Raw genomic sequence first — 130,210 nt, forward strand, 5'->3', positions numbered from 1 at the left:
AATCCTCTTTTGCCGAAAATAGCCGATCTACAAGCTCACAGAGGCGTTGTGAGCTTGTAGATCTGCTATTTTTGGCTTAAGTTATCAGAATATGAACGCTAAGGAAATCGAAAAAAGTTTTTATCACACAAAGATAGATTTAGAGGACCCCCTTTAGTAACTCTGAGGACCCCCTAGGTGTCCCGGACCCCCTGTTGAAGACCCTTGCTGTAGGCAAACACATCCAGTACAGCAGGCAATAGTCCAGAGAAAGGTAGAAGGTCAAAAGTGTGTGCGTGTGTGCGACTGTGCGTGCGTGCGTGCGCGCGCATGTGTCTGTCTGTCTGTGAATCTGGAGCTAATCTCGTAATCTCACAAACCGCTTGACCGATCAGCCTCAAATGTTTTGTGCATGTTGCCAGAAGGCCAAGGAAGAGACTGGCCCGGATGTCATGTTTTGCGTCCTTATAACCGACTCTGCCCAGAAGATGGTGGCGAATCTATGATCTCCAACATAGTACAATGCATTTTTGTTGTACTGCAAAAAGTTGTGTCATAGCACACCCAACAGCCCTAACAGTTTAAAATTATCCTGTGGTTCAAGATTATTCCATGATTGCAGATACAGGGCAAAAGTCAGCCCCTACTGGAGCACAGATTCTGCAAATAAAATACATACTGGATGGGTCGTGGATAAAATATTAATCTTTGTTATCCTTGAGTGTCTATCTTTTGATTCTGACCACACAAGAGGCAGCCACGCCATTCCAAGAAATCAGCGGAATCAACAGTACACTACTTAACAAAAAGACAGCATGGTCAAAATGTTGTTCTGTTGCTGCTGTGAATAACATTTGAGCATTTTAAAAGTGAGTGGCTAGCCCCCTTCTTGTTTTGCAGTGAATACACAAATCGATCAAAGTAGTTTGAAAATGAGTACAGCCAGAGCAGACTGAGTGAGAGCTGAACTGAGCTGAGCTGTCGTTTGGAAATCAGGCTGGCAAGATGCTGGGCTAGGCAGGCACGCGATTCAGACTGTCAGAACATGGAGTGAGGCCAGCAGGCAGAGACATTAAATGGAAGTGAACCTGAGCCATGAGGGAGATCTGGAGTCAATCAAAGTTCAGGCAACAAACGGTTACTGGCTGATAACTTGAACTTGGCTTTATCATTAGTACCACTTTGGCCAACCGAATGCTATATGGTGAAGACTGGAGTGCAGGAATATTATTAGAGGAGCTTGATGAGTGGATTGATTGGCAGCACAAGGGGAACGGAATGCCATGCCCAGACAGACAGCACCAACAGGGAAAGTTTTGGACTTAAACAGCGGAAACACTGGGTGTGAGAAGTAGAAAAGAGAGCACTTAAATTCTATAACCACCTAAAAGAAAGCAACCCAGACACGCTCCATAACATAGCCCTCAACCATAGTGAAAACCTACAGCCCTCTCAGTCAGCTGGCCCAGGGACTCAGTGCACAAACACAAGCAGACAGAAAACACATTGGACCTAAACAGATTATAAGAAAACAAAAAGAAAGTTACCTGACATACTGGAAAGAGACAACCCTACCTACCTTTAAACACATTTTAAATCAATTTTCACTATTTAAATTGTATTGAGAACAAACAATGCTGCTACTTTGTTCCAAAAGCTTAGTTTATACCCTGTCTATATGTTACAGTTAGATTGGGTAACTCAGTTAGATAGTGGTAAGAGCACTCGTTTTGTCGTTCACCACACACCCCTAACACACCTGGATCAATTCACTTTGATAGTCTCTTATCAGCGCACCTGTGTAATTCTGCATAATCACCATGAGATAGCGACAACAGCCATTCACTTGTGTAGTCGCTGACGTCACTCGTTTGCATCCTCTCTCTCTTTGTTTATCAGCTACTAGCTAGCTCAGCTGTGTTTAGCCATTAGCTTACTATGCCTAACTCTAACCCTAACCCTAACCTTACCCTCAGTAAAACTATGCCTAACCCTAACCCTAACCTCCGTGGGGTGAGGCGCTATCATTCCTGCCGACGCTACGTTGTCGTTGTTGTGGATCAAAGTGACCGCTTGTTCCGCCCCGCGCCGCACGACGAGCGCTCTAGCGGTGACATAATACAACCAGTAAGACTCCCTAATCGGGAGATAAGCGACCGTCAGGTCGCAGCGTGATTTTAGGCCAAAATGTGTAGGAGAAGTGTCCAAAAATGTGTTTGTAAAAATCGGCCTGATGGTGGCGCTATATGGGACAGATCCATTTTGATGACATGAGTGTAGACATACTGTGTAGCGATTTGCGTGATTTTAGGGCAAAATCTGTAGAAGTAGTGTCCAAAAATGTGTTTTAAAAATCGTCCTGAAGGTGGCGCTAAATGGGAGACATCCATGTTGATGAGATGAGTGTAGACATACTGTGTACCGTTTTGCGTGATTTTAGTGCAAAAATTGTAGGAGCAGTGTCCAAAAATGTGTTTTGCAAGAATCGGCCTCATGGTGGCGCTAGAAGAGGGCCATGTGAGAATTGATGGTTTGGCAGGCAAGGAGTGTGTGTGCAAAATTTGGCATGGATCGGGGCAACGGTTGCGGAGATATGAGCAGACATGACAGACAGCCGGTGGAGGTTTTGATAGTAAGTGCGACCTGACGGTCGCAATTACACAATGTGATATACCGGTAACTCTGTTTACACAATGCTGTACCCCCTCCCACTCTATATATAAGTTCCCAATTTTCAACTGTTTTTATTTTATTTTGACACTTGCTTTGGCAATGTAAAAGCATGTTTTCTCATGCCAATAAAGCTCCTTTGAATTGAAATTGAATTGAGAGGATGACACAGCCAGACCATAACAGTGAATTTCCAATGTGCATCTACAGTATGGCTATAGAACAATGGGGATGAGAGAGGCATATCTCAGTAAAGAGGGTTTAACCACAATCAACTATCATCAATTACATCCTTTCTTATGTGGTCATATAATGTTTCAGAAATTACTGTTTGTAAATATTTATTACATGCAGCAATCAGCCGAGTGGTGAGTCTGACTTCAGGAGTAAGTTTAGGATTGGTAAATAGGGTGGGGTTGCTGCCTCGCTGAAAAAGTAAAGCCTGTTCTCTATTCAAGTCCAGTGCGTGGCTCAGTCACAGTCATGTGAAGCTGTCTAGAAGTTGTCTGTCTACAAACGCACCGTGAACTCTGAAGAGTTGTATTAAAAAGCACTCAGAAAGCCTGAAGTTACCGAAGACGCTGTGAATGGAAATTCGGAAGCCCACGGGACTCTGAATTAAATATAATTGTATTTCACTATAGGCCACATATTATCTGACGTGCTCCCGGTCATAACAAAGCTGAATTTGTTTTTTCAAAGAGAGGATATGAAATTTGGCCAACATCAGATTTACCCCAACTCTGTGCCCAGAAGGAGCCATATGTGTTGTGGAGCAGTGCTCAAAATGCTCCCAACATGAAAGGCAAGTGCAGGGGAAGGGAGACGTGAAAGAAAGTGTAAAATGGAAAATGTATACATGTTTTTACTGTTGAATTTAATTATGAAACATTAACAAACTTTAAAGTTAATTTGATTTTTGATGTCAATATTTTCTATGTATGCAGTAGTCTGATAAATGGCTAAATGGATTCAGAAAGCAGGGAAAGGAGGTGCAAAAAAAAAGATGAGAGATACACAGACAGTGCAGGACAGCACACCATGCACCTCAATTGTTGTCACATCATAGCTGTACCATGTTTGATCAGCCTCTATTGAATGTTGCCACCCAGAGAGAATAATATAATAGATGCCATAAATGGCCTCAATTTGGGGTTGGATAAGATTGTTGACTTGTCAGGTTGATATCAATCTGAGTTCCCAAGAGGTCTATTTCTCCGCCACTAGGTTGATGTAAGTCTCGCCTGCATATGCAACTTGCATTTCTCAGTGATCTTATTAACTAAAGATGAAGGACTTGGAAAAGCGAATGACATTGCAGATTTTGAGGGGTGGGAGATTTGCATCCATAAACTCAGGAGCTGCTGAGAGAGGGGGAAAAGTTGTGGAACATTGACTCCACCTGCCTGTGTCTGTTGCTTGCCTCCCTCTGAGAGATCATTCTCCACACCGTGGTGGCTAAAGCAATGCTTAAGGAGTAATGAAAAATAAAGATATGCAAATGCAATTTCATGCACATGCACATCCACACACACACACACACACACACACACACACACACACACACACACACACACACCCCACTGGTACCTAGAAATGAAGAGTGCAAGCAAAATGTACAAACATACAAATAAAAAACTATTAGCCCTAATCTGATCATCTAAAGCAATCAGAAGCAATCAGAAACTATTTATCGTTGTTGTCAGGTGGTCTCCGCCATGGTAACAGCCAGATGTTAGACAACACACTCCATGTTTGGGTGTAACGGCATTAGGAACTCTTTATATGGCTTTGGCTGAGTCATATTAGTGACATGATCGAGCGTGACGACGACGTGGTCCGCCGACTGGCCCGGATCTATGGCTCAAGACACCCAAATCTCCATGTATGCCTATATACTGTATATGGGCATATCAGGTTTGTTTATTTGTACAGTATGTCGGAGATACAAGGTTTCAGCCTGCCTGACAGTAATGTTATGTTGTCTCCATTGTAGAACAGAAATGGATGGACAAATAACGGTCCTTGCAGGCTATCATTTTCATCAGCCAAACTACTGTTTACAAAAAGGGAAGTTGTATGCTGGGGAGGTGGCATTAAGGCCTGGGAGCTGAACAAGCTAAACAAAAGCACGAAGAAGGCCATCTCAGTAGTTGGCCTCCGAATCGAAGGGCTGCAGTCAGTAGCTGAGAGGAGGATTAGGGACAAACTCAACTCCATCTTGGTTAACCCCTCCCATCCTCTCTATGGCGATATGCAGGACAGGGCGAGCACATTCAGTCAGAGGCTCACCCTCCCTCCGAAAATGCATACGGAGAGATACAGACTCTCGTCCTTGCCAACTGCCATCAGGCTGTATAATGAGCACGTATAAGTGTGTTGGAACTCTCTCCCTCATGTATTTGTCGATCCTGGTCTTTTGTGGTTGTGTCCATTGTGTTCCTGTTGTCTTGTAGTTTAGTTTATTTATGTATTCACACTATGCGCTGCTGTAACGCCTTAATTTCCCCTCTGGGATTAATGAAGTATCTCTCATCTCATCTCATCTACTGTACTTGGAGGCTTGGTTATGTGCATTGGGACAAAGACAAATATAACCCGACTAGAGTGCAGTTCCTATCTAACCCTATTATCTATTAAACCTGAAGTCTGAAGTTAAAGTCACAAGTAAACTTTTCTCAGCTCTTATGACTGAAAACCTACAATAAAACAAAATACATTGGACTCAAATTACTGTTTCATGGTCAGTTAGTATTCATGCATTTATAGATGTACAGATGCCTACTGTAATATTTCGTCATCCAACACAATATTTGCCCAGAATACATTGAAGATTTGAAAATGAAAATGAAATGAAAAGCACAAACTAAAGATGAAACACATTTGTGTTCAGACGGTTCACCTTAATTTAAAGAATTTTGGAGAACAGATGGCCGGTGTGGATGATCAATCTAAATGTTCTGATTCCTGACAGCGGAACACACAAGTGTTTTGGAAAAGTAGGTAGGGACGAGGAAACTATTTGCATGTGATTTTTTGAAAGGAAAGCTGCAAGCATTGAAGAGTAAAAGGCTGTCTTGAATTAATTGCTGTGACTGCATGCACACGACTGATAGACATACACATTCAGTAGCCCAATCATTTACCGAAATGAATGCCAAAGGTTGAATCAAAATGAATTGGGTCTTAATTAGGTAATATAACCTGACAGTTATATTACTTATTATTTAATTATGACACCACATCACATTAATAACATTAAAATAAGCTTTCACGTCAGGATATTGTAATAATCATTACACTTGACTAATAATAACACCAAATCTCCATTCATCAGTCAGAGTTCAGAGTTTGTATAACTGCACATTATGTCCGATTGACTCTGCCTTGTCTGCTTGATCCTTTCAAGATATAAACCTTACTTGTCGGTCCATGAGGGCTGGAATGCCCAAACATGTATTTTTGGTTACTTTTCCATTTTTGCTATTGTTCTCTGAGCCAGAACTAGCGCATTGAAATAGGGAGAGATTCTTTCTTTCCCGTCTGATTCCGACAATAAGCCTCTCCTGTCTTTCTTCATATTATAAATAGGTAATGTTCATTATAATATGGTACCACTTTTATCTACTTGATCTGTGTCTCAGAAGAGGGCTGTGGATAGTTCAGAAATCCGCCTACCAGTGACATCATCGCTGGGGATTCCAAGCGAATAGAAAAGCCTGTAGAACTTCTATTCCTGGAAAGTTAGCATGCTATAATAGAAGCCATTGTTCTACAATTAATAACAAATAATACATATATATGTTTTAATCTGCCTACAAATGATGTTTCTGAACTGACCACTGTCCTACAGTACATAGACATGGAGGACAAAAATGGTACCATATGGTACCATATGGAACATTAGTGAGGACCAATTATGTGGACATAGGTTGTAAATGGGTGAAGTGGTCCTTTAATGATCAATGAATTGATTATGCTCCGGCTCGGATCAATGGCACTAACGTAGTACAGGCTACTTGAAGTTCCTCTTCATCTGTCACAAAGAAAACTCATTTCAATGTTTTAAAGAAAGAAAGAAACACCATATTACATATTACATTTGTTTCTTCTTTAATATCGTTGTTGTCGAGTGGAAACCTTGTACGTCCAAGTTTTGTCGTTTTGTGTTTATGTTTTTTTTAAAGGTTTAACAGCGAGGCCTTGTGTGCTTGTAGATCTGCTATTTTCACTAGTTTTGTGTGACAGTCTTTCTTGTATGGTGAATACAAGAATGTACAAATTTGAAACTTGGAGATACGCAGTTTCTGCCCGACAGTGAAGATATGAATGCTATTATCATCATTCAAATCGTAGTGTTTTTGGCAATTATTCGGAGGCCCACTTGCAAAATCCTCGCGGCCCACTAATGGGCCCCGGCCCACAGGCTGGGGGGATGGCTGCTTCGGGGGGACAGCCTGTGTGAGGAGGTGTCTTCAAACAACCCACTGCATTGGGTAAGATGATTTATGGCTCTGCAGACCGCTATTCAGCTATACCCCCCCACCACCACCACCACCACGACATGACAAGGGCAGAGAGAGAGAGAGGGAGGGAGTGTGAGAGAGGAGATAGTTTAGCTTCCCTATGTCCCTGGACGGCAGGGGAGCCGATGACGGTGGATTACCCGGAACATCACAAAACGAGGGTGCAGTAATAGGAAGCCAGGGAGTCGGATATAGGAGGGGGGAAAGTGAGGATTTCTGCAGTCCGGTTCCAGGGGGCTCCCTGGGAGAGGGGGAGGAGGGGGGGGGGGGCTAATAATGTTATCCCCTCTGAGGTTACAGTCTTATTGATCAGTTCAAAGGAAGAACCAAAAGTGCCCGGCCCTCGTCTCCCGCTTAAGCTCCATTTATAATTCATCGTGCGGCGGTGTCGCCCGTCGAAAATAAATAGCTGACCTACAAGCTCGCTGGCGTGTGGCTTGCTTTTGAGGGTCAGCTGCTCATCGGCTTGCGACACAATCTATTAGGCTTATAGCCTACGTTACACTGCCTCTGCTCTTTGTCCTGCTGAGAAAATCCTACTCACCAAGACCGTCTTGCATTAATAAAGCTTCTTCCTGACATGTTCATTATTAGAGGTGCTCGAAGGAAATCCAGAGTACAGTGTGCAGTTCATTTGCATAATATCATGAGACCTGACGAACAGAATGTAATAGCCTCTTCATTACCCATTCTAGATACAGCTGGACCGTGGCACCAGGCAGGCAGCAGGGTGTCGCACCAAATTCTGGGCCCTGGGCACAAGGATTCACTGTGGTCCCCCCAAGAATGTTCTTCAAAGGGGGAGGGGGTTTAAACCATTTAGACTGGGAACGCATTATTACGCATTATTTTGTGCTTTGACTATTGAAAAATAGCAGATCTACAAGCTCACAGCGCGGCACCGAGTGCCGCGCTGCAAGCTTGTAGAGCTGCTAATTTTGAAAAATCGTGAAAAGGTTTTAAATATTTCAAATGTTTCTATGTCAGTGGTGCTCAAACTTTTTCATGTGAAGGACCCCCAAAATGATATGTATTTGTCCACGGACCCCCATCTCAGAATATAGTTCCGGGGTCCCCCCCTCCAGAAGCCAAATTTATATTCGATTTGCACACATTTTCACGACTTTTCTAAAAGAGCAGGTCTACAAGCTTGTATACCTGCTATTTTTCAATAGTTAAAGCATAAAATAATTAAGGCCCCACCACCTTGGGCCCTGGTAACTCAGTCCCACTTTTCCCCCCTTGTGACTCCCCTGCCAGGCAGCTAGCAGAAACGGTAAAGGGGCTTTGTGTGACTCTAGCCTAATGAAGCCTCCTGTGGAATGAAGCTGCTTTCTGTATAGTCCGACTTTTTATTCCCTCAGTGCAGTTTTCCATCGCAGTACCATACTGTTGTATTGTATTCTCTAGACAGCTGGGCTAGAGAATGAGAATGATTGAAGGAATTTTACGTGTTTTTCCTACAGTACCATGGCTCAAATGTATATTCTAACGGGGGGGATACTGTGGATAGAAAAAAGAAATATGTGATGTGGTATAAATAATTGATTCGGCCATTCTGCAGGAGTGGTGAGAGGAGAAGTTGGTGTAGGTAATGATTCGAGACTGCGACATTCTGACATTGACCACATTCGAACGGCAGCTTTCATACACCCAAAGTAATAGCAAAAAGAATTACCACTGTGTGAATATGGTCAGTTGTCTGCTGAGGGTATATGCTAGTGTCATATGATCTGTACGGTGAAACGTAGATGATGCTCTGTTTGAAGAGAGGTTGTGTGATGTTTTCCTTCCATCACTATACTGTATACCCACATCTTTATAAAGAAAACCCAATGTGCCTATAGATTCTTGGAAAGAAATTGCTGTTAGTGTCAGAAAAGTGTGTGCAGGCTGAGGTGGAAGTATCTGCGAGACGGGTTTGTCTCGCACACTAAACTGCCAGTGAAGTAATAGTGTGCATTTTGGAACGGGTGCACGTCTACCTGCAGACACCAAGTTAAAACTGAACTATGTGAGCTGTAGAAAAAAAGAAGCTGACATCCGAGCACTCGAGGAGATTAAAATACAATCCTAGCAGCACCACATACTTTTAATACGATTTTACCTCCCTTGAGCACCCGGTTGTTCTCTGTTTTTCTGTCTATGAACTATGTGAGCGTCCGCGGTCCGTGGACTCTGGGCAGCTATGCGGACACACCAAGTATAATCAGGTCTTAAGAGGTGTCATTTGTCTGTCCCCACCTCCCTTCGCTAGATTCTCTCTCCTCCCGTGGGTCTTCCCCTCCCCTCTTCCTTGCCCTGATCTCTCTTCTTACTTCCCTTCTTTCCTCCACGTAACCCCCACCCCTGTCCCCCCCTTGAAACCCCTCTGCACTTTCTGTCCAGCGGTGTCGCACCGAATTCTGGGCCCTGGGTACAAGGATTCACTGTGGGGCCCGGGCCCCCTATGAATGTTCTTCATAGGGGGAGGGGGGTTAACCCATTTAGACTGGGAACACATTATTACACACTATGTTGTGCTTTAACTATTGAAAAATAGCAGATATACAAGCTCCCGCACTGCGAGCTGGTAGATCTGCGATTTTAGATAATTCATGAAAATGTGTGCAAGTCTTTGAATATTTCAAATCCTTCTAAGGTTTAAAAAAAAAAAAAAAAAAAAAAAAAAAAACTATGTTTCTATGTCAGTGGTTGCTCAAACTTTTTCATGTGAACGACCCCTAAAATGATATGTATTTGGCCACGGACCCCCCATCTCTAAATATTTAGTTCCAGGGACCCCCAGAAGCAACATTTGAGTTACAAATGTTCGATTAAAGAAATACATACATTCAAAGATTTGCACACATTTTCACTATTTTTCAAAAATAGCAGATCTACAAGCTCGCAGCGCGGCACTCGGTGCCGCGCTGTGAGCTTGTATATCTGCTATTTTTCAATAGCTAAAGTATAAAATACTTAAGGGCCCTCCGCCTTGGGCCCTAGTAACTCAGTCCCACTTTTTCCCCCCCTTGTGACGCCCCTGCTTCTTTCCTCCACGTATAACCCCCCACCCCTGTCCCCCCTTGACACCCCCTCTGCACCTTCTGTCCCCACTGTCCTACCCATCTCTCTGCTTCCTTCTCTTCTCCTCTTACCTCCATCTATTTTCTTTCCCCCTGTGTCTCTCATCCCAGGCTTCATTAGTCGTGATTGATCCCCTTGTCAGAACACATGACAACTCAATGAGCTCAAAATGTTGGCTATAGCACAGCCCAGGAATGTGGGGAGCAGTCTCATAGAAAAGGACTTCATTGAAAATAAATGCATTGCATTAGATGCTATACAAGGACATTAATGAGAGAGGAGTGAAAGTTGTGTGTTCCTGACAATTGTGACAAATGACACATTTTGGAACAACAGTAATATTATCAAACCAGGCAGCATATTCAATTGCAATCAAAATCGGCGTCCCCAATTTTTAAGCGGTGCTCGCTGCTCCAATATGTGACTGTGTGTATGAAAATAAGTCATTTATACGGAGAGAATTGCAGAATTGAGAGGTCTGCAATTTTCCCTTTTCTGATTGGACAATATAATAGATTTGAGGATTGGTCAAGCTTCACGTGACATCACAATATCGTCGTTGTCGGGTGGAAACCTTGTATGTCCAAAACCGTTCGTTTTGTATTTTTCATTTTGAAAATGATCTAAACTAGTGAAAACAGCCGATCTACAAGCACACAACGCGTCGCACCGCGAGGCGTTGTGTGCTTGTAGATCGGCTGTTTTCACTACTTTTGTGCGACGGCCTTGTACGATGAATCAGGGCTTTACTTTGCGAAAGAACATACAAATTAGAAACTTGGAGATACAAGGTTTCCATCTGACAAAGACGATATATAATATAAATAGAGTAACGAAGTCATGACGTCACTCGCTCATCCCCCGGTTCGCATAAGTAATTTCTCTATGGAGAATAACATTGGGTCATCTTAAAAATCGTCTCATTGTGGTCCAAGAATAAACAAACGGTCTCCGCGATATTGTCGGGGAGGTGGCTCTGTATGGTTTATGCTAGTCAGTCACTCATATTTTATACAGTCTGTTTCTGGTGAAAATGTAACTAATTCAGCGACAGTAACATTAGCGTTTTCTCACACTCAGCTGATTCTTCATATCCATATGAGTCAAACCGCTGAGATCATTTGTTTATGTTTGGAACACTGTCTTTTATGACGCAATATGAAAAAGGTCTATGGGAATTCAGAATGGGGGGGGGGGGAGCGGGAACCAGGTAGGATGTGTAAATTACGTCAAACTTCGTAGCTCTAATAGGTAAGGCGGAAACAGTCTTTTCTAGTACCGCTCACTTCACACAGGTGTGATTTATATTACTTGGCATAGGTTAAGGCATCTGTACAGTATTTGTTAGGGTTAGATCGGTCAATGGGGTATTTCACTTTCAATGTTTGTGGTGACAGGTCATTTTAACGTGTTTAATTTATTTCTTTTATTTATTTATTTTCAGCAAAAAAAAAATATATATATATATATGACCCGCACACCATCTTACACTTGGCCAAAGAACTATTTTTTATTTAATAATGCAACGTTTCGGTCAACGACCTTCTTCAGGCAACAGATGCCTGAAGAAGGTCGTTGACCAAAAAGTTGCATTATTAAATAAAAAATAGTTCTTTGGCCAAGTGTAAGATGGTGTGCGGGTCATATGTACTATTTGTGCATGACTGAAAGTATACATTGATCCCTGCCTACGTCTCTAAGCCTATCAGGTGTGCATAAGACCTCGTTGCCTAACAAATATATATATACTAGAAAAAAGCCCCCGCGGGGGCCTGGCCCCTTATGTAAAAGTCCCCTGTACTCAAGAGATGGATACAGTCCAGAGGGCAGCTAAGCAATACAAATGTAGGATAGCTCAACATTAAATATGCAGTTTGTTCCAAAATGCAAAATGGTGTAAAATGTTGAGTCTGTAAGATACATACAATAGTTTCAGAAATACAAACCCCTCAGGTACAGGGTGGCCTGCTCTGTTGTGGCTGGGTGGGTTATAATAAGATAGAAAAAAAAAGCAACCCCTGGGCGTTTGTTTAGGTGGCATGGGATGTGTAGTGTAGTAGGAAAGGCAAAGTTAAATATTATGTTGAAACAAAGTGTACAATGGTAGGCCTGCTGTTGAATATTTTTTTTTTTTTATTATGAAGTTGTTGTAGAACATGGAATGATTTTGGCATCGGTAGCCTAATACTTTTGTGCTTTTACTCAAGTAACACATTCGAACACGTTACTTGTAACAGAGTACTTTTACCTAAGTAGAAACATTTCAGTAGCCTACTTTTCCACTCGCAGCGTCAACGGACGTTGCCGTTGGTGTTATACACCGAATCGTGAACTATAGAAAACGGTGCCTGCGATGTTTTGATGTTTTAAATCATGTTTATGTCATTTCTACACAGATGTTGTTTGTTTTAGGTAATTTCTACACACGTTGTTGTTCATAGCTTAAGAGGATAGGATCGAGTAGGGCATGGGAGGGAGAGTACTTTTACCTAAGTAAAAACATTTGAGTAGTTTTGCAACTCAGCATCCACTGATGTTGCTGTTAGGCTATACTCCGAATCAGCCGCCCCTCTACCCCTCTACCCCTCTCCCTCTCAAAGGCGTTCTGAGTAGAGGTCTTCACGGGTCCAAAAAAGCGAACCGAAATCGAAAAGTACCGTCAAATTTCGTCCGATTCCGTCCCGTTCCGACTTTCTTTCTTTTTTTATAGACCGAAACCCGTGACATGTTGTCCCGAAATCCTTTTATTTCCGAGGTTCCGAGAGATCCGACCAGTAAATCATTATTAAAATCCCCTTTCATGTACCGAGATCCCTCACTCACGGCAGCTGTGCGGCGTGCGCTTAACTGATTGACAGGCAGAATTCTTCATGTCGCTGCCTCGCGGCTAATAGTAATAACGGACCTGAATCTGATCCCAGGTCAGCCTAAACACAGCACAGCACGCACGTTAAACACAAATCCACTTCGTTCCGTATTCCTGACCATATAGTGCAGCAGAAGCGCACGCCAGCGCACACACACACACACACACACACACACACACACACACACATTGATTGATTCCTTGCTTGCTTTATAGTTTGCATAAAAAGCAGAAAGTACACACACGTCACACACACAGTACGGGTCCTAACAGGTCCTCTTGGGTTATATAGTCTACATGATGATTACAGTCCCGTGTCCGGAGTGTTCCGAGGGAAATGCGACCATGCGCACAGAAAGACAGAGTGGAACAGTTATTGTGGGATTAATTATGACACATGTGGGCACATGACGAAATTAGATAGGTCCTTTGTTGCTAGCTGCATTAAGGTTGTCATTGCAGGAAAGTCAGAAAGGGTAAAGTATATACCTACGCTCTCTGTCTCTCTCTCTCTCGTGTCTCTCTCTCTCTCTCTCTCTCTCTCTCGTATCTCGTGTCTCTCTCTCTCATATTGCGCCCCCCCCCCCCCCCCCGGACAAAATTAAATAGGTATTAAGGTTGCTTCCGCTCTCTCTCGTGTCTGTCTCTCTCTCTCTCTCTCTCGCATCTCGTGTCTCTCTCTCTCGTATTGCGCCCCCCCCCCCCCCCCCCCCCCCCGGACAAAATTAAATAGGTATTAAGGTTGCTCGTTTGTGTGGTGTGACTCCACTCCAGAGACCATGATGCTCCCCCCGGCAGTTGGAGACTTGGAGTGCGTTGTGTTTACGCCCATTTGTGACGTGATTCGCGTCGCCAGACAACTAAGGATTGCGCAATATATGGCGCCTACAGGGCAAAAGGTGGCGAAAAAATTGTAAACATTTTGGGATTATGAGAAGTAGAGACACATCTGAAGGTGATGAAGTTGATGTTGGGCAAGGTACATGCGTTATTGATTTTTGTATTATGTTTTTTAGACAATTGAGCAACTGCTGAACGTGGAGTTACAGATGGACCAATGGACAAAGGGACAAACACACTATTTTTTATGTTTTCCTCACATGCATACACACACGCACACACGCGCGCGCGCGCTCCACACACACACACACACACACACACACACACACACACACACACACACACACACACACACACACACACACACACACACACACACACACACACACACACACACACACACTAGAAGGACAATGTCAGTCACCAAGGATGGGTGTTTTCAATTAATCTAGCATGGTTAAAATGTTTGAAGTTACAATGTTTTTTTTGTTTTGTTTTTTTAGGTAGGGGCATGTCTGATAAAATAAATAATATCTACTGTAAATACTGAATCAAGCAACTTCTGTGGTGCTCACAAAAGCCTGAGTAGACGTTAAAATGACCCCAAATATGTTTAAAAGTGAAATACCCCTTTTAAAGCCCATTCCCACTGGGCCAGATAACAGATAAAAAAATCTCTTTCTCCAGATATTTTTCCATTCAAAGTGGATGGTAGATACAGATAAAAAAAATATTTGCCACAGATAAAAGTATCTGTGGCAAATATCTGTGGTAGATATTTTTTTATCTGTTAACTGGCCCAGTGGGAATGAGCCTTAAGTTTGAGGTCAGGGTGAGGGTTATAAAATGTATTACTCTCGCGTTCCAGGCGATCAGAGATACGTCCGGGGAATTCTAAATGCAAAGGAAACCACCGCATTGGGAAAACCGATCATGGGTCATGGATTGGTTCTGCAATGCAGTTTTCTTTTTCACTCCGTGACGTGTGCTTCGGCTCCACTCAGTTTGCTACAGAGCCTGTATGGGAGAGTGTCCTGGAAGCGTCTAGAGCAGGGGTCTTCAACAGGGGGTCCGGGACCCCCTAGGCTATGTTTTTTACAGGGGGTCTTCCAAATCTTTGTGTGATATAAACGTTTTTTTTTTCTCCTTTTTTTATATTAACCACTTGAACCCTATAGTGTCCATATTCTGAGAACTTTAGCCAAAAATAGCAGATCTACAAGCTCACAACGCCTTGCGCTGCATGCGCGTCGTTGTGGGCTTGTAGATCAGCTATTTTTAGCAAAGAGCTTTGGTGTAGAGGGGAAAAAGTGCACACTGAGTACAGAGTGAAAGGTCAAGTTTATTACGTTTTGACGGTTCAAGTGCATGTTAAATATCTGAAAACACAAATTGACATGAATCCAAAATACACTGATGACTGTGCTGTCAAACGATGAAACTATGGAATCTATTATAAGGATGTGGGGGTCCCTGCTTCATCTCTCTCTCAACTAAGGGTTCTTGGCCTGAAAACGTTGAAGACCCTGAGAGCCTGAGGGCTGGGGTTAGTGTTAGATTGGTTCAAGTTAAGGCGAAGGTTAATAATAATAATAATTAGACCTTCAGTTTTAAGCTTCACCCAGCTGAGCGATGGTCACAGAGGGAATCGACCCTGTGACCTTCTGCTTCCCAGGCGGGGTCTCTAATCATTCAGCTATGGCCGCCCCATAACAGTTGGAGAGTTGGGGTTAGGCTTAGGGTTAGATTGGTAATGGTTTAGTGTAAGGGGATGAGGAATTCATGCAAGTCAATTCAGTGTCCCTCAAGTATTATGAACATTTATGTGCGCGCGCATGTGCATGGGTGTTCACGGACATTTGCGGGCGTGTATGTATGTGCCTACGGTATGCCTACGGTACTGCTCTCAGCTGATCCAAGGCATTCAAGACGCGGAAGTATTTTGAAGCAGAATTGCACGCTCGCACGGCACACACACACACACAGGTGAGGGCAGTGGTCTCTGTTGCAAGCTCACATGCACGCTGTCACGCATGCGCACAGCTGCTCCAAGCCGTCTCGCGCACATACACTCACGCGCGCATTTCCTAACACTCACAGAGCATGCGAGTGGGCAGTGGTCTCCGGCCATATGGTCCCATAGCCACGACGGCTCCACAAGCTATAACGTGGGCGTGGTCCACGGCCATATGGTCCCATAGCCGTGACATAACATATCACCATGGCGATGGGTAGCGGATGAACACCGGAGCGACGACCGAGCACCGTCTACATGTGACTACCTATGACTTGCAGTGGGTCTGAGTGGCCATGGAAGTGGGCGTGGCAGTGGGTGTGGCCCTAAGCCAAATGTATAATAAGAGATACTGTTTGGGTGGAGAGGTCTTTGGAGATATCTGCTTTTTCAGCAGTTCTGGCTGCAAGTTGAGTCGGCGAGGTTGAGGTTTTAGTTGTAGCTGACTGCGTTTATGTCTGATACTGTATACTCATCCACGTTGATCACGTTGTATTTTTTAGCTGTTTATTTACACTTTTTACTTTTTTCAATGAATGCTCTACTTCATCGTATAATTATGTCACGCAAAAGTAGCGAGAATAACACATCTACAAGCTTATTGAGCTGCATCTCATGCTAAACGTTGTGAGCTTGTATCTGCTATGTTCGCACTTTAAAAAAATGTATTAACAAGAGCTTGTCACTAAATGATAACTACATTGAATCCATTGGAAAATAGTTGTTTTTTTCCATTTCCTGAAAAGTAATGGTTTTGTACATACAAGATTTTCACCCGACAACCTCGATTTGTTATTAAGCAAAGAGCTATGGAACTGTGAGCAGCAAATAATAGAATGCATGGTTCATGCATGGAGAGGTGTTTGCATTGTGCAATAAAAAAAAAGGTATAAATAATTTACTCGTTTTGCTGAGCTGTTATAGATTTGGATTAAACATCAGTCCACTTCATCATGGGTGATATGGATTGTTTTCTAGAAGTGAGTCGATTATATTTAATTGGAAAATATGAAAGTTAAGAGAATGAGAATGTCTATTAATGTTTAAATAATGAATTTTGTGAGAACCTACAGTACGATACAGTACACGTCTTTACATAATTCATCTAGGCGTGCTACAGCTATACTGTAATGTTTTCTGTTCTTTCCCCTTTTCCCCCCCATCTATGTTCAGAACACTTTACCTTTCTCAGTGGTAGGGTTCAAATAAATCATTCTCTACAGTCTACAGGCCACAAAATTGGTTAAAAATGCATGACTATTGAACGTTTTCTTCAGGCAGTTCTCAAACTTCTAACTCAACCTGAAATTAATTTCACTATAGCAACAGCACAAAGAAACAAACTAAAATATAAGCCATCAGCATCTTTGAAGTAGCTCTTCTCATCTTGGTGGACGGATGCTTGAGTCAAGGCAGTGAAGGCACGGTCACGCCGAACTTTCAATGGGAATGCAACGCTCCACTGTAGGGATGGGACGATGTGAAAATTTCATATCTCGATCATCGTGACAAAAGAAATCGCGATTTACGATATCATCGCGATAATCAAAATCCATTATCCCGGGGCGGAACATTTCCCAAAAAATTGCAGATCTACAAGCTCACAGCGCGTCGCAACGCGACGCTTTGTGAGCTTGTAGATCGGCTATTTCTTGGCAAAGACATTTGATAGAGAGTGAAAAAAGATTGTATCAAGTACGTATATTATAAGTACCTTATACCAATTATAGAGGGTTTAAGTGGTACCGGATATGTAGCTCGGCGAATAAAAGGTGAATTGATCCCTGTGCATGACTGAGGACCGATATCACGATAAATTAAATCTCCACGATACGATTATCGTGAGTGTTTTTAATCACGACAAACGATAATATCGCTTATCGTCCCATCCCTACTCCTCTGGCAGAATCCCCCCCTCAGTCACAGGTAGAATAAAAGGGCAGTGTGACCGTGCCCTCAAGGCAGAAACAACAATCACTGGATTTGTTTTCTTTTCATTTCTAAAATCATGCCTAGCTTATATGACAAAACAGCTTCATGTATAAAATCATTTGAAGTAAAGGTATTGGGAATTATGTCGTTGAAAATAAAGGATTTATTCATTACCGTTTAGAAGAGTGAATTAAGAATATTAACAACAGTCACTGCTGAGAAAGACAACAATAATGGGCCACATACAGTGACACTATGTGGAAGAAACAAGCATTGCAATAAATAATTGAACAATTGACTGCTTCTTCTACCATACCATGCTCACATAATTGCCACAGATGTGGAGTGAAGACAGGCATCTAGGCTACCCCCACATCTCATGAAGTAGATTATGTTAATCCAAAATTCCACAAATACAAATCCTTATCTCGAAAAAACTGTAAATCATAGACATGCCAGGAGAGACATGATTAAATATTGCTTGATGGTATCTTATAATCCTTTAGGGGGGTATTTTGGACAATATGATTCATTCACTTATTGATTGATTGATTGATTGATTGATTTGTTGGTTAATTAATTAATTAATTCATTCATTTAATTCATTCGTGCGTGCATTCATGCATTCCTGAAGGAGTTACACAGCGTTGAGTAGGGATGAGACGATATGCGATATTATCGTGTATCGTGATTAAAAACACTCACGATAATCGTATCATGGAGATTTAATTTATCGTGATATCGTCCTCCGTCATGCACTGGGATCTTTTATTTGCCCCAGCTGCATATCCGGTACCACTTAAACCCTCCATAACTGGTAAAACGTACATAATATACGTACTTGATACAGTCTCTTTATCAAATGTCTTTGCCAAAAAATAGCCGATCTACAAGCTCACAACGCGTCGCACCGCGACGCGTTGTGAGCTTGTAGATCGGCTATTTTTTGGAAAATGTTCCGCCCAGGATAATGGACTTTGATTATCACGAAAATATCGTAAATCGCGATTTTTTTTGTCACAATAATCGTGATATGAAATTTTCATATCGTCCCATCCCTAGTATTGAGACATTAATCAAATACAAATAATGATAGTTTAAGCGCATCAGTGGTCAGGGGCCAGGCAATTTGAGGAGGAATTGGAAAAAAATAAGGAAATAGAGAAAGAGGGGAAAATAGCAAGAGGAGGAACACAAATGAAAAATTCAAGAAGGTCGATGAGCAGAACGGATCAAAAATGTTCTTTAATGCTTGAAGTTCTCTAATTACACCGCATGTCCTAGTTAGTTACCCAGAGGAGGTCTGGCATAGGAGCATTTTTGATGCTGCTCATATTGTTGCTGTCGGTGGAAACCTCATATGTCCAAAACTGAATCCCATCCTAATTTACAGTACACTTTAAGACAAAATAAGACATAATAAAGCCATAATAAGAAATAATGTGTTGGTAATTAGAACTAATATGTTTTATTAGACAGAAACAAAGACAGAATAGCAGAAAGAGCGAATACATTCTCTGGCACTGGCACCTGCTGACCGGCAGTTCGCAGTCGTGCTGCATCGCCCAGCGATAGGACCGGCGGCCGCCGCACGGAACTGCATGTAGGTCCGGCATCGCTGGTAACTGCCGCGGCAGCGACCACCGCACAGACCGGCAGTTTACCGCAACGGGACCTGCCGGTCCGTGCGTCCTACTGCCGGTCGAACTGCCAGGCCTATCGCCGGCGATGCAGTGCGACTGCCGTTCGAACTGCCGGTCGTGCGGCGGTACCTGCCGCGGTAGTTCCGCGGCAGGTGCCGGTGCCAGAGAATGTATCCGCTCTTTCTGCTATTCTGTCTTTGTTTCTGTCTAATAAAACATATTAGTTCTAATTACCAACACATTATTTTTTATTATGGCTTTATTATGTCTTATTCGGTCTTAAAGTGTACTGTAAATTAGGATGGGACCAGTTACTTTTCAGAATTCAAATGTTGACTTGTAAGCAGTGATGTAAAGTAACTAAGTAGATTGAATTGAGTATTGTACTATTGTAAGTAAAATTTTGAGGTATTTGTACTTTACTTGAGTTTTTCCAATTTCCAATACTTTTACTTCTACTCCACTACATCTCGGACCCAAATATTGTACTTTTACTCCACTACAATTATTTGAAAACTTTAGTTACTAGTTACTTTACAGATATAAATAACTATATTATAAAATGTACATTAATCCACTTTAGCCCTATTTTATACCTTGATCTGCTATTTCTTTGTTGTACTTTTACTTTTGGTACTTTAAGTACATTTTGATGCCAACACTTTCATACTTTTACTCAAGTACATTTTGAATTCTGGACTTTTCCTTGTAACGGAGTATATCTACTTTGCAGTATTGATACTTTTACTTAAGTAAAATATGTGAGTACTTTTTCCACCACTGCTTGTAAGACCTGCTATTTTTGCTACTTTTGTTTGACACTGTGACTGTTAGTATGACAGTAAATTACGCAGAAATATTTTAAAGCTAAAATATCGAGATATGGTTTCTGCCCGACAGCAATGATATGGGTGGAAGAAACCTCCAAAACTGTTACTTTTCAGTATTCAAATAAAAAAAAACAGCAAGATCCTCAAACTCAGTGTGCACGCTTTGCACCGCGTTTCCAGCTTCTAGATCTGCTACTTTCGATACTGTTGTGTGACGCTGTAGTTTGATCGAGTAGGGCATTCGTTTATGAAAAAAAGTAAAATATGGAGATAAGGTTTCTGCCTGACAGCAATGATATATGCTGAGTTGGTATAATAAAACCCAGAAACTTGCGACTGAAGGGCCGCAAACATCTAGTTAGAATACAAGAAGATAAACTATATTTATAGTCTGTCAAATGTGTATTTATCCACTTTATGGAACCTGTGGTGGCAAACTTCATATAACAATCATTGTGGTATCTATTTATTAATTGTCCTGTTCCTCCCTGACAAACCCCTTAAAAACAGCAGACTCACACACACATCCTATTTCAAATATGCAGACTGTGTGTGTGTGTGTGTGTGTGTGTGTGTGTGTGTGTGTGTGTGTGTGTGTGTGTGTGTGTGTGTGTGTGTGTGTGTGTGTGTGTGTGTGTGTGTGTGTGTGTGTGTGTGTGTGTGTGTGTGTGTGTGTAACTATAGAATAGAGACCATGTGAGGAGTGACCATCTGTTGTTACCTTTCTGTACATCTCCCTGCCTATGTATAATTGTGTGTGGGACATGGGTGTTGGGGGCGGATGGGGGAAGCTCTGGAGGGAAACGCAAGTCTCTCTCTCGGCTGTGATGAGATCTACAATAAAGTATGAAGTCTGATTCCTGACAATGCAGTCCTGCATCTTCCTGATTTGTTTAAGTTACTTATAGTAACATCAAAAACCTCCATTACACCACAGGGTAGTGGTAAAGGCACCTAGGCTGGTAATCCAGACCAGCCTTGCAGCATCGCTGGTTCGAGTCCCGATCATGACGACCTTTGCTGCGTGTCACCTCCCCCATCTTTCTCCCCGTTTCCTGTCAACCTACTGTTACACCTATCAATAAAGACAGAAAAAGCCCTCAAAAAGAAAAAGAACACAAGAGGATTTCTTTTTTATTATTATTAATTTTCACACCTGGTCTGTTCAGCTCAGAGGCTGTTTACTCTGCCAGCATATAGCCATACAATAACAATATTAGTGTATTGGTATTGTATTGGTGATAGTGATTTCCTCACTATCAATTGGGTGCGTGACGTGGAAACAAAACTACAAGGAAGATTTTATAGATGTTGGCTTCATCAAGGCCATTCAAAATGCAGATGAGAGACAACAATGTGTTTTATGTGGGAAGATGCTCAATAAATAACACCTCCAGACGAAGCTTTCACTTAGCTCTTTGGCACACACACACGCACGCACGCACGCACGCACGCACGCACGCACGCACGCACGCACGCACGCAGGCACACATGCACAAAAATTACTTTGTCTTTACGCCTTGAATTCCTGGATTTGTTTTTCTTCTATGTTCCAATTAGAACAGCGGTCTTCAACAGGGGGTCCGGGACCCCTAGGGGGTCCTCAGAGTTACTACAGGGGGTACCTCCAAATCTTTGAGTGATAGAAACTTTGCTCCTTGAACCCTGTCAATCGTGAACAGTTCTCTGTCTTCAGGCTCTGTTCCTACAGATTTTAAAACTGCTCTCATCTCCCCACTGCTTAAAAAGACCAACCTTGACCCCTCCTCTTTGAGTAGTTACAGACCCATCTCCAAATTACCATTTCTTTCTAAAGTCCTAGAAAAAGGTTGTTTTCAACCAGTTGGTTAGCTACCTGAGTGGTAACAACTTATTCGAAAAGTTTCAGTCAGGCTTCCGTGCCCTCCACAGCACGGAGACTGCCCTCGTAAAGGTTGTCAATGACCTTCTGATGGCTGCTGATGTGGGCAAATCCTCCGTTCTCGTCCTCTTGGACCTGACCGCAGCCTTTGATACCATAGACCATGCTGTCCTCCTCAACCGGCTGGAGAAATGTGTCGGCATCTCTGGCTCTGCCCTTAAATGGTTTAAGTCGTACCTGTGCGACAGATACGTCTCTGTTCGCATTGGCGAGTCATCCTCATCCCAAGCCCTCCTGCACTGTGGTGTCCCCCAGGGCTCTATCCTAGGCCCCATCCTTTTTTCCCTATACTTACTCCCCCTGGGAAACATTATACGAGGTCACAATATTAATTTTCATTGCTACGCTGATGACACTCAGATATACTTACCAATCAGCCCAGATGACAACGTTAGCACTGCCAAACTCCATTCCTGCCTAGCTGACATCAAAAGTTGGATGTCTCCAATTAAATGATGCTAAATGTGAAGTCCTATTGTTTAACCCCCCCGGAGACACAACCCTCATTGAAAATAACCTCGGGCCACTACTCGCCAACTTAAAACCCACGGTCAGAAACCTGGGAGTCTTCCTGGACTCTGACCTCTCTCTGGAAACCCACATAAAAAAGGTTGTTCAAACCTCTTTCTACCACCTGAGAAATATAGTCAAAGTCAAACCCTTTCTTTCCACCCCTGATCTGACCAAAGTAATTTATGCTTTTATTTATTCACGCCTTGATTATTGTAATTCCCTTTATTCCTGCCTCTCCAAAAAATCTATTCACCGTCTCCAACTTGTCCAAAACGCAGCCGCACGGCTTTTAACTGGTACCAGGAAATTTGATCATATTACACCCATTTTAGCTTCCCTGCACTGGTTACCCATTTCCTTCAGAATCGATTTTAAAATTTCACTTATCACCTACAAGGCCATATCTGGCCTTGCTCCATCCTACATTTCAGACTTACTTGACCCTTATGTCCCATCCCGTGAACTCAGATCCTCAGGCAAAGGTTTACTGATCGTCCCAGTTTGCAATTACAAAACTAGAGGTGAACAGGCCTTTGCTTTTAGAGCCCCAAAGCTCTGGAACGATCTGCCCGAAGAGATAAGGCTTGCTGACTCTTTGCCACGTTTTAAATCTCTCCTGAAAACTCACCTCTATAGAACTGCCTTCAACCCTTAGCTCCCCTGATTGTCCTGATTTTAATGTATGCTATTATTGTTTATTATTTCATCTATTAATTTTGAATCTATAATTGTGTTGTATTGCTTGTTTTCTGTCAAGATTCCAGAAAATCTCCCACTTGGGTAATGTCGCCCCCTGGCGATCATTCAGAGAAATTACATCAGCTCCCGTACTAGCGATAGGTAGGAAGGGCTGTCAATCAAGTCCCGGAGGGACCCGCCCCATGGCTATAAAACCCCCGTGGGCGGAAACCATGTCCTCTTTTCACCTCTCTGCGTATCGCATTCAGTGAAACTCAGCCAATTTATATTTAATCTTTACTCTTTAGCCTAAGGCGGCGGCTTCGGAAGTCGCCCACCGGTGAGTTTAGATTATTATCCGTACTTAAGCGTTTCAGTTTGTTGTTTTTCATCTCAGTTTGACGGTTTACCCGTTTTAGAACTTTGAAAACTTTTCGTCTCACTCGGTTAGGCCTTCTCCCCGGCTCGAGTGTTTGGTAGCGTTAGCCGTTAGCTCGCTAGCTCGTTTGCTTCGCTTTGCTAACGTTAGATGCCTTCATCGCTATGGATCTACGTGCTCTTCTGCCGAGGCAGTGTGAGTATCCCGGGTGCCTGGGACTGGTGGACGGCCAGGACCGCCACCGCTTCTGTGTTGGCTGCATGGGAGTCGGCCACGCGGTTGGAGCCATCAGTTCCCCGGGAAGGGCCGGGGTATTCTGCGAGGACTGCGCCGGCTACAGCCCCAGCGAGTTGGAGCACCGTTTCCACCTGGCCAGGGCTGCACTTGGAGCATGTGCACCACCTGTTAAGACGGTTCCCTCCCAAGCGCGCGACACCGAACGTCACGGTGCCGCGTCGCACAGCGAGGCGCCGCACACTCAGGCGCGCGCCACCGAACGTCACGGTGGCGCCAAGCGCCCAGAGGCAACCCCTGCTGCCCAGCCGACCGCAGCTAGCTCCACTGTCACTGGAGCGAGCGGGTCTGGCACTACTACTGGAAGGAAGCAGACAAAGAAGTCTTCAACTGTCCCTCCGGTAACTATTTCACCTACGGGCTCGGTGCCTTCTAAGAAACGTTGTGATGCTACGGTTGGGGACGTCCCCCTCGACGTAAACATCAACAAGACGGTCCGGTCCTTCCGGTACGAATCGGACCCCAACTACAGTCCCAGCGAGAGCTCGTATGAGGACTCCGAGAGGGAGGACGGTGACGAGGATATGGAGGAAGAATCCTACGATGAGGATCCTTCCCAAGATCCAGCTGTTATAAGAGGTAAAGCCCCCGCGAGTCCAGAACGTCAACTGGGCTCTGCGGGGACCACCGTTACTTCCCCCCGAACCCCCCCCCCCCTCCTCCCGCCAAGCAGGCGGCTGGAGCGGCGGCGGCGGATGGTGATCTTGCTGCTGTTGAAATGCTGGATTACCTCACGGTTTACCAACGTGCCATTGCCAGAGTGGGCGAGGAGCTGCCACCTCCTCTCCCCTCTGAGGAAGCTGAGGAGGACGATGAGATGCCCGGGCAGGAGCCCTCTAGTCCTGCCCCGTATGTCCTTACCAGGCTGCCGCTGGTGAAAAGATTTACTAAGGCACTTCATTCCTCCTGGAAACATCACAAAGACCCCAAGAAGCTGAGCTACTCGCTGCTTGACGTTGTCGGTGGAGCGGAAGCGGGTATGTCCACGTGTCCTAACATGGACAATCTTCTGGCTCAATCTTTCATGGGCTCTGTCAGACCCCAGTACAGAGATGTGGGCACGGGCAAGAATGGCCCTTTCGTCGGTGCCGTGGGCAGGAATCCTCCGGGGTTCAGCGTCACCGAGGACAGGCTGCAGTCAGACAGGACCCGGAACGCCTACCGGTCTGCTGCTCTGGCTGCAAAGGACATTAATTTGAACCAACTCCTAATCGCCTCCACTAAGGACCTGGTTAAGGGTCTGCCCACTGGAGAGCACACCGCAGAGCTAAACTCTCTTTTCGACATCATGCTGAAAGTCAACTGTCATGCTGTGAAATGGATGGGCAGAGCCATGGATTACTGCCTGCAGGCGGAGCGGGCTCGCTGGCTGGACTATGTCGCTCTGGATGGCGAGGATCCGAGCTCCAAGTCCCAGGGTCCTAAGGCGGAGACTTACAAGACCCTTATAGATCTGGAGAGCAGCCCCACCACCCTCATGGGCGGGGGCTTGGAGCTGCTGCAGGGCAGGGTGGCGTTCATTAAAACGGCCAAGGAGATAGTGGAGTCCACTACAGTTCCCCAAGAGGAACAGCAGTCTGCCAGGAAGGAACCTCGCTCCTCCCGTGTCAGGGAGAGGGGCCGTTCTGCTTCCTACAAAAAGCATCCTTCTGCATCTCGGGGTGCCTCCTCTGCTAGGGCGCCTGACAAGCCCCGCAGCAAGATAGTTGTTCCCGAGCGCCCCCAAGCGCGCCGCCAGTCCAAGAAAGCTAGACAGCCGTCCTCCTACCACAGGGGCCGTGGCAGGGGACAGCGTAAATGACACTTTGAAGAGGGGGTTTCCTCAGGGGCGGGGGTCCGAGGCGTCACCCGGTCCCCCTCCCCCCAAATGCGGACGTTTGATATCTGTACCCCACGTTGGGGAAAAGAGAATGATAATGTCTGTGTTACCACCCCCAGTGTCTCATATAAAGAGTGTGTTGAACAAACAAAGTCTGTTTCTGTCCGACTCTCTTGCATTAACCCAGACGACTCCATATTGCATGCATCCTATAAATCTAACGAGGTCCCGTCAGGATTCTCTAGTCAATCACAGGGTTACTCAGCAACCAGTAATTTTAGCGTGCAACGATATTTTGGTTTCTCCTCCTCCCACAATGAACGGCAGTGTCATGCCGGGTTTGAGTCAGGGTTTAGTGTTGGAGCCAACAACGGTGAGTCGCAGGGGTTATCGGCCTATTGTCCCTTGTCAAGAGACAGTTATAAAGGCCTTAAGAAAGGTGTTAAACGTAAATATTCCTCCTCTGTCCAGGGAGAATGCGTTAGGTGCGGTCGTTTCTGCTTATCAGACGGCCCGCTGTGTTCCTCCTGTTCTTTCTTTAAATGGTGCCATGACGCTACGCTCGCCGCATCCGGCGGCACCGGATACGGAAACGATAGCTCCCCACTTCCGGTCCCACCACCTTTCCGCTCCGCCGGCCAAGCGGTACAAGCGAAGGGTGTTTCCCTCTCCCTCGCCGAGCGGCACTATGAGACCTCGCTCCCCGCATCCGGCCGAGCCGGATACGGAAACGTTGGTCCCCCGCATCCGGTCCCATCGCCTAAAGGCTCCGCCGGCACGGCGGCACAGCCGTGTGGTTTCTCTCTCTCAAAATACACTAGCCCGCTGCGCGGACCAGTGGAAAACGTGCAATCCGAGCCATTGGGTGTTTCGTACGATAACACGCGGCTACAGATTGCAGTTTGCAAACAAACCCCCGTTGTCAAGCAGGGTTATTTACACCCACGCTCGCGGGATGAAAGCAGACTTATTGAGAGAGGAGATCAGCTCCTTATTAGCCAAAGGGGCTATAGTGGAGTTGGACGAGAGCCAGTCTCGCATGGGGTTTTGGAGCCGTTATTTTCTGGTACAGAAAAAAGGGGGGGGGCTACGGCCCATATTGGATTTAAAGGGTTTGAACAAACACCTAAAAAAGTTCAATTTCAGAATGCTGACAGTACCAACGCTGTTGCGATCTGTCAGACAGGGGGATTTCCACTGCTCAGTGGATCTGAAGGACGCTTATCAGCACGTTCAGTTCAATGCTGGATTACCTCACGGTTTACCAACGTGCCATTGCCAGAGTGGGCGAGGAGCTGCCACCTCCTCTCCCCTCTGAGGAAGCTGAGGAGGACGATGAGATGCCCGGGCAGGAGCCCTCTAGTCCTGCCCCGTATGTCCTTACCAGGCTGCCGCTGGTGAAAAGATTTACTAAGGCACTTCATTCCTCCTGGAAACATCACAAAGACCCCAAGAAGCTGAGCTACTCGCTGCTTGACGTTGTCGGTGGAGCGGAAGCGGGTATGTCCACGTGTCCTAACATGGACAATCTTCTGGCTCAATCTTTCATGGGCTCTGTCAGACCCCAGTACAGAGATGTGGGCACGGGCAAGAATGGCCCTTTCGTCGGTGCCGTGGGCAGGAATCCTCCGGGGTTCAGCGTCACCGAGGACAGGCTGCAGTCAGACAGGACCCGGAACGCCTACCGGTCTGCTGCTCTGGCTGCAAAGGACATTAATTTGAACCAACTCCTAATCGCCTCCACTAAGGACCTGGTTAAGGGTCTGCCCACTGGAGAGCACACCGCAGAGCTAAACTCTCTTTTCGACATCATGCTGAAAGTCAACTGTCATGCTGTGAAATGGATGGGCAGAGCCATGGATTACTGCCTGCAGGCGGAGCGGGCTCGCTGGCTGGACTATGTCGCTCTGGATGGCGAGGATCCGAGCTCCAAGTCCCAGGGTCCTAAGGCGGAGACTTACAAGACCCTTATAGATCTGGAGAGCAGCCCCACCACCCTCATGGGCGGGGGCTTGGAGCTGCTGCAGGGCAGGGTGGCGTTCATTAAAACGGCCAAGGAGATAGTGGAGTCCACTACAGTTCCCCAAGAGGAACAGCAGTCTGCCAGGAAGGAACCTCGCTCCTCCCGTGTCAGGGAGAGGGGCCGTTCTGCTTCCTACAAAAAGCATCCTTCTGCATCTCGGGGTGCCTCCTCTGCTAGGGCGCCTGACAAGCCCCGCAGCAAGATAGTTGTTCCCGAGCGCCCCCAAGCGCGCCGCCAGTCCAAGGAAGCTAGACAGCCGTCCTCCTACCACAGGGGCCGTGGCAGGGGACAGCGTAAATGACACTTTGAAGAGGGGGTTTCCTCAGGGGCGGGGGTCCGAGGCGTCACCCGGTCCCCCTCCCCCCAAATGCGGACGTTTGATATCTGTACCCCACGTTGGGGAAAAGAGAATGATAATGTCTGTGTTACCACCCCCAGTGTCTCATATAAAGAGTGTGTTGAACAAACAAAGTCTGTTTCTGTCCGACTCTCTTGCATTAATCCAGACGACTCCATATTGCATGCATCCTGTAAATCTAACGAGGTCCCGTCAGGATTCTCTAGTCAATCACAGGGTTACTCAGCAACCAGTAATTTTAGCGTGCAACGATATTTTGGTTTCTCCTCCTCCCACAATGAACGGCAGTGTCATGCCGGGTTTGAGTCAGGGTTTAGTGTTGGAGCCAACAACGGTGAGTCGCAGGGGTTATCGGCCTATTGTCCCTTGTCAAGAGACAGTTATAAAGGCCTTAAGAAAGGTGTTAAACGTAAATATTCCTCCTCTGTCCAGGGAGAATGCGTTAGGTGCGGTCGTTTCTGCTTATCAGACGGCCCGCTGTGTTCCTCCTGTTCTTTCTTTAAATGGTGCCATGACGCTACGCTCGCCGCATCCGGCGGCACCGGATACGGAAACGATAGCTCCCCACTTCCGGTCCCACCACCTTTCCGCTCCGCCGGCCAAGCGGTACAAGCGAAGGGTGTTTCCCTCTCCCTCGCCGAGCGGCACTATGAGACCTCGCTCCCCGCATCCGGCCGAGCCGGATACGGAAACGTTGGTCCCCCGCATCCGGTCCCATCGCCTAAAGGCTCCGCCGGCACGGCGGCACAGCCGTGTGGTTTCTCTCTCTCAAAATACACTAGCCCGCTGCGCGGACCAGTGGAAAACGTGCAATCCGAGCCATTGGGTGTTTCGTACGATAACACGCGGCTACAGATTGCAGTTTGCAAACAAACCCCCGTTGTCAAGCAGGGTTATTTACACCCACGCTCGCGGGATGAAAGCAGACTTATTGAGAGAGGAGATCAGCTCCTTATTAGCCAAAGGGGCTATAGTGGAGTTGGACGAGAGCCAGTCTCGCATGGGGTTTTGGAGCCGTTATTTTCTGGTACAGAAAAAAGGGGGGGGGGGCTACGGCCCATATTGGATTTAAAGGGTTTGAACAAACACCTAAAAAAGTTCAATTTCAGAATGCTGACAGTACCAACGCTGTTGCGATCTGTCAGACAGGGGGATTTCCACAGCTCAGTGGATCTGAAGGACGCTTATCAGCACGTTCAGATTTATCCCCCACACAGGAAGTTCCTGCGGTTCGCCTTCGAGGGTCGCCTGTACGAATATACAGTGCTCCCCTTCGGTCTGTCACTGAGCCCCAGGGTTTTTGTGAAAGTGACCGAAGCCGCCATCGCGCCGCTGAGGCAACAGGGCGTGAGGTTGGCGAACTACATCGACGATTGGTTGATTTCAGCAGGCTCCGCCCACCAAGTGGCGCGGCACACACAAGTGGTTTTGGACCACCTGAAAGCCTTGGGTTTCAATGTCAACCATGGCAAGAGCATGCTGACACCGATGCGTCGTCTTCCCTTTATAGGGGTCTTGTTGGACTCCTCCGACATGTCGGCCCGCCTCTCGCAGGAGAGGGTGGACAAGTTTCGGGAATGCCTGGACTCTTTTCAAGTGGGCCAAGTGGTCACTTACAAGAGTTGCATGGTGTTGACGGGAATGATGGCATCCGCTGTGTATCTTTTGCGTTTGGGCAGGTTTCATATGAGCCCTTTTCAACGTTGGATGCTGTCCCTCAGGATTCCTCCCTCCTTGAAGTACAATAAGGTTACGGTTTCTCCTCATTGTGTGGACACCCTGTCCCCCTGGCGGGTGAGGGGGTTCCTCACCAGCGGGGTCACGATGGGCGAGATAATATCTCACAAGGTGATCACCACCGACGCCAGTCTCGGCGGTTGGGGAGCCACACACGAAGGGCGTACGGCGCAGGGCCTGTGGCCCCCGGAGATGGCGGTATTAACTATTTGGAGTTGATGGCGATCCTCCTGGCGCTCAAGTACTTCGAGCCCCTGATTCTACGGTGTCATGTCCTGGTCAGGACAGACAACACGGCAGCCATGTTTTATGTCAACAAACAAGGGGGCCTGTCTTCTCGCCCTCTGGACCGGTTGGACCGGGAACTGACTCTTTGGTGCGTGTCGCGCCTCAAGTCTATCAGAGTCACTCACGTCCCGGGTCTCCTCAACAGCGGAGCAGATCTCCTGTCCAGGGGGGGTCCTCGCTACGAGGATTGGTCTCTCCACCCGACGGTGGCGAGTCAGATCTTTCGCAAGTTCGGTCAGCCGGTGGCGGACCTATTCGCGTCAGAGGAGAACACCAAGTGTTCTCGTTTCTTCTCTGTGAAGGGCAGTCCTCCCTTGGGGCTGGACGCGTTCGCGCACAGATGGCCTCGGGGCCTTCTGTACGCGTTTCCCCCTTACGACCTGATCCGTCCTACTCTGGAGAGAGTCAGGAGGTTTGGTCTGGAGATGCTCCTGGTGGCTCCTTACAAAGGGGTCTGGAGATCGGCGATCGCCCCTCTCCTTTGCGAGCCAGGCTGGCAGCTCCCTCAGTGCAGGGGTCTGCTGAGCCAAGCCAGGGGCGAGATCTTCCACCAAGACCTGCAGGTCCTAGACCTGTGGGTTTGGCACGTGAGAGGGAAAACCTGCTAGCGGCTGGTTTTTCTTCGGCAGTGGTGTCTACCATTCAAAGTGCTAAGGCGCCCTCGACTAGGGCGTCTTATGATGGGAGATGGAATGCCTTTGTGGAATGGTGTGATGCACGGGATCCACCGGTGGTGGCCCATGTGGCATCGGCCCAAAGGATTTTGGATTTCTTGCAGGACCGCCTGGACAGTGGTTTGGCGTTCTCTACCCTGAGGGGTTATTTGGCGGCTATTAATGCCTGTCACCTTGGGGTGGCTGGCAAGGCTCCTTCTAAAGTCCAGGAGGTTATCAGTTTCATGCACGGGGTGGACCGGCTGAGACCTGTAACTAGGGCTTTGTTCCCGGTTTGGGATCTGCAGGTGGTTCTGGGGGGTCTTTGTCAGGCTCCTTTTGAGCCGCTGGAGGGTTTGTCGTTGAAACTTTTGAGTTTCAAGACTGCTCTGTTGCTAGCTCTGGCTACTGCTAAGAGAGTCAGTGATCTGCATGCGCTTTCAGTGTCATCGGAGTGCATGCAGTTCTTGAACAACGACCTCAAGGTGTTGCTTAAGCCTCACTTGAAGTTTGTTCCTAAGAACATGGTGGTTCCTAAGGAGCCAGTGGTTCTGTTGGCTTTCCGTCCTCCCCCGTTTGCTTCGGAGGAGGATAGGAGGTTGAATTGCCTGTGCCCTGTCAGGGCCTTGAAGGCTTATTGTGACAGGACTGCTAGTTCTAGAGCTTCTTCTCAGCTCTTTGTGGAGATGGGCAATGTTCTTGTCCGGAAGCCGGTGTCCAGGCCCACTCTGTCGAGGTGAATTGTGGACGCTATTAGGCTGGCCTACTCTAGTTCGGGCATTGAAGTGCCGGTGGCACTAAAAGCCCATAGTACTAGGGGTGTGGCTACTTCTTGGGCACTTGCAAAGGGTGTCTCCATTCAGGAGATTTGTGTGGCGGCGAATTGGTCTTCGCCTTCTACCTTTGCTGCCTATTATCACCTTGATATCGAATCCTCCTCGCTGGCGCATTCGGTTCTGGGTGCGGCTGCTTCTTCTAGGTCTTAGAAGGGTGGCTCTCCCCTTCCCATGGGTGGGCATGTAGCCACCTGGGGTGCTTTGGGGGGGACCCTGGTTTTTTCCTTATAATGAGTGTCTTACTTATAAGGCGGACTTGTCCGTTCATTTAGCTGAATGAGGCGGACTTCGGTCTGTCAGGGTCTCTCTCTATTTCTCAATCCTTTACACCCAGGTCCGGTGGGCCTGGGACTCTCTGTGGGAGATGGGTCACGCCCGTTCGGGCCGTGATCCTCTCTTTGGAGGGTGTGTGAAGGTTTGTGGTATGGTTTGTGGCTTATCGGGGAGTTTAAGAGTCCCAAGTGGGAGATTTTCTGGAATCTTGACAGAAAACGGTCAGGTTCCGTACGGAACCCTTGTTTTCTTAGAGATGGAAGAAAATCTCCCACTTCTATGCCCCTCTGTTTCACTGAATGTGGCAGAGAGGTGTAGAGGACATGGTTTCCGCCCACGGGGGTTTTATAGCCGTGGGGCGGGTCCCTCCGGGACTTGATTGACAGCCCTTCCTACCTATCGCTAGTACGGGAGCTGATGTAATTTCTCTGAATGATCGCCAGGGGGCGACATTACCCAAGTGGGAGATTTTCTTCCATCTCTAAGAAAACAAGGGTTCCGTACGGAACCTGACCGTTTTTGCTGATTGTTTGTTTTGCTGATTCTCCTGTCAAGCACTTTGTGACTCCGTTCTTAAAAAGTGCTATACAAATAAAGTTTTTTTATTATTATTATTATTATTATTATTATAGCGTCCATATTCTGAGAACTTTAGCCAAAAATAGCAGATCTACAAGCTCACAACGCACTGATGATTGTTCTGCCAAACAATGAAACTATATGGAATCTATGAACAGGTTGTGGGGGTCCCTGCTTCATCTCTCTCTCAACTAAGGGGTCCTTGGCCTGAAAACGTTGAAGACCCCTGCTTTACGCCTTGAATTCCTGGATTTGTTTTTCTTCTAAGAACCAATTAGAATATTTAAAATAAATAATTGAAGTACAAAGGATGCCAAGGCAAAACTCCAATAGGCCTATATAGAAATAATGTATGAACTTACACTGTGAGCAACTCTCACAGTGTAGCCTAATCCAGGGAGGACAATACTGTCCTGCTTATAAATGATTATTTTAAAATATTACTCAATGAATGAATTAAATATTGTGATATTGAATCAGATGGAGAGATTATATATCTGGCTTGGGAACGCCTCAGTATACTCCCTGAGGGAGTGGAGGAAGTTGCTCAGGATAAGGAAATCTGGAGGTCTCAGTTGGAACTGTTACCCCCGCGACCCGATTACGGATAAGCGGTTGAAGATGGATGGATGGATGAATGGATGGATGGATGGATGGATGGATGGATGGATGGATGGATATTGAATCAGCAAAGTGACAAAAACTTTTTTTTTTAAATCGCCATGAATTCAAGGGTTCATAGGGTGAGTAATTGATTATTTTGATCATTTTGGGGGTGAACTTCCCCTTTAAATATTTTTTAACAATCAGCTATCTACAAGCTCATAATACGGACATATGCTTTTTATGCTGATGTCTTTTTAAATTGTTTTCAAGATTGTATTTCTCTCATGCACTTACAATACAGCAGGCAGTGAAGTTCTTGTAGAGCCTCATCAACAGTGTTGACTACATTAAAAACTCAATCAGAAGTCAATCTGCAGCCAACCAACAGCCCAGGACGCTACAGTATATCAACCTGCAGTGTTAAAATGATGTTGTCACGATCTGGTGGTGTGGTGAGGACCCAAAGGCAGGACAGCAAGGCAGGCAGAGTTCAAAACCCAATAGATTAGGGAACACTGTACACGATGTGACACCAAACAATGACTCGACAAGGATCGACTGGGGAACAAGACTAATATACACATGAGGACTGATTACACATGAGATACAGCTGGGTAGTCAACATAGAACCATGACAACTAGAACAGAAATACAAGACGTAGACAAGACAGGCAAAGTCTGACTGTGACAGTACCACCCCTCTAAGGACGGCTCCTAACATCCCACAATGTCCACGATGAGTGGGACACAAGTGGAACATGGAGAGGGGGGGAGAACGGGATTGAGAGTTCTCAAAATGACAGATCAGGTTGACATAGGCTGTTAGGCAGGGGAATGGGTCTGAAACCCCCAGAGTGTTCTTCCACTGCAAAACAGGAACAGTATATTGAGACAGCCGGTGGAGGTTTTCATATTAACTGCGACCTGACGGTCTCAATAATACATATATGTTGTATTGCTACTGTAGACATGTTATGTTGCTACTCTACATACATGTATGTTACGTTGTGCTTTGTTTATGCTACTGCATCGATCTTTGATTTCCATCCCAAATAGCATGGCTTATAAAACCAAAATAATGTTGTATTTTAATAATCAGAACTCTGCTTACTTGCGCTTATTGCCTTTATTGGCTGAAGGACATTCTTGTGCTGAAATATCTCTACCAAACACTGTTGTCTAGGTTCAGCATCAGTTCATTCAAGCCTATAGCTGCCAAGATCTCTGTATGGATCACTGTTTATATGCATATTCATAAGGCATCAACACTGGATGCACCATTCTCAATGATAATTACAAAGGTTTGCTATTTTCTGCAAGTCTCAAATCATAGAATTTCTCATTTATAGTTTATACAGTATGGCTTGCATCGGTGCTTTTTGTAAAAGAAAACTAAAAAACAAATCTGCAACATGCAAATAAGTATTTTGAAGAACCATGCAAGCTTATCTCTAATATGATCACAAGCGGAACATGCCTTAGTGAGCTCTGCTCTGCATGGTGGAGAACGTCAGGCAATGTGTGTCGTTTCACTATACATAGATGTGTAGGCATGGGCTTTTGGACCTTTTTTGGTAAACATTTACTGCGGGCGCAGTTAGCAGTCTAAGAAGTCATATCAATAAATAAAGTTGCAGTCCAATGTGCAGTTCAAAAAGGGCCTGAAACATGTACTCAACTACTCATCGTCTCATTCTGTAAACTTTTCTTCTCTTCGAATGTTTGTAAAAGGTATTTTAAAATATTCTATGAGGAACAATTATAGATCACATTTAAGTGATATTTTCTCAATAATATTATGTTAATATTCTATTTATCTATTTCTTAATTTTGATTCATTTCAGTTATTAAAGGGGGTGTTCAGTCAAATAAAGATGATAACAAGGGTATTCCCAGTTTGTCACACAACAGAGTAATGTATTATTAACCAACAGACAAAATTTGAATGATGAAAAAATCTAAATTTTTGAAAAATTATGTTTCAAAAATGTGTGAAATCCAATACATATTTTTCTGGCCTTTCTGCCAAGGGCTGTAGGGGCGTGGCCTATGTACAGCATGAAGCCACACCCACTCATGGAAGTATCTGCTTCCGTTTTCAGGGGTGTTAAAAAAGTACTTTTACTCAAAAAAGTAACTACTCAAGTACTCTAATTAAGTATCATATTGAGGTACTTTGACTTGAGTAGGCTATATATTTTTTTCCAAATACAAAATTAATAAAAGAAAAAAGCTCACAATGTGTCAAGCTTGTAGATCTGCTATTTTCAAAATATTTGATGCATTTGAAAACTTTTGCAGTAGTAGTGATACTTTTACTCAAGTAAAATATCACTCTCCAGTGTTTCGTGTCGTCGTCACAGGACGTGCAGACACACACGCGCACGCGCGCGCGCGCACACACACACACACACACACACACACACACACACACGGACCTAATGGAGCTACTGAGAGGGACGTGGCTAATGCTAGCAGGCTAGCAGCAGCTAGCCTGCTACCGTGGAGGCATGGATTAATGCACTTATTGCACTCGCGTGCGTGCGTGCGTGTGTGTGTGGTGGTGGGGGCGGTGGGGGGGGGGGGGGGGGGTGGCGGCCGGGGGGGGGGGGGGGGGGGGAGAGAGCACTGCAGGAGCAGCAGCAACAGCAACAGTGTGGACGTTAGCGACCAGGCTAGCTGGAAGAAGGGATGAATTTGCCTAGTAACTGATCTCATAGGCTATTCAGTAACCTATCAAAAGTAATTAATTAATAGCTATCACCGTGATGCGCAGATTACGCACCACGGTGACAAGCATTAAAATATGACACCCCAGTTATGATTAAAAAACGTAAAGCAGTCTTATATCACAATGCTGCAATATAAAGTTCCAATTTTTTTAACAGTGGTTCAGAAATAGTCATTCTACTTGAAAAATGTTTCTATAAAGAAATAGCTTAATTCCCTGAACAGGGCCTTTAAGTCCTTAATTAGTAGGTGACACACATTCCAGTTAAACAGAACTGTCTGGTCAGGACTCATTCAATGGCAGGATTTGGCAGGTCTCCGCCAGGTCAGGAATGTGTTTTACATAAATCAGCCTCCTTGTGGCGCTATGAAAGGCAGATGTGAAAAATGTAGGGCAAAGGTTTTTCCTTGGACTCTAGAGAGTGTGCATACAAAGTTTTACACTGATCGGTGGAGTTATAGGTAAAAACACAAATCAGCCTGTTATAGCGCCACCATGAGGCTGATTTGAAAAATGTGAAGTTGCATTTCTTCCTCTGCCTATTGGGAATTTTGCGTTCATAATTTCAGCAACATTGTACGCTGTGTTCCTGATTTGAGGCATTTTGTTCAAAACTGACCAATCCCGCAAACTTTGGAAGGCAATCTTAGCCAGTGTTGGGTAGCGTTACTTTTTTTAGTAATATATACTGATTACATATTACCTTGATTTTAAAGTAATACATTTCGTTACATATTACCCCCCGAGTAGGAGTAATATATTAATATTACTTTACTTATTACTTTTTGGTTAAAAAAAAAGAAAGAAAAAACGCTCAAATTGAACAAATAATTATCTATATATTTTATTATTTTATTTTATTGTCTGTTTTTTCATATGAAACACAATAGACCTATACCTTCTTAAATGTGGCCTATAATGACATGACAAGTTTGACAACAAGACACAAACCTGAGTAACTCAGTTAACATTTTGGACAAAAGAGCACATTTTACATCAAGCTGCCCATATGTCCAGTATCCCTGTACATTGACACCCAGTTGCTATACGACGAAAATGATCGGATTTATCAGATTAGAACAATAATTCCATACATCCGGACATGCTTTGTGTGACACTGCTGCGTGCTGCTGGGGTGTTCAGTGTTTCTGACGTTACGTTATGTGAGTGATAGCTCTTGTTTTGGGCATGTTTTATCTGACAGCCCGTGCGTCGGAGAAACCATCCACCAAAGCAGCCTACAGTCAACCTGCTGAATGCTGTCAAACCAGGCATTTGATAGTTCTCAGTAATGCATTCATTTTAGCTTTTCTATTCAGTTGTTGATTGATGTTGTGGAATTTAGTAGCTTACTAGGCTAATAATCACTCTAAACACCTGGGCGCGCTGACTCGCTGTGCGCAATGGTTTCCAGGCACTCCACCACACAGTGTGGCTCAGGCATGTGCACGCATAGACATCAAAGGGGGCTTGAGCCCCTGCCCCTTTATCCATCTCTAAAAAGTGCCCTCTTCAGACCATTTTTTTACTATGGTAAAAGATATGCAAATGCCCTCTTTCCATACCATAACTGAAAGCCTCTATCAGAGTCCAGGGTGAAGAGCTATTCACTTCACAGCTTTATAGTTTCCTAGCTATCACCTAGGCTTTGTTATGTATATTTAGGTGATAGCTAGAAAACTACACCGAGGTGAAGTGAATAGCTCTTCAACCTGGACTCGGTTAGAGCCTTTAGAGGCTGAAGGCTGCATTCATTGTCCACCAAAAGGCCCTTTTAGAAATGTCAGCCCCTGCCTCTCTAACATTCTCTGCACGTCCCTGCGTATCAGTGCTGTTCTGTGCAGGGCAGCAGCAGCGCAGCAGAAACAAAACTTGAGAGGAAGGCTGAAAGCTTAGGCACAGGAGGTATGGATCCCACGACAAAAATCCGTACCATATTGGCTCAAAATGGGACGACGGGACGGTTGGTAACGTGGAAAGTAATGCGGAAAGTAATGCAGTAAATAAGTTATCATTACTGCATTATATTACCGATGTTTTTTTTAGTAGGGCGTTATATTAGTCATTACCGCATTTCGGTAATATATTAGTAATATGCGTTATATTAGTAATGCGCATTACCCAACACTGATCTTAGCCAATCAGGATGGAATATGGAAAATTGGACAGATCCATGTTGTTCACTGTAGATACTGTCTACCGATTTGCGGGTTTTTTGGACAAAATACTGTCCAAAAATCTGTTTTGCTAAAATGGATCTCATATTTGGGGCTATAGAACAGGCCCATGTGAAAAATGCGGGCAGAGGTTCTGAATTGGCATCCAGGGTGTTTGCACAGTTTTGTTTCAGATCTTATTTCACCCACACAATAACCAGGACAATGCCGAACCGTGTTGCATGGTGATTCAATGTTTGGGGGGATGCAGTTTGAATTAACACCTGGAGTTAACAAGTTCAGACAATGGTATATTGATATGCATATTATAGGCTCATCTCTTTGCCTGTTGTTACACTAAATGTTGTCAAGGTGTGAATTTGGGGGTTATTTGAATCGATGCATGTCCGTGCACGTCCTTAAATTGGCACTTTAGAAATGTGAAGATACCCTCTATAGGCTACACTTAAACTTTATATTGGTTTGTTTACAGTTGCGTGAGAAAACAATGTTTCACATTAAGTTGATCATCTGGGGACCCCCCCAAATAATTGGGGGGCGTATGTGATTGATAAGATAAGAATTATGATACATAATTCATGATTTGTGTATGAGGCTCATATGACCATATAATATATATTATGAACTGAGCTTACAGTATAGAGACCACATCTTGGTCGGATACTATAAGCTCAGGCTAAATAGATTACAGGTCATAGTAACTTTGGTTGCCCTGGCTACGAAATCATGATATACTGTATGTCACTAGTGGTGGAAAATTACCAACACTACGTGTCACTGTCTTCCTTGACTTCCTTGTTATGATCTGGGAACCAATCCATGAGTCCCACGACTTATACTGTTATAACTGTACTCTTTATATACTGTTCTCCTCCATCTTGGAGGAGAGAGAGAATTATCAAGCTGCCGCGATGGTATGCTCACTGTCTGTCTTCCTTGTCTGACTCTCTTAAAATACAGCAATCTAACATATACGTCCTTTGGTCTCTTTGTCTTATTTTAATTATGGATTTATAGATCCATACTTGTTTAACATTAATATTAATTTACATTTCAGTGATATGATGATGTCATCAAACGATAAAGTCGACTTCAACTCAACTTTTTAAATCACAAGTCGTTAATGCCCTTGTACCAGTAAGGGCGAGTGCCAAAGTCCGTCCGGCCGTCGGCCGCGGCCAGCCGGTATATTCGTTCGGCCGGCCGGTAGTACCTCGGGCGGCTGGTAGTAAATTCAGACGGCCGGTGCTATATTCAGCCGACTCTCGGCCGGCCAGTATATTCGGCCGGCCGGATATACCGGCCGTATATGACGTCGGAGTAGGACCCCACCCCGAAAAGACCTCCAAAAGACCTCCGCCGAATATACCGGCCGGCCGAATTTACTAGCGGACTTTGGCACTCGCGTACGCGCGTGACTGGACCAATGCAACACTGGTACCGAACATTCATTCTTATGTTACATATCAATCCAAGGACCTTCATATCCCTTATTGATGTAATACTACTACTACTAATAACGAATTGAGGTCCTGCACTTTGGAATGCTGTTAATCCTGTGTTGCAGGATTCTCCATCCCTCTTAGTGTTTAACCCATTTAGGCCTAAGTCCGATTTCAAAAAAGCCTCAAAGACCTAAGTCCGATTTGAAAATGACCAACTGTTTTACTGGAAAATGTATTACTCAGCCTCTGTAGCAGCTAGAAACAAAATTCCAAAACTATTTGATAGCTTACACCTTACAGGAAAAAAAAGAAACTGTGCATGTACTGTAATACATGTATACCCGTCCGAAAGCAAACTACAAAATGCCCATATCCAACAAGAAGTACAGTAATCTCCTACCTACACAATATATTGTATGTATTTGTAAATGTTTTGTTTTATTTATTAGATTTTAATAATTTTTTTGCAAGGTGTCTGTGATCATGTGATTTTATGGTTCTCCATAAAGCCCCTTTGGGCTTCAATATCTCCTGCATAGCACATGTGCTTGCATTTTTCTTTTTTCACAGTTGTAAATATAACATTTATCATTATGACAACATGGGGAGTTTAGTACTTCATAACTGCCAATACAACCTTTTAAATTTATGTTTTCTTAAGCTGTGTTGACAAAATGTGCCATATATTTTGACTTTTATATTTTTTCGGCAATTAATGCTCTACTTCGTCATACACACTTTATCCATTATACATTAGTCAGACAGAAGTAGAAAAATAGCCGTTCTACAAGCTCAAAGCGTGACGCGATGCGCCACAGTTTTGAGCTTGCAGATCGCCTATTTCGGAATTTGAAAAGTAACAGTTTTGCACGTATGAAGTTTCCACCCGAACAGCAACATATCATAATTTAAATATTGAGCCAAAATCTTACATTTCCCTGAATTTCCTCATGTCAACGTTGTCTCTGCCAACCAGGGGCGTCACAAGGGGTAGGAAAGTGGGACTGAGTTACTAGGGCCCAAGGTGGAGGGGCCCTAGTAACTTTAGCTATTGAAAAATAGCAGATATACAAGCTCACAGCGCGGCACCGAGTGCCGCGCTGCGAGCTTGTAGATCTGCTATTTTTGAATAGTCGTGAAAATGTGCGCAAATCTTTGAATATATGTATTTTTTTAAGTGAACATTTGTAACTCAAATTTTGCTTCTGGGGGGGGTCCCTGGAACTAAATATTTTGAGATGGGCGGGGGTCCTTTACATGAAAAAGTTTGAGCATCACTGACATGGAAACATAGGTTTCTGAGCTTGTATATCTGCTATTTTTCAATAGTTAACATTCATGGGGGGCCCGCAGTGAATCCTTGTACCCAGGGCCCAGAATTTGGTGTGACGCCCCTGCTGCCAACCATATGGTGGTAAAGCAGGGAGGCTACTGCCGACCCCGCTGACCCCCCGTTATGCTAATCGACAGAAACTGAGGAGAGACTCCCACTGTTCCTCTGAGTGCTACAGTATAATTGATTTGGAGAGAAGCTGCCATTATTTGCTCCAATCATTCCCAATCAAAGAGGTGTTTGCTAATCAAATCAATCTGCATAGCTGTAAACAGAAGGCCGCTTGCATAACATCTGTGATAAATGAAAGTGTGGGTAAATTGTTAACTCCAATCCACAATAGGATAGGATAGGTTAGGATAGGACCTTAAAGGATAGCCTTAATTGGCCCTAGGGGAAATTTGTCATAGACTCATACAGTAGCTGCTATTAAAAAAATATACAATGACTACACCATGCAGTAAAACACAGACTGTCAACAAATTGCACCCTGCCTACTAAATAACACTGTAGTGTGGTAAGATCTACATTGCATGTGTACACTTACAATGATATTGTCTCTGTCGGTTGGAAACCTCATTTGCCCTAAACTGTTACTTTCCAGGATTCAAATAACAAAATAGCAAAAATAGCAGATCGACAAGGTCGCTTCGTGCCGCATTTTGAGATTTTATTGTAGATCTGCTATTTTGGATACTTTCATGTGATGTAGTATTATCAAGTAGGGCATTCATTTACAGGGGGGAATGGAGATAAGAGGTTTCTGCCCTACAGCAACTAAATATATTACTGTATATTAATTCATATTCATTTTATATAATATTAATTTACGGTGGGGGGGCCGTGCATATCGTCAAGGATCAAGGGAAATTGGTCAGACCAGCGGACCTCCAAAAATATTGATAAATCCGCAAATCCTCACATATGGAGAACCCCGATATCATCAACATGTTGTAAAATGGTGCATTTATATAGGCTCACGCTTTTATCCAAAGCGCTTAACATAGATTGTGCCTTACATTCACCCATTCACACACACATTCATACACAGATGGCGGAGGAAACCATGCAAGGCACCAACCTGCACATCGGGAGCAATTAGGGTTCAGCGTCTTGCTCAAGGACACTTCGACACTATAACTCTGGGGATCGAACTGGGACCCCCATCCGGCCGCTCTACAGGCCGCTCTACCCCTGAGCCTCTGCTGCCCCAATGTTGTTGTCATAGTAGTTACTGACACCATATATGGCCTGGACTCCATATTTGGGCATGCCTGACATTGAACCCCATATGATGTTTTCCTATAGGGAACGGTAATGGTAATGCACGTGCATGTATGAGGACGCTCACCGCTAAATCTGTTATACAAAGTAGAAAATTGTTTATTGTAAAAAAAAATCACACCTGTGCAAAGTGAGCAGTGCAAACACGACACATGTGCACAGGGAGTCATAAATCCCAGGGGGGCTGTGTGTGGAAGACACGCACGCGAGTGGAATCAACGCGGGTTTTATTTGGTTTTGGGTGAATTTTTAAAAACTGCACAGCGGCAGTGTTGTAAAGAAAAACTACAGCCTTGTCAGCCTATTAGGCATTGTTGGTGTTGGGTGTAACAGAGTTAAAACTAATGGTGACATGCATGTGCAGGTCCCACTGACTGCAGGTTCTACATGGAAATCAGTGACCGACCACCGATGCCTTGTAGTCTGTGGTGATTCTACGGTATTCAATAGGTCCCTACTTTTGTTGTGAGCGGGTTACGGTCCCCCTAGTGGCGAAGACAAATTACTTCTAGGAACATGTAAGTCTTACATTTAACTGGACAGCCCCCATGTTACAACTTACATGCCCCCCCCCCCACACACACACACACACACACACACACACACATACACATACACACACCGTGACCAGGGGGGGCTGCAGACCCAAAAGCCCCCCCCCCCCCCCCTCCCCCTTCCTGATGCATATCTCCTTGTATGGGCTGTTCTGTCTGTGAAGCCAGTTACTTTGTGTATCATACTGTGGGAACAGTGTGGTTGGTGTCCCTTTTAGTGACCAAAACACCCCTGGATGTGCGTATCAACTTAAAACTCAGTGCATCACTGAGGTCTGACATCATACCCTTTTATGCCCATACATGGAGATCCCTGTCTGTAGAACCAGTCACACAGACATGGGCTGTCTTGGCCATCTGTCTTGGCCATATATGGATTCTGTTAGTGTGGTATGTGGCCGATGTGGCCTCCATATATGGGCCCATATGAAGTCCTGTTAGATATGGGCTTAATATCGATGACATCAGGGAACTCCATATATGGGCATAAAAGTGATTCTGTTGTGTGACATCACAGTGAAGCCAGAGCATGATGTCAGAGCGGTAAACCCATTCTGTTAAGAGTGGTTCCCCTGACATCACAGTGACACCAGAGCATGAGGTCAGAGCGACAAACCCATAGAACCACAGTGTCAGGTGTTATAGACAGACAGAGATACATACGGTCGGACAAGCTGTGATCGTTCACATACTAATCTACGACCTACGGTCGCAATAATGGAGCTCCGGTGTCCAGAACCGCTATGTAGACTGATAAGCCCACAGGTTCACACTCATACATTCCCAAGTTTCGTCATTTCGTGACTTTCCATTTCTAGGCCGGCGGCCAACAGGCCCAATGGGTCTACTACATTAATATACAAAGAGCGTTTCAGTGGGTTGGCTCTCAATAAAGAAAACAGAAAAGCAAACTGCTGAAATAATTTGTATTATGAAAGTATTTGGTTTTCTTTTTTCCATCTCTGGTTGAAAAACACTGAAGGAGTTTTGTCGGTGGAAAACTTGCCAATTGCTTTTTGTTCCATAAAACAGGGTTATAATTTCATCATAACTCAGAAAATTATTTTGGTACGTGTTTATCTGAAAAATAATGGAATTTCTCTTACTACCTCCAAACCATCAAAACTTTCAATTTCACCTATCGATTGATCTGGTGTGATGGGAGTTGAGCCCACATGCAGGCACCAGCAGGCCGAGCTAGTTCTATGATGATTTATTAAGCAGTCAAGGGTCAAAACGTACAACGTAGTCAGAAGACGCAGGCAAAGAGCAGATCTGGGACACAACCCAGAAACACTGAACACTATGTAACAGAAGGCTTGGGAGGGAACAACTAGAAAGGAGTGGGAACGGTAGACGGGGAGATACGACCTTACCATCTGGGTTCTTAATATATTTAGAACGGGTACACAATTTGTGTTTCATTATTTTATGCTTTAACTGTTGAAAAATAGCAGATATACAAGCTCACAGCGCGGCACCGAGTGCCGCGCTGCGAGCTTGTAGATCTGCTATTTTTGAAAAATCGTGAAAATTTGAATTTTGACCCGATTCTATAAGTGTCTTTTGAATCCTTCTAAGGTTTTTTTTAAAAAACAATGTTTCTATGTCAGCAATCTGGCCGGCCATCGTCAAAGAAAAGGTCCTTTTCACTTAAATGGAGCTCAGTTAGTCAGTGGTTCTCAAACCTTTTCATGTGAAGGACCCCCAAAATTATATGTATTTGGCCACGGACCCCCCATCTCAAAATATTTAGTTCCAGGGACCACCCAGAAGCAAAATTTGAGTTACAAACGTTCGCTTTGAAAATACTTAATTCAAAGATTTGCACACATTTTCACGACTTTTTCAAAAATAGCAGATCTACAAGCTCGCAGCGCGGCACTCGGTGCCGCGCTGTGAGCTTGTATATCTGCTATTTTTCACTGGTTAAAGCATTCAATAATTCTAGGCCTGAATGGGTTAATATATTTGCATAATGGCTACTTAACAATGTTTGTGTCAGTTCCAGAGATTAGCTGTCATTGCTTTGCCACAAATCAATTTTGTATTATTTTCAGAGTTGATATTTTTACATTAATTTTTTATCTAATTTTAAATGTAACTGCAATGTCACCCATTCCGTGTACACATGTAAACTGGTCACATGACAATAAAGTAAAGTTTAACTTTGTTTTTTGCTTTCAACAGATGTATTTAATCTCTTCTTTCATCAGGGTAATAATGAGTTCCATTGTGCTTGTACTTCAAATAAGCTGCTGATTGACCAATTGCTATTGTCTTGCAAAATAGCCCTCAAGCTATTGTTTGAAAAAGGCTAATCACTCTGCACGTAATTAATAAGCTTAAGTACTCATCCCATTGGCAATCACAGGGATTTAAGGCCCAGGCAATCTTTTCATCTGAAAACATAGTGTATTTCTATAGAGTACATGGTGGAGGGTTGTTCATGGAATCGCACATGTAAAGGCACCAAAGTCTGTAAGGCAATACTGGTAAACGGTTCCATCACTTTTACTGGCTTCAACAATAGTGGTGAAAAATGACTCGCCACGGAGTTCAACCCCATCAAACAAGCATTCAAAAAAATCTCCTTAACACGCCCCATGAATAGAGCAGAGTCACTGGTCTGCCCATGGGAACTCCACATGTTCCACTTCTTTCACTCGCAGACTGTTTATGTTTCATGGTCCCCATATTTCAGCACATGGCCACTGTAGTTGCGTGAAAAGGCGAGAGATTGACGCTGTTTTGCATGGGCCTTGTGTCCCTATTTTGGGCATGTTGTTATTCTCAAAATGTTTAAAAGATTTAAAAAAAATTATGACAATGACAATGACAATAAAAAATGAAAGTGTTTTGAAATGCTGCATGGTGGAAAATCTAGTTAGACGACATCTGTGGGAATTTGTGTCATGATCCAAGGTATCCAGGGAAATATTAAATTTCATATGACCCATGGTTCAATATTTATTGTGCACACACACACTAGCTTGTGGATCAGCTATTTTGCTATTTTTGACCAACAGTGTTGTAAAAAAATATGTTTCATGTTTCTAAACCCTAATTTTAAGAATCAATATTTATATTTGTTACAGCTACAGAGATGCATAACTGCTGATGTTTTTGTACATGGACAGCACCACTACTCAGTCAGGACTCACAGAATGTTTCATGAATGTGAAGAGATACTACGGTTTATTGGGCTGAATGAAGTGTACAAGTAGCTACAAAATAGTCCAAGTGATGGACAGTCTATAACTTGTCAGGATGGGCTCATGATGACTACTGTTCTATAGCAGTATTGACACATGGCCTACTTTTCCTTGATATACTCTATATTTTCACCATAATGTAGCTTGTATCTCTACCTGTGTGCACTTCCACTTCTGATTTCTTCATTCAGAAATGTCTAGTATAGCCTACTATAAAACAACAACAAAACTGGCAGAGATCTCCAAACAACAATACACGCAAAACTCTCTCTCTGTGTATGTGTGTGTGTGTGTGTGTGTGTGTGCGTGCGTGCGTGCCTGCCTGCCTGCCTGCCTGCCTGCCTGCCTGCGTGCACATGTGTACACTGCAAACTGTGCTTAGATCGTCTGCCAATATTTCAAGAGCACAGCTGACACCATCCTTACAATTATTCATTCATAAGACTATGCTCTTTAATATTGGAGACAGTGATGTTGATTGAAGCCTCGTAAGGCTGGGAAATTGTGGATGTCATATTTATACATCACATCGGACACATATTTATAATGTATCTGATGCTCTTCTCCTGTGGAATTCACTAAAGACAGTGCTTTTAAGAACAGGGCAGTGCGAGCATGGCTGACTGGAAGAGGTCAACCTGTCTGCAGGACCCCCAGGGAACCACAGCAAAAGTAGCTAACATAGAATCCCAATCATTTTAACCACTTTATTCATTTATATGTTGGCTATTCAAAAACAGCAGATCTATAATCTTTATTAATAAATCTTCTCTTCTGGGAGTCCTTAGAACATAACATTTTCCGATGGGATTACCCTTGACTTGAAAAAGTTTTTTGCATAAGAGGGAGGGTGGGGTGGAGTGTGGTGGAGTTTGGGGTGGGTGGGGGAGGGCGTACTTCCAGTCTCTATGGGCGTAAACCTTACCTGCGTGGTTCCAGTTTGCCAAGGGGACCGGTATAAAGGCACAAAGGAGTTTACCTGGAGGCATCAGAGAACTTGCCAAGAGCAGAGTGACAACATCCAGCCAAAGGACATACGACACAAGACAGGATTTCCTTTGCCTTCAGTTTTTTTTTGGGGTGGAATTTGTACTGTAGTGCTTCAAGAGGTGAGTTTGGATTTATTGATTGAATAAATAACTCGATAATAATTGTCACTCACATACACCTTTTCTTTGGTGTATGTGAATATCTGATTGCAAAGGGGTTTAGTCACTTAGCCTGTATCGCTAGTTTAATTGTCATGCCTAAAAAGTTCTTCATTACCGTAAAAATGTGGTGCTACTCATATATGACATAAGACAAATTACAATTCCATATTATAGTGAGCTAATATTGTGATGACCGCTCTCCAAATATTATGAATGGAAGATTATACTATACATAATGTTATCAGACTTACTGTAATCTAAAGCTGGTGTTCTTATTACCAGTTAATCAACAAAGAGTAATTGAGCAAAATGAGAATTTATTAACCTTTTGAAACAAATTACTTTTATTGTGCAGGTTGAAATTATGCAAGGACTGTATAATTAGTTTAACTTAACAGCGGTCGAGAATATGAATAATAATGAGCAATAATTTGGGCAGTAGCAGTATTTGAACGTGGAATAGGGGTCAGTCAATACTATGCCAGTTTAATCACCTCTACAAAGAGTCAGTGATCATATTCTTCTTAAAGGTATGAAGTGATTTGGTTTACACCTGGAGCTATTTGTTGTGAGCATATAAGTGTGCCTAACGTGGCAATGATTTCAGTACATCATATCCTATTACAGCGAGGAACAACAATGTTAGGCCTAATCATAAGGTGTGAAAGAACTGGGACCAGATCAAAAAAGGAGCTTGTTAACAAGCCACACAGTGTGATTATTGGATTACTTAGCAGAAAATACAGGATTGAAGTAAGTGGTGAGTTTTAGAAACAAAGCTCACTGCAGCAGTAGGTGTTTGGTACTACTTATGTAACACTCACCAACAAGCACACCATCATCCAAATGAGTAGTTTGGAAGACTTGGCAAGAACAAATAATTACATTTATTCTTAAATCATTATACTGAGTCTCACCTGTTGCCGTGTGGAAACCTTGTATGTCCAAAATGTGCCCAAACGGTGCCTGTTGCTTCCAAAACACAAAGTATGACAATGTTTCTGAAAAAAATAAGGGGGGAAAAAAAGTAGAAATTTGAAATATGGAGACAAGAGGTTTCTCCCCGACAGCGATGCTCCATACTTTTCAGATCTATTAATTAGACCAAGCTCAGAGGCTTTTAGGAAACTGGGCCTTTGTAAATCGCAAAGGCTTATTCGAGACATTCCAAACTTGCTTTAGTGGGAAGTTATGCTGTACAATAATAAGGTCTATACGACAGTATGGCATGCACCCAGGATTATGGACATTCAGCAGGGATAAAAAATGTGCACAGGCACATAGCAGCTTGGAGTTAGCTAAACAGGCCATAACTACGGTTAGTCCACGCCGAGTCAGATGATTGTGCCAGGTATGTAGCTGTGAGAGGACAGTGTTTGAAGTTTGATTATTATATTGCGTTATTATGATAACATTTTTCATTTTATTTCAGTTTCTTACATTGCAAGTTTCATAACTAATAACAAGGAAGGATATTTCCTCACCATTGATTAATTATGATCTTTTTAATATTTTAACAACCTTTTGTGCTAAATATAGGTGTGTGGGAAACTGCTTTAGAACTAAAAGAAAGCAGTCATTTGTTTTGAATTGGCAGCCAGGGCAGATAGCTCTACATGCAGAGTACTGACAGAGATGGTAGACACAATGGTTATCTTATACTGACAAGAAAATAATGGTTGGAACTGTATTTCAAGACTTTAGCGAAGCATCTTATAATGCAGATCATAGGTTATTATTAATGAATAAACTGAATCTGAAACTATGCACAATAGGTTAGGTCCAACAGCAATCAATTGGATGAATATATAATTATCCAGTAGGATGCAGTCTGTTGGTAATTGTTGTTCTATAAATGTTTACAGTGAGCCGTAATACAGGGAAATCGCTGTAGGCCAGAACTCTGCAATATTTACCAATGACATACGTTTATTTGCAGGTGATACAAACATTTATTTTGCCTCAAATACTAACTGCAGTCTATTACTTGACTTGATATGTAAGAATAGACTTAGAATTTGAAAGTAGCAAAAGATTTAAGTATTATTGTTCAATGTAAACATGGCATTAGAATGATAATCAGCTGTGCCTTTAACTCAATGAACCAAGACCATCAAGTGGTATCACACTTGATGGTCAGTTATCAGGGAGAAATATTGTGAAGAAAATGGTTAGAGAAATATCATGTATCAGAAGATGTTCCTCATTTCGTATGCTTGCCTCGAGAATGCTACTGACACAGGCACTCATTTTATCTCACCTTCATTACTGCTCTGCGGTCTAGTCGGGTGCAGCCAAAAAACATCTGTCTAAGCACCAAATAGCTCAGGATAAAGCTGCAAGCCTTGCACTGCAATGCACTGTCACTGAGAGATAGCAGGCCTCATGGCGTAGAGGAGAGGTTGGCAAGCACTTTTAACGGGTTTCTTTAGGAATAAATGTAATTAGCAAACAAACTAATTGTTTGTGTAAATTACTATTATGTTTAGTTTTTAGCTTGACTTAATTATTTCTCTTCAGAAACATTCCATGCTAACTTTGTTTTTTTTTCTCTCTGCTAGGTCGTGTCAATTAGAAAATGTTTGGATACATCCACAAACGCATGGAGGAATGGCTTGCGGAGCGGAGGATCCGTAGGGCGAGGCTTGTGACAAAAGATGGCCGCTGCAACATTGAATTTGGAAACGTTAATTACAGCAACCACTTTGCCTTCCTGGCTGACTTCTGGACCACCCTTGTGGAGTTCCGCTGGAGATTTGTCCTGCTCTTCTTCATTGCTTCCTTTACCCTCAGCTGGTTCATATTTGGCCTGCTGTGGTACTGGATCGCCCGCAGCAATGGGGACCTCACGTGGCAGACACGTCCCGAGAACCACACCCCGTGTGTGGACAATGTTTTCGGACTCACTACCTCCTTCCTCTACTCCCTGGAGACCCAGACCACTATAGGATATGGTGGCCGGGCCATCACCCCTCGGTGTGCCGGTGCTGTAGCCCTCATCATCATCCAGTCCCTTATTGGAGCCATCATCAACTGCTTCATGTGTGGAATTATCCTGGCCAAAATCTCCTTGCCTAAAAAGAGAGCCAAGACCATCTTGTTCAGTGACATGGCCGTCATCTCCCCAAAAGAGGGCACCCTGTGCTTGTCAATCCGGGTGGCCAATATGCGTAAAACTATGATTATTGGGAGCCAGATCTACGGCAAGATGCTGAGGACCACTATCACGCCGGACGGGGAGACCATCATCATGGACCAAGTGAACATTGACTTCATGGTCGATGCCGGAAAGGACAACCTCTTCTTCGTCTGTCCCCTCACACTGTACCACGTCATCAACAAGGGCAGCCCGTTCTTCGAGATGGCCGTGGATACGCTCCACAAGCAGGAGTTTGAGTTGGTGGTGTTCCTGGATGGCACTGCTGAGTCCACCAGCTCCAGCTGTCAGGTCCGGACCTCCTTTATACCCCAGGAGATCATGTGGGGTTACAAGTTCATGCCCATCATTTCCAGAAGCAAGGAGGGCAAGTACAGAGTGGACTTCTCCAACTTCTCTAAAGTGGTGCCTGTGGCCACTGCACACTGCGCCTACTGCTTCCACAACATAAAGGGCCACCATCTCCACTCCAAAGATGGACAGGACAACCAGGGCTTTGAGGTGATTGATATATGCTGCGATCACACCAACATCACCAAGATGTGACTTACTGAGTATTTGTTGTGAAGGGACCATTTCTACCTTATTGCCAGGAGCTTCCTCTTGACCACATGAAACCTACTGTAGCATCTCTATTCTGGGGCAAACATTTGCCGATCTACAAGCTCACAATGTGGCGCATTTTGTGCTTGTTTATCGGCTATTGTCGGCTAAAGGATTTGGGGTAAGGAGTGGATCAAGTACAGACAACTTGGCTACATGATAAAAAGGAAGTATAAAGAGCTGAACTCCTCCTTGTGCCTAAAGGACTCAAGGTCTGTGGGGTGATATGGTGGGCAGACAGAATGTGCAATGAAGCAATACGAATGGAATAGAGACAAAGACATTCTTACTTGAGTTAACACAGATAAGAAGAACAGAGAAATACATTCTGTGCTGGCTATTGTGATGCATTTGTATGTAACACCAAGCCTGTCAATGTCTGCTAATTCCAAACCTGTCTGCAGAGAGCGAGCTGAGATCCAGCAGGATAAGAATGCTTCGTTTGCAATTCAAGAATATTAACGGAAAGTTGAGGTGCTCAGTGTCTAAGCTGCATGGGATATGCAAATATATTCAGCCTCTGGTGGCGAATGAAGTGGAGTTGTTTAACCTGACCTCCAGGGTCGAACATCAAAGAGTGTTTCAGAAACAGGAGGACAATGGAAAGAAAGAGGTAGCTTAACCATGCACCCACTGACTAGACAGAAACATGGAGTGTTGTGGTACTGTATTGTATGTCAGTGAAAGTCTGGACTTAAATTATTTTAAATCATGTTGTTTTTTGAGTTATCTGATACTGGTTTTCTCTCATAAGAGTATCATTGAGCACAGTTCTCTGTACACTCAGACCATTTTAAATTATGGCTGCATGCAGCACTGTAAATAGCATGAAAATCAACACTGTTTATAAGGCTTTTTTGTATTTGATCTCAGGGAAAAAAAGGATTTCAATGAATCAATAAAGGATATTTTTGCATTCAAAAGAATTTCTCTTTGTGAAATCATTAATGCAAGCCCGTGCAGAGCTTCATATGGGCCATGATCAAAACGGTCAGGTCGGGGCAACACAAAGTGACAGGTGCCAACCCCTATGACATCTCTTCATCCACAAACAAAGTGAAGTTGTGACAGCAAACGAACAGTGATCCAAAACAACAGAGCTTGATCATTTGAAAGGTGAGAGCTGTTGCTGCCCACCACGTTGCCAGAGGCTTCTAAACATGACACCAAAACTCTTCATTTTGAGAGACGGCCAAGGCGTGTGTCATAACTGTCTTTTGTCTCTTATGCATAAGGACTCACGTAACAAGTCACCTATTTGACCTGAATGAGAAACTGAATATAAAATAGATTTGATTGAATAATACAGATTGTTTTCTGGCATTTATGTAAGAATATTTGTGTTTGTATCTAGGGTTGCTGGCTGATGGCAGTTAAAAATAAAATATTAGAATTGGAGAAAAAAGAAAAAGAAAAGAAAAAAAACACCTGTCATGAATTTCAATGATAAATGAGCACTTTTAATGCAATCTTTAACTGATTAGACCTGGCAGAAAGTGGGTACAAGATTCTCTAGCATACAGAACACCAACAAGCCCACAATTGTCCCCAAGGCTTAACAGATGTCCAATCACTTGAAGCATATGTCTTTGGCCACAGCATACAAATTAGCAAGGAGTTTAATATGGCAGTTTATTGCACAATGCACATGCTATGCATACACCTGCTGCACGCTAACCGGTGTTCATTTTTTGAATCTGTGGTTATAAATATTAAAGGAGACAAATAAATCAAGGCAATGAAGGAATATGTGAACGCTTTAGCAAGTTGCGGATACAATCTGGGGAAGCAAATTGGATGAATAAATCTACAATCAAGCTATATGGGAATGGGCACTTCATCAACCTTTGATGCAGTTTTACACTAGTTGGCAACTGTTCTGGTCAGCTCTCAAGTGTGACTAATGCAATCAGTGGATTATTTAAATGTATCAACAAAATGTAAGGTTACATTAATTTTTATGCTAGACAATGGTGAAAAACATTATCTCGATTTCTTACACCACTAGAAAATGTACAATAATATTTCCATGGATAATCAAGACAAATTAAGATCCCCAAGCGTATTTACCAAGTGATTAGAGATGATGTATGAGTCTCTCACTGAAGTCGACCACTTTGTATATGAAGCAGAGATTGCATAAAAGGGAGTATTCAATAGCTGGAGACAAGTTATGTGTCAAATATCAACATTAGGAATGTAAGGCTTTGCATTCTGTTAAGGCAATTGGCAGACAATGGAGGGCAACCTGAGAGGTAAAAACATTTATTTTGTCACATTTGTTTCCTATACAAAAGCCCTTTTTCAAAAGGTATTACTTCATACATTGCAGGAATGACAATAATAATAATAATACACTGGTTAATTGCAAAATTACACATATATATATATTTATATATATATATTTGATATCCAAAATACATTGCGTATAAGTAGCACTGTTCCCTTTTCGATGAATATTAACGCTCTTGAAACATGGTAGTTAAGGGTACATATTTAAAACGTTTTCTTCATGCTACAAATGACATGTTCCTTTTTATTTGTTCATTTAAAGCTAGGTGACCTTAAGAGAAACTGGCTGTAGATAGTATATGTCTGTAATTTTAATTTATTAATGTTTTTTGCATAATATACCTGGCAAATGTTAAGGCACAGGATAAGCTGCCAATTCCAGGGGTTATTAGGCAGGAAACGTAATTTAACAATGAAAAACATCCATATTCATTGTATGTTGTATATAATGTACAAAAAAATCCCCTTAAGTTGGCTATTTGATTAAGACTCAAGCAGGCATTTGTGGTAGAATTAACGAGACAATATCTTGTGCACTTCAAGGCACTGAGGACGTTACAAACCAAATTTCAGAAATAATAATAACGATAACAAAAAAAAAAACAACAACATACAATGTAAAAATGTATTGCCCAAATGTACAGATAAAAAACCCTTCAAATGTTGAACATACTATGTAGCAGAAACGGACTTCAAAAGGTTTGCATTTTTGACCGAGGTCAACTCGTATTAATTCTCTTGATTTTCTTTTAATACTGTGTCACATATGAAAATAACTCTGCTTAATTTATACAGTAAGTTGCTTTAATGCCTAGTTGACTGTTGCTTACAAAATAATAGAAAATAGGTCTGACGAACGCACAGCATTCGCGAATCTGAGGATTTCTTTGTTTCATCTTGTCATACTATTATCGGTTTTGATAAACTACTTATTCCCAAGTAATTTATTTTCAAGTGTCCACTTTCAGTTATTTTTAAAGTAATACTTGTTTTTTTTTCCATGAAGAAGAACATTAACACCTGAATGTGGACATGCTTTGACATAATACTGTTAACATTAAGCTTGAATCCTGATTTGAGATGCATATGTGTTTGGCTGTTTGGTCTTTATATCAACAATGACAAACTAACATTCAAAATCACATGCTCTCCGATTAAGATCCAGACCTGATACACTGAAAACGGTATGCTGATTGTTAAAATGACATGACTTACTGTAAAGTCACTTCTTTGAGTTGACCTAAAGGGCAGGTCCTGACTGGCCTTGATGGAGGAAGAGCGACCATGACAACCGCCGTTGTCAAGAGTCCACTTCAAAATCAAAAATTGTCAGAGCTCTTGTCGGATTTAGAGGTGTTTTATGTATTTTTTTTTACAATGATTGGTAAAATCCAATGCTATTCCAACAGGCAGTAATACTCTGTAGCCTCGTGGGTATACTGTGGATTAGCACTAAAACTGCCAAGGTTAAAGGCTCCATTCCCACACTTGTTAACCACGCTAAAAATAAAAGGCACTTTGAATAAAAGCATCCACCAAGTGGTTTTTTGGAAGAAAAGGAAACAAATTGTAGATGTGCACTAACTGAATTCAAGCAAGTAGATGCTGCATAAAGTATCTTTAGGGTTTATCTTATTCTCATTGACCACAGAGTGTAAGCTATAGTGATTCACTTTTCATGAAATATTTCTGCTGTATGGTGTAATGTCTGACAAAGTTTGATTTTGTTGTAGGGTATCCCTTTACGCATGTTTCACAAACCAGAAGACATTCACATTAATACTGTACTTGGTCCAGCAATGAAACATCTGGGAATGGCACAGCTGAAAGGCAAACAGCCTGGCAAACATTTAACAGCCTGGTGTGTGGGCCCCTGAAAACATGAGACCTGGGTTGAATTACTATCACAAATTGTTTCAATTACCTTTTTCCCCTCTCTCCAGCACAATGGAGCCAATGGTCATGACTCAAAAGTGCATACACTGCCCATCTTTCGCTCCAGGCAGACTTACACAAAACACTTGCTCTGTAATTGAAAAGATTTCAATTAATTGTTGACCCAAGGTCTGGAAAACATACAGCGCTTCCAACTCTGGCCTTTCCAACTCTTCTCTAGCCTTCCAGTTTGGAGGATAAATTAAATTGTGAATGGCATATTCCAGTTGCCAAATTTCATTCAGTGCTGAGAAAAGTCCATTTCTCTGGGAGATGCCTCCCCTCCCCTACAAAGGTTGTCCAACGGTTTCCAGAAGACCCTCCACACACACATAAAGGGATTGCAGACAAACGGATGAGCAGACGAGACGTGACGCGGGGAACATAACGTTAGACAGATGTGGACGGGAATCAGAGATGCCCAGCAGAGCCGGAGACGGTGAAAAAAGGCAGATGCTTTAAAGCTTTAATGTACATAAATGTACTGAGGAGCATGTTAGATTGAGACCCATAAAGAATAGGCCCATGTCTGGTAGAGGGGATGGAGGGAGGAGGCTTCTGTCCATTGTCCCGTCCTGTTGCTGTGACTGTGTGGGTGTCATCGTGTCAGAGTTTGGGGAAGGCACTTTAACTGGCCCGTAGGTGCAGCTTTCCAGAGGCATGGGGTAGGAGAAAGGCACAGGAAATACAGACGCACGTCCAAATACATAAACAAAACATGGAAACAGTCACTAGTCTTGTAAAGTTAAGTAGTATTCCATCTTTTGGACCATAGCATCCAGTTGTTTATAAATTCTTGCATATAAATTCTTGCACACACACGAAAAAGAAAACCTCCTTTTTGGTTTAAGCATCCTTCATTTTGCCGTTTAAGAGCATGGAATCTTCTCAAGAGTTTCCTCGTGAATTCAGTCTTAGTTGGTTTGGCGTTGTCTGCGAGTGCACGTCAGCGATTGTGGACTTAGTTGTGGGGGGAAAAAAGGGGTGAAAAGGAGGTTTTGGGGGGAAGGGGGGGGGTCAAAGGTGGGTTGTGTATTAGTAGTAACTGCCCAGGTGGGACGGGACGTGGGTGTTGGGGTGGCGGGGAACGCCGGGGTTAGGGTAGATCCCCGCGGGGGGCGAGCTCCAGTACGTGGGGGTGGGTCCAAAGAAGTTAGAGGAGGTGACTGGCATGGACGGGGGGTGGGGCGACACGAAGTTGACCTTCTGCTGGTGGGCATGGTAGGAGGGCACGTAGGCCAGGTCCGAGGGGTACTTGTACATGGAGGACTCGGTGGGGTGTGGCTGCAGGGCCTGCGCGATGCCGTGGAAGTCAAACTTGTAGGCGTAGCGCTTGCCGTGCACCTTGGTCATGATGTTCTTGTCGTAGTAGTAGCGCAGCGCGCGGCTCAACTTGTCATAGTTCATGTTGGGCTTGCTCTTGCGCTCGCCCCAGCGCCGCGCCACCTCGTCCGGGTCCGTCATCTTGAACTCGCCGTTGGTTCCCTCCCAGGTGATGCAGCCGGCGTTGGCGCTGTCGGACAGGAGCTCCAGCAGGAACTGCCACAGTTGGATCTGTCCAGAGCCTGGGGACAGAGGTCAGATAAAATGAACAGCGGTCAGGCAAGAGGTGCTAATAGGGGCATCACAACAGGGGGGGGAGTGGGACTGAGTTACTAAGGCCCAAGGTGAATGGGCGTTAATTATTTTATACTTTAGCTATTGAAACATAGCAGATATACAAGCTCACGGCCCGTTTCTGAGCTTCTGGGGGGTCCCTGGAACTAAATGGGGGTCTGTGGCCAAATATATATCATAGTGGGGTCCTTCACATGAAAAGGTTTGAGCACCACTGACTTAGAAACATATGTTTTTCCAAAAACCTTAGAAGGATTTGAAGACTTGCACAAATCTTCACGATTTTTCAAAATAGCAGATCTACAAGCTCGCAGCACGGCACTTGGTGCTGCGCTGTGAGCTTGTATATCTGCTATTTTTCAAAGATAGTAAAAGCACAAAATAACGCGTAATAAATAATGCGTTCCCAGAATCCTTGTACCCAGGGCCCAGAATTTGGTGCGGCAGTGCGGCAGCCCTGGGTGCTAATAGGCAGAGGCAAGAAATACAGGTCAGATAATAGTCTGCAGTTTGGAGAGTAACATAAGTAACATTGACACTGACAGAGAGAGCAGATTTGAATGCCGATGCACATTCAGCAAGGACACAATCAAATAGATTTATTATTATTATACAATATTAAAAACGTCATCCATGACTCCATTCCTCATCCACTGACATCACCGAACAAAAGTGCACTTTAGAGCCATTTCATAATATTTCACAAAAAAGGGAAATACTGTACACCCAATAACGCAGTGAAAGGATGCAGGAGATATATTTTACTAGAACGACACACAAGGCCATATACTGTACACTACCATCGTTCATCATCTTACCTGGGTTGGCTAGACGGCTACTTGTAGGACCCAGAATCTGGTAGGGATCTGTGGGCAGAGGGAGAAAGAAATGTCTTACTGAATGCAAGAGTGGTGGTACGTGATGTGGTCACACAGTAAAAGAATACAGAATATTACGCGTTGCATGTCCAGGATAACACATTAGCAGCTCCTAGATTTACTTTGACTATGCAGGTAATAGTACTTGCTGGGTACTCCACTGTATAATGGTAATGAATGGTAAATAACTTTGAACAATGCGGTACCCAACCTCTAGGGTAGTGGTTTAAAGAGCCTCACACACTAAACGCGATGTTGGGTAGGATCAGATGTCGTGCCCGGGGGTTTATCGGTGTTCATTTCAAACGACAGCGATCCTCTGTCTTGCGATCGGGCCCGGTATATCCCGCTGTGCCAAGTGAAATATCTCAGACCATTACAAATGAGACCGACGTCTCGCGATTCTAGCCACCCACGATCTCGGGGGGGGTGGTGCCATGAGAGACGCGACTAGATGAAAATTCCGCCCCCTCAAGAGGGATAAAATCAAGAGTGTTTTTCTCTCTCTCTCTTTCTTCACTCACTTTTATTTTTTCTGGCAGTTGATTGAATAAAGAAACAAGGCTCCAGCCTCCACGGATTGAGAAAGTGGCAGCGGTTCTCAAACTATGTGTCCCGACCCAACGTGGGGTCGCGGATGGTGCCATGGGCTCGCACATTGCCGACCAATAGAATAAAAAATAAAGAATGAATAGGTCTATAACCAAGAAACGCTAAAAGTGAAGTCGTTGCGACCAGCGTGAAGCCAACGGACACGTTACCAGCCTACATATAGACCTACTGTGTAGGCTATAACGTGTATTTGCCCCTTTGCTTTTTTTTCCTTTTCTTTGTTTGCGCAGCCTCTTAAAGAGTTTTTTTTTTATATTTAATGGGCCCAACCACCCTATTCTACCACCCTATTCTATCACCTCTCAAAAAAGCCTTTCCCCACACGTGGGGATATATAATATCGTTATTATATTTATATAAGATAGGCTAATATATTTGGCTTGGTCGGAGTCACAACGGTGAGGTTTGGTCTGACATTTAATTACCTTGAGTGCTGCATCTGTGATGTGATGTAGTCCACATTTTGAAGAATTAATCCGGTTTTAGGTGATATGCAATACCCTGACAGTGTAATGGAACTAAATGAACCATACATGTCCATTTTCCTTTTTGGACAGTTGGTTGAAAGCTTGGATGAGGCGGTGGACCGACAGAGTTCAAGTTTATTAATCTCTCTCTCTTTTTTTTTTTTACTTGGCCTTTGAGCACGGAGAAAGGCTCACCTGAAAGCATTCTCACTGATTAGGCCTACTTTTACCATCACTGCTCAAATTAACTGTTAATCAGCGTGAATACTTTCAGGTGTGTATCTGATCAATAGGAAATTGCGCATTACATTCTGCATGACATCAAAGCGACATGTTGCGTGAGAGTTTGAACTTGAACATGAACGACGCGTCCTCTCCCTTTCCACACACACACACACACACACACACACACACACACACACACACACACACACACACACACACACACACATCTAGGTCTGTAGTCAACGAGCCAACGACCCAATTAGCGCAGAAGTCCTGCAGCTGCGGTGTTCTGACTCGCTGACATGACCACTCCACTATCCATTCCTGACATTAAACCATTATAGTATTGAGCCTTCTACATTCCCCTTGCACCTCAAAATAATGGATTACTTCTTCAAAATGCGGACTGGATAAAAAGAGGCAGCAACAGGTAATGAGTTATTCTGATCCAGCAGTGGCTGCACTTGCAACGTGCTGTCACAGCACTGCTGTGAGCTTGTAGATTTGCTGTTTTCAGCGCACCACTGCCATGCAACATAAATGACCAGTTAAGTTGAATAAATAGCAAATAATACCAAACAACCAAACAAATAATAGCCCGGGCTCTTATATAAAACATAATAAGGATAATATTAATTGCAAATAAGAAATAACGGCCCAGGCGCTTGAACCGTGCGCTTATTTGAAACAGGCGTTTCAAATGGTGATTAATATTATCTTTTATAAATATAAAGAATATATTATATATAGCCTATATGGGGAAAGGCTTTCGTGAGGCGATAGAATGCACTGCCTTGTCGCCAAATGACTGCGCAGAAGAAGAAAAAAGAACGCTATAGGCTATAACGTTTTTGAACAAGTGATTACAACATTTTAGGGAGAGAGTAGGCTAAAGTAAAAAGTAAGTAGGCTAATAATAATAATAAAAGTGTAGGCTGTTCTATTGTGAGGTGACCGAATAGCCTACACTCTGCGCAGCCTAAAAAGGGAGGAGCTGGCTTCATATAATCTGAAGCAATCCCGTGAGCTCATTCAGACGACAATAACTGTAAAGGATTCCTACCCGATGACCCGACAATATCAAGCTTTTTTGATATTATCGTGAGTGCTCCCGACGAGTCCCGAGGTCATAAAAAAGCTAATTAACATAATCCGATCTAACCCGTGTCGGGGTACTGTTCAAGCCCAAGACCGATTCCGGGGCCGACCAAACGATTTTCCCGGGGGGTCCTCCCGAAATCTTGTCGGGGATCCTCGGCCCCGGGTTCGGCTCATTGTGAACGGGCCCTAAGTGGGCTCTGCGGACCCCTAGGGGTCCTTGAGGGGGTTCCAGGGGAATGTGGAAGTGGAGTGGTATTGTATTGTATTGTATTGTTCGGTACAGGGTCATTCGGTTCGGTACACCCTTGTGGCGAACGGTTCAATACAAATACATGTATTGTTGCACCCTTAATGAATACACTATACAAACTCTTGCACACGCGCACACACGCACGCACACATGCACGCACACACACAGGCACACTGCATACATACATGCATGGCCATGCATTCTATTCTATTCCATGCTATTATGTTGAGTGATGTACCTGGCTGGGGTCTGGGCTGCTCAGTGGACTTGGAGACATTCTGAGTAACCACTGGTGAGCCTGCAGAAGGAGGTTTGGGGGGAAATGAGAACATGAGGGACCAAGAAACAAAGAGAGAGACATTGACAAAGAGAGTGACAGTGGGTGAGAGTGTGTAACGGAGAGAAATTGAAAAGATAAATTTAAGCAAGGCAAGAGTGGGAGAGAGAAGGAGAGAGAGAGAGAGAGAGAGAGAGAGAGAGAGAGAGAGAGAGAGAGAGAGAGAGAGAGAGAGAGAGAGAGAGAGAGAGAGAGAGAGAGAGAGAGAGAGAGAGAGAATCACTAGGCCATGTATAACCAGGCTACACATCTTAATGGCATGTCAGGGTCTGGCCAAAGCAAACAGAGCAGAAGCTTGTGGCTGCACCCAGTACTTTTAACTACCCGCTCCTCATGGTCTGACAGCAGGCAGAAGGTTTAATCTTTGGTGGTCTGCTTTGCATGTGTACTTTGTAGATGTTGGAACTCCCCTCTGGATGATCCCAGACATGGGTCAGATGGTATTAGCACATACTTGGGGCGTTTGCACAGACTGCCCGGTGGGTGTGGGTTTACCGCATCAGAACAAACCAGGTAGTGTAATGCCTTGCCTATCCTATCCTATCCTATCCTATCCTATCCTATCCTATCCTATGTTGACCAGTTGTCTCCATCTCTCTCTGTCCTCTGGGGCTCTCATTGCCTCACTGATTTTCAAGTGAGTCCATTCTCCCATGCAAGTTTAATGCAGTGGTACCCAAATGGTGTGCTGAGGCACACTGATGATTTTGTGATAAGCACACATTATTATTGCAATGTATACTGTATATACATAGTTAAACATTAATATATATATATATATATATATATATATATATATATATATATATATATATATATATATATATATATATATATATATATATATATATATAGAGAGAGAGAGAGAGAGAGAGAGAGAGAGAGAGAGAGAGAGACCTTATTTGGGTCATTATACTGTAGTTGAAAATGCATTTTTATTCTTATATCAATTCATATTATTTATTCATAATTAAAATATTTCTGCTATGAATACAGGAGTGTCTTGAGGTGTTGCATTGGTATGCCTTGGGCACAAAAAGAACAACTGATTAAAACCATTGATACTGTATATTAAAGTAAATGTATATGCTGCTGTATATAAGGAAACCCAATTCTCATGGTAATATCTTATATTGATCACGAGGCAGAAAGGAAAGAAAATATTGTTTCTCATGTATGGATCATTTCAGTTTCACTTAGATTTAATTAGTTTCTTAAACTATTGCTTGGGAGCAATAAAACAACCAAAGAGGGTTGTCTATATACAGTATACTGTAAGTTGAAATGTAAAGCTCCCCTCAGTTTATGTACACTTGATTGCTACTCAATACACGCAAGTGCAATAATTGCTTCATTTATGAAGTGCAGTGTGGATTGTGGAATGTATTTATTATTTATCCAACAATTCATATTTATTTACGTATTACCTATACTGCTATACCAGCCTCTACTTGCATAATCATATACAGCTTCTAGCAATTTCTTCAGGGAGTGAATATTTCTAGTTCTAGTAAATAATTCAAATGTTTACCAACCGTGCTGAGACAAATTTGTGCACACATAACTGGTAATAAGAAAGTATACCGATTCTGATTCTGCAGTGTGCCATATCCTGCCCCACTGACTAATAAGCGAGGGGAATGGTGATCACAAGCCATTGTGTTACTGAAAACGATCCCAATGCCCTTAATTATAAGATGATGAATGTCGGGGGGGAAGGGAACAATTCAACAGTTCAACCTTAAGTGATTATCGTACAGCACAGCTTTCGTCACTGCTCTCACCTTTGCCACTGTGCATGTTGTTTGACCATCCTGTCCGCCGTACCGCATCATACGAAGGGTCTAAAAAAAAAAAGAAAGAAAAACAAGAGAAAACATTTGAATTATTCATTTGAAATATGAATATGTTATATCTGGTCGAGACAAAATAGAGATAGAACAGAACAAGACAAGACAACACCTCCTACGCACTTAAGTTCAACTGGAGAACAATTCAATGTGAAGCCTGCCAATGCCAGTGAAACCCTTTATGCTGCATTACTCTTCAGCCCAAGCGTCATTTAACGGCAATAAAAAAGTAGTGTCTGTGCTGTGGGTGTGTGATTAGCTAAGCATCTCATAGCACCACCTGCTACCACATCAACACAGAACAGCATCTCTGCTTCCTGGGGGGAGGCCACGCTCTCTCCTTGCTTTATTAAACCATACTGAAAACCACTGATCTAGGAATTAAATACACATTTTAAAATATATCGTCACTGTCTGGCCAAAACCTCTTAACTCAATTTTTGAGGTTTTTGATTTGTTGGTACAAATCAGGGCTATTGAACACCCTTTACATCTAAGTGTTGGTTAAAATAATATTGAACCAATGGAAAGTAGTAAAAAGTGCTTGGGACAAAACCTCCTAACTCCACACTTTCTGCCAAACCAGCTAACTCCACCCGATTGACCCTCTCTTTTTTTCATAAATATGTGCTATTGAACACCCTTTACGTCTGTGTGTTGGTTAAACTAATATTGAACCAATGAACAGTAGTAAAAAGGCCTTGGGTCAAAACCTCCTAACTCCACTTGAGCTCGTTTTCCCGAAAATGAACATTTTGGAGTTAGGAGGTTTCGGCCCGACAGCAGAGATATGAAACAGTAGTGCAAAAGTGTGCAACATCAACTCAAAATACAAAATATTTGATTACTGTAAGTGTAAATGACATATCATCATGTAATTCATTTTGTGGTATGGGTATGGCATAGACTGGCATAGCATGGCACCGATACCAGCATTTTAGGAAGTATCTTCAGCTTTCCAATTCCTGATACTGGTATTGGTATCCAAACAACTCTTAATAGGAAGGGAGGATACTGACAAGATTCAGTCCCAGACTAGACGTCTTAACTGCATCATCATCACCAGGCAGGCACTGTTGCAGATGCTGCTGACTAAAAAGCCCATTCATACTTTGTCAAATGGTTGCATCATAAAAACAAAATAATGTTCAACCGGAAAACAGTGGCGTCAGTTCAGCAAAAGCTAGGGTATGGCAAAGATGGGAGTCCTCATGGAAAAGAGGCATTACATTTTGTATAACACAGTTCTATTGTGAAAATAGCCGATCTACATGCTCACAGCGCCGCTGCGTTTGCTGCGAGGCGTTGTGAGCATGTAGATCGGCTATTTTCACAATGTCTAAAAAAAAACAGTTTTGTCAGTTTTTTACACCGGTTTCTACAGTTTCTAGGGCTGGATATGGCAGCCTGGAATGGTTGTTCAAGTGCAGCTAAACGGAACCTGGGAATATAGGCTACCATTTTGTCAAGCTGGGGAGAATACAAGTGTGGAGAATATAATTATAATACCTTGTTAAAGTGACCATTTTGTTAAATGTTGCATTTGTAGTTATTTTACTGTAATTTAACAACATAATAACCAGCACAGATAGACAAAGAGACATTCATGGATTTATATTTAAAAGTAACATTTATTTTCCCCCCTGGACCCAGGGTATAGCAGCTGCATACCCCTGCCATACCCAATTGACGCCCCTGCCGGAAAAAGTGTTGATGTGTATTATTTAGCCGTTATCATGCATCCATAGAAATGAAGGGAGAGAGCAATGTCAACAAGAAATATTTTTCTCTATATCAAAACACTGTCCAAGAAACTCAGAGGATATCTGGCCCGGTCAAATCCATTTTTTAAAGGTTGCTTGAGGAGGTTGCACAGAGCTGGGGGTGAAGCTCTGAAATCAACAAATGCCCCAATCGTTGACCTGCAGTCAGACACATACTGTACACTACAGTATGTGAACACACACACACTTGCATGCTAGCACAGACAAGGATGTGGTCACGCACACACTAATGCACGCACACACGCACGCACGCACACACACACACACACACACACACACACACACACACACACACACACACACACACACACACACACACACACACACACACACACACACACACACACACACACACACACACACACACACACACACACATTTCAGGCTTTTTATGACTGCCTGATATGCAGCAAAAGCTGGTAAGGGTCCCTATCAAATCAAATCAAATCAAACTTTATTTATATAGCAAATTTCCAACGACCAAGATCGAACCAAAGTGCTGAACAAGATTTTAAGAACAAGCTAAACAGAGCAAGAGAAAAAACATATTAAAACACAACAAGAAAGAAACAAAACAACATGCAGTATCAACATAGACCACATGAAAGTATACATGGCAAACATGGTCAAGCAGTATTAAAAGCCAGGAAGAAAACAAATGTCTGTGAAGTTCAAAACCATTCAGTAGGCTAGTGTTTGGGAAACTGGAAAGCTTCCAAATGCAATCAATCACTGTGACAGGTATAGATAAAACGGGAAGTATCTCTCCCGATCATCAGGGCATCAAAAGCGCTGCGGTGCATTCGTCTCTAAATTGGAAGTCGACTCAATTTCACAGTGGTTTGGCTAGCATGGCAACCAAACAATGCCCTTGGTCGTTAGCATTGTTGTGGGTCAAAACAGTTGAACATCGTGTCCTCCTCCTCGGCTGGATGGGGAACATATATAGGTGTGGTGGTCAGATACACTTTTCTGCCCGCGTGGTTGCGTGGTGTCCTACATGCCTTTCATGGTCTTATCATGTGAGATATCTTTTTGTCTGTGGTGTACCTCGGAGGGCCACACGGGGGCTGGAAGGAAGCGGCGTAACGGTGCCTACAAACAGGGGCGTCACAAGGGGTAGGAAAGTGGGACTGAGTTACTAGGGCCCAAGGTGGAGGGGCCCTAGTAACTTTAGCTATTGAAAAATAGCAGATGCTATTTTTGAAAAGTCGTGAAAATGTGCGCAAATCTTTGAATATATGTATTTTTTAAGTGAACATTTGTAACTCAAATTTTGCTTCTGGGGGGTCCCTGGAACTAAATATTTTGAGATGGGGGGGTCCGTCACATGAAAAAGTTTGAGCATCACTGACATGGAAACATAGGTTTCTTGGCACACATTTTCACGATTTTTCAAAAATAGCAGATCTACAAGCTCACAGCGCGGCACTCGGTGCCGCGCTGTGAGCTTGTATATCTGCTATTTTTCAATAGTTAACATTCATGGGGGGCCCGCAGTGAATCCTTGTACCCAGGGCCCAGAATTTGGTGTGACGCCCCTGCCTACAAAGGACAGCAGCTGACATCAGCATGCTGTTAGGAGGTCAGGAGGTGATACTTTTATTATAGTGGCAGCTGTGGATGTCCCCCTCCATGAATACATGCTGTCTCAGTCCTACACTAGTACTGTACTGTTGAACAGTTGTTTCTTGAGCGTAAGAGGAACCAGGTTAGGGCAGTGCTGTGCTTCTTAAATCTGCCCAGGCCATTCCTTGTGACGTCAGGAATAGCGACAATAGTGACTAAAGGTCTACAAGCTCACACTGTGTTGTGATTGTGAGCCTCTAGATCTGCTATTTTCCAAATTTGGGGGTGTGTAGCTCCAGTCTAGGTGATGGATGATGTGGACTAGATAAGTACAATTCAGACAGTGTCACATATCAGTCACAAGTCTACCTTTTGTTATTCATAGTATTGTTTGACCAACTCCCAGTGGGGTAGCTATGGACACACCATGCCTATACATGTCTGTGCATGTGTCTGTGCTGTGCACGTGTGTGCTGTCTGCTGTGTGGCTATTTCAAGATGAAGGGAGAGCAAGAGTAAAGTAAAAAGTAAGATGCACTATCACATTTTGATGTGCATCTTGAGAGACAGGGACATGCAGAGAATGTTAGAGAGGCAGGGGCTGACATTTCTAAAAGGGTGTTTGGTGAACATTTAAAAAATAGCAGACCTAATAGGTTGGCTATTTTTGGTACTTGATAACACACTAAACTAAGCATAATCAAGTCGATACTGGAAATGTGGTGTAGCGGCATGGATTTCTACACAGACAGGGCAATTCTTTTAGCATAAGATCCTGCATTCCAGTTCAGGAGAGTTTGGACAAGACAATTCTCTTGAATGCAGCCTTCAGGTATGGCATGGAAAGGGGGGGGGGGGGGCATTTGCATTTCTTTCACCATAGTGAAAATTGCATTCATGGTCTGGAGAGGGCACTTTTTAAAGACGGGTAAAAGGGCAGGGGCTCAAGCCCCCTTTGATGTCTAATGTCTATGTGTGCACGTGCCTGAAGAGAGAGCAAAAGTAAAGTAAAAAGTAACATGCACTACCACATTCTGATGTGCATCTCGACCCGATTCATCTTCACAGGCCAAACTTTACGAGGTCTTGGTGACTCACCATCACTGCTCTCACAGTCTGCTACTAGTGCCATGTCATGTCAATACTTTCCCAAATATTGTACAATGCTGCCCTCTCCTGGATGTAAAATACATTGGTTTCATAATTACAGAACCTGCTGCCCCTACTGTGTGGCTTCATTCATAATGAAACGCACTAAATGAGAGTATTCCTCCACTTCCCTTTACAGCTCCATCCAAATGTTCACTCTTTACTCTATTCGACCATAAAAGATTAAGAATGTCTGTTAATCTGCCCCTCTGTCTCGCTTATTGGACAGTCATGCTGTAAGATGCCAACCAGTGAGTAAAAAAAAAAGGATTTCAAAACCAATCACATCTTCTAAAGTACTTTCACAGGATGTTATTTTGCCTTATTTCCCTTACCCTCACTTGTTCTCTGTTTCTTTAGAGAATTGGCCTCTTGGTCACATTTCCCGCCGTTTAGGGGACCTTTTGATCTTTTTTTCTCTAATTTCTAACTTTTCAACTTTTAACCCCCGCTGTTGCTTTAGAGGGCCCCGTTCCTAGCAGGGGCCAGACAAAGAGTTGACTCTCTCCCCTGTCTGTCTGTCTGTGGTTGAACGCAGAGAGCACCACAGAGGCGGGAGGGGGGCCAAAAAAACGAAAGAACGGTGACGTTGGAAAAGTCAAACGGAACAGGAGGAAGTAATGGGATGCGATGTCCAAGCCCAGGGCCGTCACAAGGGGGGGGGGGGGGGGGGGGGAATGGGACTGATTTACTAGGGCCCAAGGTGGAGGGGCCTGGAATTATTTTATACTTTAGCTATTGAAAAATAGCAGATATACAAGCTCACGGTGCCGCGCAGCGAGATCTACTATTTTTGAAAAGTCGTGAAAATGTGTGCAAATCTTTGAATATATGTATTTTTTAAGCAAACACTTGTAACTCAAATTTTGCTTCAGGGGGGTCCCTGGAACAACATATTTTGAGATGGGGGTCCGTGGCCAAATACATATCATATGAAAAGGATTGAGCACCACTGATATAGAAACATACAGTAGAAAGCTATTTTTCAATAGTTAAAGCACATGAGTGAGCATGTGAGTGAATCCTCGTACGCAGGGCCCAGAATTTGGTGCGACACCCCTGCGAGAGATCAGAGGATGAGAAAGGAAGGGAGAAGGAAGAGCAACAGAGAGAGAAAGGCAGAGAGAGAGAAAGAGGAAGAAAGACAGAAAGAAAGAAAGAAAGAAAGAAAGAGGTAAAGGGAGTAAAAACAAGGAGGGCGGTAGGCCGGGACTCGGTGGAGGTTGTCAGTTTCAATCTGGTGTGGGCCGGTAGGACAGCCAAGGAGCAGCGACTGGGGGAGAAGTCCTGGGAGACCAGCGTTTCCTGCCTCCCTCGCCTGCAGACAACCTCTCTTTGTTTTACTGGCCCTCTCTTCCCCCCTCGACTCAACCCTGCAGCACCAGTGCCACGAGAAGAGAAGGAAAAAAAACACAAGGGGGCTGGCTGGCTACCTCCTTCCAGGAGAGAGGAGAGAAGGGTCACAAACAGGAGAGAGGAGATGGAGGGAGCAAACAAGAAGAAGGAGAACAAGGGAGAGATGAAGAAGACAAGAAACAGTGAGGTAGAAGGGGCAACACATGGATGGGGAGAGGCAGAGGTGGAGAAAGTACTCACATTTTGTACTTAAATAAAAGTATAAATACTGCACTGTAGATTTACTCCGTTTACAAGTAAATGTCCAGAATTCAAAATGTACTTGAGTAAAAGTATGAAAGTATTGGTATTGAAATGTACTTAAAGTACCAAAAGTAAAAGTACTAAATGTTTGAAAATAGCAGATCTACAAGCTCACAACAGATCAGCTATTTTCAAATAGCCACGGTATAAAATAAGGCTAAAGTGGGTTAATGTGTGTTTTATAATAGTATAATTTACAACTGCAAAGTAACTAGTAACTAAAGTTTTCAAATAAATGTAGTGGAGTAAAAGTACAATATTTTGATTTGAGATGCAGTGGAGTAGAAGTAGAAGTATTGGAAATTGGAAATACTCAAGTAAAATACAAATACCTAAAAATTGTACTTAAGTACATTACTTAAGTAAATGTACTTAGTTACTTTACACCACTGGGGAGAGGAGAGGAAAAGTGAAAAGTGAGCAGGATTTGAGAAATGGGAATAAAACGTGAGAGAGAGAGCAAAGAGCATATCGTCCCTGTCGGGCAGAAACCTCGTATCTCCAAGTTTCAAATTTGATTTTTTTTTCACAAAGTAAAGCCCTGCTTCATCGTACATGCCGTCGCACAAAAGTAGTGAAAACAGCAGATCTACAAGTACACAACGCCTCGCGGTGCGAGGCGTTGTGTGCTTGTAGATCGGCTGTTTTCACTAGTTTAAATCATTGATGAACACAAAACAAACCGTTTTGGACATACAAGGTTTCCACCCGACAACGACGATATGTGAGAGAGAGAGAGAGAGAGAGGGAGAGAGAGACGGTGAGAGAGACTCGAAGAAGGTGGTGGGGGTGGGGGTTGAAGAAACTTAAGAGAGAGGAGAGGAAAAAAAAAACCCGTCAGACGAAACACAACGTTGGAATTTGAAAAGAAAACGAAGGCAGAAATCGCGGCTTCTGTCTGGTATGGAGCTGAGAGGAACACAGATGCCCAGTAAATGTGTCATGTGGCTTCGTCTACGCTTCTCTTACACCCACAGTGTACTAGCAGTTCTGAGCGTTGGAACTGGGTCTCAAAGCCTTTTCTCTGGGCAATATCTCATAGCGGCAAGAGATCTTCAATGATTACTGTGTTTGTTGTTTGTTTGTTTGTCTTTGAAGAGTGCAGAGACACTCCAGTGGCTGGGTTTGGCGTTCTTCCAACCGAGAGAGGGAGGTGACAAAACATGAGAGAAAGCCTGGGCGCTCTTAGATGTGCAGCCACTGGTCCAATTAAGAACCAGCATGGGCCTGAATAGCCTGCGCCCCAAGGTTCAGGGGGGCACGCACAGGCGAATCAGACCTGAAATCTGTATACAGACAGGGGCATCACAAGGGGGGGGAAAGTGGGACTGAGTTACCAGGGCCCAAGGTGGAGGGGCCTGGAATTATTTTATACTTTAGCTATTGAAAAATAGCAGATCTACAAGCTCACAGCGTGGCACTGAGCGCCACTGACATAGAAACATAGTTTTTTCAAAAAATCTTGAAATATTCAAAGACTTGCACAAATCCTCACGATTGTTCAAAAATAGCAGATCTACAAGCTCGCAGCGTGGCACTCGGTGCCGTGCTGTGAGCTTGTATATCTTTTCAATAGTTAAAGCACCCCCCCCCCACCACCACCCGCCATCACCCTACCCTCCTCCTACACCCTACCACCACCACCCACCCCCTCAATGCTCCTTCTTTTTTCCAGGCCTCTTTTTCTGTCCCCCCCTTTCCCTTTCCCTCTCTCTCCTCTCTGACAGTGAGTTGAGCCAGTTTCCACTTCGGTCTGGGGTGTGGTGCAGCGCTCCTGAGAGACTTAGGCTGCTGGACCAGCCTTAGTCAAAACAAGGAGGCCTGAGCACTAGAGAGAAGAAAAGAGACAGAAAGACGAGCAAGCGAGAGAGAGAGCGAGGGGAGGGGGGGGGGGGGGGGGAGTCGAGTCATGGGCCGTTTTTAACCCAAGGTCTGAGCCAGCGAGAGAGAGAGACCCAGACAGGCTCAACTTTTTAATACCCATAATACAGGTGCTTTAAAAGCCATCTGTATGAGAAAGGAGCCATGGGAGGAAGCAACTTCTGGCAAGGTTTACAACATGTATATACAACGTAGTGTGTGTGAGAGTGTGCGTGTGTGCGTGTGTGTGTGCGTGCGTGCGTGCGTGAGTATGCCTACAGTATGTGTATGTGTAGGGTGTGTGCACGTGTGTGTCTGTAGAGAGAAAGTGAGTTTGAATATCGCCACTGTCGGGCAGAAACCTCGTATCTCCAAGTTTCAAATTTGTAAATGTTTTCGTAAAGTAAGGCCCTGCTTCATCATACGAGGCCGTCGCACAAAGGTAGTGAAAACAGCAGATCTACAAGCACACAACGCCTCGTGGTGCGAGGCGTTGTGTGCTTGTAGATCGGCTGTTTTCACTAGTTTAGTTAATTTTTCAAATGATAAATACAAAATTTTGGACATACAAGGTTTCCACCCGACAACGACGATATATTGCAGTAACAGTGCAGTATAATCCCCTCAAGGGAACACACACACACACATACTCACACACACAGACGGATACACACACGCAAAACTCAAGATAAAACGTCTGGTTCTTCCTTCAAACAGGTTCACCAGGGTAAACAAAATGTTTTGGTGCAGTTTGTTCCACTTGGGATTGCAACAGCGTAAAGGTTGCCTGTCTGAATGTACTGGGTGACATTTGTGATGCACGTCAAAATGTGCCTCATCAGAAGAAAAAAACAACAACACTCATAGCAGTGAATCATCACCTCCCCTTGCACCGAACAGAAGCGGAGGATATGAGTTATCCCTGACTGGAATTACAAAATCCCACTGTTTCATTGCAGTGGTAGAGGCTGGAGGTGCAATACAAGGAAAGAAAGCATTTCGAAGAGCCTGAAATAGGTTAAAAACTGAATTGCACAAACAAACTTTAAAAGAATAATGAAAAAAGGCTACTTAATAGCTTAGAAATATGCTTCATATTCACCAGCACCAGCGGTGGACAAAGTACTCAAAACCAGTAATTCAAAGTAGAGACACTGGTCAAGAAGGTTACACAGTCGAATTTGGACTTCACTCGTCACTTGAGAATCCAAAGATTTACATGAATGTTTAAAAAATGTCAATAGTCAATCTATCTACAAGCTCACAATACGTTGATGCTTGTACAGCGGCAATTTTCACCATCATTTTAATAGGGCTCAAGTGGTTAATTCTGTAATGTAATTTTCCCTGCCTAGAAGTGTAGTGGAGTCAAAAGTACAATATTTGTCTTTGAAATGTATTGGAGAAAAATACTCAAGTAAAGCACATATACTCCAAAAGCGTACATAAGTACAGTACTCAAGTAAATATACTTCATTACTGCCCAGCACTGCCAATTCCTTTCAGCACCTTTAGCAGGTAAAATAAAAATATTCAGTGTGTCCGCCGAATGCGAGAAAATACGGGATTACGGGTGGTGGCAACTTAAATGTTTGAAATGGGCTTGTAACCGGAAGGCCTGAATTCCCCAACAAGTTGTGAACATCTTGGCTGACATCTCAGCAACTGCTATCATGGGACCTTTTGCGTGAGACGCATTAGACCCAACTGGCGCGGTAGCGCGGTCTGGTGGCAAACAGTCGGAAATTGCAATTTTATTGAGCATCTCCCAGGTGTGAATGTGGCTAACTGCAGGACTGCAGTGCAACGCAGGGCTGCGCAGGGCTTTTTCTGCAGACTGAATGTAAAACACATACAAATGAAAATACATAGGGTCTACATTTTCTTTAGTTTTTTATATATAAATACTGCCTATTTTCTAAAACAGCTGACAGGTTCAGCATGGTGCAGCAACACGCCTGTTTATGTGCAGCAGTAAGTCCCCCATAAAGAGAGATGGTTGTTTCAACTTGGGAGGCCACAGTTTGGGGAGATAAAAAAGACCAATCATTGTATACTTTCCCTTTTTGTATCCACCACAGACACATGTGGTAATGACAGCCTCTCCTCTCCTCTCCTCTCCCAACCAACCCACCCACCCCCTTCTCCTTCGGGAGAAAACTCAAAATGTTTCCTCAAGAACTGACTTTGACATAATTGGTTTCGGAAAATTTGGTTTATGTTTTTTTCTTTTTTTCTTTTTTCTTTTTTTTTTTGCGTTCAGTTAAGTTGTTTTGGAAACTTTTAGGTTACCGATTATGAGACAAGGATGAGGGCATCCTCCTCACCCGGCAACCTGTTAGCCTGCGTCTCAGTAAAAATAATGATCACAGGAGTGAGTCATCGTTTCTGCTGATTCAGTGAAAAGAAGCAGGTTGCAATGTGGGAGGCTACAGATGGAAAAAGAAAAACATCAGTCTGTGAAGCCTGATTTATACGCAGCCGTACGACGGTGTCCCGTGCCGAAAGTAGTGGCATCGCGATGCGTCGTGAGCTTGTAGATCCTATTCGTCTATTTTTGGTGCAGGAGTATACAGTACAACTTCTGCATAAACATTGCATGCCTCAGTCTTCGTGGAAAGCCACGTGGTGCTACATTACCCAACTGCTGGGCCATCGCATGTGTACATAAACACTGAGACACATATGGTACATGATACACGTGTATATTCTCTACCATACAAACCCAAATGCATACGTACGCACCCTCACCAGCAAGCCACGACGGACACTCTGATGCATGCGGCACGAACTAAGGCATGCAGGCCGCCCACACACACATGCTTAGACAGACCTCAGACACGTACACGCACAGGCACGCGCACGCACGCACACACATGCTTAGACAGACCTCAGACACGTACACACACAGGCACACGCAAACACACACACACACACACACACACACACACACACACACACACACACACACACACACACACACACACACACATACACACACGCACACACACCCTTTCATAGCTGCTGGCATTCCGTGTTTTATATGCTCTCCTTTATTCATAACATTGCATTTTACACTGTGCAGTCTGGAGCAGATTAAAGGCAGTCTCCTGCTGAACACTCGTGCTTACTCAACCCCAAAGAGCCGGCGTGCTATTCTTCCACTGTTCTCCAAAAAGGCAATTTGAACACAGACATCTGGCAATATGGATCTCAGCAAAATGTTGATGAAGGACTTAGGAGGAGCAGGCATCGCTGAGGCAAGCACCCTCCTCTCTTCCAATGGAGTATAACATTTCTGTCAAATGAAATGCCTGTGACACAAACCAAAACATTAGCTGTCTTTAATTTCTTTTCTTTCTCTTTTTTTGGCTTTTGGTTTAGATGTCATAACTTTCTTCTTCTTTTTTTAATTAAACTTTTACTCTGAGTTTTGGCCTCTTCGTCCGACAGCAGCTGGCCGTCTGCAGCCCAGCATTTACTGTAAGCAGGGGCGTCACAAGGGGTAGGAAAGTGGGACTGAGTTACTAGGGCCCAAGGTGGTGGAGGGGCCTTAATTATTTTATACTTTAGCTATTGAAAAATAGCAGATATACAAGCTCACAGCGTGGCACCGAGTGCCGCGCAGCGAGCTTGTAGATCTGCTATTTTTGAAAAGTAGTGAAAATGTGTGCAAATGTTTGAATATATGTATTTTTTAAGCGAACATTTGTAACTCAAATTTTGCTTCTGGGGGTCCCTGGACCTCAATATTTTGAGATGGGGTTCCATGGCCAAATATATATCATTTTGGGGGTCCTTCACATGAAAAGGTTTGAGCTCCACTGACATAGAAACATAGGTTTTTCAAAAAACCTCAGAGGATTTGAAATATTCAAAGATTTTCATGATTTTTCAAAAATAGCAGATCTACAAGCTTGCAGCGCAGCACTCGGTGCCACGCTGTGAGCTTGTTTATCTGCTATTTTTCAATAGTTAACATTCATGGGGGGCCCGCTGTGAATCCTTGTACCCAGGGCCCAGAATTTGGTGCGACGCCCCTGACTGTAAGGGACGCTGTGAGAGGAACACTCTGTTACAGGAGCGACTCATAATAGAAACCACCTCGGTTAGGGGGGGTGGGAGGGGGGGGGGGGGGGGGGTGCTGCTGAAGGGAGTCGCCCCTTTATCCCTGCCAGTCCAAATACCTGCTGCTGAGAACCAGGAAGAGCGGGGGTCAGGGGGTGACCGAGCAGAATCTTATCTGGCCTGAACCGCGTTTCTCTATTGCTATTGAAGCCGGGGCGAGAACAAGTACGTGGTCTGCTAACGCTCACAAGCCGAGGCAGATACAGAGAGAGAGAAAGAGAGAGAGAGAGATGGAGAGAGAGAGGGGGTGAGAGAGAGAAAGAGAGAGAGAGGGCATTCTCGGACACTTATCAGCGCTAGCGTTTCCTCTCCTCCCTCCTAGATACGGCCCCTCATCCTGTGTGCGAGGCTATCGCTGTTATTGCAGTCCCCGGCCCTGTCTGCAGCGGTGACACCGTATAGTCCATGTAAAGGACGTGTAGAGCGTTCCGCAACTGAGGGTTTAGTCTTGTGTCAGCAGAACGTGTTTAAGTGTTTAAGTGAAAAGTGCCCCGAGGGGTGGGGACTCCATCCTGTGGTAGCGCCCTACTCACTCACTTACTGTCCTATAGGGACACTGAAAATATGTTTTGGCTTGAATTAAATTCTCATAATGAAGCGACAAGTTAGTTTATGCAGGATACGGGAGTCGTCCTGCCCAGCTGTAGTCAGCTGCCAGTCAGGTCTGTCCTCATACCTCATTATCATATCTGCTGGTCATTACGTCACATGACTGCCATACTCCAATCAAAGCTAAAGTAATCATCAACATATGGTTTGTCATTCGTCAGTTCATCCTCAAAGACACCTTTGGATGGCAACTACTTTAGCATTGATGAAAACTAATACATTTGATGTTATGTCATATCGATTATCACACATACATTGGTGACCTATAGAATTTCGGTGACTCCAAAAAAACACTGCTTTTAGTACTTGCATTGATAGTACAGTGGGGAGAGACAGGAAAAACCAGGAGAGATAGACTAAAGAGCAGTAGTAAATCATCAGTGTGACCAGCATCAGAATTGAACCGGCAACAGACCCCAAGCGTCATGTGTGACACGTCACAACCACTCAGACTTTGAGTGCCCAGCTTGGGAATGAATTAAGAACCAAGAAACAATTCAACACACACTATCTAGATGTCAAACCAGAATGAAAGTCCCTGGCTGAGCAGACTACAGGCCATACTGTACCACACTCCCGCACTGTCATGATTTCCCAGCATTCATTGCATGTAATACCCAGCTATTATCTTTTCCATCAATCCCTGCCATGCTAGCAGACAAAGCAAAACTTCATTTACTATAAACTATTCTTAACCACTTAAGCCGTGCTGTATATACTTTGTCCAACACCGAAGCGCGAAATAGCCAATCTACGAGCTCACAACCCATCACGATATGATGCCTTGTGAGCTTCTAGATCTGCTATTTACTACTCGGCCTACTCAGGAACAATGGTATTGCAGAACCCCCCTCCCGGTACTGCAATACCCGGTGTACCCATCTGTCTGCCCGTGTCCCTTTCATTTCATGGAGATCCCTGATGTCATCAGTATTATGCTCATATACAGTACGTCATGGGCATATCGGTCGGATCGGCAGTTCTGGACAACCTATCCGACCAACTTGACGCCGGACACAGCACTCCCTCTGGTCGTCAGCGACGTGTATGGTGAGTTTGAAGTCAGTCGGACGGTTCAGAGATATGTGAACTACATACACATGTATGCACTCACAGAGATTTTGCGCTTGTATAGTAGGATTTTGGAATTAAAAATAAATATCACCTAATGCATTCCCAAAATAGGAACGCCTATTTATTTACATTATAAAGTACTACTACAGTAGGTCAACCCAAAGAGAACAGAGTGTAGCCACTACTGTGTGTCAGATTGAATCATTGTTTTCTTTAACGTATAGTAAAAAAAAAAACTAAAAAAAAAGTCAGCATACATACACGTTCTCACTCTCTGTTCCTGCCATGTCCTGGTGCATAAAGAGTGTTAAGCGGCTAAGAGTCTAGCGTTCAAAAACAAAGGCCAATCACCCTCTTGTAACAAACGGTGGCTTCACCACCTGTCTCTCTCATGCATGTCCATTTATTTCACAGTCTCATTCATGCAAACTGCCTGCTGCTCACTTCACCGTATTCAAACCAGCAGCACTCTCACAGTCTCTTCCATCCACGCTAACTGTGAACAGAAGCCATCGTCACGCTCCTTTGTCTTGCTAATCTATCTCTATTCTGTTGTGACCACCAGTGTTTTCCTAATGCTCAGGTTAGAAGGCCTGAATAGAACTGTGTTGTAGCACTTCTGTGGCTGTTATTTCAGGAACAAAACAAAAAAAGAAAACACCTGCACCTGCCTTGAGCTGGGGATGTGTGTGCTCCACAGACACACATCTGCGCGTGTGTGTGTGTGTGTGTGTGTGTGTGTGTGTGTGTGTGTGTGTGTGTGTGTGTGTGTGTGTGTGTGTGTGTGTGTGTGTGCGTGCGCTAATTCACCCATTTTTGTACAAATGAGTGTACAAATATAACCAAATTTGTACACTCCTATCACTCTAACAGCACGTCGCAAAGCATTGTGAGCTTGTGGATCTGCTATTTCCGCTATACAACAAAGTATATTTGGGCACCATTGCATGTCCTAGCAGGTGTGTGTGTGTATGAGTGAGTAGTATTTTGATGTTAACGCTGTAATTCTATTATTATTATTTTGTATCATTATTGTATGCTGTAAAGTAGCCTAATGTATTGTGTTTGCTGGACTCTTGGAAGATTAGACGATAGCTAAAAGAGATCCAAATAAAATAAAATAATATATCTATATCTAAGTGTATGGATTATTTTGGATTGTACTCTGTATGGTGTCACATGGAGGCCCATGTGTAGCCCACCAGCTAACCAGTTCCAGCTCAGACACACATGCACCAAAATAGTGCCATTCAGGTGAACTGAGCAGCAGGTTTGAATGAGGACAGTGAGTACAGTATCTAGGGTAGGTAGGACTGAGTACCTTCTTTGGCAGCCAGGCGTGGGGACGGGTCCGCATGAGATGGAGTATTGTAGGATAACGATGAGCTACCTGCAACAGTACCAGAAACAAAGAAAGAATCAATAAAAAATGATAGTTATAGGCTCCATCTCTTCTGTCTTTTATAGCAGGGGTCTTCAACAGGGGGTCCGGGACGCCTAGGGGGTCCTCAGGGTTACTACAGGGGGGGTCACCAAATCTTTGTGTGATAGGATCATGTTTTTTTACATTAACCACTTGAACCCTAGCATCCCTATTCTGAGTGGAGCATTAGTCATAAATAGCAGATCTACAAGCTAAAAGCTTGTAGATCGGCTATTTTTGGCAAAGAGGTTTGTAGAGGGAAAATAAGAGTAGACTACAGTATTTGACGGTTCAAGTGGTTAAATGTCTTAAAATACACATTACTCACACAACATGATGACAGTGCTGTCAAACAAGTCTAAGCTGTCTGTGAAATCTATGAGCATTTTTAATCTGCAACACAATTTTATACAATATGTAGTGGGGGTCCCTGCTTCATATCGCTCTCAGCTAAGGGGTCCCTGGCCTGAAAATGTTGAAGACCCCTGTTTTGTAGTAAGAGGCTCTGAAATATAGCGACAAAACTGGCAAGAAAGAAAACTTAATGTAGGGTTGTTCTACCCTGTTCTGCCCTGTTGATTCTACTACACTTTACTACTCCTATAGTCAACTTTAATTTACTCATATTGAGTGTCGAGGAATTCTGTATCAAATAGTAACTGTTGAGGCAAACGTTATAAGATAGATGTTTAGTACATTATCTACTGGGAGAAGTACATTAAACATTCAGGGTGGTGGACTGGTGGTAAAGTAGTGCTCCGAGCAAAGCAGGGAGAAAGCCTATAGTTCTATACAAAGATAAGACTGCATAAGACTGTCTCTGGCGCCTGATTGATCGCCCACGGGATCAATACAGGTATCAATCTATCTATAAGAGAGAGGAACTTGCTTGTGTCAGTGGGACCAAGCTGTACCCAAAACAATAGATACCAGGCCTGAGCCAATCCATCTTGACAAGGGTCTTCAACAGGGGGTCCTGGACCCCTAGGCCTAGAGGGTCCTCAGAGTTACCACAGGGGAGCCTCCAAATCTTTGTGTGATAGAAGCTTTTTTCCTCCTAATTTATATTAACCACTTGAACTTATAGGATCCATAATCTGAGAACTTTAGCAAAAATAGCAGATCTACACGCTCACAACGCCTCGCGCTGCGAGGCGTTGTGAGCGTGTAGATCGGCTATTTTTGGCAAAGTGCTTTGGAGGGGGAAAAGAGCAGACTAAGTACAGTGAAAGGTCAAGTTTATTAAGTATTGACGGTTCAAGTGGTTAAATATTTGAAAACCCACATTAACATGAATCCAAAATATACTGATGATCGTTCTGTCAAACAATGAAACTATATGGAATCTATGAAAAGGTTGTGGGGGTCCCTGCTTCATCTCTCTCTCAACTAAGGGGTCCTTGGCCTGAAAACATTGAAGACCCCTGTTCTAAAACATTAACTAACGTCCATAAGTATATCATGCACGGTATACTGTACATCTGCCCCTATTATGCTTGCATACCATTATATCTACCATGTGTAAATATGTAAATAATTCGTTTGTTGATTTTCTTGATCCCTTTGCCACCCCCCTATTCTTCTTCCCTTTCTTTTTTTCTATGGAAATGACAATGACAATAAAGCTGATTCTGATTCAGATGTTCAAAACATATCAAAGGCCAAAGATGGGCAACATAATAAACAATATAAGGTATCATTCTACAGTACCATAATTCTTCCACCGAGTATAGATGAAAAGTAACAGACTGTGTGAAGTACTGCTGTACTGTGCACCAGGAAGCACAGTGACAGTGCTCAATAGCCAGCAGGTGGCAGTAGAAGGTGCATCTTAATTAGGACATAGCTCAACCCTTTCCATTTCTCATACAATCACTTATGTTTATACCTTTTAAAAAAACATTGTCCTGGAGAGGTGGGGTAATACATGGCATATTAAGTTTAGTCCACAAAAAAATCAACCAGCTACGGGTGCAAGTATTCTGTAGAAGGGTGGAAAACCCCCCACCCGAAGTCAGTCGACATTTTAACTGCAAACCTCTACTACTTCTTGAATAATAAAATCGGGGAAGCAAGACTCTGCATATGGCTGCCTATTCATTTCACCTTATGGAGCAGAACTCAGCAGTGCATTCCTCCGCTACACAGGCACCCTGGGCGGCACCAAAATGCTCTCTTAATTTTAGCTGCCCCCAGGCATAAATCAGCGAGTGGAAAAACAGACCCAAAAATGCACAGAGAAAACACAAGCGCTGCTACTACGCGGGGAGCGCAAAGATTTAGCACAAAGACAACCGAGGGGTGGAGGGGGAGAGTTGCCGGTTTAAGGATGATGCCTTTTTTTCTGATTGGGTGGGGGTGGGGTGGTTGGTGTGTCATGTGTGTGTATTTCGGCGGGTTCCCTATCTTGCCGTGGGGTGGAGGCGGTGAAGTTCGAGGGTGGAAGGGGGCCAGTAACAGTGGTAGACTTGGGTTCTGTTTTTGGGGGGGTGAGTGGTAGAGACGAGGGGCACCCACCCACCCACGCACGCACATGCACACACACACGCCACCCCTCCCAGTTCCACCTACTACTACTACTACTCCTACTCCACGGCACCCCCAAGGCTCTGGGTCGAGTTTGGAGACCCGGGGGCCTCTGAACAGGGGAGCCATTGTATGGAGCCCAGGGTCCCTGCACAGCAATCAAACGCAGCTCCCCCATACAAAAATAATTCCACACGCTGAGCGTAAGCTGCACAGGGCGCAGGCCAGCCAACACAGCACCGTCTGAAGACGAGAGGAGGAGAGGGAGAGAGAGAGACACGCGAGTAGGCAAAGACACAGGAAGGAAAGAAAGAAAGAAAGAAAGAAAGAAAGAAAGAAAGAAAGAAAAAGAAAGAAACAGGGAGAGCAAAAGGAGGGAGGGAAGGATCTGTTAACCCTTTTCCTACTGTGTTCCACATGTGGGCTGACCCAGACAGGCAAACAGGCTGCGTTGCTGAGAAAACCACAAGCCGTCCCACAAAGCAATTCAGGACTGCTGCGAGAGGGAGAGCAAGAGAGAGAGAGACAGACAGACAGACAGACAGACAGAGTGGCAGAATGAAGGAAAGTGTGTGTGAGAGAGGAGGTGAGGGACTATGGGGGAGAGACTAGTGATGGGGGAAGAGAAATGGAGAAAATGGGCAAAAAGGGAGAGAGAGAGAGAGAGAGAGAGAGAGAGAGAGAGAGAGAGAGGCAAACCACTGCCGACACTTTGGGGCGAAGGAGTCTTGACAGCGCTGCCTATTTATTTGGACGCACTCGTCCCCCTCAGAAAACAAACATGTCTGGGTAATCTGACGGAACAGCGGGGACGCTTGGCCCACGTTCAGCTTTTCAAACTCTCTCTCTTCTTTTACCCAACTTTCTCTTTCTACCCCTCAGACTCTCACTCTTTTAATCTCTCTCTCTCTCTCTCTCTCTCTCTCTCTCTCTCTCTCTCTCTCTCTCTCTCTCTCCCCTGCCACATCTGCTTGGAGGCTGTTTGATTACGTAACATCTCTCCCGACTATTTTCTTTCCTCTCCTCTTTGTGACTGATGGGTTCTTCAAAAAAGGCCCCATCCTCCATTTTTGGACACCCATAATATTGACAGAAATCTTTCTGGCTTGTCCAACATCACTGTGGACCTCATCTGGGGCCCTGGTGCTGATTCTGTCAAGCCATACGATACGCCATCGCCTCAAACATGCGGCCTGGGCTTTGTCAACAAACTGAGGGTCCCCCACCCCCCACCACACCACCACCTTTGGGCAGTTCACCCCCTGAAGAGGGGCCAAATGGAAGCCAGCCCTATAAGCAATGCAAACCCAATAAGTATAAGGATGCTCTAACTAGGTGCACTTTGAGTCCACACAATCGCAAACCATTTGTAAATGCAAAACAGCTTAGGCTCAAATCACATTCGGTTCACTCAAATCTAAATGTCAGTGTCGTTGTATTTACACGAGAATCTACAAACTCCCCCAAGCTGACCGTGGATCAAAAAACGTGTATTGAAACGGCAATTCAAAAACACGTATTTTCTGTAAATTGAAAAGTCCATCGTTGAGGTAAAACATTATTGCCGATGCTGATACAGCATATCGTCACTGTCGGGCAGAAACCTTGTATCTCCAAGTTTCAAATGTGTACGTTCTTTCGCAAAGTAAAGCCCTGCTCCATCATACAAGGTCGTCGCACAAAAGTAGTGAAAACAGACGATCTACAAGCACACAAGTGTGCTTATAGATCTGCTGTTTTCACTAGTTTTATTTAGAACTGTATATTAAAAAGTCCATCGTTGAGGTAAAACATTATTGCCGACGTTGATACAGCATATACTGTATGTAAGTGGTCATAGCGCTAAGTGACTGAATCCAGACGTGCGTTGACTGAATTGCCCAGACTGTAGTTGCAGAGTATAACGGTGTCTAAAAGCAGACACGCTAACAGCAATGGCTCACGGCCAGGCTGTTGATCCCTTCCACACCAGTGATAATCTGCCAATAGAGAGAACTAATGCAGGGGGTGCTCCATAAAAATATTGTGATGGGGGAGAGAGGAGAGAGAGTGAGAGAGAGAGAGAGAGAGAGAGCTCCAGACCTTCTTTTTTCCCCTCCTCAGCCCTCAAGCCCAGATGTTTATGGTCTGTATAAACTATTGAGGGCTTGAGAATGTCCCCCACTCTGGAGCTAGCAGTAGTGCTAGAGCAGAAGCCCAGACTTATCACTCTCCCTCTCTCTCTCTCTTTCTCTCTCTCTCTCTCTCTCTCTCTCCCCCTCTTCACTCCCTCACTGTAAATCCATCCAGACACGGAGAACGGCGACAGCTGGGAAACAGAGCTATTGCTATACTCCAACGGCACTCAATCACGGCCACCTCGGGCCATTTCCATGCGCGTCTGACACAAAAAAAATAATACTCCCCCACTCCCCTGTCTATATCGTATACTTTCTATTCTAGTGGCTCTCTCGCACATGTACTGTTCCCCTGTCCCCACTTGTGTTGTCTCCCCGTTTCTCTCTGCATTCCTTATCTGTCCTCCTCCTCCATAGTCGAATCCTGAACGTTAATAGAAATCCCAACAGTAGAAAGTGTGGAAACCAACGAAAAAAATCATACAGGGATTTCACTGGTTATGTTTTTGTTCCTCACGTTTTATCAATTTATTTATTTTTCTTGATCTAGATTTTGTTTCCATGCCTGGTCTCTCCTGCCTCCCAACGCCTCTCTCTCTCTCTCTCTCTCCTCTCTCTGTTTCTTTGCTTGTCTGTCTGTCTGTCGCTCTGTGTCTGTCCAGTGGTGTAAAGTAAATAAATAAATAAGTAAATAAATGTACTTAAGTAATGTACTTAAGTACAATTTTGAGGTATTTGTACTTTACTTGAGTATTTCCAATTTCCAATATGTTTACTTCTACTCCACTACATCTCAGATCCAGATATTGTACTTTTACTTATTATTAAAACATACATTAATCACCTATCATCGCCTATTATATACTTTGGCTATTTGCGAATAGCCAATCTACAAGCTTGTAGATCTGCTATTTTCAAACATTTTGTACTTTTACTTTTGGTACTTTTTGGTACATTTTGATGCCAATACTTTTTGCACTTTCACTCAAGTAACAGTTGAACACAGGCCTTTTACTTACTTCTACATTGCAGTATTGATACTTTTACTTAGGTAAAACATTAGAGTACTTTTTCCACCTCTGTCTCTCTGTCTCTGTCTCTTTGCTTGTCTGTCTGTCTGTCTGTCTGTCTGTCTGTCTGTCTGTCTGTCTGTCTGTCTGTCGCTCTGTGTCTGTCCGTCCCTCCCTTCTGTCTCACCCTTCGCCGTGCGTTGGACTTGGAGGATACAGTATTTCGTTGTCTGAGGCTTTTTTCTTTCTCTTTTCTCCCCTCCCTCCCTCCCTCTCTCTCGCCGCGCTCCGCTTCCAGCACATGTGGTATCAAACCGACCTACATGGGTGCGATAAAGCAAACAGTCCGCAGTTGCTCCCTGACAGACTAATTTGAACAAATTCTCAAATTGCACCCCCTAAATTGAAAGCACATTGGGGTGCGGGCGTCCATCGCTTATGAAAATCTGGATAAGTGACCAACAATGAGGCCAAAATAATGCACGGGCAACCACCCTTGTTACTGCACGCAGCTGGCTGGCCCGGGCAAGGCAGGCAGACAGGCAGACGGCTTGCCTCAGACGGCGGTGCCCACAGACCGGACCGTGGGCGTGGGCGTTCGTAGAGGGATATTTCTTGCGCGTGACGTGGCAGGAATGTGTTGTTATGGTATGGCCGTAGGGTGGGGAAGCGTGTCCCAGCCTCGGTGCCGGGCCCTGAGCGTACATATACGTACGCAGGGGCTTAATGACTCCAAGGAATGTTAATCAGTTTCAATAAACAGAGCGAAAATGCACACATGATGCGGACAGATGTGTATGAAAATGATTGCAGTCTCTCCTGTGCCGAACCGACCGACCGCCGGGGTTCGGAAGAGGGGGGGTGCGGACTGCGGAGAGCAGGGGTTGGCGGGGCCAATGTCACGTGACCTGTGATCACTAATACTTCCAGGGCCTTACTTTGGGGCAGGGGGTCTTCAACAGGGGGTCCGGGATCCCTAGGGGGTCCTCAGAGTTACTACAGGGGGTCCTCCAAATCTTTGTGTGATATATTTTCTACACAAACCACTTGAACCCTAGTATTCCAATTCTGTGTGGAACATTAGCCAAAAATAGCCGGTCTACAAGCTCACAACGCCTCGTGCTGCGAGGCGTTGTGAGCTTGTAGATCTGCTATTCTTGGCAAAGAGGTTTGGTGTAGAAGGAAAAGAAGGGTGGACTAAGTATTGACGGTTCATTAGTGGTTCACTGTCTAAAAATCACACCCGTGTGAAGTGGAGCTGTGTGTGTGTGTGTGTGTGTGTGTGTGTGTGTGTGTGTGTAGATCATGTGTACCGATTTTTGTGACATTTGAAGAAAATATGTAGGAAAAGGAGCAAAAAGTGTGTTTTGGAGAAAATTCAAGATGGCGGAAAATCTATCCTGGCGCAAATGGGCGTGGCCTATATGAGGAGATGCGTCATGACCCAAGGAATCCAGGGAAAAGGGAATTTTAATTTTCCGACCTACGGTTCAAGAGTTACAGGCCGAAACGTAAAGTGGACTGTTATAGCGCCACCATGAGGCCGAGTGACGATTTTTTTTTTTTTTTAATCCTTGATATCATTATAAATCTCCTCTCCAAGTTTTGTAACTGTAGCCCCTATGGTTTGCGAGAAAAAAAATAATTGAATGTGAGTTTTTGCCATTCCCATTATAAGTCAATGGGGAAAATTAATTCACTAATAAATTATTATCAATTAAACGATACAACTTTTCTCTTAGAAAAGTAATAGCACACGATTCCCGATGAAGCCGGTCAATTTGACATATGGCGCGAGTGTGTGGTGCAAAAACTGTGGGACTAGTGGCGTGCCGAAGTTTAGGAAGTTCAGGCTACATACACACAGACAGACAGACACACACACACACAGACAGACCCACACAGCCACGTATAGGGAGCCTGTGTTTCACACAGCTCCAAAAATACACATAATAGTCCAACAACCTACACTGATGATAGTGCTGTCAAACAAGTCTAGTCTAAGCTGTCTGAGAAATCTATTAAACATTTTTAACATGCAACACAACTTTATGCAATACGCAGTGGGGGTCCCTGCTTCATCTCTCGCTCAGCTAAGGGGTCCTTGGCCTGAAAACGTTGAAGACCCCTGCTTTAGGTTCTTAGTTTTCTCTCTCTCTCTCTGTCTATCTCTTGCATATTCCACTCTCTGTACCTTACTGGAAACACAGCCTCTCTCCAGCTGTTGTGAGTGAAGCCGGCGGTCTTTTTTTGTGAGCCGGAGCTGCTCTGCATGATTGTGTTTGTTTGTGCTTCGGGGTTAAGAAAGAGAGAAACAGCTTCGGCTCCCAAATCATCAGGCCTGCAGGGTCGGCATAAACCCTGAACTGCTCTCCTCTCTCTCGCTGCCTCTCCTCCGCCCTCTGTCTTCCACGGACGTGCCTTTACTAACATAGTTCCTCTCGGCCCTCGGGCGCTCAGTGTCAATAATACGTGCACGCTTTCAGACATCGCTCCGTTTTCGCCGGAGAGCCGCCTGAAACCGGTCGCCAGGCCCAGTCCAGACACGGGACTGGAGGATTTGTCTTTTTTTTTTTTGCCGTTGGGAACGAGTCCAAAGTAATTTTGATTGGCGAGCGGAGAGGATTCCCAAGATATCTCTTCTGTCTCCAAAACACACAAGGGTCTAAATCAAAAAAAGGAGCGGCGATGGGGCACAGCGTGCGCACCGCAAAACGCCACCGTCGGGCAGAAAGCTCGTAACTCCATATTACAAATGGTCGAATGGTCGATTAATTCTCTACTTCCGCATACTACTTTGTCACACAAAAGAAGTAGTAGTAGTGAAAATAGTGAGCTTGTAGAACTGCTATTTTTTTGCTATTACAAGTCATGCAAGTCAAAGTGTAAGTGGCTAAGCGTGTCTGTGGGATTTACACATTTTGAACCAATGAAAAGAGCTTTTGACTAAATCAGTGGTTCTCAAACTTGGGGTCGGGACCCCAAGTGGGGTCCCCCAAATTATTTTGTGGGGTCCCCATATGATTAGCTTAATGACATTTTTTTCCCTCACTCAATGGTAAACAAACCAACACACAGTGTAAGTGTATAAAGGGTGACAATTTAAGGACTTTCAAGACTGTTTTAATACCAAACTGGCCAAACTGTCAAATATTAAGTAAGCAAGAGGCTAACATTGTGTGAAAATAGCCAATCTACATGCTCACAACGCCTCACAATATTTATCTGTGGAACCGAGTCACATTAAATGTAATACCCACATTTCCAAGTGCTTGTCAGGGTGAGGGTCCCCAGTTCAAATAATGTGTTTATTTTGGGGGGTCACGGCCTAAAAAGGTTTTGAGAACCCCTGGACTAAATAACAACTACATTGGTTCGACATTGAAACACGGGTTATTTCTTTCCTCCTTTTCCTTAAAAGCAAGTAGTTTTTGACATGCGAGGTTTCCACCCGACAGCGACGATAAGCTATAAGTCCCGCTGGCTCACCAGCGGCCATAATGAAAACTGCCTTGGCAGAGCGTTGTGGCCAGCGGCGGTCAGACACACAGATCCACCCGCTCGCTGCGCGGCCCTGTGCACACAATGAGGCCGTTATGCTCACGACAGGGGCGTCACACCAAATTCTGGGCCCCGGGTACAAGGATTCACTGCGGGCCCCCCATGAATGTTAACTATTGAAAAATAGCAGATATACAAGCTCACAGCGCGGCACCGAGTGCCGCGCTGCGAGCTTGCATATCTGCTATTTTTGAAAAATGGTGAAAATGTGTGCAAGAAACCTATGTCAAGGACCCCCTAAGATGATATGTATTTGGCCACGGACCCCGATCTCAAAATATTTAGTTCCAGGGACCCCCAGAAGCAAAGTTTTAGTTAGAAATGTTCGCTTAAAAAACATATATGTTCAAAGATTTTTACAACTTTTCAAAAATAGCAGATCTACAAGCTCGCAGCGCGGCACTCGGTGCCGCGCTGTGAGCTTGTATATCTGCTATTTTTCAATAGATAAAGTTATTAGGGCCCCTCTCCACCTTGGGCCCCGGTAACTCAGTCCCACTTTCCTACCCCTTGTGACGCCCCTGTGCTCACGACAAGCATCCCTCTCTGCCCAGACTAGCCACGCACAGAGAAAACTGTTGACACCCGCAAAATACAGTTCCCATTACATCACAACCGAGGCCCATCGCAATTCTTCTTTTTTCCTCCCTCTCTCTCCTTGGAGGAGTAATGTTAAATTTAGTCGAGCCATAGGTTACTCCACCCAAAGTCGGTGTCATGATACTTTTTTTTGCAGCCGCAGCAGCGGTCTTGCCGTTCCCCTGACATACCGCGATAGCACCGACCGCAGTCTAACAGACACGAATGATTGCAAAGTGAAAAAACGGAGGGTGAGGTCATTCACTGTTTTGTCTGCCTTCCAGACGCGGCTATTTACAGTATTAGCGCCGATTTGGGTTTAATAACACAACTACAATTTTGACGTTTTTATTTCTCGAATTGAACATCTGCGTGTTCAATGATGTGTGAGTATTAACCCTTGGTGTTTTTTTTTTACTATTATTATTTAGGCTACCCTATACTATAATAGTAGGCCTACTAATAATACCCTACTATTGACCACACTTGAAGTAATCTTCTCTTCAGATATCATGCTTTAACTTACATTTATTTTGCATATCTACCAAGAGATCTTTTTCGTTATGACTTCATCTCTCCGGCTAACAATAACAAGCGAAGGGTCGCACTCTGAAATGAAAAAAAAAAATCTATTCTTTTTTTATTTCTCCATATGCCTTACATGACAAAGGTTTCGGCCTTTGTCAGTATGTGATCTGTCCAGCTAAAACATGTACTGTAAAAAGCAGCACAGAAATCCTCTTTGAGGAAACGCAGGGCTGAATTCTGTTTGCTTCTATTGTAAAATTACTCACAAACTTCCCGGGCTGTTCTGAACACACAGGCCTAGGCATGGTTCCTGAGGCAATGCACCTGGGCTTCATCTTTCTGTACTCTATGTGGAATAAGGCACTGCAAAGTGGAGTTGGGGGGATATAGATGGTTATCTGGAGAGGGAAAGAACCCCAGACCGTTTCCACTGCAGTGCTAAAATACTGAGTAGCCATTTTGGATAAAGTGGGCCCAGGTTTCCAGTAAGGGCAATTTCATTGTTTGTTGACTGTAATATGAATATACTGTGGCGACAGAAAAAAAACAGTGTGTCGCGTTGTTTCCCTTGGTTTGGCATTTTTTCATCCTCACTTCGCATCCAAAAGTAAGAGAAGTACTCCGGGGAGAAAAAGAGGCTAATGTCTTTACTGAAAGTTGACTCTAACCTCTGTGCAAAAAAGCAGACAGAAATACAGGCCTGCGAGCAACACAACTATCACGACCCAGAGGAAGAAAAGACAGAGCTCCTTTTATGAACACTAGACTACTATGTTTTGTAACACATACAGGGCCAACCATCAGTTAAGTAGGTTAGGTATCCCTAATAGGTTGTCCTCATGTCGGTTCTTCAGTTTCCTATCGATGCAGCACATTGCCATAAAAGCCGACTGTATGCTGTTTCACAGCAGACACCTGTGGTTTTATTGTCAATATCTTCTCCTATGATCATTATCAATAGGTTGTTTCTCATAATTAACCTGTTGACCAACTGCTTTTGCCTACCACACGAGTACATGTAAATGTTATGTCTATTTTATTTACCTTCCTGCACCTTCATTATACGAAAAACATAGAGCAGGGGTCTTCAACGGTTTCAGGCCAAAGACCCCTTAGTTGAGAGAGAGATGAAGCAGGGACCCCCACAACCTGTTCATAGTTTCCATATAGTTTCATTGTTTGACAGCACTATCCTCAATATATTTTGGATTCATGTCAATTTCAGATATTTAACCACTTGAACCGTCAACACTTAATTAACTTGACCTTTCACTCTGTACTTAGTCTGCTCTTTTCCTCCTCTACACCAAACCTCTTTGCCGAAAATAGCCGATCTACAAGCTCGCGAGCTTGTAGATCTGCTATTTTTAGCTAAAGTTCTCGGAATATGGACGCCAGTGTTCAAGTGGTTGATAGAAAAGAAGAGAAAAAAAAGCTTCTATCAAACAAAGATTTGGAGGACCCCCTGTTGTAACTCTGAGGACCCCCTAGGGGTCCCGGACCCCCTGTTGAAGACCCCTGACTTAGAGTATGTTAGAAAGTGTGCATTGATAATGTGGCAACGATGACACTGAAATGAATTGCGTCTCAGCTAATTGTATTCGATCGCAGTCAAATCCCAAAGTGTTCATTTAACTCTCCTGGATTCTACTGTGGTGGGCCTCTTACTTACTTTCCCTGAGGTAATTGAGATGAGAGAGAAGGACTTCAGAATTGTACAGGGTGGTGAGCCTGAGGAAGTCATCCTTGCTCATCTTGCACAGCTCCTTGCCGTCCACGTTCTGGAACATGGCCGTTTCGATCTCCAGCAGGCCGTACTCCTTGATGGCCCACTCCAGCCACTGGCGCACGTGGTCCTGTGACCACAAGGACGGGTCTGAAGAGGAGAGAGGAGGAGGAGGACAAATAATGTTAGAATGAGATGTTGTCTCGTCTACTGTGCTTCTCGTTCATACCGCTGGCTATAGGGATGGGACGATAAGGGATATTATCGTTTATCGTGATAAAAAAACACTCAAGATAATCGTATCGTAGAGATTTGATTCATCGTGATATCGTCCTCTGTCAATCATGCACTGGGATCAATTCACCTTTTATTTGCCGAGCTGCATATCCGGTACCACTTAAACCCTCAATAATTGGTAAAAGGTACTTATAATATACGTACGTCTTTTTTCACTCTCTATCAAATGTCTTTGCCAAAGAATAGCCGATCTACAAGCTCACAACGCGTCGCAAGCTTGTAGATCCACCCCATATAATGGATTTTGATTATCGTGATAATATCGTAAACCGCGATTTCTTTTGTCACAATAATCGTGATATGAAAGTTTCATATCGTCCCATCCCTACCGCTGGCGCTATGTACGACTGTCTCCGACGTATGAAGTGTATCTGTTTTTTGTACAAAAATGATGAGGAAAACAGCAAGGAAAGAAGCGGTGCAATTCTCAAGATTCCCGCTTCCCAATGCAACCACAGTCCTCTATTGTTGGACACGGGACGTTTCGACAATTCAATGTGACGTTCCCAGCTCAAGGGCACTCTAAGGCCAGATTTTGCTGCTGTCGGGTTGAAACCTTGTATGTCCATTTCAGGAAATGGAAAAATATATAATAATCTGTTGTTCTAATGGCTCCATTGTAGTTATTTATTCATATGTATTCTTGTTAATACTTAATAAAACTCACAGAGAGACTGTGGTAATTATTCATTTTAAAATAGAACAAATAGCAGATCTACAAGCGCACAACATTGTCGCATCACTACACGTTGTGATTGGCTTGGAGAAGCTAATTTAAACAGTTTTAGTTACTTTCTGCATGACACTGACATACGAAGATGTAATAAAATACTGCATTAATTCATGAAAAAAAAAAGAAAACGTAGAAAGATGAAATGTGGAGATACGATGTTTCAGCCCAACAGCGATGGTTTATTAACTGCAAAGATTCACGTCCATGGGTGTCGCACCAAATTCTGGGGCCTGGGTACAAGGATTCACTGCGGGCCCCCCATGAATGTTCTTCATAGGCATTATTTTGTGCTTTAACTATTGAAAAATAGCGGATATATATATACAGTATATCTGCGAGCTTGTAGATCTGCTATTTTTGAAAGATGTTGAGAATTTGTGCAAGTCTTTGAATATTTAGGTTTTTTGAAGAAAAAAAAACTATGTTTCTATGATAGTGGTGCACAAACTTTTCATATGAAGGACCCCCAAAATGATATGTATTTGGCCACGGACCCCCATCTCAAAATATTTCGTCCCAGGTACCCCCCAAAAGCAAGATTTGATTTACAAATGTTCGCTTAAAAATACATACAGTATATTCATAGTTTTTTACACACAACTTTTAAAAAATAGCAGATCTACAAGCTCGCAGCGCGGCACTGCTAAAGTATAAAATAATTCTTGGGCCCTAGTAACTCAGTCCCACTTTTCCCCCCCTTGTGACGCCCCTGACAGCGATGGTTTATTAACTGCAAAGATTCGCGTCTGGAGAAGCAGATGGGGGATGGAAAGCTGAGAAGGTTTTGAATCAGCAGCATGGCGGCAAACGGATTGCACAGGGACAGAAGTGTAGAAATTGGAAACAGCACTTCATATCAGCAGCAGAACCGGGCTGAAATAGTAGTTGGAAGTCATTCTTTGCTTTAAACGGTGTGGTTAAAAACAGACGGCTGGTGTTTACTGCAACAGGGCAATTCAGGTAGAGCCGCGGCGTACGTTTTCAATCACAGTAAAAGTACACTACAAAGTTTATTTTCTAAAAAGAAAAGAAAAAGTTTCTGCGATTGTCTAAGCTTCCTGGCACACGCAATATATTGTTCTATGTGGCAAACCCTATCCATCTGGCACCTAAGAAGTAAGCAATTTACCCCGAGTGAGAGGACATTATGCTCTCATAATGTCCGCAGTGAGGGTGTTATCGGACGAGGCGCAGCCGAGTCCGATAACACCCTCACTCAGGACATTATGAGAGCATAATGTCCGACCCCGAGTGGTAAATAGCTTTTCTACCACTTTTTCCCGTATACATGAAAGAAAACACATAGTTGTAACTTGCAAGGATCTTAAGTTACAATCATTATTGCCTATAAAACTTCCGCGAGACAGCAGATAGTTCCACAAACAACATCTTCTACTCACCAACAGATGGCGCCAACTCCATACTAATCCATGCGTCTAGCTTACAGCTAAGCTAACGTCAGTTAAAAGCACCGTTCCGGCCGTAAATAGAGGCTGTTCGCTTCCAGAAAGGCATAGGTTCAGAGAAAAGGGGCTTTAAAGTTGGCGGATTGCATTGGATCCAAATAAATCGGCGACGATAGTACGCACGTTAGTAAACATAGGACCGCTGCGACCGTCATTTGTTGGTGGGGGGAAAGGTGTTCCGACTCCCTCCTGAAGTCCCCGGATGCGTTCATCGCGTATTGATCTTGGAAATGTGCCTCATTTGCATGTACATCCGGGCATTTCACACATTCCGGCTATTGTGCACTCTAAGAAAGAATTCTGTGACCGAGTAAATAGCACTATTAGAAAAAGTTATATTTACTCAATAAAATCACTGAATATCATGTATGTGATTGTTTGAGTAGGTCACACCAAACAAAATGAGTAAAAATCCAACTGTTCTTTTTGAGTTAGATGTACATATATTATTTGAGTTAATTTCATGAGAATAAATTAGTATTTGACCAACTGATTTTATTCATGAATTATACTCAATTTGTTTTGGTAATTTTCCTTCATAATATTTGAGTATGGAGTACTTATATGGATCAATTTAAAAAGACCCTTAATTATTATTCATTCCGACTTAATAATCTTTCATCTCTCACAACAACTTAAACAATTGAGTAGATATGACTAAGATTCAAAATTGTACACAAGGGTTCATGGGAAAGTTCTACTGGAACATTCTGTCAACAAACAGCAGCAGCACACATCTTCTTCAACAAGAAACCTGGAGAGTGTTTGCAAATATTGGTAAGTAGATTTACTGTATCTTTGTGCATATAGGCTACACAAATGTATTGGGTATAACTTATGTTCTTTACAAAGGTTTGCAGCTAGTTAAGGTTACAGTGAGAGGAATGTGCAAGCCCTCTAGTCATTGTGACTTTTTGCATTTATTACAAGCTATGCACAGCTGCATACAATGGTGTGTACAATGAAGATAAAATGCACAGGTATAGGCCTACATTATTATCTACATGTCTTCTTTTTTACTCTCTTCCCCTCATCTCTGTCTTCCAGGTTAGTGCAAAGTTCAGGATGATCACCACACTGAATCTTGAGCCAAAATGTATGGCAATGTTGGACTTCTATACCCCCAAACTACTGTCCATGTTCCAGTCCAAGAAGGGCAGTTTGGGCACAAATGAGTATTGTACTTCAGGTATGAAACTTTCATTTACTCTAACTGCTTTAATTATATTTCACCTGGCTAATGACAATAATTACTATATTAATTTATGCTAAACTCATCTTTATCCCCTGCAACTCTCTCTCTCCTGATTATTCATTTCTAAATGTATGTCTTAATAGCTACTAAGGACAGTCTCCCAGCTTCCGTTGCTAAAACTGGGTTGTGGAAACAATTGTATTGCCAAAGTTTATGTTAGTTATGAAAGTGCAGTCATACTTTTTCTTTATTGTTCAAATAATTATTTTTCTATTCTGCAGAGAGGAATCCCCAATCAACGAACACGAGAGGTCATCATCCGATGTCTCATCGACCATCTGGAAGAAGATAGTGTCAAGATCAAGGACTTTCAAGTTAGTAAAATAAATGTTTTGACGTTATAATGTCATCGTGGATGAGACCATCACATGCAAAGGAACAGCATAGTGATGTCCAGAGAATGAGGTTGTGACATTGGCTGAATGGCTGTTGCATCCGTTGCATGTCTGGTCCAACTGATTCAAGATTATGCCCAGGGCTGCATGTGTGGAGACAGCTAGGATTGCTCAATGTGTGTCTGTGTGTCTTGTAACATTTAGCCTGAAAGTGAGCTCTAAACAATTATCTTCACAATGTGTGCAGGAAGGAAGCTGCTGGTGCACCTGTCAGAGTAGAAGAGAAGTTGACAGAGGAGGTGATGATTAAGATGAAGATCTACCTGCTGCAGAACCAAGAGGACTCAATGAATGAACCTACTGATGTAGGTATTGTGATTAAGGGCATCACTGCCCTCAACAATCTTGGGGGTCTGCTGCTATCTGTTGGGACTGTTCTATGCCTTTAATCTGAGATACCCCAAGAACCTCAGATATGGTCTTGAGATGTTCCAAAAAGTACTAGTTGAGTTGGATCCTGGACACCTTTCAGCCAAAGTTCAGAGACTGAAAAAATGTCTGCTTGCCGACTACTGTTCAGCAAGATGCTCTCAGAAAGTGGGTATAACCTACTGAAAGTGGATTTATTGTCAAAACAGCATTTTTGCAATGGTATTTGTTGCTGATAGTAATTAGTTAATGTAAAGTGTTTGTTTCTGGTGCATTCGAGTCATAATGCAAACAGGTCAGTTTAGCATATAGACATTACACGTGTGCATAGTCAATATGTTTAAATGTTGAGCTACTGTAAATGCTTATTTATTATTTCATATTCCAAGTTGTGATTTTCTTTCATGCCAAATGGCCTCTGACTGTCTTTAATGTATTTTGTGGTTATGACTTACTGTTCATTTGATGGGCTCATTGTTCTTATGGTGCATAATGTTTGACAGACTGCTTACTTACAGTATGCACAGTTCAATTAGAGGTACTTATATACAGTATTGTGAACACACACTGCTCTTTAGTAAACAGAATTTTAAAAGTGTCAGGGATACCCCTTTCCTGATCATTATCTTTAAACATATTGTTTTTGCAGGCATTGTTGCATGTAATTTACATACTAAAGTATGTTGAATGTTCATACTTGATGTGGTGTTACACTGGTCAAAATTAGTTGATTAAAAACATAATTATCTGCATAATTATTTCATGTGTATTCATTTGACATCATGTACTCCTGGAGTAAAAGGTAAAGTAAATGAAAGGGGTAAATGGTACTATATGAATTAAATCAATAAAAGTAAATGAATAAAGTAAATGTGACATATTTGTTTTGTTAAATCATACTCTAATATTCAATTAGATCTACTTAATATTTCAATGTATTTACTTGTAGTCTTTTGTGGCATTGACTGAATAATTTAATTATATCTACTCAATTTCTTTAGGTCATTGTACTCAATTTTAGTTGTTAATAAGTACGTAAAGGTTTTGGTTACTTTTACTCAAATTAATTGAGTATCATCTACCTGATTTCATAACAGTAATATTTACTCAATATTTTTGAGTGTAAAAATGTTTCACCAATAAAATTGAGTAGAGCCTAGTTTTTGTTTTTAGAGTGTGGCCTCATTTACTACTGTTTTAAGCCAATCACAATCCAGTATTTGAACACGTGACTAGAAAAAGTGGTAGAAGGCGAAAACAAGCCATATAAAACTATCTGACAATTCTGTTTGACCCGAGGCTGTTCAAATCATGTCTGGAAAGCAAACACGAAGCTCACCACCGCTAGTGGTTAAGGAGTGGCATGGGCTGTATGTGGTGAGTTGTTAGGCTAATGGGTGGCCTTTTGCACAGTAGTTTAGGAGCAACACTTGAGCCGTCCTTAAAATAGAAATTACCAGTGGATTTTTAATGTATTAATTACGTGGTCCTCTTTCTAGAGAGAGCACGTTCAATTGTGTTGTATTGAAAAATGAACCTGGGTAGCTGGTGAGAAATAAATAAATAAACAACCTTCAGCCTCTACTGTTCTAATATTATTATGTGATGAAGTGGCGTCACACAGGGGGAAAAGTGGGACTGAGTTACTAGGGCCCAAGGTGGAGGGGCATTAATTATTTTATACGTTAGCTATTGAAAAATAGCAGATATACAAGCTCACAGCCGTGCTGCGAGCTTGTAGATCTGCTATTTTTGAAAGGTTGTTGAAAAATGTGTGCAAATCTTTGAATATATGTATTTTTTAAGCGAACATTTTTGCTTCTGGTGGGGGTCACTGGAACAAAATATTTTGAGATGGGGGTCCGTGGCCAAATACATATCATTTTGGGGGTCCTTGACATGAAAAGGTTTGAGCACCGCTGACATAGAAACATAGGTTTTTTTTAAAAAAACTTAAGGATTTGAAATATTCAATGACACACATTTTGAAGATTTTTCAAAAAGAGCAGATCTACAAGCTCGCAGCGCGGCACTCGGTGCCGCGCTGTGAGCTTGTATATCTGCTATTTTTCAATAGTTAAAGTACCCATGGCCCAGAATTTGGTGCGACGTACACCCCTGACTGTTTTACTATTGTTCTGTGATGTAGGTGAGATTCAGCTGCATGGAGTCTATGATAAAAACGTGCAGAGCTTGTGCAGACAAACACAGGTCTTTGCCGCGTGCATTTTGATTTGCTCCCTGGGGTGACCTAAAACACTGGAACAAACAGCTTTCACCCGTGCCCCAGCTAAATAGAAATGGGAGTCATAAAACATTTACAACATCTCCAGGTTTATACCAATGGAGAGCAATGCCTAAAGTCTGAATATACAGCAGCAGTGAAAAAAAAGGTATTGAAGAAAAGTGCCGGGAACACGTTGCACCTGTACAAATACAGTATGTAAAGGGATATTTACAGACGCGCTGGTTTTTTAAATGCACAGTATTGTTACAGACTGAGATCTACTCTACAGAAAGTGCTACCTACCTACTCTTAATTTTAACATTGCAAAGAAAAGATTGGATAATAAGCCATTTAAGCCACCGCCGCCGTTAATAAAATATACAGACCGGATGCTTTATGATTTTGAGAGGAACCACAGCCTTTTCCTAAAATGGAACGTCATGTTGAACCACTTTCAACCTGACATCAAAAACTATGAGAACACAACGTGGCGTGTTGTGAACTTGCAGATCCGCCATTTTATTCAAAGTATTAAATAGGGATTTTAGTGTTTAACCACTTGAACCCCATCATCCATATTCTGTGGGGAACGTTTGTTTCTGTGGGCTATCTTGGGTCAAGAGATTTGTTTTGATCAACGTTAGCCTGTTATCTCTGCTATGACACCAACATCAATACAGCATGGAATTGTGGGGGGAGAAATCTCATCCCAACGATTTTAGGTTTTGGGTCTGAGAGGCTAAATCTCATCAAATGGTGGTCCGTGGCTCAAAATCTCAAATGCCCAATAAATAATAGGCCGTGATATGAAAAAGGTTGAAAACTACCGGTTTAAGTGGCTAAAGTGTTTTAGAATAACATTTCCATGGCAGCTGCAGGAGCTTACCTGCAGGGACTATGACTCTCCTCTCGTTGGTGGTCATGTTGGGAGGAGGGGCATTCTTTTCATCCATGTAGTTTCCATAGTTCATCTGAGATGTGTCATTGCCCCCCACCAGCTTATTGCATTTACCCACACTACAATCCACAGGAGACTCCCTGCTTTATAAACATACACACATGTACGCACGCACGCACGCACGCACGCACGCACGCACGCACGCACACACACACACACACACACACACAAACACATGGTTAGTTATAAGACCTCTTATAGACTGACTCAAAAATAAAATCAGCTGTAAGTGCAGACAACAGTACTGTATGTATTCCCTTCATCATAGTTTTATGTCCCATTCCTATTATTGCTTTAAAAAATATCAGTTAAATAAATAAAAAAACACAGAACTACATTAATGTGTTTAGGATGCCATTTGGGTTTAGAGATGATTTGTATTCATTTAGAATAGATGAAGTCACAATACAATTTAGGGATCAACTGTGGTCAGCCACTCCTCCCACACTATCAGTTCCCACTACAGGCAGAATGGATGAATGTAAAAGTTATCCACTGTAAAGAGAATCTGCTAAATCAGTGGTTCTCAAAATGGGGGCTAAAACGTAGTTAATATACAGTAATCATTTGAACAACCACTTTATCCATTTATACATTTGCTATTCAAAAGCAGATCAGCTTGCTATTTATTATGTCCATGAATTAAATACATAGGGCTTCCAATGTAAAAAAGACCGTAAAAGGTCTTATTTGGGATGTTCCTTATAGGCAGGGTGTTTAACTGTACTTGTACTGTACTACATTTCATTGTATTGACTATACTTATACTGTTCTCCATTTTTGTCTAATAAAATAATCTATCAATCAATCAATCAACAAGTTGTGAGTATGGTACATCTGCTATGTTTTAAGTTTTTCAAAAAATGTTCTGGGGGGTCCCTGGTACAAAACTCTTTCAAGTGGGGTTCCGTGGTCTAATATGTGTACATTTTGGGGGTCCTTGACATGAAAATGTTTGAGAACCACTGTGGTAAATGACAAATGACAACTCCTACAGTATAGCAGCTGCATTCATAGTAGTATAGTAACATCCATATTTCAGATTAACAACACAACACCATACCTCAGTGGTTCTCAAACTTGGGGTTGGGACCCCAAGTGGGGTCCCCAAATTATTTTGTGGGGTCCCCAGATGATTAGCTCAATAGTAAACAAACCAACACCATCTGCACATTTCTAAAGTGACAATTTAAGGACTTTCAAGAACGTTTTATAGCAGATCTACATGCTCACAACGCCTCAATATTCATCTGTGGAACCGAGTCACATTAAATGTAATACCTACAATTCCAAGTGCTTGTCAGGTTGGGGGTCCCCAGTTCAAATATGTCTATTTCGGGGGGGCCACGGCCTAAAAAGGTTTGAGAACCCCTGGTATAGTAACATCCATATTTCAGATGAACAACACAACACCATACCTGGATCCGTTCATGTGCTCATACTCTCTCTTGACGTTGACCCGGACTGGCTGGTTGATCCACTCTTGCTGTGGGGGTAAAGGGTTGATCTTATGTGTCTGTCCGTAGTCCTGGGTTCCAGACGCAGTCATATCTGTCTTGGGGAGAGGAGCAGCAGCAGCGTATGGAGGCTCAAATAAGGACTGGTCTTCACTCACTACTGATAGCGCCTCCTGTAGGTCAAAGAGGGAATATTTAGGATTTTTATAATTTTGTAGGCCTACACAAATGGAGAAGACAAGACAAAAAGAAAAAGGAATACCAATCCGTTCGCCCATTTGGCCGTTCGTCCAGGGTGTCTATCCGGTGTAATATTAAAGCGTTAACATTAAAACCTAAGTTTTCAAATAAATGTAGTGGAGTAAAAGTACAATATTTGGATCCAAATATTTGGATCCAAGATTTAGTGGAGTCAAAGTGAAAGTATTGCAAACTGGAAATACTAAAGTTAAGTAAAAGAAGAATACTTCAAAATTGTACTTTTGCACAGTTAAGTACAGTACAGCCCCACTGAGCGGTCAGAGCGGTGAGCGTGAGACCGGCGGAAAAGATTTGGGCAAAAGGATCCGTTAACAGAAAAAGTAGGCTATAGTAAATATATCATTGCTGTCGTGCAAATCTTGTGTCTCCATATCTCTGATATAATTGATACCCTACTTCGTCACACAAGAGTGTCGCACGGGAGAATTGTGGATCTAAAAGCTCATAATGGGTCGCAGCGCGGCACGTCCTGAGCTTGTAGATCAGCTATTTTCTCTATTTTAAAGCTTTTTAAAACAATATTAATAAAGGAACGATTTCGGACATACAAGGTTTCCACCAGACAACAGTGATATATAACATCAGTGATGGTCGTTCTGATAACCTCTACAAGTTAAAGGGTTGGTGTCAGTATTGTCATCGCTCTATTTAAAAGGTTGCAAGTCAAAATTGAGTTAAAACTCAGAAACTTCAGTGGTCGCGGCTTCGGTCTCTCTGTCGGCACAAATCAAAAACCTGTGATCTCAAAACTTCAATCTTTTGTGCGTTTTTTGTTTACAGCAATTATGTGCAGTTACGTGTCATATCGCAATCTGGCATCCTAAGTAGTCTGTGTATACAGTGTTCAGGCCTATGTAGCAATGCTGACTTCCTGTTGATGTTAGCATGACTTCAAATATACCCACAATCAGGGGTGTCGCACTGGGCCCTGGGTCCAAGGATTCAATGAGGGCTCGGTGCCGCTTTGTTAGCCTATATATCTGCTATTTTTCAATAGCTAAAGTATAAAATAATTAAGGCCCCTCCACCTTGGGCCCTAGTAACTCAGTCCCCCTTTTCCCCCTTTGTGACGCCCCTACCCACAATATACCGTAATGGGCTGCTACATGTAATCCTGGCGCCTGCTGACTGATATATTGGTATCTGATCTTATTGGCCAATATCTGCCTTTTGGAGAGATATATCAGCATTTGTTCTATTGATAATTTACCCATAAAACTGAATTTCAGCAAAACAACAATAATGATCGTCTTCAAATATGCATGGCACCTTTTTAGAATAACGTCCAAATGTTCAACCATGCTATAATAAGTAATCATTAGCAACTCATTTATCATCAGTTCTCTTTCCTTGTGACTTAAAGCGTGAATGAATGAAACAGCGCCTGTCGCCTGACTTGCAAGGCTACTTAAACCCTATAGTGTTGTTGTTGTTTTATCCATACGTAGCATCAGCTCACATCGCCTTTACTCATCTCTATCCAAAGCTTCTGTCACCCACTTTAACCGTGTTTCCCTTAGCAACTCAGACCCCCAGTCAGTGGTGGACATTGGACAAAGTACCCCATACCAGCCTACTTGAGTCAAAGTATATATTTATCTTGATACTCCTGGTCAAATATTACTCAACTACAAGTGAAAGTTCCTCAAAGTTGTACTTGAGTTAAAGTACTGGAGTAGCCTACCTGCTTTAAAGAAATACTTAAAGTTGTACTATGTAACTTTTTTTATAAAACAAATCTTAAAATTCTCCTAACTATTAAATCACAAAAGTTTTAGAAGATCCGCGCCGTGAATTTCAGCCTGTAAAGCCTTCTCTGTATGTAAACTGAGATCCTTGCCGTGGACCGGATCTCGCGCCAAAATTGCGTCATCACACTACCGGCCAATCACAGCGAGGGTTATACAACTGCCGGCCAATCACAGCGCATCTTGAAGTGGGGTCGCTATGGCAGCCATATTTGTTGTCGCCCGTTTGTACCATCCCTTCTCTAGGTAATTTCGCCTACCAGGCAGGGTGAAGGAGTCCGTATCTCTGGAATTACTGAACGCACAGGAACAAGGGACCCCTTAAAAGATAGATCTCAGCGAGGTGGAGGCAGACGCGGGGGTCTGAAGGTACGAAAAACGTCCGAAAGACGCGGACGCGACCGCGGTTTGCTATAGGGCTAATGACCACTAGTTGGGCATCTTACACAGTATGGCTTTAAGTATTCAAAGGTACAAGTTACAAAGAACATTTTATTAGTATTTCCAATGCTTTGCTAAATTAAAATATTATTAAATATTAAAATATTTCTTGCTCGGGATAAGGAAATCTGGAAGTCTCAGTTGGAACTGTTACCCCCGCAACCCGATTCCGGATAAGCGGTTGAAGATTGGCGGATGGATGGATGGATATTTTCAAACAATATCAATACTAGTGAAAATAGCTGCTCTAAAAGCTCACAACTCGTCACATCGCTATGCGTTGTGAAATTCACTCTGCTAGTTTCGCTATTATTGAAATAGATCTTAAGTGGTTTATTCATAACGTACCTTTTCCCTTCCTAGAAAATACAGTACTCAAGTAAACGTCCTTTGTTACTGTCCACCTGGGGTTGCTTATCCTTTATCCCCGCCCTCTGTACCCCTTCGTCTACCATAGCAATGGAAGAATGGTTGTGAGCATGTCGATCTGCTATGTTCTGTGAAAGCCTTCCTGTCAATAAGGATGCTGCAGGGGTTTAAGGAGTTCACTTCATTTCTCAGGTACAACATATAGTTTAAACGTTGCTCCATAATTGAAGAGTGCAAAACAAGATTTTGAACAAATAGTCCAATATCACGGATTACGGGAGACATCTTCACAGATAAAAAAAATATATATACAAATACTGTTTAAAACAATTACACGCAGCTGTAATAACCACAATTGGTGAGCTGAAATCTGAACCAGTGGTTGCATTGTCTCTGACCAATCAGTTGTCAGCAGCATTACACGTCACCATAGACATTGCTTCAGCCCTGCTTGTCCCTGCTGAGACTTCAAGGGAACGGGCACAAGAAATAGTACCTGGCTTTTTACCTGGCACCAATGCTGCTAATGGCATAAAATGTGGTTAGAGACGGGGCATGCTGAGCTGCGACTATATAATATGGAAAGTGCCGAAATGTTGAACAAAGACCCCAGGGGCCTCTATACTAGGGATGGGACGATAAGCGATATCGTTTATCGTGATAAAAAACACTCACGATAATCGTATCGTAGAGATTTAATTTATCGTGATATCGTCCTCCGTCATGCACTGGGATCAATTCACCTTTTATTTGCCGAGCTGCGTATCCGGTACCACTTAAATCCTCTATAATTGGTTATAGAACTTATAATATACGTACTTGATATATTTCACTCTCTATCAAATGTCTTTGCCAAAAAATAGCCGCTCTACAAGCTTTTAGTAGGGTTAGGGTTAGGGTAGGGTTAGTATGCGAATAGTCGAATATTCGACAGGGTTAGGGACATTGTGAAAATAGCCTACATGCTCACAACGCCTCGCAACGCGAGGGCATGTAGATCACAATGTACGGTAGATCGCATGTAGATCACACATGACTGACCTGTGAGGTCAGACATGTGTGATGTATGCTATATATGTAGATCTGCTATTAAATGTAATACCTACAATTCCAAGAGCTTGTCAGGGTGGGGGTCCCCAGTTCAAATATGTTTATTCTGGAGGTCACTGCCTAAAAAGGGTTGAGAACCCCTGGTATAGAGCATTAACAAATTCATCCACTGGGGGCATTACAACTCATTCTTATGACTTCCTATCTAGCCAAGCTTTATAAAATATATATGTTTTAAAGACAAAAAAAAAAAAAAAAAGGGAATATCCGACTTCGGTGAACAACGTCGAATAGTGACTTTGATATTCGAATATTCGAATATTTGGTGAATGCCCTATAGACGCTAGGGTTCAAGTGGCCAATTATCAATATCTGAACCAAAACTCTGCTATGGGTCATGCCCTGCTCCCAGTTGTACTGTCCTGTCTAGACGTTGGGCTTCCCTCCTCAGAGCAACACAGCTGAAGACTCAACAGCAGCACAAGGTCACAGCTACACTGACCCCTCTGCGGCAGCTCAGCTGGAGCAATGTAAGTTTATTAAAGAAAACAAACGCAGCCACTCTGGGCTTGGCTAGATACTCTGTAGCTCCCCGCGCACTCTTCCATCTAATGTCTTGGAAGCAATGCGTGGATTATACACTCGAAAGATCACAGATCAAACACGCTGATCTGATCTCAATGCACGACATTCAAGACAATGCCAATGTCACAATTAAGCTCTGAGATGCAATGCATTGTTGTGCTGGCCCTTAGTGCCCTGGCTGGGCCTGAATGAATGCTGATTACTTGATGAATCAGTCTTTGGTAGTAATCCATCGGTCAAGCCAGAAAATGACATTAAGATTGAGTATCAAGTGAAATCATTACAGTTATAGCCTTGTGTCAGGGATTATGGTTATTTTTGACCCACATCTGGGTTCGATTGAATATGATGGCACGGCTTAGACCGAGACGAGTCTAATCCCTGAAGATTGAAAGGTTTCATTCCTAAATGGCATATATCTGTTTTGAGAATAATCATATGGTAGTTGATATGCATGGATCAATATTTCAAAATTCAATTTTAGTATTGGGCAAAAATAAACTTTTGAGACATTAATTTTAGACTTTAATTCCATGCCAGCATATTTTGTAAGACCGACTTTGCCATAGTTTTTAAATAATGGAAACTATGACCAATCTTATTGAAACAATAGTAACAGTCAAGACTGACACAAAGGTCCTCCATGCATATTTGTCAACTTTGTATGAATATTAACGGTATTCTGAAAGAGTAAACAGTACCAGCGTGAGGCAGAGTTAGGGATTTAATTTGTTCTCCCACATATCAAGTTAGATCATATTGATCTGGAGATCCACATAGGAACGGCAAAGCTCCAAAGTGGATCTTGGACTCCATTATAGCCTGTGAGGTCAGTCATGTGTGATGTATGATTCCAAACGTGGGAATGATTTCAGACCGATTTGAATCCCATTGACTTTGTTCATTCATAAAATTATCGAAGTTAAATATTTCAAAAACATGTGAAAATGCATGGAGGTAATACGTTGGCCTACAGGCAGTGTGTACAAACAACCAACACACAGCTCTCTTATAGACACTAGCCTCCGTTGGAGCCATACAATGGTATCAAACACGACACACATGCACATCTCCTTTTATGGGCCGTTCTGTCCGTGACGTTAGGTATCTCCATACATCGAGTTCCGTGCTCATACAGACCCCCATACGGACACTCATATGGACATAGGGACCTACACACAAAGCCAGGCGTAGGAGCAGTTAGCACCGCTCAAAAACACAATGATTATAAACTAGAAAAGATGCAATTGGAAATTACAAGTGTGGTTGCTTGCTGACGGTTGCTGATGTGACTATATTCTACAGTAAGCTAACTGTCATGTGAAGCTCGACCAATTGATTTCCACTCCCATGGATTACTTATTGATTCCCTATCCCGGACAGAAGTCTGTCAGTCTGTCAATTTCCAATGGCAGCGGAAAAGTTACCCTAGTAATAAATAAAGTTTCCCCAGGACTATAATGTGTTGCCCTGTTATGCAACCACACTAACTAGAAAGTTGCAAATGGAAATTGCAAGTGTGGTTGCCGACGTGACTATATTCTGCAGCAAGCTAACTGTCATGTGAAGCTCGACCAATTGATTCCCTATTGATTCCCACTCCCATTGATTCCCTATTGATTCCAACTCCAATTGATTCCCTATGGATTCCCACTCCAATTGAGTCCCTATTGATTCCCTATCCCATTGATTCCCTATTGATCCCCATTCCCATTGATTCCATCAATTTCCAATCGCAGCGGAAAGGTTTATCTGGAGGATGAGGAACCGAATCGAACAGGGCCCATTCTACTCCTCCATTGAACTCAATGGACTTTTGCCGTTACTCTAGAAACAATGATAATAATAATCAATATGAAATAAACATAAATAAAGAGTCAGACAAGAACTATGATCTAGTTTATAATAACTATTTGTTAACATATAGGATAGATATTTTAAATGGTCAAATTGTAGGACTGTATAAGCAGAATAAGGCTTTACAATTTACACTAAATTGATATGTCGTAGATTGGTTTCTGCAGGAATAGAATAGAGTTGTTGTGAGGTTTTCCACTATGACCAATGACACATATGACTCAAACTGTTCTGATTCATAAAATGTGCTGATCAGAATGTGCAGACCAAAATATGTCAATATAATAATATTAAATGTTCATCTTCTGATAATGATGACATTCTAACAAATGCTTCCTAAATAGAGAAGATGGGTCGGTGCCATAGCCACAGTCTGTGAAATGACAAAGAAAGACATGAAGTGATCTAAGTCAGGGGTCTTCAACAGGGGGTCCGGGACCCCTAGGGGGTCCTCAGAGTTACTACAGGGGGGCCGCCAATTCTTTGTGATAGGATCATTATTTTAAATTAACAACTTGAACCTCTCGCATCCCTATTCTGCAGAGAACTTTAGCCACAAATAGCAGATCTACAAGCTCTCAACGCCTCGCGCTAGAGCTTGTAGATCGGCTATTTTCTGCAAATAGGTTTGGTGTAGAGGTAAAACAAAACAATCTATGAATCCATCTATGAATTAAACATTTATACAATATGTAGTGGGGGTCCCTGACTCCCTGCTTCATCTCTCTCTCAGCTAAGGGGTCCTTGGCCTGAAAACGTTGAAGACCCCTGATCTAAGTGAAAGAAGAGAAAGTGTGTCTGATTGTTAATAGTTGTTCAAGGCCCATTCTATGGCAACAATATACCGCCTCCTGTTGAAACACTCTTACCCCACAACTGGCATTTGTTATGAAATAAATGAATTGCCTGATATATTTTGCCTCTGAAAATACAAGGGCTGATGTATGTCACACCAAATGTGATGTGTATTTTTAAGCTGTAAAGGTTGAGTTAACATGTTTTAACTTTGAGAATTATGGAATAAAATGAACATTGTCTTAAGGCCTATGGAATAACAATGTTCCAAAAATGATTTAGTTCTAATAAGCCAGACAGAACATTCAACATGTTGAGTGTCGGATAGTTTGGCGATTGTACTGTTTTATAAGGATGTGATATAAGAATGGGATATCACTGCTCTTGGGTTCACTAGTTGGAAGTGTAATTCTAGATCAGTTGTTTTCACAGTGGGGTTCGAGGACCCCCAGGATTCCATGAGGAGGTTCCAGGGAGTCCCCAGTCAAATGAGTTGTATAATTTTGCTATAATTCAATTCATTACAAAACTATAACAACACAAAAAATGAACGTGCCTATTCTAACATGTTTCAATATCACCATTAATTTCATTTAAGCAAAAACACATCAAACACGTCATCAACATGTTTGATATCAGGTTCCCTTGGACGAAATAGGAGTCCATGGCCTAATGAAATTCAATTTAGAGATATGTGGCCTGCAAGAGTAGAAAGTAACTTCTCTAATCATTGCTATATAGACATTTTGAACTTTCCAGTGATTTCATCGCTGGGGCCATCATAGCCTGGACACTGGCAGCAAGTATTTCACTCTATCTGAGTGGGCCACACCAGCTATAGCCTGGACGATAAAGCATGGCATAGAGAGGGAATGTCTCAGCGCTGGCCTGATAAGGGAAAAGCCAGCTATTATGACTGTTGCGACGTTACATCTGCACTGACATATCAGCTTGCGCAATAGAATTCTTGATTGGCAAGTGGCATGTGCCTATCAAGATTACAGAGAAGCTTTTAAAAATAGGAGCGCTGAGCTTGTGAAGAGCGGTCTAACATCAACAGACAGAGTGCCAATTTGGTATGTTTTCGTTCCAGTATCTGGTGAACACACACACGCACAGGCTGCCAATGGGGAGGGTGTGATAAAGGATAGAGATCCAGTCAGTTGATCTCATGCAGCTTTTTCTTTCTCCTTTCCTACACAGTAAAATCCTGAGTGTAAGTTTAACTATTATACTTTTGTAGTCTCTCTGAGTTACAAATGGATAATTTAGCACAGCTTTTACTATGTATGATGTAGCACAAAGAGGTATTGATAACTATTGTTAAATAGAGGAATACACAAAGACACCCGCTGAGTGACCCGGCTTATTTTCATTCACTTATTTCAGAAGCAAAAGAGAGAGAGGTTTATAAGATCATTCTTGTCAGAGTATAGCTAAGTCTTGTGAGCATTATGTGAGTGTGACACCTGCCGGGGGGCCACCTCTGTTGTGCTGCTATCAGCCAAGTCTGTGTGTGTCTTTCCAAATGCGTCACGAGTCACGACGCAGACTGGATGTATGTGTGCGAGGGGGGCTCAGCATCCAGACTGCACGTGCATCTGTTTGGCGTTCACACACACCCATCCCGCAGGAGCGATTCATAGGGGGTGCATTCCTGTCTTTTGTTTGAGGAGGAAAAGGAAACCTGTCAGGAAAAGATTGTGGAGAACAGGAAACTCTCATGGCTGGAGAGCCCTTCCTTTTGGCAGAGCTCGGTCTGAATACAGTTTGCCACCAGTCATTTATAATGTATAGAGAAATTGATTACATGGATTGTCACAACTTGTTGATCTGACTCAAACGTTGCGGCTGTAACCGTTAAGTCCATGAGACACGGCGGAGTCACGTCCACCCAATTGATATAAAAACAATTAGACTGCAGTGGTTAGGAGAAGAATGAGGGAATTTAAGTGACTATTCAGCCTGCCATTTTTGTCTAGCCAACGTTTACACTCTTCCAAAAGTTACACCACACCCAGCCGCCACAGACCCACCACTTTAAATTTCCAAAAGAAAACAAGCTCCCTTCATTTTTCAACAACAATAACCCCCAAATACAGATGTGGCATTCTTGTAAGGCTACACTTGTTGGCTGGCAGACACGAACTGAGGACATCGCACAGCACTATGAAATAATGGGGGCTTGCCATTCAACATCTGGTGGCTACACAGCCACGATGCATCTGGAATTTCAATGTCGGGGGACAGTAGCCAGGGCTAATATAGACCAGCGCTCTTGAACTGCTAACATGCCATTTCGAAATGGCTGTTTAACTACATGAGGGCTAAGCCAAGGTATGATTGTGAGGGTTTGTGGTTTGAGTGTTGCAAACGAAAGGAGTTACAATATCTCTACAATTTCCTAACGACCGTTTTGCTAATAGTTTGAGAGTATATGGCAACATTAGTTGCTATTCAACGCTGATTTTCTAAACAGTGGGTACATTTCGGTTATTATTAAAAACAAAACATCACACATATATATATTGTTTATTTTGAATATAGCAAAGCATCTTAGTTTAGACTCACGACATCCCTGGACCCAGCCGGGCAGCATGCCACACCACTGTTGCGCAGCTCGACACATAGCGAGCGAGCGGATCTAACGGTACATATCCGACAACTGGTGTTGCTCAATCGCCACAAACCAAATCAAACGAAAGCTATACAAAAAACGAATCACTGTTCCTATATGTAAAACAACGTATACCCTGGCTAAAACTTCACTTTACGTGTGGCGTCGTAGGCTATTGTATGAGCCAAAATAGCCTCTCCGTTATGACATTCCAGACGTGCGTAATTGTGCGCTCGGTCCTAAAAATCCCAAAACGTGACCGATTTAGCCCCAAATCCGAACGGCGGCGGTTTCTCACAATAGCGGGGAGTTTGTTGTAAAGGGAAGAGGAAACTTTGAAAGAAAGAGGAAAGAAGAAGGAAATCTGGTTACCGCTCTCCGACCGACAGAAAAAGCCGCTCATTGTCGTCAGATTGGAGGTTCCAGCCTCGCAGACACACAGGCACAGACAGCAGCCCCTTGCTAAAAGGAGGCGCAACACAACTCCGAAAAGCAATCTCTCATAAACTCCTACACCCCGTTCTCCACCCTTACCTTAATAGTTCCGTCCATTTTGCGCAATTTTCAGCGGACCCCAACAATATTCCAAACATGACACGCTCCTGAATTAATTCCAGACCCCGATATGTCGCCGAGAGAAAGAGACAGTTTACCGGATGGTTTTTTTTTCCTCCTAAATTTGGGAAGTGAAGTCACTGCTGTTGAGAAGGAAGCTGTGTGTCACTGAAAGCCCTGCCTTCATCGCGGCGGCACCAAAAAAGCAGGATACTGTCCCAAAGAGATAAGCAGGCAAAACAATTGAGTGCTCGCTCCGCCGCAATGTTTTTCCTCGGAAATATTTACAGGATGGCTGACTGCGTTGTGCACAGCCATTGCTCTTCTAGCGTGCTGGTGGAGCGTATTGTTTTGTGTCTTTCTCCAAGTAATACCACCACCACCACAGGCATCGTCGAATGGCTTCGGCTTTCTTTTCGATAAATGCGTTTATTTCACCGCAAATTTGATTTGGTTTGGGCTACAATTCCGCTGAGGTTTATTCGTTTGCGGGGCATTCCTGGACAGTAATGTGATTCCGTGATGTTTTAGAGTGCGCTCTTGGCTCACGCCTACACACAGACAGACTACACCATAGACCAGCATCTGGCCATGCCTCCATCCTCCACTAAACCACTCAAGCCACTATATTGCATTCAGTTTTCTTACCGTGAAAATAGAAATGAAATAAGTTCCACTTTTTTTTTTTCCTTTATAAAGTTGACATAGCCTAGGCTATGTCAACTGACAGGCCTATGACAGGCCTATGTTTTCTACAGCGCACTGACAACTTTAAATCAAAGGAGAGGAGAAAAATGTGAATGAACTACCTGTTGGCTGGGGATTGTTGCAACCTTGTCTTTTTGTTATATAGCTTTGCAAGCTGCTGTGAAGTTTCCCAGAAACACCATTAATAAAAATCCAAGCGTGCGGCGGTGCCCGTACTGACGTCTACTGACGGTCTGCTCTGCATGTGTGCGTCTGCTGTTTGCTGTTCGGCACGGGACTGAATGGATGGATGGATGGATGATGGAATGTATATTCTCCTAACTATGGCGCACACTTGGAAACAGAAAGGAGTTCCACACTATTCTTTGGAACATAAATAGACTCCCTGGGATATGGCTATGAATTATTGCCTGCTTCCATTTGGAAAGTGGCAAATGTTATTTTCGCAGGAAATTCGCCCCCACTGCCAGGGGTGTGACTGTGTAAGGTTATTGTGTTACTGTTATTGTGTTGTTGTTGTTGGTATTGTTATTACTAATAATAACAATATAGTTATTACTATTGTTATAGTCTATAGCTATGGAGGCCTGTTTCGTAGCCCATAGGGCTGTGTCTGTGACTGCCACGAAACAAAAAATCCCCAGTCCCCACCCCCACGATGGTATTTTTTCCCCCTTTCCCTCTACCTTACGAAATTGCCCTCATCAATTCAGGCACAATTTTAGCAGCAGATGCTAGACACAGAGCCAGCTCTGAACGTGACCAGACCAATGGGGCTCTCAGCCTGGAGGAGCGGCCTCTGAGTGACCAAACAGAGACTGCGCCGCAGCCCGACTGACAGACGTGCCGGCCTGTCTGCTTTCGACTTGGGGGTCTGTTCTGGGGGTAAGAAGCCCCCCCTGAGACCCCCACATCTGGATCCTGCTAGGGGTCAAGGCTTCTCCTGCCTGAGGCCAGTTCAGACTCGTGTAATTAAGGGAGACACCTTGTTTAACTCTTTAGTGGCTGGTTCATTCTGCAGTATAGAATTCTCTGCTGTTTTCATATAGCAGCTCGTGTTTTATGCCGCTGATGACTTATTTATATAGAAAAGCCCAAATAGCTTCGTATAAATGTGAGTCGTTGTCCTTTGTGAATATGGCACCATTCTCAACTGCTGTCTAACAGCGGCGTCATTTCAGAAACATGGCAACATGGCAACACATGGCAACATAACTTAGCAACAGGCACGATTACAGTTCATTTTATTATTTCCCCTCCTGTAGCCAAGGTATGGCAGCTGCCATAGCTTGCCATACCCAATTGACGCCTCTGCTGTCTAAAGTGGGATATATGCCTATATACATTATCTGCTTTCTTTTACCAAATCCGAATAGGTTTTTCACAGCCACAACGTCACAACTTCACCCAGTGAAAATACTCACACCCGGCTCAAAACCGTAACAATTGTTGGTTAGGCAAAGGAAAGGGGAGGGCGCAGGGGTCCTCCACGGCACTGCCACGACCATAATGAATACAGCGGTAACAAACATTTTGGAAGGCCAATAAACAGATGCAAGTCGGTTTACACAGTGAACCACAGAACATCTGGCTTGACACTGCTAGACAGCCAGACATTTCTTCCTCTGGCTATACCACGAGCCAGTAGCTCCTCTGTCTCCCCATTGGGGCAGAACGCCAGAAGTGGGCGGACACCGCTGAGGTTAGGTTCATCATTGTTACGATTGTTAGGCCTGTCGTTTCTCATCTTAATTTGTTCCGCTGGAGGTCTGCGACACAACTGCAATCATAAGCGTTTGCTACAGTAGTAATATGATAAACCATACCTGTTTAGTCCATCCTTTTAAAATTAATTTGAATTGATATGTTATTTAAATTATTGTCACGATTTTTCGAATTCCAGGCACGTGTCATAATCTTTTCCATTGGGAACAGGCGCTTCAGCTTGTATTATATTCCAACCAAATACCACGGTATTGATCGGCCTTTTAAGGTTCTTCATTAGACCTTTTTAGAGTTCTGGTAAGTCCCTTCCTTCTCACAGGCAACAAGACAGCCTAAGTCAAAATATTGAGGGCAAAAAAGTGGAGTCTGCTGCACATAAGCACGAACTGTCTGGCCCCTTGCTTGAGGCCATAATTAATTTGAGATTTATTTTTATTGGAGAGCTCCAGTCTCGCCTGGCCTTAACCAAACAAAACCAACGCTAGACCGTGGATTCGCCTGAATGGAGCAGAATATTTCTTTAGAATTTGTATTGAGGCCTGCCGCACTCTGACCAATATTGTCCCGTTTAAGTGAAAGAGTGGGATTTGCACGCAAAATGCCTGCACAAGCTGGAATATTTATGATGGCCATATTTGAGCCAGACAATTTGAATATTTGGCTGTAGGTTACAAAATGACAGATCTGGCAAATTTTCACAAAGACGCATTTCTCGTGGAAAAGATCCAACGTTGAGACCTGAAAAGCATTAAAGACCGCCTTGTGTCCCTCCTCATTGACTTAACTATCCTCTTATTTGGGCAGCAGAAAGACTCATTTCAAAGCATATTTTCTCCTAAAACATTCCTTGCTATTGAACTCTCTCAAAACAAATCAGGAATTGTTCATAGCCCCAGTCTGTGGCCCGCTGAAACTCAAGTCCCCGCAGCGGCACAAACGCTGTGTGACTGTATGAAAAGACTCCTTATGCAAAGGGGCAATAAGTCTTCAAAACATAACAAGTCGCCCTTGGAAAAATACGTAGATTATGATTTTATTATGAATGGCTTGCTGTAGCACAATGGCTCATTTTCTTGAAGAAAGTCCTCTTCAGGTGATCACGGTTTTTGTAAGCAGCCCCATTGAAAGTAAATAAAGGAGCTGAATGAGTAGGCTACACTATTCTGGGTATTAATTTAACTCTGATGGTGTAAAAACTATCTGGAACACTCTGAATTTTGCAGTGCAGGCTACTGAGGGTGTCAGCCAATATAAACAGACTTGGAACTTTATTTATTCTTCTTGTAGGCTAAAACCTACAGCATCTTCGAAGTTTGTGGTTTCATATCCATCTTCTTCTGACAAAAAGGCCTCAAACCACTCATCCTACAGGAATTCTATGCGCCAAACGATTCTATGCACCGGTCTTTATAACGTGAAAAACAGATGTCCGCAGCTATTGGCTTTGTTTACATTCCAAAGACTGAAAAAAATTAAGAAATAATAAAAAATCCTCCACCATGTAAAATATATGATAATGAGATCTGACAACTCTGGGCAGAGGACTGAGAAATCAAGTGATCTTGACACCCTGCTAGAGCAACATTTCAACAAGCTGATTGCAGTCGATGCAAACAAACATTTTAAACATGACAGCCTATCACAACGAGGAAGAAGAGGGGAAAACATTTATCATAAAGCCTAAACGAATAGGAGGGCCACTGTTATGAATAACAGGATATTATCATTTATTGTTAATCAGTTAGGCTATACATATGAACAGTGGGGTAAAGTAACTAAGTACATTTACTTAAGTAGGCTACTGTACTTTACTTTACTGGAGTATATTCAATGTTCAGTACTACATCTCATAGGCAAATATTGTGCTTTTACTACAAGTATATGGAAACTTTATAGTTACTAATTAATTACTTTGTAGATTTTGATTATTATTACAAAACATATACATTAACCACTTCAGCTCTGTATATAGGCCTACATTTCAGCCATTTGAAAATAGCAGATCTACAAAGTCACAATTGTGAGATTGTAGATCTGCTATTTTCATTTCTCTCTTTTTTTTCACCTTTTTTTTCAACATTTGAAATATTGAAATTGGACATTCTGCACAATGAGTACTTTTACTTTAAGTACTTTAAGTAAATTTTAATACCAATACTTTTGTACTTTTAATCAAGTACATTTTGAATTCCAGACTTTTACTTTCTTGCAGTAAGTATTGATACCTTTACCTAAGTAAAAAAGGTGAGTACGTTTTCCACCAGCACTGCACTGTAGGCTATATGAAAAGATGAGAGGGCCTATAAATTCCCTCCAACATTACCTGATGGAAGTGCTGTCTTACCTTGACGTAAGACGACGTGTCAGGGACAGTCTGAAACATGTTCACGTGACAGCCAGGCCCAAGTGTGCACACTGCGTTCAATGGGCCCTATAGGGAGAAGAGCGGGGGAATTCATTGATTGATTGAAGACTTTATTAGAAGTTTGCATAGGAAAAGTTACAGTTTCATGACAGTACACTGGTACAAGTTCAAATAAAAGGAGATCCTAAAAAAGCACAGCTTATTTACACAGGAAACCATTGAAGTATCTCATATAACATTGGATGACAGACGGATAGAACACAGTACTATGCAGTATAGATCAAACCTATTAATCAAACATAGGCCTATTAATTGAATAAAACCAACCTTCTTCAAACGCATATAGGAGGAACCATAGAACTTATAATGCAAAATATAACATTTGCCTATATTATAATACAAAAGCATATAGCTAATAATAATACTTTATTGGTTTAATATTATTAATATTATATGCATTGTCAGTAATTAAATGCATAGTTTAAATACAAAAAGCTAAACAGTGTGCCTTGAGGTGAACGGAGTTGTCTTGTCGCACAGTGGCCCCAGAATGTAGACTCGCCTAAAAATATGACCACAAATTTCCGCCCACTCTAAAGGCCAATATAAGGCCTTCTGGGAGGCTATTTTAGCCAGATGTTTTCATCCTCGAGTTTTACTGGTGAGGTGAAAACTCTAAATGCCTGTGATTTTTTTGTAATGCTTTTAAATAATATAACACAATGTGTTTATTTATATGCCTAGGAAATAGGCTATACTGTTCTCTTGGGGGGGAAATATAATGTATTATTCCATAAGAGGGAATCCACCGTCCATGAAAGAATAGCCTTATCAAAATGTTGATTGCAGGCCTAAAGCAGATCGAAATATTAAGCTTCAGATATTGCAGTTTTGTTGAGCCTTTTATGGATGATTCTTCTACCCCCTTCGTTATAGTCAAAACATGAACAAAATGTAACTCTATATTAGCAGCAGAATAGGCATAGCCGCAGTAGTAGGACTAGAAAGCATTTAGCTACAATGGACTCCATACTGGGAGTGTTTGGTGGTTTTATGAATGAATAGCGTTCCATACAGAACCACTTCCACCAAAATAAAAAAAGAAAGGTCACATTTGGTTCACGCGTCACTGTAAGGTTGACACAGTAGCCAATGGGCCTAACCTTGAATCATTCGAGACACTATAGTATTTTACTGGCCAGCTATATTTCTTTTGCCTTTGTTACACGTTAATAATCTTATACGAACAACATTACACCATTAAACTTTCTACAATGGTTGGATATCTTGGATTACTTTAACTTGCCCAACAACAGCACAGGGCAGCGCAGCAGAGTGAGCTCAGCTCCATCCATCCATCCCAACCCCCATCACGTTTTCCCCCTAAAGCTTACCACATATTGAAGCACTTTTCGCTTTAATAAGTGCAGCTTACAAAGTCTAGGGTGAAAGGGCAGTAAGGGGACGGTGTCTTTAGCCCTTCCTTCAGTACGCAATTATCAAGAAGGCAGTAACAAAACATTCCTACTATCTAGAAAATTACATGGGCTCTAGTTAATAGCAAACGAACACACGCACAATCCTCAGTGTTCGTTTAACTCAGATAGTGTAGAAATGGACCCAAGTGGATACATAAAGGGTAGCCTGTCTGCAATATTGCAATAAGTGCAATATTGTTTCTAAATGTTTTAAGCATGACAGGCAGACTTAATGTGCTTCCATCCTGATAAAGAAACCTGAACGCTCCGCATCCATTTGAAAAGTTATGCAGGTAGATGATGGGAGGACATTGGTGATGGGGAATGAGCATGTGATGTTAACTTAACATAAGTGTAGTCTATAGTCTAGCCAATACTAGCCAATATATTAGGCCTTATAACACTAGCACCAACAATAGCCTTAACACACACACAAAAACACCAAGACGACTCGTGCACATGATCAGCGGTTTAATTGGACCACAATTCCATTTTATAGTGCAATTTCATGTTTTGCTGAAGTGTTGTGCTCACATGGATGCCTGCCCCTCTCTCTCTTTCTCTCTCTCACCAATGCACCTCGCCCCATGCATGCATGATACATTATCCAGCGGGGATATTATGAACATGGCACGATTTATAATTGCAGTGGGGGACCACTGTTTTCGTCTTTTCGCGGCTCCTGCAGGCAAACGTTGGGCTCGCCTCATAAAGTTTCCCAAATGCATCCAATTTCTAAACGGTAAAAGAGCATAGAATTCCGCATCTGCAGCCAATTAGGCGGCTAGCGGCTCGGGAGGACTGTTGAATAACTGCATGGACCTTCCTCCGAGACAGCCCGTGGGCTGGGAGCCTCTAGTGTTACATTTTAAGCATCTTACCTTGCACGAGAGCGTGCTGTTATCCATCATAAATGAGAGTGGACTGATTTCAACTAATCTATGCGGGGGTTTTTCGGTTCTTTAACTTCGACTTGCCCCTATATATAAAGTTAAAACTAGGAAAATGGAGCGGGCAGTGGAGACTAAATAAATGGACATTCCCAATACAAAACGCGACTTTAACACAACGAGGTAAATAAAAAAAGACAAAATAGCCCTCAATAAAACCAACGCAATGACACGGTGAGAAATGTATGGCGGATGTCAGTTTACATATCGATATCGCCGTGGCCATGGCACCGAACCAACCTTTTTACGAGGAGTGAATAGCTTTCACACCGACCAAAAAAACAAGAGGCAATGATTTATCATCTTCAAGCATGCACATCAACACCGACATGAGTTTGCCTCAGCCTATACTGTAAGAGCGAGCCCAAATCTAAACGTTATTTTTTCTCACTCACCTGTCGTTGTTATGTCAGTCGCTTATTCTTTTCGATTTAATTATATTCCGCAATTTAAAACAATTATCCCCGTCTAAACTAAGTCGTCACCTAAGATGACAGTAAGTTATTTTGAAAGGGCGTAAAGGAGCGCCGGGTGTATGAATGGAGAGGTTTGCTATAGATGAGAAAGACCACCAGCCACAACCAATGAGGTGCAAGAAGCAAACCTCCCCTTGCCCGGAGTGTGAGAGCGAGCCTGAATTAGGAGTCCATTGAACCATGAAATAAGAGGGAAACGACATAGGCTATAAAGGGCATCATAAATCAGCTAAAAGTGTTGTGTTTTTTTTGGACAATATAAATATGTTTTTCAGAATGTTTTAAATGAAATTGCTCGGCATATATAAGACTTAATTAGCGCTTGATGGCCATGGCACCTGCTGCTTGCTAATCCTGAAGAATGTTTTGAAATGTGTTAATCACCAGATTATTGTATTGGGGTTCGGAATAGGCTATATTAATATGGGACTACTGACTGTGATATGTAGGCTATATGATATGATATGATATGATATGATATGATATGATATGATATATATCATATAAAAACAACACATTTATGAATAATGAAAAATGAAATACCTGGAAGAAAAGTAAACTTTCAAACCATTGTTCGTTTCATAAAAAATAATTAGGCTATTAAGAAGCTAATGAACGCATTAGCTCGCATGCAGGGAACAATATTCTGAATATTTATTCCCGAGGACGTCTTATGAAGGTTTGCAGCACCACTGATGCTTAGGCTTACAATCAATAAGTGACAATTCTCCTCCTTAGTAATAACGGGTCCCTTAGGAATTTGCCACAACAGAAACACGCGGATCTGCGCTTCGTGGCCCCGTGACAGAGACACGCGTCTCCAGTGGGTTTGTCTTTTCCTGTCCTGTTGACCCCACTCAGTTCACTAACTTCATTTCCTTCGCAGCGCCCTCATCTTCCACCCAGGAGTCCCTCAAAGGATGTAGGCTAATGCACGGCGAGGAGAGTTGCCCATCCATGACATTTTATTGCCTCATCAAGGTTGCTATTTCACGCAGAGCAACCAAACCATATGAAATAGAGAAGCAGCCCCTGACGTTTGGCATCAGGTAGAGCAGATCAATGTGAAGATTTGAGTGGTGTAAAGTAACTGTAAGCAGTGGTGGATAAAGTACCCACATTTTTTACTTAAGTAAAAGTGTCACTACTGCAATGTAGAAATACTCCATTACAAGTAAAAGTCTGGAATTCAAAACGTAGGCTACTTGAGTAAAAGTATGAAAGTATTGGCATCAAAATGTACTAAAAGTACCAAAAGTAAAAGTACAAAAAATGTTTGAAAATAGCAGATCTACAAGCTCACAACGCGTGACCAATTTATAGAACAGGGCTAAAGTGATTAATGTATGTTTTATAATATTATAATTTATATCTGCAAAGTAACTAACTAACGTTTTCAAATAAATGTAGTGGAGTAAAAGTACAATATTTGGATCCCAGATGTAGTGGAGTAAAAGTAAAAGTATTGGAATTTGGAAATACTCAAGTAAAGTACAAATACCTCAAAACTGTACTTAAGTTCAGTACTTAAGTACAAGTACTTAGTTACTTTACACCACTGATATAAGTACTTAAGTAGCCTATACTGTACTTAAGTACAATTTTGAGGTAGGCCTATTTGTACTTTACTTGAGTAGGCCTATTTCCAATTTCCAATAACTTTAATACTCCACTACAATTATATGAAAACTTTAGTTAGGCTAGTTACTAATAGTTGATTTTTATTATTTTTTACAATAACCACTTAAACCCTATAATTATACATTTCGGAAAATAGCCGATCTACAAGCTCACAATGCGTCGCGATGCTCTCACATTGTAGTATAGGCCTACTTTTTCCACCACAGCCCATAAACCCTCAGCTATTAGGCCTATTATCCACACAGGCACAAAATGTCATCTGGTCAAATTGTGGGCTTTCATCATTTGCTAGACGTTCTGTTTGTTACAGCACACATCCTAATGCAATGATTAAGAACAACAACATCCATGATGGTGTTCCCAGCATGAAACAATGGACGGAAATCCTAGCATCCGTTTTCTGAAAAATGGCATTCATGCGCCCGCTGTGTTGTCTTCCTCAGGATACTGTACACCGAGTTTTCTAACACGTTTGAACACTGAACCGTTACATTTTTTTGTTTTGTTTTGGGCAGTCCAGTAACATGCTATATAATATCGTTCCCAAGCTAGCTATGGCCTATACTGTGGTGGTTGTGGATGTGGTCGTGCCCAATGTAGAAAAAAAGGGGAAAAAAGAAGAAAGAAAAAAAAAAAGGAAAAGAATCCAACATTCCAGACTCGATGACGCATGCATCCAGTGCCTCCTAGAGTGGTAGCCTGTTGGGTAAACGGTTGTGTAGCCTACCTGTAGGAAAGTGCCCTTAAACCTTTTCATGCAGAGGACCCCCAAACTGTATTTGGCTGCAGATGTGAACATATATTGTGCCAGGGACACCCATAGAAGATTTGTGTTGTTAAAATGTTTCCAAAATATTCCACATTTGAGCATTTTTTCCTAGATTTTACAGATCTACAAGCGCACACAAGGCATCACATTACATGCGTTGTGAGCTTGTAGATCGTCTATTTTCAATAGGGGCTGTTTTCAAATAACCTATGTAAACTGTAAACTGATGCTATATTAACTCATTTTACTGGGGACTTCATCATTCCAGGAACCCCTTCAAGAAGGACCCCAGCCAGGGGTCCCCTGCAGACCAGACCCCACTTTGAGAACCGCTGGTTTAATTTCCCTGTCTGAACAAACTGACGTGCATCAATACAATGTTAGAATCATTTCTAAACTTGAATCCTATTGATTTCAGTTTCAGCTTTCAAGGCCTATAAAGTAGGATATGTTTAAAGCACACAAGAGAATACTTTTATTTCCATAAACCTTTATATTGTTAATCAAACAAACAATCCAAAAAGGACCTGGAATGTCAAAATGACTTCCAATTGTTCGACTAATCTAGCTACAAGATCTGGGTGCAAGCAGTGTTTGGAATTCATTCTTGAAACTTGTTTAAAACCGCACTGAACGCACATTGTTGGCAACTTCCGAAGTGTGGCATTCACCACTCCACCCATTTTGCATCTACTGTTTGGCAGAGTTCAACAATCTACCTGTTTCAACACTTACCGCTCCATCCAACACTTGTTATTTTTATTTTATTTAATTTTGTGGTTGCATTGGCATGCTGTACTTCCCTATGGAGTATCCACCTTCCTTTAAGACTTATTAGCGGCCATGCAAGACTGGTGAACTGTATGAATATTCATCACATCATTCACATGTGTTTTTGTTATTCGCTGCAAATAGAATTTTTTGGAGGTTCAAGGTCCAATGGTGACTTTATTATCCCTTCAGGCAAATTCTGTTGGCCAAGAGCAATAAAAGTCAGGAAATACAAATATTACAAGGGGGAAACAGAAATACACCAACTTGCACCCATCAGTGCATACATGTGCATGTGTATGCACGCCCGCACGCACGCACGCACGCACCCACGCACGCGCACACACACACACACACACACACACACACACACACACACACACACACACACACACACACACACACACACACACACACACACACACACACACACACATTCACTTCATTCACTTTAATCATGCTCTTTTGGTAAGCCTGCCATCAATAGTTTACCATAAACACTCCACTGCCAGCCTCTTCTCACTGCTGGTGTGTTAACATTTCTGAGCTGCCCACGCTCTCCTGGGATTCCACCCCTCCAAAAAATGCTTGTATTTGAGAAGATGTGGGCAACATACAGACATCTGTGATTACATCGCCTGGCGTAAATGAAGCCCCTTACTCTGAACTGTAATGAGTTATTTATTTAGTCAAAGGGGCTACCGAGAGAGATGATCTGGAGATGGAGATAGGTTCCATTCCAGACCCCCTCTCTGCTCCTTGGGGACAGAGAAAATGGGAGCATGGCACCATGGAAGGCAGGGCAATATCAAATGTTTTCACGCTACCTCCAGGCCAGTCGAAGCCAGACACAGAACAGTATGAAGTCAGAGATCCAGGAGAGTGGAAAATCCACAAGCATTTATATACTTTTGTTTGCTTTTTTGCACGCAGAAGACAACAGGGAGACTGATAAGGAGACAGTGAATGAGACACAGGAGTTTCTCCATCAGAAGTTGATTCTAACTAGGTCAGCAGTATAGGGTTCAGGTTTGACAGCCAGTTTTGTTTTGTTTATAGGTGAATTAATCATATTCATAAAACTCTGAAACTCTGATAGAATCTTTTCACCCCTGAATTTCTATTGTTGTAGCACTTTCCTAGACTCATTAAGGGTTTTGAAAAAATAACACATTTGATCAGTGGATCTATATTTAGAACCCCAAATCTAGTAAGCAGTGATACTTACAGTATGTATAAGAGCATAGACAACTTCAACAACATACAGAGACCTGTGGGCCTGAACTGAGGAATATGATGCGAAAGAAAAAAGAATGTGAGTTTGTGCGTATGTGTGTTGTGTGTGCGTGTTCATGCATGTGTTTGTGGATATGTGCATGCATGATGCTTGCATGGGTTGGGGGAGAAGATAGACATTGTTACAGAATAAGGTGCTGAGCCATCCGTTTCAAATCCCAAAAACCACTGGAACAACATTGTGCCTACAACACACACACACCAGCTATTATGATTCACTGCATATCTTATAAACTCCACAACTGGCCCTCCAACAAAAGTGGCCCACACAGAGTGTAGACAGCAGCCCGCTCGCGTGTGTCGTAATAATTAGCAGGGGGGAAGTATTAAATTAAAGCAAGGCAGTCTTTTTTATGAGGCAACTGTTTATGAAGGTAATAGCATCCCTATAAATTAACGACCTCCCGATGCCTCCCGATGTGTTGCCACTCATCAGGTTCAGAGTCTGATATGTCCACGGCATGACCTCAGTCATTTAGTCTCTGGTATTCTGGCCCTAGAGGGAACCCAGGCGGGAGCTTGGGAGAAGGGAGAGTCTATGTTTGCGGAGCGACATGTGGTGTCGAGACAAAATGCTTGCTCCCATTACACACAATATGTTCTGGTATGCACTTAATCAAAAGCACTGTGCGTACGTGCACGCGTGTGTGCGTGTGTGTGTGACTGTGTGTGTGTGTGTGTGTGTGTGACTGTGTGCCAGCACAGATGTATATGTGCAAGTCTGTGCATTCTGCATGCATCTGCACACGTGTCCCTAAATATACTTTTCACGATGCCACAAAATACCTTCAACTGCTCTTTTTCGGCAGGCATCTAAATTGATTCCACAACCACCAACTCTCACTGCGAGAGAGAGAGCCTGCCTGCCCGGTGGGACATAGCACTTATCCCCATGCGTGTTTTGGGGGGACACACCCTGCCACTATAGACCATGACCATGCCATGGGAACCAAGGTGCTCACCTTACACATTAAATCAATCTTAGAAAGCCCATGGGGGATTCATCCCTGCGTGAGCAGCATGAGGATGAAATAAAAGCCCCCAAAATTGACTACTCCTGCGGAAAAAAAGAGAAGCACTGCAGAGAGAGCAAGAGCAGGGGGAAAGCACTGCCATTTAGAAGGCCTAAATCATCCCCCTGCACCGTAAATCCACTGACCGCTCATCATTCAGCAGCGTTTTAAAAAGCCCTTAAAGAAAAACACTGGCTGAAATGAATCTGCTGTCACCTCTCATTTGGGTCTGGCCTGCCGGCTCAATAAGAAAAGTGTTGTTCCCTGGAAGGGGCTGCTGAGCCCTGGGCTGAGCTCTCAGGTTTTGGGTTTACCCCTGTCCCGCATTCTCAAGGCTTTTTACTTTGAGACCTGAGTCTCCATCTCTCTCTCTCTCTCTCTCTCTCTCTCTCTCTCTCTCTCTCTCTCTCTCTCTCTCTCTCTCTCTCTCTCTCTCTCTCTCCCATCCCCCACTTGCCCCCCCCCCCAGACATGTCTGACAGGCTGAACTCGATGTGGGCTGCTCACCAGACTACAAAAATCATTCATCTGTGCCTTCAGACGGTCAAATCTGGAACTAATAAAGGGACCCTGCCTATTGATCCTATTCACAGGCATGTCGTTGCTGGATCCGACCACTAGAGGGCTCTCTGGTCCAAGCTAGTGGTGGCTCTTTGAGGTTTGTGGTACCCCTTCAGAACAAATTGGCACCACAACAATCTGAGGCAGTATCCTATCATTAGGGAAAATTGCTGTTGATGAACCTATTGTGAAAAGTTCAACTGATGCTGGGTGACAACAGTATACTCAGGGATAAAAGACAGTAGGCCTATTGTTGTATTTATGCAAACAGTGATCACACTCACAACTACTACCTATCCACATCTTTTACTATGGGTATAGATCAGGGGTTTTCAACGTTTTCAGGCCAAGGACCCCTTAGTTGAGAGAGAGATGAAGCAGGGACCCCCACAACCTTTTCATAGATTCCATATAGATCTTCGTTGGACAGCACAATCATTAGGGTATTTTGGATTTATGTCAATGTGTGTTTTCAGATATTTAACCATTTGAACCGTCAATGCTTAATTATAAACTTGACCTTTCACTCTGTACTTAGTCTGCTCTTTTTCCCCTCTACACCAAACCTCTTTGCTGAAAATAGCCGATCTACAAGCTCACAACGCCTCGCAGCGTGAGGTGTTGAATCTGGCTAAAAAGGAGATTTTCTTTTTTTCTTTCTATCACACAAAGATTTGGAGGACCCCCTGTAGTGACTCTGAGGATCCCCTAGGGGTCCCGGACCCCACGTTGAAGACCCCTGGTATAGATATTACATGCTGGTTTCAGAGAATCAGAAGAAAACTTAAACACTTCAACCCTGGTGTCCCTATTTGGGCAACATAATAAATCTACAAGCTCTGTACATGTGTCCGATGACCTGTTCTGAAGTTGTAGATAAGCTATTTTCTATTGATCAAATCATGTTTGAGAATAGGTCACTTAGAATTCACTGGGGACCCTTGTGCTCTGGAACGATAAGGTGTTTGTTTCCTATTTAGACGCACACATGCTGTTTGAAGTTCACTGGATTGCGGGTCTTAAGTACTTAACGAAGCGAAGGACAACAATGGCAGAAGAGCCCCCTCACCCTCGCCCCCTCACCCTCTGCCCGCCTTGGGGCACAAACAAACGTGTGAAACAGGAAACATGTGCTGTATAGATGAACTGATGCCGACCCAAGCCGAATGGACTGGGCATTGTGTGTCGTAACCCCCCCTCACCCCCCAAAAAAGGGCGGAAAAATAGAAAGACAATCTTGAGTAAAGTAGAATGAAAATAAGACCAACAACAAGAAACCTCCTCACAAGAGGAGAGAGAGAGAGAGAGAGAGAGAGAGAGAGAGAGAGAGAGAGAGAGAGAGAGAGAGAGAGCGCGAGAGAGAAGCAGTAGAAAGAGCCACAGTCACTTTTAGGGTTGTATTTATGTGAGGGTAAGGGCACTACCCCAAACGCCTGGGCAAAACCACAGCATTCCGCACTGGGTCTTAAAGAGACAGGGCGACACTGTCATCATGGGTATTTGGGGAGTAAAGTGTTAACATATGTTGAGTCGTGTGTTTGCAAGTAGCAAGGTTCTAAGAGTAGCCAGTAGGTGGCCATACAAGTTCTCTGATTTGACAGAAGGCAGACAGACATGTTCCGCTCAAATATTGTAGTTCACCGTACTGTGTTTGAAAACCTTTTTATTTCTCAATGAAACTGACACAATGTTATACAATTTCCAAATAAAGCCCAGCTTCACACGTAGAGAACTGAGCGTTTATCACAGTACAAGCAGCCATTTAGTCTCTGGATAGTGTTATAGCATAACATGAATGACAGTAGTTAATGTACTGTATCTGCAGTACAGAGATCTGAGGATAGAGGGCACCGTTGGGCTTTGAAACTAATGTGACGAACAACAAATGAAATAGCCTTGAGTTTTGGGATGTTTCTTAACCACATACAGTATATACATATACCCATACCCAATTTTAAAATCCAAATACATTATCATACAGTATATTTATATTTTGTAACATAACATGGATTCACCGTAAACTAGTTTAATTGTGGAGTGAATTCAGGCGGCAGACTAGAACAGTGATTTCGCAATGACTGTAATATCTCATAATGTGACAGAAAGAGTAACTTTGAGCCAACATTACCTTGGAAGTACTTTCAGAGGAAAACCATTTAACTGACTAATAATTACTATGCAACACGTTGAAACTGAAACAAACACTGTTTCATCATAGACAGTCACATAACCAGAACCAATTCACATGTCCCTCACACACTGGCAAGAAAGTGACTTTAATTTGAGTTCTGGGATGCCTGCATTTGTACATACAGTGTAAACCCCTGCACGTGTAGGCTGATTCTTATTGCTGTCTCAACAGTCACACGATACACTTAAGACACTCCTTGTGCTGATTAATTTTCAGGTTAAACATACAGTGAAGTGCTGTATACACTGACTGCCCAGTTTCCATTCACAGAGACACAGACAGACAAGTGGTGGGGGGGTGGGGGAGGGAGGGAGGGAGGCACCCCACCCACCCCCGCCCGAGTGATGAGAGGCAAAGATAAGATGCAGACGGTGGTGGGGAAAGCATCACTCTGACACCAGCACAGGGAGAGAGAGAGAGAGAGAGAGAGAGAGAGAGAGAGAGAGATTAATACAGAACTCAGAGAGATGGATATTTAGCTGGTTGGCTGGGAAAGGTAGGGGAAAGAGAGGAAGACAGGGTATACATGTGCGTGTGTGGAGGCGGGGGGCATCGAGAGATAACGTGGAGAGGGTGCGTTTGAGAAGGGGGAGAGGGCAAGGAGATGAGATGGATGCTTGGGGGGAGGAAAATAAAAGAGGGAGGGAGAAGGAGAGGAGAAGGAGGGCGGGGGGGCAGCAGCGAAGGAAGGAGGGGGAGGAAGAGAGGGAGCACAGCCTGTTTCCTCACAGAGAGAGAATCACGGCACAGGATGGACTTTACATCCTTAAAACATCAGCCCAGCTCTAAAAATAACCTGGGATCTGCATGTTGAGGGAGAGAGAGAGAGAGAGTGGGGGCACGGCAGTGTGGGGGTGTATGTGTGGGTGGTGGTGGGGTATGTGCTTGGGAAGGGGGAAAGTAGAGAGAAAAGAAAAAAATCACACCCGTGTGAACTGAGCGGTGGTCGTGGGGAGGGGGGGGGGGGTGCCTGTGTGTGTGTGTGTGTGTGTGTGTGTGTGTGTGTGTGTGTGTGTGTGTGTGTGTGTGTGTGTGTGTGTGTGTGTGTGTGTATTGCAGTTGATGCTCAGGGCAGGCTAGACTCAACAGCACCTCTCTGGTCACCCAGGGTACTCAGGCTACACCAGAGGCTACATACAGACAGACCCACACACACCGCCACGTATAGGAGCGTTGTGACCACCGCTCAAAAATAGAAAGGTTGAACAGAAACATTATCCTTGGCAGACTGATATCGTCGCTGTCGGGCAGAAACCTCGTATCTCCAAGTTTCAAATTTGTAATTTATTTCGTAAAGTAAAGCCCTGCTTCATCATAGAAGACTGTCGCACAAAACGAGTGGAAATAGACGATCTACAAGCACACAATGCCTATATGCATCGTGTGCTTGTAGATCGGCTATTTTCACCAGTTTAGATCATTTTTAAATGATAAATACAAAACAAACGGTTTTGGACATACAAGGTTTTCACCCGATAACAAAGATATGGTAGATGGTAGAATGATACAGCTTTTTCTTTTGTGTGTGTGTGTGTGTGTGTGTGTGTGTGTGTGTGTGTGTGTGTGTGTGTGTGTGTGTGTGTGCGTGCGTGCGTGCGTGTGTGTGCGTGCGTGCGTGCGTGTGTGCGTGCGTGCGTGTTCGTACTGTACGTGTGTGAATGAGAGAGTGAGTGAACTCTGATCAGAACGATCCCATTGTTAATTAATGACAGTCTTCTGGACTATATGTACACACTTCCATGGCCTTGTGGAGACAAGAGCAACAATAGCGGTGCCAAGAGCCATCAGACAGGCTCCGAGAGCAAGAAGACAACACAGCATAGCCAAGATGCTACTGTATGATCAGCATGTACAGCATCCGCTGTAATGTGCTCCATCACCTAGCCTCTTGTGTGGCATTTTCACATCTTTATTACAGAATAAAATCCACACGTTATAGAAAGAATCCATGGTTGTTCCATGTGGCCAAGGTTCCATCACCAAAATAGTCGAAACTCGAAACATCACCTTTGGTGGTAATATAATAAATATCCATGGGACCATGATCCAGGGTGCATACATAGCCTAGTAAGCCTACTCTGTTTTTATGTTCTCACATGTCCTGTCCAGCACCAGGTATTTTATCATTTGGAATGCGACTGCCTTCGTAAAGCTTTCATATGACCAGAGTGTAATTGATCCACTCCAGTTTGTATATAGGGTATAGGACGCCATAGCAATATTGCTGGATGTTGTTGCTGGGCACCTGGAGGGCAACAAGATGCATCTATGCATTGTGCTTTTCTGCATTCCCGTCAGCTTTCAACTGTGTGATGCAAGGCTGTATATCTGTAGACTTTAATTATCTGGACTTCCTGACAATGAGGTCATATAACCCATGTTAATAGCCTGGGATCAATACCACTTTTGGTTTTCTGATCCGGTCTGGAACGGAAATAACTTTACGTCATCAGGCGGCCGGAACCAACGGCCAGAATCAATCAGCACTGCTGTGTTCTACAGCAGTGTTTCTCAAATGGGGGTACGTGTACCCCTAGGGGTACGCAGAGGTACTACAGCGGGTACTTGAGAGAACATGGAAAATGGAAACATTTATTTGACTGTTATGTTTAATGATAAGACATTAACAAACGTATGTGAACGTGCTGCTCAGTATAGCTTTAGTTTAAACCAAATGAAGTAAGAATTTTACTGTTACTGAATAGAAAATAGGCTACGTACTGTACTTTTATTTTCAACATATTGACATAAAAACTGGACTTTTGATGTCAGTATTTTCTAGTCAAATTGTTGTTGTCGATTAAAGGGGGTACTTGGATTCAGCAATCAGGAAAAGGGGGTACTGAAGCCCAAAAAGTTTGAGAACCACTGTTCTACAGCATCACTTCAAGGGTGTGTTTTGTTGGTCTACTCCAATGACTGCCAGAGTAGGTTTGAATCAGGGTTCGTTTTCTGACGATTCTGTGATTGTCAGCATGCTGGACGACGACGTGGACCATGGTCAAGCCTCGGACAATTTCATCAAATGGTGTGATGATTCTGGCAAGTCAAATGTCTTTAAGACAAAAGTGATGCGCATAGACTTTGTACGAAACTCCCCTGTCACGGCACTGACTTTTATTAATGACATAACTGTGGAAAAAGTAAGCCAATATAGTTACTTGGGCACCATCCTGGATGACAATATGACTTTTGATGCCAAAACTGACTCCATCTGCAAAAAGCCTACTAATCATAGACTATTTTTCTTGAGAAAGTTGAGGGGTCTCACTGTGACAGATTGCTCTTGAAAATGTTTTATTCAACTTTTATTGAGTCATTTTAAACTTTTGCAATGATTTATTGGTTTGGCCACCTCCACATGGTTAAGAGAAATAGGCTGAAATACTGTTAAACTTTGCCAATAGACCATTGGCTCTAACTTGAATGAACTTGGCCATGTTTATCAAGTTAGAGCCACTCAACGGACAAAAATTATTCTGGCGGACATTCAACACGCTATTCAGGCAGAGTTTTGTCTTCTGCCTTCAGAGAGGGGGTACACCTTTCCTAGAAGACCCAAATTAACTCTCCCCACGCTTTGAACGTTAACGTTCGCCCCATTTTTTACAGAACCTCGATGCCAATACGGCGCTCGTTCGGTTCGTTCGTCTGATGACTGTAAGCTGATGAGGGGTCGCGCGGCCGTGTACTATAAACACATTTTCCGCGGTGATGGTGTAAAAAATCCATTATGCGTTAGATCAACGGAGAACAATTCACTTCCTTGTTGATTTCCTCTGGCTGTAAGGCTCTGTGGCCAGTGACTGGTCTTCTTCTTCTTCAACACATAACAGGCAAATTCACATTCATTCTCGCATGACGCCGCCCTCTGCTGCCTGGCAGACCAAAGTGCACTATTGCACAATAAAAAATAAATAAAAAAAATAAATAAATAAATGTCTGTCTATCTGCTATAACGTCGCAAAGGTAAGTCGCTTTTTGATGGCACCAGACCCAATAAATAAATAAATAATCTGGCAGTAGGAGAGTTAAACAGAGATCTGAGGTAATTTATTCCCTTGGCTGTTCTGAACAAGCTGTAGGCTTAGTTACTATTGCACATTCACTTGCACTGAAGGACCTTTACAGATCATTGCAATTGTATTATGATGACATATTTGTTATGTTATGTTATATGTATTTATGTTTTATATTACACTTTTTATTGTGTGCACTGTTATATTGACTACTAGACTACAATATATTATGTGTGCGTGTGTGTGTGTGTGTGTGTGTGTGTGTGTGTGTGTATATGTGAATCTGGACCTAATCTCACAAACCTATATGGACCGATCAGCATCAAAATGTTTTAAATCTACCTCATTGTGGTACTAATCTTTAATCTAATCTTTACCTAATTACTGTAGGTACACATAATCTCAGGAGGCTTCTTGACATACTGTTTGCATGTAATTGGCGTCCAAAGTGGTGTTTTTTACAGAAAATGGCATTCAATGAACATAATATCCAATCAACCCCAAATTGTTAAGGACCCTCCAAAAGTGTTATCACTTATCACTTGTAAGTTGCTCTGAGTGTCTACTAAATGCCTAAATTGTAAATTGTAACAGTTGTTGCAAATCAAAACATAGAATTGCTGTAGATTATCATTAACACAGAGCTTCAATAGCTTTCAATGTGTAGTTCTAATTTGACTGTGTTATAAAACTGATATATGACTATTTTCAACTTGGGTTCAACCAATATGTAGGATATTTTATGTAGTTCTGGAGATCGGATGGCTAGGGTTGCAATTGGATACAGGTGGACAATATAATGTAGAGTTCAACCCGCTATGCAGCCCTCACACCGATATCTGACCGAGTTATAGTGTCGGGGGCTTTGTCAGTCTACCCGTTGTTGTGTTGTTGTTGTAATAATAATAATAATAATGGATTGCATTTTTATAGCGCGTTTCTAAGCAAGTTGTGAACTCAAAGCGCTTTA

At 43.1% G+C, this 130,210-nt stretch overlaps 2 protein-coding genes across 6 annotated transcripts; one reads left to right on the top strand and one right to left on the bottom strand.

Annotated features, from left to right (window-relative positions):
- Positions 1-49,794: 49,794 nt before the first annotated feature.
- LOC308289347 (ATP-sensitive inward rectifier potassium channel 1-like) lies at positions 49,795-50,919 on the top strand (the record flags this gene model as incomplete). The annotated part of the gene is made up of 1 exon (XM_080731034.1): positions 49,795-50,919. The coding sequence occupies one exon, from the start codon at positions 49,795-49,797 to the stop codon at positions 50,917-50,919; it is 1,125 nt and encodes a 374-aa protein (XP_080587160.1).
- Positions 50,920-53,237: 2,318 nt separating this feature from the next.
- fli1 (Fli-1 proto-oncogene, ETS transcription factor) lies at positions 53,238-116,967 on the bottom strand. Of its 5 annotated transcripts, none has more exons than XM_080732202.1 (10): positions 116,899-116,967; positions 114,055-114,141; positions 98,961-99,172; positions 97,471-97,622; positions 89,789-89,992; positions 77,694-77,762; positions 62,475-62,534; positions 60,592-60,651; positions 57,639-57,686; positions 53,238-56,768 (listed from the first exon to the last, which is right to left on the bottom strand). In XM_080732202.1, exons 2-10 carry the CDS (start codon positions 114,091-114,093, stop codon positions 56,239-56,241), a joined length of 1,374 nt encoding a protein of 457 aa, XP_080588328.1. In that variant the 5' UTR covers positions 114,094-114,141; positions 116,899-116,967; the 3' UTR covers positions 53,238-56,238. The 5 variants fall into 5 exon arrangements, with proteins under 5 accessions (XP_080588328.1, XP_080588327.1, XP_080588330.1 ...); XM_080732201.1 differs by having other exon boundaries at positions 97,471-97,625; XM_080732204.1 differs by lacking the exon at positions 77,694-77,762 and having other exon boundaries at positions 97,471-97,625.
- Positions 116,968-130,210: the final 13,243 nt, after the last annotated feature.

The sequence above is a fragment of the Nannobrachium achirus genome (genome assembly GCF_963921795.1).
Source record: "Nannobrachium achirus genome assembly, chromosome: 8".
Taxonomy (NCBI): Eukaryota; Metazoa; Chordata; class Actinopteri; order Myctophiformes; family Myctophidae; genus Nannobrachium; species Nannobrachium achirus.

Excerpts from the sequence above, each read along its gene's own strand:
- fli1 (XM_080732201.1), bottom strand. The coding sequence starts at position 114,093 with ATGTTTCAGACTGTCCCTGACACGTCGTCTTACGTCAAG. Across the intron at positions 99,173-114,054 it reads ACACGTCGTCTTACGTCAAG|GAGGCGCTATCAGTAGTGAG; the intron begins GTAAGACAGCAC and ends TTTGACCTACAG. Across the intron at positions 62,535-77,693 it reads ACGCCTGGCTGCCAAAGAAG|ACCCTTCGTATGATGCGGTA; the intron begins GTACTCAGTCCT and ends TTTTTTTTTTAG.